The sequence below is a fragment of the Alligator mississippiensis genome, chromosome 2, assembly GCF_030867095.1.
Source record: "Alligator mississippiensis isolate rAllMis1 chromosome 2, rAllMis1, whole genome shotgun sequence".
NCBI classification, from domain to species: Eukaryota; Metazoa; Chordata; order Crocodylia; family Alligatoridae; genus Alligator; species Alligator mississippiensis.
The window spans coordinates 131,565,392-131,709,570 of NC_081825.1; the positions used below are offsets into that span (position 1 = coordinate 131,565,392).

General features: G+C 41.1%; 1 protein-coding gene across 4 annotated transcripts; it reads right to left on the minus strand.

Moving 5' to 3' along the window:
- Positions 1-19,197: 19,197 nt before the first annotated feature.
- TET2 (tet methylcytosine dioxygenase 2) lies at positions 19,198-110,628 on the minus strand. Of its 4 annotated transcripts, none has more exons than XM_059722147.1 (12): positions 110,492-110,548; positions 71,927-72,018; positions 71,024-71,105; positions 46,308-49,743; positions 43,537-43,627; positions 40,136-40,229; positions 38,401-38,609; positions 34,489-34,639; positions 31,723-31,812; positions 28,969-29,106; positions 26,872-27,232; positions 19,198-23,874 (listed from the first exon to the last, which is right to left on the minus strand). In XM_059722147.1, the coding sequence occupies exons 4-12, from the start codon at positions 49,696-49,698 to the stop codon at positions 22,472-22,474; spliced, it is 5,928 nt and encodes a 1,975-aa protein (XP_059578130.1). In that variant the 5' UTR covers positions 49,699-49,743; positions 71,024-71,105; positions 71,927-72,018; positions 110,492-110,548; the 3' UTR covers positions 19,198-22,471. The 4 variants fall into 4 exon arrangements, with proteins under 4 accessions (XP_059578130.1, XP_059578129.1, XP_059578131.1 ...); XM_059722146.1 differs by lacking the exon at positions 110,492-110,548 and adding an exon at positions 72,986-73,166; XM_059722148.1 differs by lacking the exons at positions 28,969-29,106; positions 110,492-110,548 and adding an exon at positions 72,986-73,166.
- Between the last annotated feature and the right edge of the window lie 33,551 nt (positions 110,629-144,179).

Consider the following 144,179-nt stretch of genomic DNA (forward strand, 5'->3'; position numbering starts at 1 on the left):
AGCTTGTGGCCATTATTTCTTGTAACCCCCAGGGGCGCCTTGGTGAATAAAGCCTCACCAATTCCCTTCTGTGCCCTCGTGATGAACTTATAGGCAGCCACAAGGTTGCCTCTTGCAGAGGCTGAAAAGGTCCAGGTTCTCTAGTCTCTCCTTGTAGGGCTTGGCCTGCAAGCCCTTAACCATATGAGTGGCCCCTCTCTGGACCCTCTCCAGGTTATCCACATCCCTCTTGAAGTGCGGTGCCCAGAATTGCACGTCGTACTCCAACTGCGGTCTGACCAGCGCCCGATAGAGGGGAAGTATCACCTCCTTGGATCTATTTGTCATGCATCTGCTGATGCACGATAAAGTGCCATTAGCTTTTCCGATGGCTTCGTCACACTGCCGACTCATGTTCATCTTGGAGTCCACTAGGACTCCAAGATCCCTTTCCGCTTCCGTTCCACCCAGCAGGTCATTTCCTAGGCAGTAGGTATGCTGGACATTTTTCCTCCCTAGGTGCAGCACTGCATTTCTCCTTGTTGAACTGCATTCTGTTGTTTTCTGCCCACTTGTCCAACCTGTCCAGGTCTGCTTGCAGCTGTTCCCTGCCCTCCGGCGTGTCCACTTCTCCCCACAGTTTTGTGTCACCTAGTATAGTAGTAAGGGTTATCTTCCTTCCTAAGGGCTGACAGGATGACATCAACAGGAAGTTGTCATCCATCTTTGTGTGTATGTTAGTTGTTGCAATAAAGTCATTCTGAGACCAGGATGTCTGCCTGCCTTTTCCTGAGCTGATATAGCACACGGTGTAGGAAGTGGCTGAATCCTGCCACCAACAGGAACACAAATGCCAGTCAGCAATTGGGTGATTCCCAAATGACAGACCAAGTTCCAGCAGCAGCTGAGTCCCACTCAGGGCAGAGGCTGGCTACAGAGACAATGCAGGCAGTTAATGTTACACCACCAGAAGAGTTTGATTTCCAATCCCCTGGAATGGAGCCTAGATGGATCAGATTTTTTTAACTACTTCAGGGAAGCATCAGGTCTGGACAAAATGTCTGAACCTTATCAAGTAAATACTTTAATCTACTCAACAGGGGATCAGGCCAATGAAATTCTGATGTCATTGCCTCTTACAAATGCAGAGAAAAAGCAATATTTTGATGTGGTAGAGACACTAACTGAAAATTTTTTGGGCCACCAGAACCCAAAGAAAGGTGATTTATGAAAAGCTATATTCTGTCTCTGTAAACAGAACCAGTAGACAGGCTTATCACATCTTTGCATACATTGGTTGAATCTTGCCAATATGGGGAGCTCAAGAAAGAACTAATTAGGGACCACTGAGTTGTGGGTCTTCTCAATGAAGAGCTCTCACAAAGACTACAGTTGGACCCTGATTTAAATACTCCAGCAGGCTGTCACACAAGCCCACCAGAGTTAGTTTGGCAGCAACAAAGGGAAATCAGAAGTGATTCCAAGCCCTATCAGGTATCAGCTAATATGGATCCAGTGCACACTGTCAAGAAACTACAACCAAATATAAAATTGACATGTGCAATGAACAAAGGGAGTGGGCCCACTGGCATCCACACCAACAACCAAGTGGGAAAGGGGGCCAATGCCGTAGGTGTGGTAAAATTGCTGGACATGGCTATGCTTAATGTCCTGCTAATGAAGAGATATGTCAACCATGTAAAAAGAAAGCTCATTATGCTTTAGTTTGTCATTCAACCACAGGAGTCCATGAAGTCATAAAACCGGACTCAAGGGATTGTACTGTTATTAGAAGAACTTGCAGAGGTCTTCATCAGACCCAGAAATAGAGCTCAATGGACAGTCAATTCTATTTAAAATTGACACAGGAGCAACAGTTTCAGCTGTACCTGATACTTACTACAGCCTACGTAGGGATAGGATCCTCCTTCCTCCTAAGAAAAGGTTACAAGAACCAGGTGACATTACCCTCAAAGTACTGGGATCCTTCAACGCAAAAATTACATTGAAGCTGAGAACTACAGACCAGGAAGTCCATGTGATCTGTAATCTTGCTGTGCCTTTGCATGGTTTACCAGCCATATGGTCACTACAACTTCTCCATTGACTGGATGAAACAGTGGACCAGAAATCCTTGGAGCAGTACTGCAGAACCAAATACACATCCATCTTTTCAGGTCATGAAAAAATGTCAGGTGAATATAAGACATGCCTAAAAGCTGATGCAGTTCCATATGCATTTAACTACGCCAAGACAAGTACCCTTGCTGCTATTAGACAAAGTCAAAGAAGAACTAGCATGAATGGAAGAAATGGGAGTAATTGCAAAGACTAAGAACCTGCTTCTTATTTTCTGAGATGGTGGTTTTGCCAAAACCCAGTGGTAAGATTAGGATATGTATTGACTTCACACAGTTGAACAAATATATGTGTTACGAAAGACATATTCTTCCGTCAGTGGAACACACCTTGGCTCAACTTGCAGGAGCCAAGGTTGTCACAAAATTTGAAGCTAGGGCTTTTGAATCATTCAAGCTAACAGCTTTTATTACTCCGTGTGATTGATACCAATTTAAATAGTTACCTTTTGGGATACCATCAGCTCCTGAATTCTTTCACTTTTGATGTTACAGATACTGGACGGCATAGAAGGTGTTCTTTGTCATGCTGATGACCTTTTGGCTTTTGGGACCACCAAGGAACAACAGGAAACAAGATTCACTGTAACACTCAGAAAACTCCAAGAAGCCAGAGTTAAACTTAATGAAAAGTGCACTTTTGCTACCTCAACTCATGTTTGTGGGACATTCGATCATACCACAAGGGATCCAACCAGATCCAGCAAAAGTTATAGCTATTAAGGAGTCACCAGAACCCAAAGATTTCCCAGAATTATGCAGACTTTTAGGAATGGCCACATATTTGGGCCGTTTTATGCCAAACCTGGCAACAATAACAAAACCTTTAAGAGACCTGTTAAGTGACAAGAGCATATGGCTCTGGGATCTGCTGCAACAATTGGCCTTTAGTGAGATCAAGTCAAAACTCAGCTCATCCCTGATACTAGCCCAATACAATCTGGCACAAGAAACACGTATTGCAACAGACACTTCATCCTTGACTTGAAGGAATGTTATAACAACATCAAGAAGCTGGCTATTGGGCCCCTATTGCCTTTGTGTCAAGAGCATTTGCTCCACCTGAAACTTGATGTGTACAATTAGAAAAAGAAGCACAAGCAGTTACATGGACATGCGAGTGATTTGTAAGGTAAAAGTCAGGTCAACGAGAAAAGTTCTAAGTGGATCATAAGCGACTCATGTCCCTGTTAGGAGACAAACCTCTCTATGGACTCCCACCAAGAATCCAGAGATTTTTGCTTCAGGATGCTAAAATTCACCTACAATATTGTACATATTCATGGAAAAGAGTTACAAACAGCTAATACTCTTTCTAGGGCATTGCTACAGACACCACTATCTCTGGAAGAACTCTGCCAAGAGTGAGTTGTCTCTGTTTTTGTGGACCTTATTGTGGAAGGGATACCCCTATCTGCTTCATTACAGATAAGGATCCAGGAAGCTCAAGAAGCTGATCCTTTCGGTTAAAAGATAAGAGGTACTGTTTAGAAGGATGGCCTGAAGTAAGATTCAAAGACTATGAGCTGGTGACATCCGAACAAGAGAATCTCAATCTCCATGTTGTCAGGGATTTAGCCACATTCCACAATGGAGTACTGATGCCTTCTGCTCTTCACCAGGGGACCTCAGAGAAGATTCATGAAGTTTATCAAGGTACTACAAGATATCAAGCCAGGGCTGGCCAGGCAGTTTGTGTGGCCCTCTGTCAGTGATGAAATACAGAACTGGGTGACTAGCTGTAAGGTTTGTGCTCAACACCAACCAGTCCCTTTAGAGTCATGTTTTTTGATTGAATTACTAGATTATCCATGGCAGATGCTGGGAGCTGACTTACTGGAAGGCTTCTGTTTACTTCATTTTTATAAACTATTACTCCTGTTTCTTAGAGATGGCACAGCTACAAAACACCACAACTGAGAGAGTTGTGTTGAAAAGTATACACGTGCGCCGCTTCAGTTTTAAGAATAAATAATGGTCCACAATTTTCTGGAGCTGCATTTAAATAGTTTTCAGCCTTGTATGACTTTCAGCATATCACCACCAGGCCACATTTCCCATGTAGTAACAGGGAAGCAGTACATGCAGTGCGGACTGTGAAGAATTTGCGTCAGAAGAACAAAGATCTCTGATATATGAAGGCTCTCCTGATATACCATTCAACACCATTAGAGTATGGATGGAGTCCAGCTGAGCTGCTTATGTGTCACTGACTCCGTACAATGCTACCAACTACGATGGATGACTTGGTTCCAAAAACTTGTCAATGCACAAGAATTTCATGAGAAAGATAAACTGATAAAGGACTGTCAGAGACAGAATTATAATACTAGGCATGCCTCCAGAAATGTGCCTGCTCTTTCCCCACAGCAGAAAAGTTTGGATTCCAGAATCCAGGAGTACAAGGCACTGTCCAGGCAAAGGTGGATACCCCTTGTTCATGTTGGGTGGAGACATCTAGAGATCTTCTCCATAGGAATCAAGAGACTCTCCGTCATATTCCATCTGCTTACTACACTAGGTCAGGACAGGTGTCAGTTCCACCAAATAGACTAGATTTGTGACTCTATCTGCTTTAAATGAAAAGGTTTACTGATGTTTCTTTTTTTTTTTTAATTATTATTCTCTTTTTGTAGGGAAGTGAGTGGTAATGACTCACAAGCGAGTGATGTGTTTGCAACCTGTCCTCTAAGGATGATTTTGCAGTTCTTTGGAAATCTTTCAAATTTCTTCTGAGAAAAGGGGATGTAGTAGTAAGGATTAAATCCCTTCCTGAGGGCTGACAGGATGACATCAACAGGAAGTTGTCAACCATCTTTGTGTGTTAGCAGTTGCAATAAAGCCCTTCTGAGAACAACAAATCTCCCTGCCTTTTCCTGAGCTATGAGATAGCATACCTAGAACTGCCCTGTTGGAGCAACTCAGCATCTAGATCAGTGGTCTCCAACCTTTTTAAGTAGGAGATCACCTTTGGCATTTAAAAGCAACCCAAGATCTACCATGCACTGCCACCAGCTTCCCCCCCCCCCCCCCAGCCCCCTGCTTACCAGCAGGTAAGTCTGCGGGGAGGGAAGGTGGGGGGAGGGGGCAGATCGAGGCAGAGGGAGAAAAAAATATTTGGTGGTGCACTTCCCCAGCAGGTAAGTCCCACTCAGCTGGGGCCCCACTCAACTTACCCCTGCTCCTGCCTGTGTGGCACTGTCCCTAAATCTAGCCCCCTTCCCTTCCCTCTCCCACGGACTGACCTGCTGGGCTGGGGTGCGTGCATGCATGTGGGCACACAGCCTCCCACCCCAGCCTTGGCTCGACTCCAAGAGGCTCCGAGATCTACTGCAAGAGGCTCCGAGATCTACTGGTGAATTGAGATCCACTGGTTGGTGACCACTGATCTAGATCATGCTTTTGCCTGGTTGGGATCTAGAAACTAGATGTTCCCCCTCTTAAATGCTAACATCACAACAGGATCAGGCTTCTTACAAAATATAAGTATGGCAAATTGAGGAGGTAACCTAATGGTTGGGGTGGGAGAAAACCTGGGTTTTGGTCCCAACTCAGAGGAATGCATTCAGCTGCATAAGCCCAAGAGAATCAGGATTTTAGAAACACCTTTGCACTCAGTCTTTCCTACTGATGAGTCTAGGCTCCTTGCTCTCTCCTCCCACCTGGTGCAGGGAGCCTAGGTGCCCACCTAGGGTTCTGGATTCAAGAACATAGAACTCAGCCGTGTAGAAGAGAGAAGATCTTTGAGAAGTCACTGTTTCATGTCCAGGGCCTCTACAACTTTTGCTTGAGCAAGTTTTCACTTCTGTCACAAGAAAAAAGAGAGTATGTTAATTTTCTGATATTTATACCTTATAAAAGAAACTGGTCTCATTTAGCTGATCCAGCAAGGCTTTTACTATTTCTGGGGAGCTAAAATCAATACAGTCCTTGCAGCAGATATAACATCTACTGGCTTTGTGGAGTTTTACATTCCAGAAGCACGTGAGCGGATGTGATCATATAGACAGCAATTATACCTTTAGGGATCGTTAGTCTGTATTATTTTCAGTCATTTGTATTGATGAAAAATCTAAATGTGTTCAATCTTCTCTCTAGAGACAAAACCAATAGATTATACAGTGGGATTTATGTAAAGAGGCAATTAGTGCCACCCAGAAAGCACATGTATCAACTGTTCCAGTTGATGGTCAAAGAGTTAGCAGGAGATTTGCTCAGGAAAAAAACCCAGCTAGCTTTCTTATTTCAAATATCAGACAGTGCTCATTTACTCTGATGTTTATCCTTATTCATGTGAGTAGTTCCCAGTAAAGCCAGGAGAACTCTTCATGTGCATAAAGTTAAGCACGCATGTTGTTAGACATTTATGCCCCTCACCAGAGCATATGTAAAAGTGCCCTAAGAGCCCATTGTTTAACAAGCTTCCTTCAGTTTTCTCTGCTTCCTCAGATTTCTTTGTGCAAAGTTTCTTAGCAGGCATTGTCACCAGAATTAATAGACTCTGTAATCTTTACGTGGAAAGTATAAGGCAGGTTCGGGGCATTGGCAAATGATAGATGTGTAATGGGAACTGTGGAATTTTGTCATGGGATAAAATCACTGAGCATTGTGCCAGCTGATCAGGGGCCTGCTTCTCCAGATGTATGAAAAACAGTATGGGAGCTTATGTTGCTGGTGCCTGCCAGCTGGGGAAGCTAATGTCTCAATGTGCCCTGTGATGCCCCTTGCCCCGGGAGTTCCTGAGGACAGACAAGCACAAAGCACAGCACTGATTGGATATTCAGCCAGAAACTCCCCCTTGCCGCTCTCACCATCATGCTGGGACTGCAAACCCGCAACCTGCCTCCAAACCTGGAATGGATCTAGACTGGTCCCACACCCCATGACCCTCATTCCAGCAGAGGCTTTTATCCTCTAGGATGAGAGCTATGGTGTATCACTGCCTCTATGGACTGCTCTTGGGGGAAGGAGAGCGTGCTCTCAGAAGTAGAGCAGGACCTGGCCATGCCCTGTCATTCTCTCTGCTACTGGCCAAACTTTAAAATGATCACAGGATGCTTCATGCCACAAAGAAATTGCTATTTCATCCAGAAACTTCCTTGTGGAAGAATTCTTATTTTTTTTCTGATGGATTTGCTGTTTTCATCTCAGGATAAATTCGTATAGCATCAGGCACGTCACTATTTGTTGCACAAAACTCACATATAGCTCATGACAAATTAACATCTGCCAAGGACCTTTGACGACTCCAAACCCTTCTCACTTTCATTAACAATACAGCTAATTAAAAGTCTGACTTTTTTTAAAAGAGGAAGTGCACTCTAATTCCTAAAAAATGTACGTCAGAAATTTCCACTCATTTACTGAGATGTGAAAAGACTGTTGTAGGACAGGACTGTTTGACTGATGGCCGGTAAGTTGCACGTGGCCCATGATTTCCCAGATTCCCACCCAGCCTCTGCTTCTGCTATCATTTCAACTTCAGGAGAAGTCAGGGTCTCTGGGCTCCCCTTCCCTGCTTGAGCTTCTACTTCCTATGGCTTCCCCAGAGGGCCGTATGGTGCAGTGCAGCACTGCCCACCTTGCCAGTGGAGTCTACATCCCAGGGCACTTGCACAGCGTGGTGCAATGGGGAACACATGGCCAGATAGCTGAGGGTAAGGCTAGGACACCCAGTCCCCCATCATGTGTACTGCAGCAGAGAGATACCTGCGTGGCATGTGGCTGGGGGTGCCCAGGACTCATGCTGGGGCTGCTCATGAGGTTCATAACCCCTAGATAACTAGAAGGTAGACAGCCATGATTGAAGGCCTATAGCATTTTCTGCATTGGTAAGGGAAAGCCAGCTACCAGAGGAAACATAGGTTATCACCAAGTTTATTTCTTGGAGTTGTGCTTAGAAAGAATCAATGTGACTAATACCTGAGTGAAGAGACTAGCTGAATTTTTAAACTGATTCATTTAGGTCAGTGGTTCTCAACCATGCCAGCTCTTAGCTTTCACTTGTTTTTTGACTACAGAAAACAAGCAAAAAAAGAAATCAAGCAATTCTACCATTGTAAAGAAGTCAGAAAGCCCACAACGGGTCACACTTTTATTTTTTTATCACTGTGGATTCCTATTTGAAGTCCCTGGGTTTATTTTGTGAATCATGTTTGACACGCCTAACAGTGCTTCCATTGTATAGCACTAAGCAGCACCCTTGAAAGGATCTTGAGGTACCCCAGGGTGAAAAGGTACCCTGTTTGAGTGATAGTGGTGGTAATATAGTGGCATTTTGTAAAGAACAAAGATAATGTGGCAGCGAATGCAGTGCTTTTGCATGCACTGTAGGAAATTGCAGCTGACAGAGAAGAAGAGTGCTAACCACTTTTGGCCAGTTTTGAAGAACTTCCCTTTCCTAAGCACATTCAAATTTTCAGGCTTTGATTTGAATTTTATTTAGCATGGGATATAGGCAACCATGACTGCTCTACCTGTAGATCATTTAGAAAAGCAGAACCTGGGGTGGATGCAGGGGAGGGGTGCAGTGGTGTGGTTGCATCTCCCTCCCACAGTGTAGGTCTTATGCTAGTGGCTTAATTTTCTGCACTCCAGATGCCTAGGTCCCCTGCAGAGTTCAAGACATCGCTGGAGCCTTGGGCTAGTAGTGGTGGATACCTTGAGGAACTGAACAGGGAATAGCTGAGGAAAGGGGGACCTGGCTCCCCTCTGACCCAGGGGAGCTGGGTCACTCCTGTCCCATTGCAGCTGGGGACTGTAGGAATGGCTGCACAAGGTGACAGGCTCAGCAGGCAGGTCCCTGCTCTTCCCCTCCATTGCATTTCCCCTGCTGGGCCAGGGGCTTCATCTGTGAGGAGTGGTTATATAGGGTGCCAAATTCAAAGTAAATGACTCAAACAGGATTGAGGCAGGCCTAAATCCAAAACTGCGATCCAAAAACACCCTGCTCAGCAGTCAGCTGGAGGCACCTAAACTTGGTAGCCACTTCCTTTTCTAACTTGAAAGCTAAGTGCCTGGAGTTCTGCATTTTGCACATGGCAGACCTTTCTTGGTCTAAATAACCATCAAGCATAACTCCAGTTAAGATCCAGCATCTAGGCAGAGCAGCACCTGAGTCCTGTGGGTGGCCTGATCCTATAGATGTACTCTGAACACATCTAATGCATACCTCAAGCACTGAGTTCAATACAAATCACAGCCACTTTCATTCAAAAGCAGAGCAACTGGAAGAAGTAGTGATGGTAGCAGTGCCCAATATCTGTATGGTAGGTTGTATCCACAGCTTTCCTTTCTTCATTGTCTGCCCTTTTCAATTCATTTGCCCTCAGACTGAAGCCACATAATAGAACTAAAGATATTTATGCTCATCTTAAACAGTTGTACTGTTCTTTCCCCCTTTTACTAGTGAAACTGAAGCCTCAGAGAGAGGTACCCCATTTCACTAAGGGCTTTTGGCCAGCTCAGTTTTAGTTGCCTAAGAACCAGATCTCATTAAAGACTTAGACACCTATTGGCTGATTTAGGAGGTGGAGGTGGTTCTGCTACCATGATGTCTCCTGTCACACAATAGCCTAATGGCTGGAGCACTCTTCCCCTAGAAGTGTGGGGTTTGAGTGATAGGTCCTCCTTAACCTGAGAGGATTCAATCTCACATGTCCCAAGACATCGCCCAATTACCTGACCATAGCAAGGCTGTTGGAGGCCACTCTTCAGCCTTTCTTTTGAAGTTCAGCAATTAAAATACTGTCTGCTCAGTTGAGATTCTTAACCACTTGGCTGTAGCATCAGACTCCATCTTGTTTGCTCTGCTTTGGCCTCATGAATCTTTCACTCGATTCTACACAGCAGCCCAGGTTCAGCATGGTTTTGGAAGAAAAATACTATTTAGCATCCTTTTCAGGACTCAGCAGTTCATGGTTATTGCCATAACAGCTGGGGAAACAGAGGCAGAGAAATTAAGTGACTTCAGCTCTAGTCACCATTGTGTGGCAGCATAGGTAAGGACTAGAACTCAGAAACATCCTGAATCCCCACTCGTGCCTGCATCTGCTGATTGGGGTCTGTCTCTCAATGTAATTTCTTCATTACTGCAAACAGGAAAATTAACGGGAGAATAAAAATACAGCTCTTTCAATTACTACAAAGTATACACGTAAAAGTATCACTAAAATTGACTCTTTCCTGGCATGGAGGGTGGTGATCAATCAGGATGCAGTGTAACAGTGGGGAGATAACATTTGGTGGTGGCTATAAGGACAAATCCTGATTAATTAAAAGGACTACAGAATCATTAACGTCCATGCAGAGCAGCTAGAACTTGAGCTCTGATGCTCATGTGGGTTAGCCTCCCCTTGCCCCCTGTGAAATCAGTTCTCATACCTGAGAAGGGAGTAAGGTTGACCTACCAGAGTAGGATTTGAAGTTATATTTGCAAGGAGTCTGAGTACTTTAAACCTGGGATATATTTAAAAATTCCAAGCTGAAAAAAATGCATATGGAAAAAAAATAATGTCAGCTCACCTAATGGGTATAATCCCTATGTGTGGCTACCAGTCACTTCTGTTGCCAGTAAGGAGCAAAAATAAGTTTCTATGTTGATAGGACTGAAGAGATACTAGAACTGAAAGGGATCAGCTGCTTGGTTTCATCCTTTGCAGCAACAGCACTGATTACTAAGTTGTAACCAGTTACACCTAAGCAAATCCACTGGGGCCCTACGGGCTGCCTAGGTGCCCCGAGGGCCTAATTTAGCCTATGGACTCAATATTAGAAGCCATGGGAGACAAGAGGGAAGGCATCTAGCCTGACTCAGGTAAGGAAGGAAAAATGGTTTCACTTGTAAATTAGAAATCTGTACAGTAGATACAGAAATCATTGGGAGACAAACTGGGAACCCCAAGTTGCCAATTTTATAGCTAGAGTGGAGCTGCACTTTATATAATCCCCTCCAGCTAAATCTCTTTATTGAAGCAAGCTGTACTGAAGCTTACAGAGAAGAAGATAGCAGTGTTGTCATTTTTACAAATAATCACAACAGGAGTACAAAAACAAAGGAGGACAATTATTCACTGTGGGAAACTAGTGAGGTTTGAGTTACTGATAAGATGGCAACTTAAAGACTGCCATAATAAAATGCAAAACAGCTGATGCCTGTCAAACACTGGATAACATTTTCAGAAGCTTTTAAGTGATTTAGGAGCTTAAGACTATGTTGGGGGGTGGTGGGAGCATTTACACTGAGTGTTGCTTTGCTGTAAAGTTCTAGTAAGAACAAGACAGGTAGTTTTTACCTTTTGTCAAGGTCAACCCTGAATAAGTAGTATTGGATTGACCTTGACTACGTAGGCTGGGGTGAAAACTATTTGCACTCTGTCTGCACTAGGATGGTATACCATGGGTGCTATCTTGAAGTATGAATATGCCTGGCGTGTTTTTTGCTGTGAGGGTATGGCCTCAATCTCATTTTCAAAAAAGATTTAGGGTCAGATATTTAGAAGTGTTTGGGGGCTTTGGTCCCATTGAAATTAATGGGTGTGAAGTGCCTAAATATCTTTAAAAATCTAGTGCTCACAGCTTCACCTGCAAGTGTTTTCTAACCTGTACTTTGGGCACCTGTGGGTGAAGGAGCAAGTCAGTGTGAGCAAAGCAAGGGTGGGAATTGGTAGCTTTGTGCAGGCACTCTTAATGAATCTTTAAAGGGCCTTTGTGCAAGGTGGCTTATGCACTTTGAAAATGCTACCTTGTGCTCAGGGCACATAAAGTTTCTGTTTGAACAGTTAGTATGGGTAGGTAATGTATTGACCTCATTTACTTTGCTGGCACTTGTGAATTGGGATTCACCATTCACACTTCACTTCACTCTGCCTGTGCATTGTACAGAGCCTAAGTACCTAACTCAGGGAGATGAGTTCCACCAGGGGCAGGTACCAGGTGCCTCAAAATGTGGTATTTCAGTGCTCAGCTCTATGGCATCCAAGTATTTTTTCTGGATTTAGCCCTTTGCAACTAAGTTCCACTGACTTCCAAGAAGTCTTAGATCCCTAAGTGCCTCAGCTACTTTTGGAACAGCTAAGTTACTTGGGCACTTTTTAAATGTTTACCCCATCTCCCTCGAAAGAATCTTATGCCCCATTGGTTAACGATCCTTGTCTGTTTTCATCACGCACAGAGCTGATATCTACCAGTCTCTGCACAAAACACTGTTAACCTCTTGTACCTGCAGGTTAGTATAGGAATCACAGAAGTTCTATGGGAATTTTTAAATGGAGTTTATTTGTTTTTGCGTTTTGTAAGTGTAGGCACAAGGCATTTTTAATAGCATTTATTGCATTCCTTGGTGGGAGACCAAGTCTATTAGAAACTGGAGCCTTAAGAAAAACACTCTTGGTATTTTAAATTAAAAAGTTATAAAAGTGACAAAAAAATAAACTCAAGCACTCTTCGTTTGACTCCAATTCTGCTTAAATAGAAAAGAGGCCTATCTTTCAAAGAAAGGTTTGGGGTTCAAGAAGTCTGTAAATCTCTCCCTCCCCCCCCCCCCCCCCTTTGGTTCACTATGAGTTGTAAACAAGGCCTGAAGTGGTATTTTTTTTTTCATGTACATATATTCATATATTTCCGGTTTGCTCTTTACACTCAATAGCAGCAGTGTCATGCCTGACACTCCCTGGCTTTGCTGGAGGACTATCATGATGTGATCTGAGGACCAGATCCACAAAAGGGACTTAAACCGAAGTCCAAATCTGGATTCACAAAGCCTGCTCAGCTATCACTTAGCTCAGGATGTGCTGAAGGGCATGGACATGACAGTTCCCCCAGGGCCTATGAGTCAGTTTATGGCCATGTGCAGAAGCACCTCCGTCCTGACAGCACTGAGCAGCACAGCTCATTTCTCACATTTAAGCCTCCTTGGGATTCAATACTTAAGTGTTCTTTCTCCCATCTTGTCTAAGTGGTTTGCTTCAGTAGGCTTTTTCAGAGCCTACCTAACAGATCAGACTCCACCTAAAACATGAACAAGTCTAACATACTTCTACAGGGCATGGGAAGAGTTCGGCATCTAAGAATGGGATCTGCAAAAGCCAGCACCCTGAGTTGGCTCTACCCAACTGAACATGGAGGGCAGAGTGGTCTGTAAATCTTGCCGCTCTAGGAAACGTAGGCATTTAACCTCCTCACACTCAGGGCTGTGAATTTCCTCACAGACCTAGGTTCCAAAGCCTTTTCTTTCAAAAATTGAGGAGCGGCTGGCTCTTTGCTTCAGAGAGTCAAGGACTCCAGTAGGCTGCCAGGAACCTGAACCAAACACCCCAGTTCAGCATTAGCAGGCCTAGGCTCCTTTGCAGAGCTAATTCTAGGGTCTTTATCCTCCATAGAAAGGTAATGTAAAATGGCAATGGTGAATCTTTAACAAAGCCACCTTTACCTCAAATATTTTATAACAGGTGTTTCAAAAAAAGGAAAACCTAATCAAAAAGGGGTGGAGGGTAGGAATGAAAATTATCCTCAGAAGCAAAAACTTCCCAAGCTGCCTTCATAAAAAAACATTTCTATTTGGCTTTGTTATAGCCTACAAAGATAAACATACTATTTAATTAATTCTGTTGACTTGGTCATAAAAAAACTATTGCTTTTACAGTATTTACCTACCAACACACAGTTGGAGAAAAGACCAAAGCTGAAGGGCTTGTTCAATATATAGTACAATATATTGTTCAGTGTATAGGGCTTGTTCAATATACACTGTATAGTCTCAGACCAATATATAATATGTAGTCACAGAGCAAAGCTGAAGGGCCTGTTCAATATATAGTATCAGCTCAGCAGGAAAATAAAATATTTTCTGGCAAGCGATGGAAAAAAGTGTCAGTTGTATTTCTTAGTAAAAAGATTGTCAGTCCTCTGCCTGTGAGACAAACCGTCAACTACAACATGTCTCAAACAACAAAATTAGTAGTTGCATCTGTGGAAGATGAACATCATTGTGGTGTAGGCAAAAGTTGTCAAAGGTATGCTTTCCATACCAAGTTGTTAGCCGTGTCAGTTAAATAACAGAGTATTAATTCCACACCAAACTGTGAAATTTGCCATTTTTATCTTCCTCACCGATTGAATTAAAGTGAACTTCAGCAAGGCATGATGTCAGAGCTGGCCTTGGGGAAAATGGTGCCCTGGGCAAACTTGTATTTTTGGTTGCTTCCCTTTCCAGCTCCCCCTCTAAGTTGGCAGCACTGCTGAAAGCAGAGGCAGGTGGGCAGAGGCTTGGGGTACAGTCTGGCAGGGACGTGGAGCTGCCTGCACTGCCCGGCCCATCTCCTTCTGAGGAGCAGCTAGAGGTGGGGGTGCAGGTTGGGCAGTGCAGGGGCGCCACCTCCCCACCAGACTGTGCCCTGCACCCCTGCCCACCTCCCTCTGCCTTTAACAGTGCCACTGACTTGGAGGGGCACGTCTTTTATGGTAATAGTGCATGACTCTTTCTCTTAGGAAGATAAGGCTCCAGCTTCCACTTCTGAATTTGTTTTCACTAGTCACAACTTTGATTGAAATTTGGGCCTCATCTTGGAGGTATTTTTTCACAAGTTGAGCAAAATCATGTTTGAATTCCATTTGTGCACACTAAAATGTTCCAACCCACAATTTTGTTCACTTTCTTAAGCCATCACCTCAGGCTTCCTGGCCTTCTCCAAGAGAACCAATCCCAGTGTCTTTGTCAGAAACAGTTCATGTTATGCCTGTACAATGGCAAAGCCATAGAAAATAAACCAATGCCCAGGAGATGGAGGAGATTTCACTTGGAATCTGGATTTTTTTGCTGGCTATATCAAGTTCAGTTAAATAGTGTGAGTGTGTACACATGTGTGCACATGCACGATTCTATTGGAACACCGACCAGTTTCCCTCTTTGCACCACTTCCTCCACATGAGGATAGGTCTCTCAGTGGTTATCATTTGACTTTCTGATGTGAGCTACTTTATACAGCTCTAGCAAAGTCCAAGGGAAGGTTATCCTTGGTCACAGTGTCATCAAAGTATTTGAAGCAAAATCTACAGTGAGGAATGAAAGGTTTATGTGAAAAGAGAAGGTTGCTGGAGACATTAATTATTGGCAGTTTCCCTTGGAAGGCTAAGGGGGTGATAAACCTTTGTTAATGCTAGTGCAGCTGTCAGTTCCAGCTGTCTAATTCATTAAAGTGTGCCTAAAAACTTGAATGTTGCACAGCTTCACTACTTCAGCCTGTAAGCCTGTCTCATGTTGTTCTCATACAGGAATGTGCTGAGGGCCAGCAGCAAATACTACAGATATTTTAGTGTTTTAAATCACTGATCCTTGAGCTGCTTAGCCATATAAAACTGAAGAGTAGGAAAGCTTTCCCAAGGTGCACAGAACTGACGGGAGGAGTAACCAGCATTGAGAACAAACTTGTGATCTTAAAAAAAGCAAAAGACATGTGAAGTAATGATTATAGCAGTAGGGCTGGGATTTTATTGTAACCGTGATGGTCCAGGAAGTGTATGAGATATCTTTTATTGGATCAGCTGTGTAATTGAGAAACCTGAAAGTTTGTCCAACAGCTAGCAAATACCCTTCTTCAGGTCTAAGAAAGATGCAGACAGGGTAAGCTAAATAGCAGGGAGAAAACCTGTTATTTAATTCAGCCCGTGTCTGCCTCTATACAATTGGTTGCATTATAACAGCAACATTTTTTAACCATTGAAAGAAAAATATTGTACTGTACTACCCTGCTAAAGGTACTCTTTTGGGTCTCTGTCCTCCTTTGGGAAACTTTGAAAGTAAAAGGAGAGCTTTCCTTGTTTAAAGGACTGGATTGTAAATGTTAGCCTTTGGCAGGTGTCTACAATTGCAAGGGTATGCACTGATGTGGTTAACTAAGATCCAGTAAAGGACTTGGGTGTCTCCAAGAGTGAGGCTGCAGTCTAATGGGACTAAAAGCCCAAATGGGCAATCCTACAGACCCACTTACTGAACAAGCAGCTGGTCAATATGAACTTTTACCATAGGAGCACATCTGCAGTTTGCCCCTCTCCAGAGAAATTATGCACCTGAATCTGGGGTAAGGGCAGGTGTCTTTGTCCAGAGCCTAGAATCCTCTGTTGGTATCTACATGTACTATTCCAAATAATTCAGCAAGCTTTTAAAGGTTATTACTAGCTTTATTCAATAGCTATTTAATATAACATGCATAAACAGTCTGGGTAGCAGGCAGCAGAAACCAGGGCTTCTTTCTGAGTCTGCTGAGTGCCCTAACCACTAGTTTATAGACTTGGGCCTTGTCTTGTTCTCTCTCCTTGATGTAACACATTCTTTTCTGTGCACTGGAAGAAGGGGTGGTTGGTGGGAGGCTCCCCTCCATCTTTGGCTATAATTTGATGGGTATGGCACTCTCCTGAGAAGTGGGAAGATAAGGGTTTGAATCCCCTTAGGCTAAAAAGGTCCTACAGCCCAGGTTTTCCACTTCCTGCATGCTCTAACCACTGCTCATAAAAGATGCATACTACCACTGAATGTGTGTGGCAGGGCAGTGGGGAGCTCAGAGCAGGCAGCTTTCTAAGCCCCTGCTGTGCCCTGCCACACTGGGTTCCAATGCTGCTTTGCAGAAGTGGCAAGAGCAGCACAGCAGGGAGCATTGCCAGTATGTGCTGCCTCCCCAGAGCCTAGGGCCAGGTCTGGGGCTGGGAGGCAGCTGGGGCTGGGGTGGAGAGGCAGCAGATGTTTGCAGCTGGCCCAGGTTCTGGGTAGCTGCTGATAGCCATGGCTATCTTGCTTGCAGCAGGGCTCACACTGTCCCAGCTGCCTTCTGGGAGCAGCCTGGGCTCCTGGCTGGCAGCAGCTGCCTAGAGCCGGGGCTGGCTGCAGCCAGGAGGCTGCAAACAGCTGCTGCCTCCCCAGCCCCAATGCATGCTGAGGAAAATGGCCTCACGTGACATGCTCGGTATGCGTGCCAGGGGTTGCCGACCCCTGGCCTAGAGGTTAGGGTACTCCTAAGAAATGGGAGTTCTGGTTTCTGGTCCCTGTTTCCTAGCATGGTTTATTAATTTTACATTAGAACTCAAGATGCCCCTGCCCTGGGGAATGCCTTAACCATTAGGGCACATGGTCACTCTCCCTCTTGTTTGTTGTCCTTTTGGCTTTATGACTCTTGTATTCCTGTCTGTCTAGTAGCCCAGGGTCAAAAGAAGGGGTTGAGGGTGCCCTTGCCCAGCTTATTCAATATTCAATAGTCTGGTGGTTAAAGCATTGTCCTAAGTGAGTGCTTGGCTCATAACCCCATTGTGAGAGAGAAACCTACACATCAGGTCTGCCACATCCTGGGTGAATGCTCAAATCACTAGGCTATTGGGTAATAAACAGGCATCACCCCATTTTAATTTGCTTTTCAGAAATCCTGTGGGTCACAATCTCAAAATGTGACTAGGTATTATGAATCTGAAAGGAACTGAGATGCATAACGGATACCTGGAACCCTTAGTGTTTCCCATCCGCCACCTTGAAGTGCCTCTGGGTTTCCTGAATCGCCTTTTGGAGGTGCATCCCCCTCCTTGTTCTCTGCATAGAGGACCTAAACTCATACACCTGAATTGCTCCTGTTTCTAAAGTTTCTCCGTTGATTCTATAGGGATGCTAGACACCTAACCAGGACACCATAGATTTCCCTCTTAGGGCAGGTGCTCAAAAGATAAGTCCTGCTCTGCCTAGGATTAGATGCATACCAAGATAATTTGAATCCTACCTTTTGTGAGGGCTTTTTTTAACCTAGACCCTCTTGTTTTGGGAGTATTCTGAGCTCAACTGGCAAATGTATATGATGGCACAAGGGGTGATCTAATGAATGTCCATCCCCTTCCAGTTTTAACAGTTGTGTTTGTTAAGTTATATACTCTTATACACTCCTTTGAAGCCAATGATGGGCTTGCTTCTGCTTCATTAAATTACGTGGAAATTTGGACAGGCATTGCTCAGGGATGATCTAGGAGTAGCTATGCTTATTCTCTCCCACGGCTATTTCCCAGGCTTCTGGACTTTGCTGGTTGCCATGGGGGGCTTGGAAGAAATGTATTCCACTCCTGCTTCTGTGTATACTGAGAGGGGTGGGGAGGCTGCCCTCCTCACAAGCATTGGGGGTTGGCTGCACCTGAGGCTGAGACTTTTGGCTGAGGTATGGCAATTCTCCTGGAGCTTCCTGGCTAGAGGGTCTTGCCCTTCCACTCAGGGTCAGAAGGAATTTTACACCATGGCCATATTGATGTAGACTATGAAGGTTTTTGTCTTCCTCTGTAGAGAGGGGCATGGCCTTCTTCCTTGGATCTTGAGTGTATTTTAACCATCACAGAAGGACATACGGGTGCTGTAATCCTCCTGCTTTGCTGGTGGCAGGTTATGGTGTTGTCTTGTGCTTATGTCAGGGTTCACAGTCTAGTTTTACTATTAGGTTGGACAATGGATTTGTATAGGGTCTTTGAATAGGGATGATTTTGCTTCTAGCAGAGTGTTGGATTAGATCTCCAGAGGTTCCTTCCCAAACTAATTTTCTAAGATGCTACAATTCCTACTTGAAATCTCAGGGTTTACCTTGTAAAATATGTGTAGGTGTTTGCATACCTCATGGTGTTGTTTTTGCATAGCACCCAAAGGGGCCTAGTTGAGGATTACTGGTTCTATTACCAGATGCTGTCACAGTGCAGTGGAAATCCATTAAATTTCACCTGTATTGCCTGAGCTGATGTTTCTTGTACTGACTTGTAGCATGGTTTTTATATCACCCTTTTCAAGCTACACTTTAAGTAATCCTTCTTTTCCTTTGGTGGTTAGAAACTTTAAGTACATACTCACAGTCCTGCTTCCCATGTAGCCCTCTAATGTAGCAATATATATTTAACTCTCAATTCCTTCATGTTAGATACTCCTCCAGCCTTTTAATGTTTTCTGTTTTTTATTACCCCTGATCTCTAGTTTTACTTTTGCCTGTCTCAAGGAGACTACCACTGTATGCTGTATTAGTTGTATGAAGGCTATAAATATGTATCATGAAAGACAAGTTTCTGCAAGACAGACTTAGAGTGCATTAAATAAATATAAATTTTATTAAAAACACCCACATCTCAGCATTATCAGGAATGATATAATAATAAACAGCTTTCAAATAACCTGCATTACATTACAATACTTACAGTATTTATAACCATCCTCAGATTTTATAGACATACCAAACATTTCATGAAAATGAATGAAACTAAAGTAAAAAAAAAAAGGTAGAACATAAGCATAGAAAATGCACACAGAAGTTCATTACCTTAGTGTCAAACTGCTAAAGTTTCCTACACAAGTTAACCACTAGCTTTAGAAGTGAACTTTACACCACTGTGCGTCAATCAAGATGAAAAATTCATTCAAGTAAAGTTGACACCACTCAGAAGCATCTTCAAGTATGGCTATAGTCAACCTGATAATCCTATACAAGCAATTTTAGGTCTGCTTTTTTCATTCACTCAAACTGAGGCAGGGTCTGTACACCAAAATTACAGTTCAGATATTTACAATACATAACTGAATTGCCAACTTATCTTCCTGCTATTGTTTGCCAGCAGTTTGGCAAATGACAGTGTATGGTATATTAACCAAACATCTACTATGGATGGCATGATGCATGTATGACTCAAAAAATTAGAGGATTACATTTTAAAATTATTTAATTAACCTAATATATAAGGTAACTATAAACATTTTTTTAAAGAATGTTTGTCTTTACAGTGGGTAAAGTCACAGACTAAGAATTTCTGAAATTGCCATAATAAATATTTAACCAATAAAACCAAAAGGCCTCCTTTGATTTAATAGAATTATGTTTTAATTCTGCTAAACAAAATTTCTTTAGCTCAAACTTAATGTCTTACAGTATATTGCACAACATATGTCTAAGTGATGGAGGTTTACATGTTTAGGGAAGCCCTCATACAGACTGTACCTTTTTCATTTTATTAATTACATAATCTGAGAAGCCTTGTTTAGAGAGTGACTTGAGAAACTCTAGCAAATGGTCACTTGCCAAACCCCTGCCTTACAATTTTCCCTTTCAGCTCAGTGCATTCTACTTTCTTTTTTTTGTTTGTTTGAAACAGGCAAAACATTCTAAAACTTTTAAACACTTTCATTACAATAAAAAGAGCTAACAAATTTACAAAATTAGTTTTAGTTACACCAATACATATACAAGTAAAATTAGAGGAGGGATTCATAAGAGAAGAGTTAAATCCCTGAAAAAACATAAAAACCCCAAGAATAATATATTTATTAACCTACAACAGCTTTACATACACACAGGTGACATGTTGGCATAAGGAGAACATGAGCTGAAATATCCCTGAATTTTTAGAACAAAAAAAAGTTGAAGTTCAAGTTATACTTGCTAAAATATCAAGTACTGAGAAAAAAAGTTTTTTTTTTCAAAGGCTATTGGGGGGAAAAAAGATGGTATACAATATTATAAACTTTCACTCTCAGTTCAATATCCTATTGCCAAACTAGTGTTGAGGTATATGACAAGTAGGAACATCACTCAAACTTTTTAATGTATTTTTAGCTCACATTATGATATATTTGTAGCAGGCTGAGTAGCACCATGATGTGAATTCAGCTCCAAACCCAAATATATATATGTTTTTATATATATATATATATATATATATATATATATATATATATATATATATTTAATATTTTTACAGTACTAAAATACTAAAGCATTGCATTAAAAAAGTTTTGTTTACAATTTAATTTACTATACAATTTTTACTTTTTCTTATACAAATTAATCATTTAAAACCACCACAGCAAGCCAGCTGCCTATTGTTTTTCTATTTAATCAACGGAATCACACAGAACTAACCCTGTTTCATTCATCTGCGTAGGCATCAGCCTGCTCAGTCTTCCTGGAAAAGAGGACACTTACACCGAGAAATGACATACGCCACAATGTACATAATTACCAATACAAAAGCAATCTGCCATTCAATATTTGAAGAACATACAGATCTTTAAAAACAGCAGAAGCCTAAGCTAACTAGTTGTAGATTCTGTCACATGCTGCTAATTATTACCTGTGGTTAATATAAAATTCTCGTCTTAAAACTGTACACATTTGAGCAATGAACTTGTCATAATAATTGTAGAAAACAGTTTACAGTATAGCTGTGTGAGATGAGCACCAGAAAAACGTGTTTTGTGTACTAAATTATTCCCTTGTCGCCAGTAAGCCCCATTTCTACTGTAACTGACTGTATTAAAAATGGATATGTAGCTCACCAGCAGATGTATGGCTGAAACCAAAAGTATTTAAAAGCTTTATTTTCTTTTTTAAAAATCTCTTTGCATTTTAAAATCAAAGTAAACTCTTTTTTTTAATGTCTCAGTACCTTAGCATTGTTCAAGTTGCCAAGCTTAGGTAGACAAAGTGCTTTTGAAACACTAGTTAAAAAAAAATATCTCTTTATACTTTATTGTCCTTTACCAAGGACTTGACTGGATGAGCAAAATCCAGAGGTCTTTACAATTCCCGTATGTTAAAAAGTAAGCTTGTTTTAACAACAGGTAAATCTGATACGTACATGAATGAAAAGGTCCACCCTATTGTTGAAGAACATTTCAGTACACCATTGACATTTTAACTATTATAAAGGCATTAACTGTTCAACTGTTAAAATAAAGACACCATTCTCATAGATAGCACCATGTTTTAGAATATCCAAACAAATTCAGTGTTTTGCTGTCTATTCATTATGTTCAATATGTATCTACTTTGTTAAATAAAATCAAGAGACTATTAAGATTACAGTAAAAACTGCATGTTAAAAAGCCATAATTCCAGTATTTCAGTACATCATAGATTCAGCACCAGATGGTATTTTAAGATTCCTGCTGTTGTAATACTACAGTATTTTATTTTTTTTTGCTCCTGTTCCATGATTATGCAAACTTTATTATTATTAAAAGTGGTCACAGATGTGCAAAAATGTAAGGAAAAATTAGGTTAGCTGATTATCCCTTCCAATAATGAAGCCAGTGTTTTCGAATGTAAATTGTGAAACACTTTTTTTTTTTTTGCATAGGATGCTTTGGTCTTATTTCCCTCTTGCCATCTGCGACCACTTAAAAGTCAGTGGAAAATAAGTGCGGTGGTAAGATTACCTCTTTTTGCTGGTGTGCTGAGGTTCTTCCACTGACAACTTTAACAAAAATACTGCTTCTTTCCCTCTTCCCCCCCACCCCCCAACCTAAACAAGAACTACCCTACTGACAAGCTGTTTTTTAAAATGAGGTAACCAACATAGGTGTGAAGTTATATATATCTGTTGTAAGGCCCTGTAACCCGTGTAAAGGCATATGGAGATGTAGTTACTGTGGAGTTTGTGGTGACTGACATAGTCCTTTGTGCGAGAGACTGGATAAAACGCACGTATGTTGGTTCGGAGGGTTCATGTGATTCAGTAGGCTCCCGCTTTGCTTTTTTGCCATAAGATTTCTGAGGCACGTAGTCTGGACCATATTTCTCACACTCCTCTTCTTTTTCTCTTGCCTTCTCGGCCATCTTTGCCTCCCACAGAGCCAGACCATGTTTTGGCTCATTCATGCTCTTATGCTGGTAGAAGACAAGTGATATCCTAGTAGGATGGTTCCTGTTGGGATTTTTCAAGGGGGTTGTTGCATGAAGCTCACGTTTTGCGCATTCAATGAGAATTGAACCATGAGATGGAGCAACTGCCACTCCTCCAATATCCGGGTCCAGAAAACTCTGCTCATTATCTGACCAGATGTCATCAGGGTCCTCTGCTTTTTCTGGAATCATCACATCAGTTTTATCTAAACCACCTTGGGGAGTAGTCCTATCATGATTTTGTCCTGGAAGCATGTTAGACATGCCATTAGCTGTGTGTGAAGTCATTTCACTATCCTTATTTTGGAGATGCAGTGAATTAGGAGGACCATTAAACATATGTGAAGCAGAATGGTAGTCATGTGCTAAATGTGAAGGTGGCTGTAATTGATGTTCACCATTTTTATTCATGGAAGCATAATCCATGCTTGGATTACTGAGATTAGATTTTAATTTTGAGGCAACATCCATAAAATGGCTATCAGCCTCATGGGTGGGATAAGGGGAGAAAGACCCTACATGATGCACATTTGGTCTAATGGCACAATTATTGAAAGAGTCTACCTGCATATTTTGGTTTCCATAATTCAAGTATTTGGGACCAAAATTCTGGTTATTCCCAAACCTATGCTGGTATAGTGTATGAATAGGTGGTAGACTTAGTTTAGATAGAGGGTCTTGGCTCTGATACCTATACAAGTCCATGTGCTGAGGTTGTGGTTGATAGGAACCCAAGTAAGAGGGGCAGTTGTCCACAGGCATGTTTCCATTGCATTGGTAAGATGGATATTGGTTATTTTGATTTAGTGATCCTGAATAAGGGTTCATGGGGTTGGAAGAATTCAAATAAGACCCTGCAGGCTGTGATGAGGTTGTATAAACGTTCATGGGGTTGGACCCTCCGTAGGGATCTGATGTATATGTTGAACTTGGATAAGCATTAGCTGGGTTAGGCAGCCTCATATAAAGATTTGCCGGACCTGAACCCGAGTAGGAGTTAATAGGATTTGACTGGGGGTTGTTAGAGAGAGTATGCTGTAGATGCTGCTGCTGCTGTTGCATGGCTGGTCCTGAAAGACGTAAAAGATCTGCAGACATAAAAAGAAAGGGAAAAATAAAAGCATTTTATTTTTAAACAAATCATTTGACATAGGCTCTTGAAGTAAACACTGAGCAGTCATAATGGAATCTGTTCAGGGGAAGAGTTAAATTTGCATAAGCATTTTCCAAAATGAACCCCAAAACTGCATCCAAATAGAAAGCTATGTGGATTGGACAACTGCTTTTTCAGTAATGGTCAAAGGTCCATGCATATCCATGTGGGCAGACCTGTCTGAAAACTTGTCTATAAGTGTAATCCTGCCTATGTAAACGTATAGAGAAAAAAAGCTATTGCTTGAAATAAGAATTCAGGAATGATTAAGACTAGTACAATTACAGTAAAAGGAATAAGGCAGAATGACTAGTAGCTAAAGTCCTGCACTGTCTCAGCTGTGGCCTTCTGGATAGCCCTATACTGGATGATCGTTGGCATGTCACTTTACTGCTTTCTGCCTCAGTGTTCCTAACAGTAAAATGGAGTTAATGATTTCCTTTATATACAGCTTTGAGCTGCTAATGCAAGATCTACATAATTGGACTTTTAGACATTTCTGACTATAGAGAAGTCATATCTATTCTTGGTCCCAAAGCAGCAAATTTAGGTAATAATGCAAAGATGTTCTAAAGCTTTACTGGACTGGGTTCCTCTGAAATTTGGGGCTTCTCCAAAAAATCTTCAGCCTTCCATCTCTTCTAACTTGGGCAGTAATGGGCAATGTGTGATGTGCAGGCTGCTCCAGGGTGATAGCGGTTTACATCAAGCTAGCTGTGCACTCTCAGAACCAATATTTATTTTATTTATTTGATTTATATGCTGCCCTTCCCAACAAAGGCTCAGGGTGCCTTACAACAGGAAAACAGAATAACTTAAAAACAGGAGAGTGACAAATAACTATTTAATTTTTGGCTTCCCTGAGGCTGCCAGCAAGAATCAATTAAGTCTGTTTTTGCTGATGGTTCTTTGTGGTGTTGTTTTAGCAATGGTGATGGGACCAAAAAACTTAATTAAAGTAGGTCCAAAAATCTACTGAATGGTGGCAGTTTGTGGTCATAACCAATGTAGACCAGGCTGGAAATAATGACTGCATAAACTAAGGAAATAAGGCTAGATGAAAGTATGGTAACATGGATATATAACTGGTTGGATCACTGTGCTCAAAAGTAGTCATTAAATACCTCAACATCTATTTGGGAGGAGGTATCAAGTGGGGTTCCCCAGGAGTATGTCCCGGGTCTGGTACTTCATTAATGACACAGATGATGGGATTAAGTGCATGTTTAGCAAATTAGCAGATGACGCCAAGTTGGGTTGTGTGGCAGACACTAGGGCTAGGATCCAGAATGACCTGGATAGACCAGGAAAATGGTCTGTAATCAATCAGATGAAATTTAACGGGGACAAGTACAAAGCCCTACAAGTGGGACAGAAAAGTCACATGCACAAACACAGACTGGGGAATGACTGGCTAGGCTGCAGTACCACAGGGTGAGAGACCTGCGAGTTACAGTGGACTATAAGCTAAAAATTAGTCAACATTATGCTATTATTGCAAAAAAAAAACAAAACCCAAAAGGCCAACACTGGGTTGTATTAACAGGAGTGTCACTTGCAAATCACGGGAAGTGATTCTTCTACTCTAGTCAGCACTGGTGAGGCCTTGCCTGGAGTACTGTGTCTAGTTTTGGACCCCACACTTCAAGAAGGATGTGGACAGACTGGAAAGAGTCCACCAGAGAGCAACAATGATTAAGGGGTTGGGAGGCAAGATATGAGGAAAGGCTGAAGGAGGCAGGGTTATTTAGTCTGAAGAAGAGAAAGCTACGGTGGGATTTGATAAAAATCTTCAAACAACTGAAGGGTGATTATAGAGAGGATGGAGATGGGCTTTTTCTTTGTGGCTGTAGTGGGCAGTAGTAGGAGCAATGGTGTTAAACTGCATCAAAGGAAAATAAAGGTTGGAGATTAGAAGGAACTTTCTGACTACAAGGGTGCTTAAGCATTGGAACAGGCTACCTAGAGAAATTGTGCAATCTCCATCCCTGGAAGATTTCAACAGGGACAGACACTTGGCTGAGACCGTCTAGTCAGGGATAATCCTGCCTTGAATAGGGAGCTGGACTGAGGTTCCTTCTGGCCCTGCTCTCCTATGATCCTATAATACTATGGTTCTTATTCAAAACAAAACAAACAAAACCCCATCAACAACTACCAAAACCTTCTCAGTATTTATCTTCATGCAATGCTGTCTGATATGTCACACTTCTGTAGTCTTAGAATGCAAAATATAATATCTCAGATGCTTCTTGGGTAACAATGGATGTCTAATATTAATTACCAATTACACTGAATCAAAAATGCTTTAACTACTATTAATTTAACTGACAATCACTGGAGATGTGAAAGGTGGCTACTATAGCTGGTTAGGCATTTTCACACAGAACATGCTTATTTTTTGGGAGGGGGTAAGATAATTTTTTAATTTTTTTTGTGGAAAAAAATCTGTTTTTCATGACATAATGGCTGCTTGCCTGGGAGGCTGAAATTGATAAAAGCCAAACCTTTCCCCAACCCCCCCGCTCCCAAACAACCCTTAGTTAGTTCATTTGAAGGTAATCTTTTTAGACTTATGAAAAATTTCAAGCCTTTGTTTAAATACTCTTTGTCCCAATTTGGGCAAACCATTTTCTAAAACCTTAAAATTTTCTGCAGGATGAAAGCTAGATTTTTTGAATCAGCTCCAATTCTCTCTGAATTTACAAATAGTTTCTTTGTGATTCAGGCACCATAACTTGGCTCTCTAATACACTAAAATAGACAGTAATTATTTTAAATTCAATAACCATGTTTGTTTTTCCCATGAAAATGCTCCATGTATTGAGACTTCCAGATTTTTTCAAGGTTTATTTTATAAATACTTTTCATTTCTATGGACGATGACAAATATTAATAATTGGTATACTAATATAAGATATATTTCATTTACCTGCTAGCTGTTTTGCTTGACTGGCAGCCTCCAAATTGGCTTGTTTGTGGCGTGCAGCAGAAGACTTGTCTCTTTCAGTTTTGTTAGAGCCATTTTCCAAGGAGGAAAGCTTTTCTGCTGCTGCTTTCTTGGCTTCTAGCTTCTTTTGCCGGCATGTCTTAACAGGCTCTGCCAGCATCCTCACTTTCCTCCGAAAGGAGTTGAGGACTTGGATGCTGCCATTCCTCTTTTTTTCCTCCTGGCCCTCAGTGCTTCCAAACTCATCTATATCAGAGACTTTGTATAATGGGAGTACATGTAGCTGCTCATCTTCTGGAGTTTGGCCAATTACACGATTGTCTTCTCTAGTTAGTGTACATACCTGTCAGGAAGGTAGGACAGAAAAACTATCAGAAGCAGCATCAAAGTAAGGAAAGAGAACATGAACTCTGTACTTCATGTTTCACTTTATACTATCTGCTCAGATAGCTGTATAATGACATGTGCTGGCTGGTAAGATCTAATACTTGCAATGTAACAGATATAATGCCAAAGGGAGCATCCAATGTATGTTTAAATGGATTTTTAGTTCTCTTTTGCCAAGTTGGTTGTAAGCTTTAAACTTCTTCTTAACTTCAAGCCTGCAACTTCTGTTTTTCCTATTTCCGTATTTGGTAATGTTAATATACAATATAAGTATAAAACGTGTATTTTCCTCACATTCCATTCTCTTCCAAGAAAGCTGGATAGCCAAGTGTTTCCAGAAGTAAATTAAATCATATGACCAACAGATCCACTGATAGGGACCTGCAATGCTAGAATCCCTGGAACCCTTCAGCTGGCAGAAAGTTCTTAGGGCAACTTCACAGTGGAAATGCAGAATAAAAATCATTTCCATGATATTCCATATCCTTTCCCAAAGAATCATAACATTCTAAGAGGAGTATAACAGCATAGCAAATTGTAGGATCTTGTTCAGGAACGAATCCTCCTTCTGTGAGATGCTAAAACAGTGTCAAGATTCAAGGAAATTACCATTGGCCATAGCAATACATCCACCTTGTTATCTTTAGCTAGAATATAAAAGGTGTTGGCATTATCTTTTATTGGGGGAAGATATGAAGGGCTAATAAAAACCAAGTGCTATAGGAATATGACTTAATTAGCAAATCTTTGGTGCGGGGGTGCAATGGAAAGGAGATGAGTCAGACTACTGCTGTTCGTTTTATTATCGATAAAGTAAACATTCATACAAATGTTACATTTGGACAATATAAATTAGCTGGATATTCTATTTGGATAATAGTGAGTACTGTGTTTACTGGCAGTTGCCAGTGTAGTCACTTTAAATTAGAGAAAAGCAGAGCTTTTTTTTTCTTTTCAATTATATTTAGACTGACAGTCTGCAGCAGAGAGAACCCACGAAACCCTCCCTTCATTAGCCAAAATGAAGTTTTCTGACCAGTTCTTATAAAACCTTTCATGAAGGTCTCATGAATAACTGAGCAGGGCAGGGCTGTCCAACTTCTGAGCAGCTAGGAACTGTGAGCTGGGTGGGCTGCACCAGAGAGGGTTGCAGGCCATGGAGGCTACAGGCCCCAGCTGCTGCATTAGTATTAGCCATAGGCTCCTGGGGCTGCACTCCCCACATGCACTGTTGGATTGCATGGGCAGCCACTGCACTGCGTATGCAGGCAGTACCCCTCTCTACACCATGCACGTGGGCAGCCCCCATCAGCTTCCCTGCAGCACTACACAGCACCACACTACAGGCTCCCCGGCCCCATGGGCTGTGCCAGCCTGCCCCCTTAGGTAGAAGCAGGAAGAAAAAACTGAGGGAGGAAGGAGCAGCCAAGAGACACCAGCTGTAATAGCAGCTGGAGTGATATGGAAGGCAGCAGGAAGATAGGAGCCTAGGGACTCCCCATTAATACTTCACGGGCTGCCAGTTGGACAGTCCTAGCATAGGGGCTTGCAAGTTCCAAATCCAGCTACTGCTAAATGCTTTTTCCTCTTAGCAGTCCTTATTATATGCAATCTTAAGATAAATATATTTAATTCCACTTCTGTAAAAAATTACCGCTGAAATGAAGGTGGCCATATGTATTGCTGACTTACCAGTGTACTTCCATTCTGCATATTGTGCAAGTCTCTGTGAGCATGAGCACAAAAATCCAGGCAGGCAGTGACCCCTGAGAATGGACGACCTTCTTTTAAACCCAGACGGCACTCTGGTGCTCTGTGTTCATACTCAATCTGGAAACAGATGTCGAAACTTATCTGAATATCCCATTACATGGAATTAAGGCTGAATAGTTTATCGATAAGGAGCGTGTTAGTCTTCTAACACGTCTAGTTTTGGTAGAGTACAGATTTTAAAGTGAACAAAACTAAGCAACTACTGGTCCTTTATGGCAATAGAAGTGTTGGCAAAATATCTGCTCCCACTTTGTTCCTTTTCACTCAGTTCCATGCTGTCTTTCACTGTTACTGTTCCATAATTCTGCACTGTGTATTTAGCTGATAATATTTCTCCTTAAAGATTCATTTTGATTTTTTTTTTTTACATTGGCCAGTGTCTTTTTTATAGTAAAATACAGTATCTGACATGCTAAAAATTCTAAAACTGAAACATCAGTTATTTAGGAAGATTGCAGTTCTTTGGAGAACTGATGTTAAAGGGGCTACATGGAAAATGTTGGTGCTATCTGACTCTTTGAAAGCAATTTCTGGGCTTACTCCTGGCTTGAGACCTATTTGTACTAAAAAAAAATAGGTAACTGATAATCAGCACAGTATTTTTCTATGTCTACTCACTGTGGAGCTTTATGATAGGTTTACACTGCAACTACATGCCATTTTTGGTTTTGTGTCTTATTAGAAAGTCAGAAATGGAACTGTATTTACACATATTTTACCAAGACCCCTAAATCTTTCAACTATAATGCGAGGAAACTAAGTTTACTCACAATTGGGTCCATTAAAGTATTGTGAAATTAGAGGGTTTACAGGTTTTGCTTCAATGCCCTGAAAATCTTGACTTTTTTTAAAATTTGAAGTATTTGTTTCAATCAGACCTTAAAATCAAAGCAACATTTGAGAGATTTGAACTTGTACAAAATGAAATAGAGAGTGTTTGGATTCAAATCCTCATTACAGTTAGGTTAGGAGCAAGGGGCCAGAGTCATATACAATGATGCTGAAGTTCCACAATATGCTCTTGCAGAATTTCTGCTGAATCCAAGCTGGCAAACAGGACTTCCTGGTATTGATTTAGTACCAAAAATGTAAAGGAAGCTCTGTATTAGAGCAGAACTAGAAAACTGAATGTATTTTCAAGATTCAAAGGGATTTGGAATAGAGTTCCCTGTTTAGAAAACCTGTTTGGAGAAAACAAGGAGGAATGAGACTTAGATTTACATGAAATGCTTGAAAGTGAATGAGCTTGAACTATTTATTAGTCATATTAAGAACTGAAATTTGTAAAATGCCAATATCTTATATAAACAATGAATAATGGTCCTTATGAAATCATTCGTTAGAAAAGAAAAACAGCACAAAAATAATTATTTGTATTGTTCTGTCAAAACCATTCTTTCTTTATCTTCTTTTGAAGAATGCCTTCAGCTACTTGGAGAGAAGACCACAGTTAGTGAGTTTAGAGTCACAAGTTCCTTCACAATAGGCCTTCAACTATTAGCTGATTAAAGCCATGAACAGATATTATATTTGTAGTGCTATGTAAACCACTGTGACACTACAAAAAGTGGGTGAGATCTTACTCCTCCCTGCTCAAGTCCCTGAAAACACTTAATACATAAAGTAGGTGGTTTCTCCTCCTCATTGCTCTTCTGTACCAGTCTTAAGGATGAGATGACTGTATTACAAAAGTAGATGAACTAATGGATTTTCAGGGACTTAAACACGTTGGAATAAAATTTCACTTAGATGCCTCATTCCACTTACATGCCTAATAGGTGCAATAAGATCTGGTCTTTAGTCTGAAGTGATGTTAATAGATTTCGGAGACCAGATACATCTAGAAGTGGTATTGCATCAAAATTTGATACATATATCTGAAGAGATGCTGTAATGGAATAATAAAGTATTGTAGGTCAGAAGATGCCTACTCACAGTCACATGGCAAAATTAGCTTTACATGTACTAGCAGTTCTGCAAACTAAATTATAGACGATATAAAAATGTCAATGCACAAATATGCTTAAACAATAGGCTTTCTCTTGAAAACTTCTCTGGAATGGTTACTTTCATGAATATTAAATTCACTTGTCACTTCAAGTATTAAGCAGAATCCTGGTGCTATTTCGGGATTCTACCTCAAGAATATAGTTGTTGCTTTCTATTTCTCATTCTCCAGAGATGTGCCACTAATTTGGCCTCCCCTAGCAGTCACTGCAGCAATCATTAACATAAAGACTTACTGGTTTAACCAGTGAATAATACTAAATTCAAGAGCTTTAAAGAAACTTTCAATCACAGAGGCAAAGAAAATGTCCAGGCACTGGAGCATGCTTCTCCTCTGTACTCTCCAACCTGCGGAGGCAGAGGTAACTGGAGAGTGTGATGTATAAACACAATGCAGACCAGTCAGCACAGACTCTTAGTGTTAACTGCTCTGCCTTGTATTTAGACAGGTGCAACATTTAGCTTTCTTGGAAGGTTGAATTCCACTGGTGTTATTCATGGAAGCTTTTTCAATTAAATCCATAGTTCCAGTTTTTTTGAATGAGCAAAATTTAATGTAACACCAGAGGATAAACTACATACAATTTCTGACAATAAAGATAACACATTGGTAAAGTGAAGCAAAGACTGGATTATTCTAGTGACTATCAACTCTTTTCAACCTACCTGGTTGTTATATGCATCAGGTGCAAGTTTCTTATAGGTAGGTGCCATCAGTGTTGATAGGTTTTGCAAATTGGACTCCAGTTTTTCTTCCTATTATCAGATGAAATAATTTAAGTATTAACAACTAACTGTCTATATTAATATGCATGACATCTACAGTTTTTAAAGGCTACTAAGCTCTAAGGTACCATGGAAATTATTGTAAGTGTAAATGCTTAGATAGATGTAACTTTTGCTTGAGAACAACCATTGTGAATTTGCTCTCAAGCATATTGATTCCTCCATTTCCTTAAAAAGTACAACGCACCTCCAGAAAAAATGCACTTCTGTAAAGCCCTGAACAAGCGCATTCATTTGAAATGCTACAAATACATCAACTGCAGAGCCACTGTAGTAAAGAGCTGTGCCACCTGTGGAAGAACCAACTGCTCAAGGATGGGCAGGAGAAAGAATGGAGCAATACGACATGTTGCGGGTTCAAGAGGCCTCCTGTAGTGCCACATGTAAACTATCCACAGGTTACATGCACTGCTACAAAATGTCACTACTTTTTTTTTTTTTTGTGGTGGATCCATTATTACTGCACTACAAACAACCTGAACATACGGGCGCTAGTTTTTTGGTAGCGCTACAAGGGTGTATATAGTGCTATAAAAGTAATGCATGTCAAAGGCCCATGATCCTTAGGAGAAAGCATAGTATGCTATAACCATGATTCAATTAATATTTAGACAAATCATGTGCCCTAGTATGGGACGAGTTGAATCTAATCTTGATAAATCTAGTTATTACAACGGGGGGGGGGGGGGGGTGGAAATGGAGGATACCCTTGAAAGTCTTCTTTGGGTGCATCTACACGTACATTAATGTGCTTTTGCTACTGCACATTAAATGTAGTACTTCTAATGTGAGGTACTAACTAAATGCACAGTAGGCAGCCCTAATGCGCAGTAGCAAAAACACAAAGGAGCAAAATTAGGCTTACGGCACAGTAGTCGAATTTTACTGCACACCACCATATTAGCCTGGTTCTTGCCATGACGCTCAAGTGCACAGTAAAATAGGCTACTGCGCATTAAAGCATATGTGTAGACGCGCCCTTTGAAAACCTGAAGAAAAATGAGGAAAATAATCTATCTAACTCGAGAGTTTTACATGCTGAGATTATCACACTTCAACATATTTCAATTATCTCTCTATGCAGTAATTTAAAATGATTAGAATACTTAAGACTTTGAAAAGTCACCAGTTTTTAAGCAATCAAGATATGTGGGTGTGTCTAATGCAAAGCAATTGGGGATTATGGATGACCACTTATGGTTCTTTTGGTTTTTTTAGGGAGAGGTACAATCTTTCAAAATTAAAGGCTCTTAAAAACATGAAGTGTTTTAGGAATTTTAAAATTGCTCCACTATTTCTTCATGCTCAGAATCCTAATTTCAGAACCTTGTTTCTTAAATTAAAAATAAGGGCTTCATTTCAAATGTACCAAAAACTGCAGCATTGGTGATGTAACAAAAATATAATAATCTTTAGGAGTTCATATCCTCATGTCAAAATATGAAATATAATTAAAAACTCAATCTTGGTAGGCACAGGTTTTGTTAACATTTTTCATCTTCTAGTTTCATCACAAGTTCTAGGTTCACAGGAACCCAGGGTTAAAGTATGAAACTGCCAAAAACCTTTTACTGTGTCCCTTCTCTGGCTGCTGTCAAAACCCAGAACCATCATATTGCTTTTATTTTCAGTCTATGAATTGCAACTCATAAAATGCTGCTTCTTTAAATCCTTGTTCATGAATATCCTGGTAGAGATGTGCATTGTGCTATGCCTACGTTGCAGTGTTATCAAGCACAGATATTTTATAATTGATAGGAAAAAAGGGAAAATATTATAATGTCTCATTTTTTAATATTAAATATATTAGTATAACACCAGTCCATATGACGCAAAGTAGATATACTGTATGGTAACATGTTTTATGCCTTTGAAGAGCTGGTATAAAAAAAAAATAGGTTCCCCATCAAGAATTTTACCAAGATCTTTGCCTTTTTCATCAAATTATAAAACCTGAAAAATATTTAACCAGGTCTCTGATTGCATAATTCACTGACTACATGACATGCTAAATACACTCTCAATTTCTGTCGTATTCTGACCCAATGTCAGTAGACATGCAGGAATCTAGGGTCCTAATCTGCTCTCCTGCACGCCAAAAATTACATCAGGCAAGCAGAACCTTCCATAAAAAGGCAGCGCGTGAGTACTGGAGCACCAAAGTCAGAACCTCAAGAACAGCTTGTGCCTCACCTACAGGTGTGGCTGCTATCCTTTCTAATATGATCTTTGCAGTTAGTGTGCAGTTCTGGGGTCAAAAACATATTGCAGCTTGGAGGTCATGCTGGAAGCTGTCAGTGAGGCATCATCATGAAGAAAATGACCCTACCAGTCCTACTCTCTTACTGTACCTCAAAGCTTTGTCATAGTATTTTTGTGCAGATTACTGAAGCTCTGAGCTGCAAGATATCATATGTCTTTACTTGGTAAACCCCCTGAACTGCCCCCTGGAGTACCTGCATGTGGAATGCTTGTCTGTGCGCCTAATATAACCACAGTTGTTCACACTACTCATTCCTATAATTTTGGAAGCCTGCAAAAATGGTTTCATGCCTTATGGTTACCAGTGTTTTGGCAGTCAATAAATCTTAAGCCAAAGAATATTTCATAAAATGAGGGAAACTTCATTTTAAAACAAACACCAACCTCTTTTGGATCATCCCCTATAAGTTTAAACTTTCTTGGGATCTTGCTTCTGGCAAATTTACATCCATTGTAGTACATACTCCAGGAGCAACCAAAGGAAAAAGAAGCACCACAAGATTCAGGGTCCAGCCCTTGACATGCACAAGTCCGTCTAGGAAATAAGAGAACCGCTTATATAGCTATCAATACCACATGGGTTGTCTCTTGGTAAAAGTCAGTGCAGATGAAATATTTACAACACATATCAAGCTTCTGCCCAAATTTTGTCAAGAGCCATCAAACCAAGACCTACTGTGTCAATAAAGAATTGAAACTCAAAGGAAAGCTATAAATTTAAAAGCAGATATATTTATCAAAATGTATAATCCTGTATTTCATGAATACAAAATAAGAACTGTAGATTTTCTTACAAAAGTGTAAAATCTTAGCTTTGCTCACAACTTCATATAAAAACACTACCAAAAAAAGGTGTTATCTCAAGTATTTTATCAGGTGACAAGTTAGATACTGAAAAGCTACTTGCCAGGAAAAATGGAGCAGCCATATAAGCACTTGACAAGTGTTTATATGCAGACTTGATGTTGAAGCCTATTACTGAGAGAGAAATTGTTGGCCAGGGCACTGGGATTAGTGTATAAGATACTGGATATTGTGACAACTTTGATCTGGTTGTGGAAACTACCTTAGTATTTTTTCTGAGCATCAGTATTGGGTATGAATCCAAATCCATTACTAGTGCAAAATGCATCAACATTTGGTGTGGAGATGAAAATGCTACCAGAAGTTCTATCTAGTACTTGTAAAGTTTATGTTTATGCAGAACAGGAACTGTCCCGAATTCTGTAGTTTCCAGAAAAAGAATTAAATTAACTTTCTCTAGCTCCACAAAATTGTTATTTCAAGTAAAATTAATGCTAGAAAAAATTAAATTGAACAAACCATGCCTAAATACAGTTTTTATCTCTAGAATGTGCAGATGATAGTTTTTGGAAAATTAGTGGACTTTTTCCCACTAGGAAAGATTCCAGCTCCAAAGTAAACAGGAACTTGGAGGATGTTTAAATGGGAAATGTAGCTTTTCTGAAAATATGGGATTCTGTCCCTTCCTCCCTCCCCAAATAATTGGAGCAGTGACTTTCTGTCCACATATCAGGCCATGTCCTGAATAAGTTAGAAGGGCCAAAGTAGAAGGGCAGTTGTTGAGGAAAAACATTGGTACGAATAGCAGGTTTTGGGGAAAAAATATCACACATATTATCAGTCCGTTGTGCATAAGGAGCAGCCTCATGGCTGGGTGCTGTATGGTAAGCCAGTGATACTCAACCTTTTTGCTTGGTGGGTAGTGCTGTCCATGAGCCAGGTCCGGCTAGTGGCAGGGCCCAATCCAGTGGTTTAAGGAGTGTGGGGGTCAACCTGGCCCCAATCTAGCTGCATTGAGGGAGGGGGCATGAGGGAGGGGGCATGACTTGGCCCTTATCCAGCTCTATGGGAGAGAAGGGAGATGGCCCAGCCCTACAGGACTTGGCAGTGGGGAAAGGTGGCAGTACTAATTGCCACTGCTCCTCTGCCTCCAAATTTTCCAACCTGTGGGGAGCCTAGAGGTTGAGGGCCAGAGATTGAGTACCTCTGTGGTAAATTAATGGATGCAAGTCACAGCTTGACTCTTATGTTGGCTGGGTTGTTGTGGAGTTGTGTAAGCTGTAAATGTATGTGCCATTCTGTTTCTATTTGACAAGTTAATTCATCAGTCTTCTGTGGTCCCTATGGTTGTGTGTGGTGTATATGCAGTCTGTGAAAGGGGACAGAGAGTTCCCCTTAATAGACACTTCTTGTTTGCCCATCATTAGTGCAGAATTTCTGCTACCTTTTGCCTTTATGTGTCTGAATACCTTGGCCTAGGATTTAACTCTGTAAGGATGAAGCTTTGTAGAGCAAATAACCTCTATATTTTCCTGGGAAAATAATATTAAAAAAACCAAAACAAGACACTGCTCTTTGCTGCCTGGGCTAGGGCCTCAGTGGTTAGTTTATGAAACAAAGCCACCCCTGGATTACTAGGAATAGATAACACACAATAAAGTCCATTGTGTTTTGAATAGAGTTCTTATTTTGTCATCACAAAGAGAAGGATTGTGAGTGATGCAATTCCTTAGATGCAAACTAGTTTTATTAAACAAAAAGTTCTAAAAATCATTACATATTTTAATAGTGACTATCAAAAGTTCTGTTGGTTGCAAAGTGCTTTTCTGTTTAGAGATGTTGAGAGATTTTGTGCTCAAGTTGCTAATGTTTTTCTTTATGTGGAGGGGGAAGAAGAATTTTTTTTTTTTAAATGAATGTCGATTAAGATGGAGCTGGCAGGGCAGTGCTAATATGTAAATGACTATTGGATATATAAAGCTGTAGTCACACAGTTTAATGTTACATAGGAATCACACTGCTAATTCTGTTTTCAGGGCAGTAGCATCCGCTCCCATCAGCCTAGATCTGACAGCTTATATTTTAAATAACTTTTATTGTGGAATACTTCATAATTTTGAGCATAGGGAGATGATGTGATTGACTTTAATGAAGCTTAATTTGCCTCCTTCCAAGCTCAGTGTGTTTTCAAGCTTTCAGAAATAGCGTGTTCTTGACAGAAGTTTTTCCCAGCCTTGAACGCATAACCTCAATTGGTTATTTTTATGAATGATGCACATTCACGACATTTTGCAGCTCCTGGACAAGAATTCTGCTTTTATGCATATCTCCCCTAACAAACATCTGATCCAATTCTTTTGTATACATAGTGTGCGACTCAAACAGAATTTGAGCCACTATACATAGCTAGATGCTCACAAGTCAAATTCTGATCTCTTTTAGACAAGAGCAGCTACAATCCCCTCTGAACTGTACACAATTGCAGACAATGCCAGGTTCTGAACTAGCTGTTATGATTCGGGATAGAGACCTTGGAGTCATTGTAGACAGTTCTCTAAAAATGTCAGCTCAATGTGCAGCAGTGACCAAAAAGCCAATAAAATCTTGGGCATCATTAAGAAGGGAAATGAAAATAAAACAGAGAACATCACCATGCCATTATACACATCCATGGTATACCACACCCAGTTCTGCTCCCCACATATCAAAAAGATGTAACAGAATTAGAAAAGGTACAGAGAAAGGCAACCAAATTGATCAGTGGCCTGGAGCAGTTGCCATACCAAAAGAGACTAAAAAGGCTAGGACTCTTCCATTTGGAAAGGAAAAGGTGGCGGGGGGGGGGGGGGGGGGGGGGGGGATGATAAAGGTCTATAAAACCATGAAGGGTGTGGACCAAGGGAACTTGTTCACCAAGTTCCAGAATACTAGAATTAGGGGGCACTGCTGAAATTAGTAGGTGACAGGTTTAAAACTAACACTTTTTTATGCAACGTAGTTAATTTGTGGGATTTGTTGCAACAGGAGGTGGCGGAGGCAGATAGCATAGCTGGGTTCAAAAAGGGATAGGATAAATTAACAGATGATAGCTCTATTAATGGCTATTGAACAGAAAGTTGGGAGATATTTTCTCTGACATCTCTTAAACAATAAACGGTGGATGCCACAGAGGGTATTGAATAGTGGACAGATCTGGTTCAATGGTCTCCCAGTACAGCATCTACATCTGCCACTGTTGGAGGCAGAATACTGGGCTAGATTGACCACAGGTCTGATCCAGTGTGGCACTTATTATTTTCTTATGATTTTATGAGCACTGTTCTAATTTCATCAGTCTAAATCAAAAGCAAAACCACAGAGAGTTAAGATTTACACCAGTGTAAAACCAGTGAGTTCACAATCAGAGCCAAGCTATAAATGGGACTGGTATTTGTTTGGCTACAGCTCAATAATACCCCCAAGGGAAAAGATAATATGATTTGCTTTACTTACTCTTCGTTGAGGGCACACCGTCGATTTGTAAGCGTGCCATACTTCCGCAGAGTGTCGGTGAGTTCGGAATACAACTTATCTGCTAGGCTCACAGGAATCCCCTCCCATACCAGGATGAGGATCACTATCACTGCTGTTTCACAGGTATGGCCAGCTCGTTCCCGCACCAAACAAAGCAGCTTTTCTTCATCACTACTTCTACGAACTACCTGCATGCATAGCAATCCCCAGAAAGCAAAGTATTTCTTAGTGAAGAGCAAGAGACTGAAATTTCAGCATTATGGTAACACGTTATGAATGCACATTTGTCCTCTCCTCAACCATGCTTGATACTTCTGACACACAGATTCTTGCTTCCATTGAGTAATACATTGATAGACAAAGATAATTCTGTCTGCTTCCTAAAAGCAGAGGGAACTCTGATTAGGCACACTACCTATACATGTGCTCAGGGATGGGTGGGGTGGGGGTTCAATTTAACTAGAGCAGTTCCCAGACAGCCACTTTAATTAAAATGGCTCACTGTCACATGTATTAAGCTCCCCACATTTCAATATGGCCATGGGGATGCTTTATTTATGAAGCTCATTCAACAAGCTTTAATGAAAGCGCCCCTGCAGCCATTTTTAAAAGTGGATGGCTTAATACACGCGATGTTGAGGTAATGCTGGCATATTCTAATTAGAACATTAACAAACATGTCTATAGGCATCTGTTTTGACTACAGGGCATGGAAAAACCAGGCCAGGTGCAATGCTACATTTGCAGAATAATGTGATCATTTTGTGACCCAGCACAACTGTCTCCCTAAGGTTTTATGGCAGAACTAAGCATTGCTGGGGGAGGGGACTGGAGGAGAATGATAATGGACACACTATTTCTTTCCAGGCGGTAGATTTCTGTGCTTAAATAAAAGCCCCTTTTAGGATTTCTATTTATAACTTAAACTTTTTTCTTGTAGGAGAAGCTAGAAAAGTTTCACAGAGGAGCAATCCCTCTATTTCACTACTAATCCTGACTCTCACTGTGTCAGTGAGATGATAAAACCAGAAGCCTGAGATCAGACTCTCAGTTTGCTGACAGTATTTGTCCCTATTATTTATTATGTGTAAATTTTATGGCACCACCCACAATGTCATAAGTGCTGCCCAAAGCAGTAAGAACCTGCTTCCTGGTGCCCATAATACTAAGGACATTTCTGCAAAACATAAGACCCTGGCACAAGAAAAGGTTCTCATTAACAACATATCCACTTATCCTCATCTTATCTTCTACCATCCAACTCACAGTTCTCAGTAATGGGTTGTACCAAAGGCAAATAACATTCACTAAGAGGATGCACTTTAGTGGCTGTTAATCAGACTGCATTTTCAAAACATTGCAGTGGTTCCATTGCACCTATTAATATACTTGTATGCTATATTTAAGCAGTATGGATATTGTCTGATATTACCAATCTTAAATATAAGAGAAAGTAGTTTTCTTCTCATGTTTTCAATACTGCTAGGCCAAATTTTACACCTTCTAATAGCCATCTAACTGAGCTGAAGCACGTGGAATTTCACAGAGATCAGCTGAAGCTGGGCAACTAGGCAACTTGAAGTACTGTCGGTACTTTGCCATTTTAATTCTCCTAATTCAATTAAAATGAATACACGTGCCATGCATAATCAAACTGAACTAGATCGTTATTAAGGTTAAATGGTTATAATGGTTAAAAGGACATTATTCTTACCCATTTAGCAATAGGACATCCCTGAGAACTTTTGCCTTCTTTCCCAGTATAGATGACCCTCTCAATCCTTATAGCTTTACCTTTCTGTCCAAATCTTAAACGAACAAAAACACATGCAATAATCAAATTAATCTGAGTGGCCTTCTCCATGAATACTTAAACTTGGAACGTACTTGTGATTTCTTAAGTAGTAAATGAATTAGTTCTAATCAAGAAGGATGCATAGTACAATGCTTTTATCTGAAACTGGTGCAATAAGGTGTCTGAGACGAAAGGGGCAAATGTATTTAATTGGCCAAAAAAGATCCATGTTGTGCTAAATTTTTCAGACCTTATAGATATCTCCTGTTATGAATTTGCTGCATTTTACATTTTGAAAAAATGCATTTGAACTATCTCTGAATCATCTTAAAACTTTTGTATTGTAGGGTAATAATTTTATAAATGTGAAGTTGTTATGGAATAGTTGGCCTGTAAAAGTTGCTTTCTATTCATTTTCTATACTTCTCTCTGGCTTAGCCATAGTCCAACCCAGCAAAAACATGCTGATAACTGCCTTTATGCAATTTTGCTCTAGAATATCATCTATTCCTGAGCTGCTACCTATTGCATTTTGTAATTAAACTTGAACCATGCCCAATTTCTCTACTAGAACAGAATAACAGAAACCACTGAAATAATGTCTTTGATGGTATGTTTTTGGAGACTGAACACAGGCTGGTTTGATTATCATTTATCTTGATGTAAATGAGCAGCAGTCACACAGTCTACTATATGTGTAACAGTCCAACCAGTAAACAAAAATGTTCACATTCTGTGTACCTAAGTGAACACTGCTGCCAGTACCTTGTTTTATCTCTTATTTATACATTCAAATCTTAGTCAATAGAAATAGGTGCAAATGTCTGTATTCAATTTTCTTGATCTACAAAGGAATGGGATGGGAGAGGGGAACAGAACAATTTCTAGATGTGGTGCTTTGGAGCTGTGCAACCCTATAGCACTATAGGAAATTATGCAACTAAAATCAAAATTGCATTGTACTACATGTGTGCTAAAGGAAATGAAGTCACTTTTGCCTAGATTAAACCTGTTCTTTAATAGCAAAGTACAAACCAGTTTTTATTCTTAAAAACAATAACAATTTTCCTATCAATTATTCAACTGAATTGCAATTAAACTTTTGTATACTTTTTACAGAAACACACTGTATACTATATGCATGGTAAAGATGAAATAAGTTTTCAGTTCTTTCCTACAGTTGCAAATAAGAGCTGGTATTTTTCATGCTTTCAGCCTAAAGACAATTTTCTTTGCAAAGTGTCAACAAAATTCCTGGAGCATGGTATAATGAGTAAGCAAATATGAAAGTAAAATATATACTTTCCCTATGGTTCCACATAAGAAATTTGTTGTGGCTTACATATAATTGATGCTAGAAATTCAAATCTTGGCTTGTTTTGTAGATCTTAAAGCCTCAACTTAAATAAATAAAAATAAAAAAGCAAGCCAAGTTTGTTGAAAGCCAGATTAGCTATTTTAAAGTGGTGGATCTAAAGTCAGTAATCTCCTGCATGTCAGTGATTGTAATTTTAAGAGCTTGAAATCAAGTTCCCAAAAGCGCACACAAACACACTTTATGTATAACTCTGCGTGGCGGGGGGGGGGGGGGGGGCGGCGCGGGGGGCAAGATGAGACGGGATGGGACAGGTGTATAAATAAACAATTAAAAGTTTTTCCTCAAATGCTGTGAGTCGCATATGTATGACTTATTAACTCACTGGGTGCATCCAGATGAGCATGCACGTGTGGTTTGTGGCACCTCAGAGTTGTTTGAGACATCACAAACCACATGTGGTGCACGTGCACCTAATCTGTCAAAAAACCCTGCTGTTAAAAGTGGCGTGGTGCACACAGAAGCAGCGTGCCACCAGAAATAGAGCCTGGCTGTCCAGAGCCACACTCTGGCCCTTACCCCACCTGGGTCAATGTGCTGCATGCCAGAGTACATGTGCAGGGACATGCCCTGGGACAAAAAGCAGTGGCATAAGTATGTGCTGCTGTTATTTGTGCCATGGGAAATGCACGCCCTTGCACATGCATGCTTGTCTGGACATGGCTATTAAGTGTAAGTATCTAGGACTGAATTGTAGGATTAAAGCTCTGGGAATGATGCAGTGAAGAGTGTGTGAAGGGGTTGTGTGTACTTCCTTTGGCAGTGAAGAGTGAGCCTTGTGACCTATGCCTGTTAGGACTGCCCAGGGGTGCAAGGGACCAGCCCTGTATAGGAGTCTCAGAGGAAGAAGCGTCTTCTACTATGCCACTCTCTCATGTACCTGCCAGCCACAACCTGGCCCAACAGTTCAAGTTCAAATCAAGGAGTCTTTTACTCAAGCAAACTTCAAATTGCCCAAATAGGAGCTAACTAAAAGCTGAGAGAGAGCAGAATAAGGACCTCAGATGCGACATGGAGGCCCACATTTTTAAAGATATTTAAGCAATCAATTTTTATTGCCTACTAACTTTTTGGGTGGTTCTTGATCTTAGTGGGAATTTGGTATAGAAATACCTTTAAAAATTTGTGTTTTAGTATGTATGCATGCTATGTAATGTGTGCTGTGGCAGTAGTCGCATTAAAGGGGACACTTCTATGTGTTCAATGGAGTTCTTTAGCTTTAATATTATACTGATGCAAGCAGGTTTTTCCCATTATATGTTCATTATATACATGGCACAGATCTGTATAAAATTATTATATGTATCTTGTCAGCACTTGGCTGGAAATCTGGAAAATGCAAGTAACATGTAGTATTTTGTGATCGGTAATTTATTCTACCAAGCAGAATTACTCTGTTTTTGTTCAATGCTTTGTGGAAGGGGGATGTTTTGTTAAAGAACTGTCTGTTGATTTTTTATTTTATCCTTTTCTTAGGCCCAAAGCTGCCTATTAACGTCACTACGCTCCTCTCAGTATTCATTTTTTCATACATATGTGAGAAAAACCCCAATTTTGGTTGAATTGGGGTTTTGGTGCTCTTACCAATCCATTTTTTCCTGTTGGCATGCTTACACCTGTTGGGAACACCAGGTCTGTGCCTGGTTTGCAGCCACTGCCAATACTCTTGCTTGGCAGGCCAGTGAATACTTGTTTCTGCTTGGGTTTGCTGGCATCTGCCTCAAAGTGGGCAGCCTGTGCCAGCCAGCAGACTATTAGCCTTGTCAAATATTGTGACTCTCTGGTGAATAGCACAGCACGTAATGTTGGCAACATTGGAGTAGCTAAGCCTACAAGTAATTACTTGATTTGCAATTGTTTACTTCTTTATGTGCAAAGGCTGGAAAAATTCTGACATACACAAAAGGATAAATGTTAATCTGCCCTGTGCCTTTGTGCTAATTACCTTTCTTCCATGATCTCTCTAATAGCTGCCACATTAGGACCGGCTCCTAGATGAGTATAGAAAGGACCTTCATCTTTTTCAATAATTTGTTCTGTTTAAAATAAAATGCAGGTTACAACCTCTAAATTTTAATTATTTCATTTAAGAAATGACATTGCAAATCTTACTCATAATTAGACATTAGACATTTAGACTTTGTGAGGTCAAATTTCCCCACACAAGTGTGTAAGGTATCCTGGCAAAATATGCACATGTATGCTCACAAATGATGTATGTATTTGCATAAGTATATATGCCAAACATAGGTTACATTCTTGCAAACAACTGTTGCAAACAGTAGTACTTCAGCAAACAAAAATGTTATGTTTGCAGCTGTACTGCAATTAATATCAGCATATCTTAAAAGTTACTGAACAGTATTTACCACTCCTTGTTAATGTTTAGAGAAGAGGAGGACCTCCTTGATAACACTGGTCAATATTGGTACCAGTGGGCTATACAGTAGTTTGTTTGTTTTTTTTTTTGCACAGACATGTAATTTAGGCACCTCAGGCTTGAAAACATGGCTCCTAGTTATACACAGCCTCCCAGTCTCCTCCCCCAACACGCATGTTTTTTCCCCAAGGCTTTTCACGATAGATTAAGAACAGCTAGCTGGGCCATATTTTGCAAAATGGCTGTTCAAAATACTTTTGTATACTGAGAGCAGTTGCTTATACATTTGGGTGTAAGCAATTTAGCCTTTTTAATTAGTAAAGCCAAATCTTAATTCACAACACACAATACATTTTACAAGAAGGTGACTCCATTAGTGACTAAAGAGTTGGGTTCATGAAAAATGGGATTATGAACTAGTTGGGCAGGGGCTGTAAGCTGATTCTGTGCATTCTGTTACTGTAGCATCATGAACTGAGTAAGCTGATGGTAGTGTCTGTGTATAGCTTTGGGAAATAAGACAAAGACATGCTTTGGACCTGCACACATAAAGGGGCAGGAAATTAATATAAAAACTCCTTCAAACAATTATGGGTGTGGGAGAAAACAATAAATACTACCATGTTATGCTATAGCACTGGGCTTGCTCTGAAAAAAAGAAGATGGATACCATGCTCCATTACTTTTGCATGGGTGAATACTGAGGAATTGAAACAATAAGTGGAGAGCAGTCTCCACAGTTGCTGTATTGGCCACAAATCAGAGTGGGAAACATGATAGGAATGCCAGATGTTGAAGGAAAGCTTATCTGTGCCAAATGCATTGAAGAAATGGTTTTAAAAATTCATGTGTGAATATGCAAGGTAAGCATATCTACTCTGCAAGTGCTAGTGATCCAAGTTATAAATGAAGATACGAAGTTTTGCTTTTTCAATTCCATTTCTCTGGGTTTCTCAGCAAATAGGAAGGAGGATTAAGAAAGAAGCTTCCAGTTTTCTAATCTTCAAGAATTATTTGTAAAGCACTACCTCCTCTGTTTAGTCCTGGGGTGACTTAAAACATTTCAGAAGGACAAAAAGATTTATGGAGAACCACTTTCTTTAAGTAAGAAAGCCAAGATTCTCATGGGGCTTCAATCAAGGAAAGTCATAAGTTTTCTGCAGACTGAAGAACTGAACATTGTGCCTCAACCCAGTGTAGTAGGGAGTTGCTTCCCCAGAACTACGAGCTCAAAATGTGCCTGGTAACTAAGCCCAGTCCACAGTAAAAGCAACATGGAAGGTCACAGTTTCAATGCAAACAATGTACAGCAGACCACACAAAATAACACATAGGCCCTACTCTTAGGGCCTTGTTATATGTTAATTTTGTGTGGCTCCTGAAGCTCTTAACTTCTGGACTGTCAGCACATTACCACCTTTAAGTGACTTAATGCACTAGTTATGTGTCTCAACGTTATGCTACTCCAGGACATGATTATCTTTTAATCCACATAACCAAGCTCCTGTTTTATTAAGGTGTGGCCACTCCCCACAGATATGCTGCTCAAATTGAATGTGTAACTGCAAGCTAGCACTAAGCCGATTAACATTTGTGCAGCTCACGGTGTAATGTGTAACAAGGCCCTTACATTCCTCCACTCCACCCCTGCCTAATCCTGCTCTGAGTGAACCACTGGTCTGCCTCCAGTATATCCCTTTTGCTGTTTGTGTAGTAAAGAGCCAGCATCTGCACTTCCTGTAGCACAGGGACTGCCATTCTGCTGCCCTTGACCATAGCCATTACAGGTGAATAGAAGGTAGGAAAGGAAGAAAGTTCCAGTGCAAGTCAGGCAAAATTGGAATATCCATTTTTCCCCAGCTTTTACTTAACCTCCTAGTAAATGTACTGGGTATCTGAGGAAAAAATGAAGTAAGGACATCCAGTTTTGGCCCACAGGCACATTTCATAACAACAGTATATCCAACCTTGACTTAACTGCTATTTTATCAAATTAGGTTATGAGGACATTGCCTACTCTTTATCAGATGTTTTCACTTTATGTCTACAGCTCAAGGAGACTGGATAAAAAGGGATACATTGGATTCTTCAATATTATATTTATATGCTATCCACAGTGGCTGTAACATGCAAAACCAGACATATAACCACTTTATAAAAAATTCAGAGAAGAGGGGGTCTATTTGTAATGCCAGGACTAGTTTAGCTGGAAAGAAAAAAACAGTTTTACACTCTTACTAACTGCTGGCATTTTCAAAAAAAATAAGAAACTTTAAAGGAAAACATAGTAATCTTGATTTAACAATGTGCTTCTAGCACATTTTTTTACCACTTACCAACACAACTGCATGATGGGAAATCATATTGGGTTTTGGCAGGTGTGTCCAATAAATTTTTTACAGGAGTATCCAATAACTTGGAAGGTGAGTCTAAAAAATTGTTGAGAACAGTACCAGCTGTTCTTTTGGTTGGGGTTCTTTCAGCAGAAGGATTTGCTTGATGATCAAAGGTTAGAGTCTGACTGTCAAATTCTGCAGCACTAGTAGTTCTTGATAGGATAGTGATAGGGCCTGCTGCTTCAATCTTCACGTGCTTAGGTGATTTGATAGTAAGAGCTTTGTGATCGAACAGTGATTTGACCTGAAACTGTTTTACCTGCTGCTCCATTGTCTCAATGATACTCTTTTGTTGCACATTCACACAACCAAAGTGCTGATTCTCTTGTTTAATTGTTTTCTTCCATGTTTTGTTTTCCAGCTGTCCAGTTAATGGACGCATGCCCATGTTAGACTTTGAGCCAGCCTCAACTTTTATAGGCTTGCGTACCACACTGGGACCTAATTCAGTTTTGGGTGGCTGTTGTCCTTGCTGTTCTTGCTTTTGTAAGAGAAGCCACCGAAGAGCAGCGTGCTTTTGAAAATCTTTATGGGGTTGAGGCTGAAGGTGACAACCTCTCTGCTCTTGTGAGTGTGAGGGAGTTTGCTGACTGTGTGGTAAGTACCTTTGCTGAATCTGTGTAGCTTGCTGGCTAGACATACCTTGATTCAGGCCAGCACCATATCCTGGTATGTGTTGGAGTGGTAGTTGTCTAACTGAAGCCTGCTGAGTCTGTTGCTCTTGTTCTTGAAAGCAATGATTCACATCTTGTTTTGGGGTGAGACTATTTGGAAAATACTGCATATGTTGCAAGTCCTGCATTTTGCTTATACCAAAGTGTTCAACATTTATGGCGTCTTCCTTCTTTGAGGTCAAGTGCACACTGTTTGGGCAAGGATGCTGGGGATTAACATTTGTTTTTAAAATCTGATCACAAAGGGAAGATTTACTGTTCACCTTTTGTACCTGCTCTAATCCCAGCTGGGAGTTAGTATGTGGGAACTCAGTTGATTTTATATATTTATTCTCAGCATGAAAACATTCTTCCAGTTTAATCTGGCTAAAGGATGTTCCAACAATTTGCTGTTCACTGTTGCTTTGGGAATGGGAAATAGTTTGAGACAGTTCTTTATTCTTCATTTGCAAGGCTTGTTGCTGCTGCTGGTTTGGAGTGAGCTGTGGACTCCGTGACAGTTGTGTGTGCTGCGTCTGTTTTTGCAGCATCTGCTTTAAAATATGTGAATGTAAGAACTGCTCGTTCTCCAATGTTTGGGGATTCAAGTGCTGCTGTTTTAAGTGAGACCCCAAAGGCAGCTCAGTTTCTTCTGGTCTTGGCTGAAAATGAAACTGTTGTGACTGATGGTGCTGCATGTGGGATTTTGGCAGAGGATCCATCTTTGTGAGCTGTGGTTGGGGTGAGCACTTTTGGAACTGAAGCCACTGGTCAGCCATAGGGAGAAGTTGCAGTTGTGCTGTCTTGCTTTTGTATGGAAGAGGCATTTGTTCAGGCTGGATTATTTTCTGGCTGTGGGACTGTCCTGAAGGCACTTTTAATGCATCAGGACTCCCAGTATACTGCTTTGAGCGTGCTGATTCAGGTGGATTTGACCGTAACTGAAGAACTGACCTCAATAGTGCCTCACTGGGCTTCTGTAGAGACTCTCCATGGCGAAAATGGGTGGAAATCAATTCTATCCAACCTGGTTTGGGATAATGTTTTGTCTGCTGCACAGGATCTTTCACCTCGCCCTTTTCTTTCTGAGAAGAGGTCTCAGGTTCTCTTTGTCCCAGGAAATGCTGATAGTGTTGCTGCAACTCTCCATCACTTCCACGCACTTGCAAATCTTGGACACAAGATTCAGTTGTTGGCTTCATGTCTTCTGGGCACTGCTGGAATGATGCCATCATAGCAGTTGCCAGATCGCTTTCACTACCATCCTGCTGTGTCACCTGAGGCTTTTGGGGAAGCCTCTGTTGAGGGTTGGGTTGTTGCTGGGCAAGGCCAGGACTTTCTGACATCAGTCCTTCCTGCTGCCCTTCGCACTTCTCTTCCCTAGGAAGAGCTTCAGCCTTTCTATTATCATAGGGATTATACCCTTCTGTAACCCCAGTGGGTAGTGCTCTCTTCATTTCTGGATCAGGAGGAGGAGGAACAGGAAGAGGAAGGGGAGGAATAGGAGCAGGAGGAGGAGTGAAAGAATCGTTATTAAACATTGAGTTTTGTTTAAACAAAGCACCATTTTTTTCTGCTTGCTCTGGGAACCCCTCCAGGGTGTTGTCCTGAGCTTGCAGATTACTGCTGGAACTTGGAGAGAGATCCTGGCTGGGTACCTGCCCCATATTTCCATGAACAGTCCTGTTCCATACAGGAACCTGGGGTGTATCACAGACTGGATTTTGTTGCTGTAGCTGTAGTTCTGGTTTCTGAAGTGAATAGCTACCTGGCAATACACGTGGTTTACTGGAGTCTTCTGTATTGTAGACCTCAGCAACCACTACAGCTGGCACTTGAGGCAGCTCAGAATTTGAGGTCTGTGGGGAGGTGATCTGCCCTGAGGTATGGGATGAATGTGTTGTCTCATAGGACAACTCATTAGTAGCCTGACTGGTAATGGCATTTATTTGAGATGTATTTTTCTGCATTGCAATGGAAACATGATCTGGATAATATTGTAACAGTGTTTTCTCCAGGAGTTCATCATGCATGCTTTCCATGGAAGAGGCAGAAACTGTAGCACCATTAGGCATTGGCACTGCCTTGTTCTTAAGTAGTAAGACAATGTCCCTGTTGTGGCAATTAACGTTTTCCCTCTCCTTTTCATTCTGCTGAAGATCATGAGGATTTTCTGAACCACCATAGTTGTATCTTGAAGACTGTATAAAATCTGAAGCTGCATTTTCTTTTTCTGTAAAACTCAAAGATTCCTTCTCACTGCAGGATTCAGAGATGCTTGGTTTTTCATTGTTTTCTCCTGGCTCATCTTTTTCCCCGTTTACCTCTTTATCTTGTTTAATTTTCTTGTTCTGATGAAGTCCATAAAGAGAAGGCTCACTAAAAGTGCGTTTTATCCCACCATTTTGCATATACTTGGGATATATTCTCTTTTCCTGTAGAAGGTCAGGGCTGACTCGATTATTTGGATTTCCCTTCGCGTGTGGTATTCCACAGCTGCTCTTAAAATGTAGCCACTTATGGTCCCCATTTACTTCAATATGTGGCTTTTCTGCTAATGGACTTCCATTCTGCAACTTCACTGACAAAGGCTCCACTTGGCAAACTTGAGAAGGATGTGGTATTAGATATGGACTCAATCTATTGCCATCAACATTGTTGGTTCTATCCTGTTCCATCTGGCCTGCTCCGGGGCCATCCACAAGGCTGCCCTCTGTGCGTATCTGAAAGAGGAAAAAGGATGGAAAAGAATCTAAGTTTACTTTTGTTTACTACTGTTAAACCACTGACAGTACACACAGTATTCCACCATCTGCTATCCTAACCTGTTTACATACAGCATGCGAGGTTCACAGGGGTCTCTGGCTGTTTAAAGAAAGCCAGGGATTTCTGAGTGTTCATTAGTGTTGGGCTGTACAGAACCAAAACATCTCTTTTCATGGATTGCTATGGCATATTTCAGAGAAACATGGGGTGAAAAGAGCATGCGAAAATAAACAGTATTTTCTCATTCCCAGTTTAGCAATCAAACAGTATGATACTTATCTTAACAATAAATCTTTCATAACATTAACAACTCTTTTTATTTATTAAAAGAATATTTGCTGCTTGTGAGTGGTATGTCTACATGCTTCTGTCATGATTGTTCTTTCAGGTAAGGTAGAAAATCATGCAGAAACTTTAGTTCCCAGACTCAGAGCTAATCCTGTTGTTTCATTATACTGTGCCAAGCCTCTCTTGTCTGACTTGAAGGATTATTGCCACCAAGCTTGCCAAATAGAGAAGAAAACCCCCTTCTTTTCTAAATCTTCAGCTGTCCAACAAAAGTCATTCAAAGTTAGCGTTCCAAAGATTTTACTTTCAGCACAATACATATATGTAAAACAAAACAGTAACTCACTATAAACCACTGAAATTGCCACTCTTTCATGTATTGAATTTGCCATAATATATTTATTTAAGGTAAAAAAATTAAGACCATGCTATATATTTGTATGATGCCAATTGTTTTGAAACACTATTTTTAAAATATGCAGCCAATATATTTGCCTTAGAATGATATTTTTAATTGGGCAGAAAAGCCCCAAATTTCTGTACCCTTTATTTTCAATTCTAGCTGGATGCTTTGGAAATTCTTGTCACTTTTATAATCTTTATTTATAAAAAGGTTTCTTATTGCATAAACACATTGCACAGGTACGGTAAGCTAACTCCATTCAATAATTATCTAATCCTTTTCACAAGAGATCTGTAGAAGATCTAGCCCCAATATCTTTTCCATAACTTTCTCTTTCTTGGTTTTATGGTTCTTAACAAACAGTGAAAGTGACAGAAGAGAGACTGACTGAGAGAGCATCTCACAGGGAAATGGAGGTAAATAACTCAAATGATAATGAACCAAATAAGTATGATGTAAAAAGATGTGGTTTCAATTCATGCAGACTTTTGCTATTTTTCTTTTAATTTGCACAGAAAGAGAGCATGAAGGGCTCTCCTCATCAGTTCAGACCTGCTTGGACTACTAAGTTTCAGTATCACAAGTGGTTAAATTACCACTCTACAGAGGGGACTATTATACATGAACATTTCTCATATCGCAGTAGATTTGCCTCCAGTAGCACAGAACAGGGTTATTTATCCTTCCCTATTTTTTATATGATACCAAGGAATACCTAATTTATTTTATGTGCACTCCATTCCAGGATATTACTGTCTTACTAAGCTCAAGTAAGTAATGGAATTCAGAAACACTCTTTAAATAAGAATAACTCCCAAGGTCATGTAAAATTACTGTAGGCAGAAGTGCTAGTGCTATGTAAGATTACTTGGAATCCCTTTCTGTTCAGAACTCTGATTTAGAAGTCAAGATGCTAAAGAATTACTCTCCTTTCTAAAAGGAGTCAAGGAACAGAATTTGACCCTAACCAGAAATCCCTCCCTGTCCATTCTGTTACCTCATACTTTTGATACCTTGGCTTCCCACTGCTCACAGAGAGAAAAGGTGAAAGTGTGACCTTCTAAATCAGTTTCCCAACCTCATGTAAAAAGAAATGAAACACAGCAATTAACATTGTGTTCTCAAACTACTTTTAAAATTTTTTATGTAAACAACGCATCTGTCTGATGGAGCCCACTCCAGGGCCATGAAAGCGTATCAGCAATAGTCGGCTGAACTGCGGTTCATCACACAAGTAAAGCGTTTTCCAACAATCTAAGAATTTTCTAACAACTCTTGCTGATCTCGTTGATGTTTCAAGAGCCTTACTATTTGTAGAGCATGTCCTTTCTCCAAACTGTGCATGCAAACCTCTTCACAAAGCGTGGCTGTGCATTGGGAGTGAATCTCATAATCGTGTGGCTCGAAAACCATTCAGTTTCTTCGTTAGTAAAGACAAAGAATACATGCTTTCTTCACAGGGTTCCCAAAAGCCTTACAGTACAAGTCAACCAATCCTTTGGATTCTGTTTAGCTTCAGCAGATAGTGGCAGACATTCCAAAGCCGGATTTAATCATCCAGTACTTTATAGTCTAGTGTTAGCTTACTGATTTAAAAAGTCCCACACTTCCTTTCTTTAGGATACATGTAGGATTGGGAGTTACTTTGCATAAGTCTTGATTCTCTGTGTCTAAACTCAGTTGTTCACAACCTCCCTAAGTCTCATCTTATTACAAATCAAAAAAGATGCTTAACCACGCTAGAAATCATTATAATTATTTGTAATATGAAGTCAGTAATAACCTTTATGATACTAGCTTAAATGTATATCATGCGCACAGTTCAGGTGCTTCTGCAAAATAGAATTGGCTGGCACTACGAAGTCTGTGCACTCTGTCTTTTTGCTACTGTTGTGGGGTGAAGCATACTTCTTTCAAAGAAATCTGCCCCTTTTCTCAAACATAACCATTTGTTTTTTCTCTCTTCTGGTAATAATCATATTTTAGCCAAAGCACTTAGTAGCTCTACATACTTTTCCCCAGCTATAATTTATTAGAAATTCAAGTCACATCAGCAGCATCTGTGAAACAATTACTGCATCTAGGACTGACTCTGCAGTCTAATCCATCATAATTATGACTGGCCTCTTTGAAGATGCCATGATGCGTGACTTAAAAATAGCATATTACTGTGCAAATGGATCAGCTTCTCATTCTACCAATATGCATTTAAGTTGTAATTCAGCCCACTGTCATTTGAGTTTTTGAAACACCAAGGAATGTAGATGTATTTCTTGCCACATGAGGCACAATTTGGAGAAAAGGAGTTAAAGTATGGTTTTGGATTTTTAAAGAATCATGAGTGCCTTTTTAGAATGTTCCTGCAATCTTTATAAGTATAGAAAACATATAGATTTCATAGATTTCATAGACATTAGGGCTGGAAGGGACCTCGGAAGATCATCGAGTCCAGCCCCCTGCCCAAAGGGCAGGAAGTCAGCTGTGGTCATAGGATCCCAGCAAGATAAGCATCCAGTTTCAGCTTGAAGGTGTTCAATGAAGGCGCTTGAACCACCTCCGGTGGCAGGCTGTTCCAGACCTTGGGGGCTTGGACAGTAAAGAAATTCTTCCTTATGTCCAGCCTGAAACAATCTTGCAGTAGTTTGTGACCATTCGACCTCGTCATCCCTTGGGGCGCTCTGGTGAACAAACGTTCCCCCAGAAACTGGTGGTCACCCCTGATAAACTTATAGGTGGCCATCAGATCACCCCTGAGCCTGCGCTTTTCCAGGCTGAAGAGCCCCAGGGCTCTCAGCCTGTCATCATAGGGTCTGCTTCCCTGACCTCTGATCATGCGCGTGGCTCTTCTCTGGACTCTCTCAAGCTTCTCCACATCCTTTTTGAATTGTGGAGCCCAAAAACTGGACACAGTACTCCAGCTGCAGCCTCACTAAGGCTGAGTACAGGGGGAGAATGACGTCCCGGGATTTGCTTGAGAAGCACCTATGGATGCAAGCCAGCGTTTTGGTCGCTTTACTAACCGCAGCATCGCATTGCAGGCTCACGTTCATATAAATGATTTTTTGGAACAAGTAATCTGAATTTTGTTCTTTTCCTCTCCTCCTCCTGTATAAGCCATTCCTGAGGCTTATACTTTGATTAGCTGTATAGTGTCAGTAGTTAAGTAAAAGCCCCGTCATATTTTATCTGGCCCCATACATGCATCTAGTGCAGGGCAGTGAGAAGAAAAAATAATGTAGGTTCACCCTGCCCTGTGTATTTCTGCAACAGTTAGCCAGGATCCCATTTAAAAAGTGAGGTGTGTTCTCTGTTAGGGTGCTCATAGGCACTCTGAGTGAACTGAAGAATAATTGTAATAGTCTCTACCACTCTCTACTCTGTCAACCAGTATAGCTGAGCAGAAACAGAATGGGACAAACTGTACCCTCTCTAAAGTTACTTGCTAACAGTACGACTGTTGATGGTTTATTTCTTCAGCTGTACCTCCTTGGGCTGTGATCTCAATGCAGTTGTTCTGGTTAGAAGCAAAATGGGTGATGTTAGAAGAAAATTCAAGGTACTACAGAAGATGACTTCAGTGTTTTAGCAGATATTGTGGTCAATTCTTTATTACTGAACTGCTGACCCAACCTGAGATTTAGGGGATACTGGGATGCTACAAATAATCACTTTTGTATGATGAAACAGGTTGTCACTTGCAGACATTAAATTCCCATGACACTTTCTCCAAGGAGAGTGTTCATCTAGATCAGTGGTCCTCCAACCTTTTTGAGTAGGAGATCATCTTTGGCATTTAAAAACAACACAAGATCTACCATGCACCATTGCCATCTCCCCCCATCCAGCAGGTAAGTCTGTGGTGAGGGAAGGGCAGGGGCAGATCAAGGCAAAGGGAGAAAAAATTATTTGGGGATGTGCCTCTCCATCAGGGAAGTCCCACCTAGCTGGGGGCCCCACACAACTTACCCGTTCCTGCCTTTGTGGCACTTTCCCTCAGCACGGGGGCTTCGATCTAGCCCCCGCCTCTTCCCTCCTGCATGGACTGACCTGCTGGGCTGGGGTGCATGCATGGATGCACGTGGACACTTAGCCCCCCACCCCCACCTCAGATCGACTCTAAGAGGCTCCGAGATTTACCGGTGAATCGAGATCCACTGTTCGGTGACCACTGATCTAGATACCCTTGCTAAATTCTAGCATGGGTAATTGCATTATGCCCATTTAAATCCTTCTGCTAATATCAGTTAAAAACAACTGTGGGTTTCATTTCCTGACTTGACTTCTTTAGTGTTTAGATAGATGTAATTTTTGCTTAGAGAACAACTGTTGTGAATTTGCTCTCAAGTATACTGATCCCTCCATTTCCTTAGGAAGTACAACACAGGCCCATAAAAAATGCACTTTGTGCAACAGGCTGAGAGAGGGAGCAACAGAGGGATTCTTAGTGAACTGTTTGGGGCCTCATTTTGTGATGTTTGCCAGACGTTTAAGGTTGGTAAAGAAATAAGAATCTTTGGAATTGGGAAAGAAAGGCACAGCTTAGCTCTGGGAGTGAAGAAGTTGTCGAAATATATGCAACATAGTGGCTTGCCATCACTCTAACAGAGTTGGCACTGAGGGGGACTGTGCTCAATGGGCACTACTACGTATCTTTTTCAGATGGACTACACTCTTTTATTCTTGTGGTATAATCCCATCCTTATCTCAGCCTTTTTTCTTGGCACCAAGGGGGAGGGATCAGGGCTGGCTCTGGCTCTGCTGATGCTGGCCCAGTACTACAGTCCCATACCAGGCCTAGTGTAAGTTCCCTGTGGAAAGAACACCCACCCATTTTTTTTTTAAGGGCCAAAAAAAGTTCCTATCAGTATGGATGACCCACATGGGCCTTGTGTCTTTTAGTCATGCTCAGTGTTAGCTGCATTTAAACAACTTTGTATTTGGTTTCCTTTCCTGAGCTCATGCTGCATTTGGCTCCAGTGTAGTAATAAACAATGTAGCTAATAAGAGTTCCTTGTATGTAAGTGTAAGATGGGGGATTCCCCCCAATCTCATCTTGTATTTGACTAAAAATGGTAGTGTTTTTATTGCATGCGCAAAATACTACAAGTATGAAAGTTATGACTGTTGCAGGCTTGATTATAGGTCAGCTCCCACGTAGAAACTAGCTGTAGTTTTTACAGACCTTTTGTAAAGAGAAAGGAAAAGGTTGACAATATGAACAATAAAGCAGTTTGCAAAGTGTCCCCCTATTGGCCTTGCTGGTTTAAAACACCTGCAATGAGAAAACCTTTTAAGGGTCTTCTGAATGAAAGAAGAGTATGTTTCATAGAAAAAAAATGAACACTCTTAAACAGGCCCTAATTGTAGTAGGTATATGTCTGTCTCACATGACAGTAGAATTATTCTGAGTGAGACATCAGTTCTCTGCACATAAACCTTGCTTGAAAAGAAAGTGAAGCTGGAGTGACCTCTCTATGGCACAAAATCCTGGGCAATGCATATGGAGACACTGAGCTGTCCACACACCAGCATCCCTCTCTGTCTTGCTGGGTTAAAAGGTTTTCTCCGCGCAGGTACAAAGACGTTGGGGTCATAATATTGGCAACCATATGGTATGTTTCCACAAACTTGCTAAGACTGATGGCTGGTGTTACTATGATGGAATTTTAGAATGAAAAAAGGTAAGATGTGGAGATACACCAGCAACTGAAGAAGAGTTCTCCAAAGCTCGTAGGAAGGTGAGGATACCAAGCCATGTAGTTGCTTTTGAATGTCTCAGAAACAATAAGGCCGTACTTTACTTATCATAAAGGGTTACAATCCATGGGGTAAATCCTGAATTCCTTCCTCAGGCAAAAAAACTCCTAAAGTCAAAGGGAGGCCTTTACTCCCTTACAGTGGAGTGAGTGAAAATTTGACTAAAGGTTTGTCTACATATGGACTTTTTCCTGATTACTTCACATGTGGGCATTTATTTTTGGAATAAGAGTGTTTACACAGAGTTAGCCAGTAATAACTCCATGTGCATGCAAGCCTTAAAGACTTTGGTTTTAAGCACTGAGGCTGTTGTAGTGGACTGTCTGCAGTTGGAAAATTCCACTTGACCTGCTGGAAAGGAATTCGATATGATTCAGTAGTCTTTGTCCTGCAGGACAGAGAGAATTTTCAGATTGTTTTTATGCAACTACAACCACATTATGTAGCTGCATGTTTGCCATGGTATATAATTTTTCTCCTGCCTATTTTGAAGCAAATGCTGATTATAGTGCCTCTGGGATAACACCTATGAGCAAGCTGCAACTATCACCTCTTCAGTACCTCTAGATGTATATTTAACTTCAGCTCAATAATGGGCAATTCAGCATATCCAACCCTGTCATTAGTGAGCCATTTGTATTTCCAGTCTAGCCAAGTGCACCAATCCTCACCTGCCAAACTTGATTCAAAGAATTTTTCTCTGCACAGAATTCTTGCAATGTTGCCTTCCGGTTAAATGTGAAGCACACAAAAACTGAGTTAAGTGCACCAATGCATTTATGCATCCTGTGATGAATCAAATTTTTATAAGGAACATAGTGAGGGGCACAGAGGGTAGGAATCCATTTGCAGGCAGCCAGGCATAGAGACTGCAAAGCAGTTTCTCAACAGACCGTAAGTTTGGTGGATCCAAAGAAATGCAATACAATTGCCCTCCTGTGATCTGCCTACAAAAGCACTTTCCTTCTAGGCCTATTCAGAACTGGCAAGAATTTACACTCTGAAGCACATAGTCTTACCTGCTTCCACTGAAAGTCACTATAATAAGTAAGGCAAACAACCCTGTCTGAGGGATCAGGAAATCCACATCCTAGACGTATCTTTGGTAACTTCTGCACTGCTTACATAAATATGGATTTGACATGTTGTCTTAAATCAGTGCACCTATGAGGTAGAATTTTAGGCCTACAATTCAAAATTGGTCTATCGTACAAAACAAGTATTAGACTTAAGCCCTGAACTGATGAGGTTCCAAAACCTGTGACACAGCTGCAGCCTTCTCCTTATTGCCTCCTGTGATGTCCTCCACCTTCCACACACAGCTGCTGTGGCTGATGAAAATATTATGAGGTATCCATACAGATTTGAAGCAGGCTCCAGAAGAACAAGACCAGGCAGATGCTTTTTTGTGCACACGTAATTTAATTCAGGTGCCCCCAACTTATAGGCAGTATATTTATTGAGAGTGCCACAACTGGCATGGAAAACTTGGATTCTCTATCACTTGAAGTCTTTAAATTAAGATGAAATACATTTCTAAAAGATATACTTTACCGTAAACAGAAGTTACATGGTTACTTAGAAATCACAGGGTGGAAGTTCTATGGCCTTTGTTATACATTATAATAGTTTCATTTGGTCTCTGGGTCTATGAATCTGCAAGGAGAGGCTAAAAATGTGTGATGGCTACAACTTGTTACTTCATTTCTAGAAGAGATAATAGTGAACATATATAAATAAAGATGAAGCAATGAAGAGAGAAAGAGGAGCAAGTAAACCGTGATTTCTGAGGATAAATAAGTTATTACATTTTATCCAAACTCGATAAATTATAAATCTCTGTAATTTAACCAACACTAAATGAAACTTGATTTATTGACAAAACCGTTACATTGCAAGTGATATTATTTTTATAAAATTATTTTAATTGTGAGCACTTTAATTAGTTCCACTTTAGCTACCAAGACAGAGGTATGAGAAAGCAAAACAGGACTGTGGTCCATACAGTATGTAAGAGGTTTCAGTATTTCTTCCCTACTTTATCAAGAACATATAGCCCTGTGATAGAGTGCATGCTTTACATGCATGATGTCCTGGGTTCAATCCCCAGTGTTTCCACTTAGGAAAAACTCTCTCACTAGGAAGGTGATAAAGCACTAGAACAGGTTACCCAATAAGGTTGTGGAATCTCCATCCTTGGAGATTTTCAAGAACTAACTACAACTCCACAAAGTCTTGGCTGGGATGATCTAGTTGGGGATAGTCCTGCTTTGAGCAGATGATCAGACTAGATGACCTCCTGAGGATTATGTAAATGTAACTATGGGCTTGCAGGAACACAGTAACAGCACTGACTGGCTTCCCTGTATCAAGTAAGATTTATGCAGGCATAAGAGATGGAACTACGTAAAAAGTTGTGTAATAAGGAACACCAGAATTAAAAATGTGAAACAAAAGCAAGTGAGGTAATGACACTATGAAAGCAATGAGTTTAGAAATAGGAGGTGAGGGCAAACAAGCATTCAGCAAGAAAAGTAGCACATAAAGCAAGTCTAATATGTACCCAGTCTTCAAACAAAAGAACACAAAGCAGAGTAATTTCTAATGGCATGGACTAACAGACTGGAAATTGTGTGAAAAACTGATATTCAGGATCAGACTAGACTTAGGACTTGCCCTTATGCACACAATCAGATCATCTAAGATAAGGTTATGATCAGGAATTTGTGGTCTTTATGTCTATAACACAGCCATGTAGAGGTTCCCAAGTTCACAGAGAACCTGTAGGCAATATAGTTATTTTTTTTAGCACAGGCAGGGTTATGGGCTAATGCAGGAGTAGGCGACCCTTGGCATGGGTGCCAAAGTGGAGGCATTCTGACTGGCACACGCACCTGGGGCCAGATGGCAGGGAGGTAACAGGGTTGTGCTGCCTCTACAAGGATTGGGCACCTCACAGCTCCCCTGCCATTCACCCCTAGCATCCTAACACCTTACAATTCAAGGTTGTGCGTGTTTTTGGCGCACTGACCAAAAATGTTGCTAACTCCTTTGCTGATCTAATTCCTTTCCAGCAGGTTAAGTGGAATTTTCCAACTGCAGACAGTCCACTACAACAGCTTCAGTGCTTAAACCTGAAGTCTTTAAGGCCTGCATGCACATGGAATTATTTCTGGCTAACTCTGTGTAAACACTCTTATTCCAAAAATAAATACCCACATGTGAAGTAAATCAGGAAAAAGTCCATATGTAGACAAACCTTTAGTCAAATTTTCACTCACTCTTCTGTAAGGGAGCAAAGGCCTCCCTTTGACTTCAGTAGTTTTTTTGCCTGAGGAAGGAGTTCAGGATTTAACGCATGGATTGTAACCCTTTATAGAAAGTAAAGGCCTTAGTGCTTCTGAGGCATTTGAAAGCAACTCCATGGCTTGGTATGCTCACCTTCCTAAGTCCTTTGGAGAACTCTTCTTCAGATGCTGGTGTATCTCCACCTTACCTTTTTTCATTCTGAAACTCCATCATAGTAAACTCTGCTTCTCAGCAGGGTTCCTTAGCTGAGAGGGAGTACTGGGCTAATATGCTGCTTCTAGTATCCATATATCTCTAGCTGTTACTGCACTGGGCCATGTGGACCTAAGTGACAATATCCCTGCATTGAGGAGCTGGTAATTTCTAAAACCACAGAACAACTGACTTCAGATACTTTTAACCAGTATATTGTTGCCATTCTTGAACATCATCATGGTCTATAGATAACTATGACAGAAGAAACTGCAGGGATGGAGGTCAAGAGAAGGGCTGTCAAGCGTTTAAGTAGCCCAGAGCCACACACCTCGGAGACAGCACCAGTGAGGGTTGCATGCCATTCAGGCCATACAAGGGTGAGTCATGGGCCCATAGGTCATGGATATACCCTCACTGCTGCACTGTGCATGTGACTGGACACTCCTCTCCCACTCACCCCTGCTTTACCATGCAGCTGCACAGGCATATCCCACCCCCTCCCCACCCTGCTGCTACACCCCACATCCCATGCCACTGCCCTGAAGCAGAGGCAGCAGCTAGAGGAGGGCTGCTCTGGGCTTTTCCTTAGAAGGCCAATTTATACAGCTCTGATCCCTTTTTTAACTTTGAACTTACCAAGTGCCTAAGCAAAATTGGATTTTAGATGAAAGAAGTGTATACAAAGGTGAAGGTGGAAGGAGTGGGGATATTGTGGGGCATATAGAGAAAGTTACAGGAATTCTGACTACTCTGATAGTCAGAGATGTACAGCAGCTCCGAGACGCATGGGTGATGAAACTCTTCTCTGGATCATTTCTTTTATTCTCTTTATCTGGTTTGGAGGCTGAATCAGTCAGTCCCCTATACATATTTCCTCTGCACTGTGTCATTTTAAGGCTGCAGGATTCTAATGAACTATATTTCTGCCTAATCTTGTGGATCAGTGATAAGAGACAGCTAGTACACAGTGATGTTGTTGTATATAAGCAATGAGCTGTTCTGCTTGAGGTGTTCCAAAGGGTACGTAGTAAGGCAATCTTAATGGAAGAACTTTATCTTCTAAAAGGTGTTCAACACTGCAGCTTCAGCTTAGCATCTTGGTTCAACACAGGATTCACTGCCACTTACACCTTGTACAGACATTCAGTTTCTCATAAGAGAGTTGCTACTAAGGCTTCTTCTCCTAGAGTAAAAATGGTCACTGCTACTCCAGGAGGGAGCAGAACATGCCCCTTTCATAATCCCTACAGTGTGCTTTAGGGATACACAGGCTAACCATGGGCAGTCTGAGTCAGCCAATCAGGGCTATCCAATGCACTGCTGCCATCTGTTGCCAGGAAAACTAAGGAAGCTTGCAGAGCATGCTGATGTGTACACAGTCGCTGCCTCACCTGCTGGCTGTACAGTGTTGACACTGCAAGCTCTTCACTCTTCAGGGCCTCAGTATTTGAATGTTTGTACACATGGCTCTGAGTGTGTTCTAGCAGGAGAACAAACTGGGAGACTTCTTCGAGATTATTTGAATGTGCATACACAGCCTTTGCAAGAATGGTGAGATTAAGGCAGGTGTTGGTGCAAGTCAAAGGGCAGATGTTGGTGGTAGGAGCTATACTATTTAAATCAATGCAGAAATTAGATTTTTTCATTTTTACCTGATCACAGATGGGCAGGTTCCTTATTACTTGCATGATGAATGTTAAGACCAATTCACTCTTGCTACAATTATTTTGTCCCAGAGAAACTGAGGACATGATACATTTTATGCCAACATATACCCAGCCTTTTTTATAAATAAAAGGTACAAGTACAAATACTGCTCAGCAAAAAAAAAAAAAAATTGGAGAAAATATATGATTTTATCTTATACTGGAAGGAGTCCTATAGACTCGCTCACCTATAAGTAACCTATCCAAATACTTTGGAACAAGTAAAGCAAATGCAAGCCAACACAACCATAGAGAATTATAGAACTGGCAAACATAAAATGTACACTGTTGTAAACTTTACTGAGCTGAGATTATAAACAGGGAAACATCAGCATGGTGTGCTTGTGTAGATGTGAATCAATTTGATTAACAGATAAATAGATGTGAATCATTTTGATTGATGTAAAGTGTTCAATTCATTCATCTCTATAACAAACTGACTTGATAACACTAGCCTTAACTTCTTCCATGAGAACACACTGTAAAGTTAACAGATGAGTTCCGAGACTACAAGGAAGAACATTCCCTAGTAGAGGGCATTCAGACTTTTGTGTGTTCAAAACTGCTGGCATGAACAACTGATCTGGCCTTTTAGACTTTAATGGGGTTTGGATCCAGAGCAATTAAAGGTATCAGTATTTCTCTCACCTAGATGTGACCAGCAGGTAGCAACAGATGTAACAATTGTACAGATCTCAAAAGGACACTGATAAAAGGTATTACAATGCAAGTTTTATGTCTTCTTGATATGGTAGCAATAAAAGTCAGGGCATTTTGCTCACTTTTATCACTGTTGCCTCATGCAGACATTACAGCTGGACTGTAACAGCTGCAGCCTGCTTTTCTTCCCCTTTTAAAGAAGCTAAAATGAACATTTGTCCATACCCAGAGTGTATATATGTAAACAAACACATTTATTGCTCATTGTAATTTATGGGTTTGGGAACACCAAACAACTCATGAAATACCAGATTTTACCCAATTTCCTCATGTTAGACTTTTCTTCCCCTACATCTTCATTACCTTTGGCTGAAAGGTAATACAGACACAAAGCTCCCAATTGACTACATATCCCAGGAAGCACTAAGGACTAATTTATTTCTTCCGGAGTGGACTGTAATTGATGCTTGTTAAAAACTACCTCCACGTCCTTAAAAAGGAAAAAAAAAATGTTTCCTCTTGGATATCTGCCATCTGACGCAAAGAGGAAGTGTGCAGCTAAGAAACTAGAGGATGTGGATCTGAGAAGAGAATCGGGGAGGGGGGAGGAAGAGAGAGAGAGACACACACACAGAGACAGACAGAGACAGAATAGCTAGTGTCCTAGCCAGAGATTTCAGACATCAACTAATCTCAAAGCAAATGGACTAAGTCCCAAATTGTACTCTAATTATAAGTCAAAAGTAGTAATTTTCAAATCATGTCAATATTTAACAAGGAGCCACAGCAGGACTCCTGCAGGACTATAGGAATAGGAAAAGCTTGCTTTCTGTGGTTAACATTCTGGCAGCAGCATTATTATGCAGAAGGTTGTGCCTATTCTCCTCCACCCCACCTCCCTCTGGAAGGCTGCTAACTAAGACATTGTATGAAGCCAAATCTCAGGATAAAGCCATTGACTCCTGTTTCTGGCTAATGCTTCCAAGTTCTCCGAATTGCAGTGCATTCAACTTATTTTAGCTTCATTGCTTTTTAAAATTGTGACTATTAAAAAAGACACTATGAAAGCAAATGAAAGTATAAAACTGCACAAAACATTTGCTTAGAAAGCTGTTGGGGGAAGAGGTAGAGGGAGACAGATGTTTGGCTGGCCTTCTTATGAAGGCTCCATCTCAGTGATAAACCACAGAAATAAGCTTAATGATTCTCAACCAGGGTGAGATCCATTGAAAGGCGTCCCATGGTGTGAAGAGATAAGCAAGGTGTGAGGAGATACGCATAGGCTTGGCCAATCCAACATCCTCACTGCCAAGCCTTTCTGCAAATAGGTAACATATTAATATATATATATTTGAAATGGGATTCTACTCAAATCACAAAAGTTAAGGAGGAATGCCATGAGTCTAATGAGGGGTGCCACAAGTTCAAAAAGGCTGAGAGCCACTGAATTAGCTTTTTGAGATAGGAAATCTATTTAAAAAAAAAAGTATTCTCTTAAAATTAAGCTTCACTAAAGCCACCAATTTACAGAACTACATAAGAAGTCAGTACTACCTCACTGAAAAAGGTCATGGGTTAGAGTCCCAGAAGTAGCTGGCATTCCAGCCTTTCTTCAATTTTCTGAGATTCTAAAGCACATTCTTTCCCACGTAAAATGCTCTCTTTATGGCAAAGATGCAGCATGGAGAGATATGGAACTCACTGCAGCCAAACTAAAAGAGGAGAAAATTGGCAGATTGTATTTTAACTCTACTTAAGGCTTTTAGATGCCAATGGCTGATGCCTGGAACAGTCATATTTTAAACAGTCCTAAAGGGAACTTCAGTACTCTCTTTTCTGTTATTCCTTTTAAATATTTTCAAAGCTTTGAAACTGGCTCTCCATTCTTCTCTCTGGCAGCCTGCCATCCACTGCCAACTCAACTCAATTTTTCTCAAAAATCTTCCAGGGCATGAGTAGCCCAAGTGCTTTTTGGAGAGTTTGAAACTGCCAAAGCACTTCAGATATTTTCATGATGTTAAAAAAGGCCTAAAACCAAGTGGTAAAATTAAATGAACCGTTGTTTTTTCCCCCACAAAGTCTGCTTCATATTCTCCTAGTCACAAGACGCCACTGCACTAATTCATTATTTTCTGCACCTGATGTGAAGATACTTCTGGTGTACAAAGAAAAAGTGTGGAATAAAAAACTTCCCTATTTTAAAGACCAATTCTACTTGGATTAGGAATCTGAAATCTATTTTCCTGCATTTGGGCTACAGAGTACCTTAAGGTACCTTCCAGCCCTATGATTCTAATATATATCAGCGATTCTCAACCAGGGTGCAGTGGCATCAGTGGGTGCTGCACAGTATTATCACAGTTAGACATACAAACACTATGATTCATAAGATAAACCAAGAGATTTCATATAGGAATCCATAGAGTCAAAAACTTTCTGACCTATTATGGTCTTTCTGGGTTCCTTGTAACAGAAAAATTGTCTATTTTTCCAGTCAAACAAGGACTGAAAGTTAAGAGCTGGCATTTTCTGAGGGATGCCATGAGCTTAACAAGGTTGAGAACCACTGATAAAAGTCTTTAGCATAAGTTTGGGTTGTGTGTATTTTAAACAAAATTTATGATTTGTGTAAATGAAAGTTCTTATCTTGAGAAAAATGTCTTGAGCTTATAGCAAGGTCGGGCAATTATTTTGGGTGGAGGGATGCTTACCGAGTTTTGGCAAGCTTTCAAGGGCCACATGGGGAGCTCTGCCCCTTGACAGGTGCCCCACCCCCTGGTCACCATCTTGGGATTGGAAGTCCCACCCCCTAACCTTTGCCACCAGAAGTCCATACCCTTGCCCCCAGAAGTACTTCTTCCAGCAAGGGGTTTCGGAACCAGAAAAATACCAAATTATATTCTAAAAAGCAAACAACTACAACATTAACTTGATTAAAAAATAGTTTTGTCCTGGTTTACATGTTTGTGTAGTGTACACACAGGTGATTGCACAGTAGTTTAAAATGACGTCTTATGCTTGTATATTGTGGGGGGGGTAAAGGTTTGTGGGGGGGGCTGTGTGTGTGTGGGTATGTGGGGTGAGGAAGCATGTGAATATGTGGGGTGCGGGTGGGTATGCAGGGGGCTGTATGTGGAGAAGGGTGATTGTGGTGTGTGAGGGGGTGCAGGGGTCTACATGTATGGCAGTGCGAGGGGGGATGTGGGTGCAAGTGTATGGCAGGGTGTACATGTGGAACATGCCCTACGAACACCCCCCACCATTGACCTGCCTGCGTGTGTGTGCACGCACACCCCCTCCACACACACTGCCCCCGCCTACACCCCCAAACACACTGCCCCTGCCCACACGTGCGCACAGACGCACACACTTTGCTCCTGCCTGTGCGTGTGCACATACCCCCGTACCAGCAGGGCCCCGTGCTCCTCGGTTGGGCCACGCAGCCGGGAGCAGGAAGCAGGGAAATGGCTGGGGTAGGGTGGGGCTGGGCTCTTGCCTCCTGCTGCCAGCTCCCCCTGGGTCCTGTCATCTTTGACAGGCAGCCAGGAGCAAATAAATATTTTCTAAATTTTTCAGGGGACCTGCGGGCCAGATAGAATGGCCTGGTGGGCCGGATGTGGCCTGCGGGCCATATTTTGCCTACATCTGGCCTACAGAGTCACAAGAAAAATAGAAGTAGCTAAAAACTTAATGTACCCCTCTTCATTCTTCCATGAAAGGGCAAGGAGATTATTTAAGAAAGAAAAACATACAAATCAAACCTAAGAACCTGATCCTTCAAAGCTTAGAGCTACTCATAATTTTAAGTGCTATCAGAAGTGTTTGTAGTACTGGGCCTTAATCTTGAAGCCTGAAAAATATGGTCGTCTTGAGCTACAATATGAAGTTAAAGGAATGTCTTGCATATATTGGTCAAATTCCACAGAAGGGGAGAGAGTGCACGTGCGCAACACATGACTTTAAAGTTGTTGTGATCCAGTCCCATAGCACAGCTGCTCCTCAGAAATCTTGAGGGCTTTTACATTTTCTTCAAAGTGTGGGGGGAAGGGGGGGCAGAATGAGGTAGAGAGCAGTCAAGCTTTAAGCTCTGACATATACAACTGGCTTTGCTCAAAAAACCCCCAAACAAACAAAAAATCCCCCCAAACAATCTGCACTTAGTAATATAACTTCTATATGGCCTTTGGGGAAAATGAACAGCTGCTTTCTTGGAAAAAAAGATAAAAATAGAAAGAACGGGGAGAGATGATAGAGTTACCAGGATACTAAATGTTTAATGTGGTCATTTATACCGAAATGCATACTGCTGTCAAATGCATATAGGGGCATTTGATTTTGGGTTTGCTAACAATCTGAAGACCTGCCAGGTTGATTATCTTATTTTGTTATAATCTCACTGGGTGTATGTGTATGGGGGGAGGGTGTGATTAACAACAAGAGCTAATCTACACCCCAATAAATAACCCTCCATAAAAACCCCAGCTAGGTCTCAAATGTTTGTACCTAATTGATGGGTAATAAATCAGAAACATATTTCAGTTCCTCAAACCAGCATGATCTTAAAGTTTCATGATAGGTACTGATGACTAAGCACATGTTCTGGAAAGTTAGCTACACCCAAAATTGGCACATGTGCGCGCATGTGCGCATACACACACGAGAAGGAGAGGGAGACTGAAAGATCTACCCTAGGTCACATACAATTAACATAAAATGAAGCTGTTTACAGGGAAACAAAAATAAAGTCAGGCCAATCTTGCTGTTAAAATCTACACCAAGTCTAAAAGCTACAACAAAATCTACAAATGATAACAAATCCCCCAAACCTGTACAACTATGTGCTTTAAAGGGTTGTTGTCAGACACATATAGGTAAGCAACAAGGCGATTCCCAGACAGTGTGGAATACTGTCCACTCTCATTAAAGTTAAGAGGGTAGGGCTAGGATTCAGAGAGACCTAGACAAATTGTAGGACTGGACCAAAAGAAATCTCATAAAGTTCCAGAGGGACAAGTGCAAAGTTATGCACTTAGGATGGATTTGATGGAACTATCTCATGTACCAGTACAGGCTGGGGGCTGATGGGTTAAGTGGCAGCTCTGCAGAGAAGGACCTAGGTGTTACAGTAATATGAGCCAACAGTGTGCCCTTGTTGCGAAGAAGGTTAACAGCATATTGGGCTGCATTAGTAGGAGTGTTGCCAGCAGAAGGAAGTGATTATTCTCCTCTATTTGGTACTGGTGAGGCCACATCTGGAATACTGTGTTCAGTTTTGGGCTCCTCACTACAAAAAGGATGTGGACAAACTGGAGAAAGTTCAGCACAGGGCAGTTAAAGTGGTTAGGGGGCTGGGGCACGTGACTTGAGGAGAGAGAGGCTGAGGGAACTCGACTTCTTTAGTCTGGAGAAGACCAAGGGGGAATTTAATAGCAGCCTTCAACTACCTAAAGGAGGTTCCAAAGAGGATGGAGCTAGACGGTTTTCAGTGGTGGCAGATAAAATAAAAAGATTAAGGGTTTCAAGTTGCAACCAGGGAAGTTAAGATTAGATATTAGAAAAACCTCTCTCATTAGGAGGATAGTAAACTACTGGAACAGGTTACTCAGAGAGGTTGTGGAACCTCCATCTTTAGAGGTTTTTAAGACCTGGGTAGAGAAAGCCTTGGCTGGCATGATATAGTTGGGAATATACCTGCTTTGAGCAGGCAGCTGAACTAGGTGACCTTCTGAAGTCTCTTCCAATTTTTTTTTTTTTTTTTTTTTTTTTTTTATGATTTCTATGATTCTATAAGGTTATTATACATTGAGAATTGTCAGCCCCTCCTATAAACTATTTTGAAACTTTCAACATCAAATACCCAAATTTGAAAAGTCATAATAAGATTATGTTGCAGATCTCTGTTCTTTACCTTAAAATGGAGAATACTCCATAATGAAGGGACACGTTGCAAAAGAAAAATGATAAAACACAGGGGGACAGAATGGGAAGGTGATATGATCAGCTAATTCTCTCTAGCACTACGGTATATCAGCCAGAGCTGCTCTTCAACATAAGACCCAAAATCAACAAATTACTTAAGTACACACTTTAGTTAGGGTCTTAATGAATATTTATATAGTTGCAGCCCAACATACGTCTCCAAGGTTCAAAATATGATATCTACTTCCACAAAAACACTGCATGTGTACAGGAAAGCTCTGAATTCTGGCATGAAGATCAACTACCTGACAGAATCCTGCTTTTATATCGAAGTAGAACCCCTAAATATTTTGTGCTGCTGTACTCAATATAAAAATACAGTTATGGTAAAAAAAAATACTGAAGCAGCATAGTTGCAAGTTACCGTTACTGGCAAGTCCACTGGTATTTTTTTTTTTTATAAGGAAATGTACCTTAAAATGTATAAATTATTGGCTTGCATAACCCTTTACAAATGGACCAAAGAGAAAAAAATCGCTGCCCAGATGGGCTAAACCTTAGCTGAAGTGAGATCACATTACTGCTTTGCTTTAACATTAATGCTTTGCTGTGCTTTGCCATGAACGAATCATAAATGACTGACTTGACATGGATACAACAACTATTACCAAGATGAGCCAATTATGTCCTATGGCCTTTTGGGATGGAGAAGTACAATATTTTCTCACATACAACATACACACCACCAATCAGATGCTGGAAATCAGGGTGTGAGTTATAAGCAAGGAAATACGGTACTAGCAGTTTCTGCAGCTAAGCCTCTTTTGGGGGGGAAAAGTAAAGTGACAGTGCATGCACTTTACAGGGAACAGCACAATAAGTGTGTTGTGCTCCCTAGCTGCTACTACTCAGTTACTTAACTGCTGCTTACCAGTATTTTAAAGGAAAGATCTTTTCTTCATTCTGCCTTTCAAAAACAAGATGTGTGTACCTTATACAGGAATGAGTTGTATGTGAAAACTATGGTGGAAAACCTTACTAAGGGAGTAAATGTCCAATTGGAAGTTTTTAAAAATTATTTCCTTGCCACTGAATAAAGGATAAGATTAACACGGGAAAAAAGTCCCACCCTAAAAGGAACAAATTCAATTCCACGTGTGTTCTAATTTTTGGTAAACTTTATAAGGAAAAATTACTTTGTGCTGGTCTTCATGAAACACAAGAGAAAATTCATTTTGTCAACCAACATTTGCACACAAGTAACCGAGTTTTGCTTAGATTAGGAAGGAGTAAAAAAAAAAAAGAGGACTGCTACTTATTTTTCAGAAGAAACCAGAGGGGGTGCAACATCCTTTTATGGGTGCCAGAGTATGAAGATATTAGTACTTGCTCCTCTTTCCATGCCTGGCCCCTGTGCGAGGTAGCAAGCACTGTAATAAAATCATTAATTTTTGAAGTAAGGTGCAGCTGAATTCCAAAAAGTTATAGAGTGGTGCCTGCAGTCTAAAAGGTTGAGGACCACTGGAATAGAGAATGTAAAAGAGAGGCAAAATCTGAAATAAACATGTACTTTCCTTCCTCCACTTAAATGTTTTCAAAGTTGCTGCAGGTACAAAGTCTGGGCCCTGGTTCGGCATCTTGATCTTTACCATGTTCATATGAAGTCTGCCAATGGAAATTTGCACTGGCCACTCTGATTCAGATTTTGGGATTTGGTTTCTGCCAGATCCAGTGTGATAAATTGTGTTTCTCACTTTTTAATTGTTAACATCTTGATGGCCAGTGCAAACAAAGCCATATTTTCCATTTAGTTATGCCCCTATTCTCTCTTACAACCTAAAAAGGTAACTAGGCAATATGAAATCCTGTACTGGACTTCTGGCTTGCCTTTATTTAAAAAAATGTATTAGAACAAAACTTTAAATATTCTTTAGATTAACTGCTAGCACTTAACGATCATTTAGGAACTAAGGATTCCTCTCAGCAGACAGAGATCAAATCCTGCCCTACACTTCAATGTTTCAGTTTCATGTAGTAAAACATGATCAAGAAGTAAAACAGCAGATACCTGAGATACCATGGTGGCTGGCACAGCAACAGTTAACTATCTATCTCATGGGCAGGTAAAAAAAAATCAACAGGAAAGGATTAAAATAAAGCAGACCTATCTTCCTGACCACTGTCATCAGTTGGGTTCAAGTAAAGAACGTTTTCCCTTCCCCTATGCAAGGAATCTGCAAGTTCCTTCCATGTGATGAACAGCTTTAGTAATGACTTTGCCTACTGCGAGTAAAGACTGTATGCAGTTTTGTAAGGGAAGGGAGTTCTCATGATAAAAAGAGATGTTCCCTGTGTTCCTTTACTGGTTTTTAAGTCAGTGATGCATAAGGCTAGCAACCAGTAAGCTAGCTGCCCTATTCTGGATACTGCATAAACAGAAGAAAAAAAAATAAAAATCAGGATTGGGGCCCCATTTTAGTAGGTATTTTACATATAATATACAGTCCCCGTGTAGAAGAGCTTACAATCTAATGAATTCCAAAATGCTTTGTTAGGATTAAAAAGGAAAGTTACAAAAGATGAAAAGACCTGTTCAACAGTAACCCCACCAATTCAAAAGCAATATAGGACTACAAAGAAAATGAGAAGGAATATCATTGCATGCAGTGCCTCAGGAAGCACTAGGGAAGAAGAAAGCAGACCAGTTTTGAGATTTAAAATGACAAGGGAAATTAATGGAAAAAAGTGACATGGGTCAAGTATGCCAATTGTGTTCCATGTAGCTGGAGTTAAACAAGGCAGAGTACAATAGCTAGAAACAACTAAGGATAATGAATTGTGATAAGAAGATTATAAATCCTGGCAATAAGCCTTCAGAGCTGAAACTGCTGAGGATCATCGAATGGCCTAGACTTCAGGTTTCCCCTGAAGGGGATACTCCTATAGTATCCTCACAATTAGATGAGCCATCCTCAAGGAAAGACAAGCAGCTACACTCACCTTTTATAAACAGAAGATATCCCTTCATTCTCTGCCATAGCTAAGGCTATCGTATTGCTGCTTATTTTGACATATCTATGACCTATACAGAAAATTCAATGGGTAAGTTATCTGGCTTGCAATTAATAAAATTAAACACAAAGACAATTTAAAAATATACTATTTTTACTTATACAGCAAAAAAACATAATTACAATGGTGTATATCACTGAGTCAAATATAGAATGATTATGTTAAATTACAGAATATTATTATTATTATTATCATCTAATCAGACTCTTGGTAAGAATGTTAATAAATTTAAAAATTAATTTAACAACAACATTTTCTGGCTCCTAAAAGGCTAGAGGATGGTATCCACAAATAATCATCTTCAGGAAGGAGAGCAAAATCAAATTGATGCCTCTTCCTCCCTCAAGAAAACCCCCACTATTTTTGTAAAGAAACTTCTTATATGCCCCAGTTCTTGAGCATGGCTGAGATTTGCTTGGTACAGGACCCAAGGATGTGGCAAAGGTGCTTTTCCCATTACTTTTGTACTTCCCCTATTCGAAGGGCAGCTGAGATTGGTTCAGTCTTAGTGTGGCTTGGCACAGCTCAGTGTGAGCAGTACTTAGAAGTCTAGTGCCCCGACACCATTGCAACACCCATTAATAGCCAGAGCGCAACACTGCTTAAGTTATTAGAAGACTATGAAAGGGATGGCATATAACTTCTCTGGCAGTTCTAGGAAATGCCAGAGAATTCTTCAGCATCCAGACTGAAGGGGGCTGTTAAAGGCAGCAATGAACTGGATTTCTAGTATGTCACTTTTTCAGCGCTATAAAACACAGACTTACATCTGAGCTCCTTATGGGACGATGGCAGTGGAACTGCAGAGCTGAGAACTGAACCTAGTCATACCTCAGTTTTGGACTCCAGATGTTAAAACAAGGCTCCTGCTGCATTATGGCAAACACTGTAGCTCTTTCTTTCATCCAAATTACCTCAGGTTACTGGGAAAGACAGAAGGTCAAACTGAGGGAGAAAAAAGTACCAAGTCTGCAGGAACAATTGCACTTAGAGAAAGTACTGTAAATTTATGCTACATCATTTACAAGCAACGCCAAAAGTACACAGATCAGGAATAAATCACTCTACATTAGCTATACCTGTTTAAATATTCCTTTCCCTTGCCAACCCCTTTCATATATCACTGTGATATAAAGTGACACTCTCTTGAGCAAATAGTGTCCTGCATCCACAAGTCTTTTAGAAGAACAAAAACTCAAATTAAATATTCTGGAAAATTACACCTCCTTGTGCCAAAGCTTCCTGCATTCTAGGGGAAAAATCACTCCTACAAGTGTTTCCACTTCTGCTTCCTTAGGTCTTCTCCCCTGCCAACATGTATGCAAGAATATGACCAACTTCAACCAACCACCATAGGATCTGTGCCAGCAGGAGTTCTCCATTGGAAAAACTCAACTCCCCCACTTCCCTGGCTTTACCCTTTTTCTAGCTAAAGCACCAAGCCAGCCTCTCATGACCCCAGGAATGAAGAGCTGGAACTGTTTTGTGCCACTGCAGCCTGGTTTCCCAGTGAAGGTATCCCTGGAAGAAACCCTCTATGAAACTGGGCCAGGATTTAAAAGGAGCATAGTGTTAACACTTAACATAAAGATTTCACAAGTACTTGAGAGAAAACAATCACCTTAATGTGTTATAAAATCATTGAGCCCCTTTATTTCAAAACTGAGGCTTATGTGAAGAACACTGCATTTTTTCAAATTAAGTTTTCTTAAACTGATCCTTAAATTAAAAAGCATTTTGACTTTTATATAAACTTGATTCTGTTTTTACGCATGAAGAGTAACCCTCTGTAATTTTGATTGCAGAGTACAGTCACACGTTTCATTTTCAATAGCTTTTACTCTTTGTACACCAAATATCAAGGTGTATCAGTTTTAACTACTCCTTTACCTTTGGAGACAGTCTAACTTGACCTGTTCCTTCCTGAAACACCAACTGCAGGATGTACAAAGACATTACAGTGACCCTAATTGCATCTGGAGAGCCATCTTCCTACAGCCAGAAGGAATTGCTGAATGGCTTTGTGTATTTACTCCATGTATTGTCATCTGGCCAGGATGTCACCTTTTACCTGAAGCAGGATATCAAATATATCACAGTTATTAATACAAATGTATGTTGATATCAAAGGCTAATGGAAGACGATGTATACAAAGGTCAGATAACTCTCATTTTGCAGGAGTCTTCACTAATCATCTGCCCCCTTAGGGTTAGATTTTTTTAAAAACAGACTTGGTTATGTTATTTGATAGTCTGCAACGAGACATGCCAAGTTTACTCAATTCCTTCCATAACATTTTGCAGTTTACATGAGGAAACTAGGTGCACAAGTATGGCACAATTCATGCTAGTAAAAGTTTGTTTCAAGGATTCCTGCTGGTCAGACAGATCCTAGATCACAGAACTATTATGCAGGGAACCATATCACCTCCTCTGTTCCTTGGTTACAAATTATTGTTCCCTACTTAAATTTTCAGTCAGAAAACTCAAAGTGTGCACAGACTGTGCATGTGCCAACATTTATATGCATAAGATCTGAATTCAAACATGCAAGTAGCAGCTTGTGCTAGTATTGCAAATAGACAGATGTACAACTCACTATACAACTAACAGCATACATATGCACACATGTGCATTCTTAGGGCCCCATGTAGACCTGCATATTTTTCCAGGGGCAAAATGAAAGAAAATGCCTTAACTGTGGCTATTAATGTCTAGGATTGCAAAGATGAAACAAAATTACAATAGGCCTGGTAAAAGGAATGGAAACTCATATTCAGGTAAATCTTAAATGAAGCCTGTCAATTTATGATCTATTAGATTTCTCAAAGCGCATTTAAAACAGCTTCAGCTTTTGTCCATGTGGCTCTCTACTGATCTGCAGTTTTATGATTGGATTTTTTTCCTTTCTTGTGTTAGTGTCTATGAGCAGTATGAAAATCATGTACAAAACAGGGAAACTGAAAATATACAGAGTACTGCCAAATGAATGAACCAAAAATGAAAAGAAAAATAATGAAGTCCTGGCCCCCGCTGAACCTGACAGCAAAAACTCCCGCTAATTGGAACAGAGCCAGGATTTCACCCAGGGACTTAGTCTTACATGTCACTTGTTACAATAGCAGGAAAACCACTCAGGCAGGGGTATGGAGGTTTTGTTTTGGTTGGTGGCATCCCTTTAGTTGTCAGTGTTACAAATTTGAAACATTCAAGTCTTTTCCTTTCATTGACCATTTTCATTTGACTACTTTGGAAGGAAATTATTGTGTAAAAAATATTAGGTGTTGTTTTGCTTCAATGTTACATTTTAGACACTATTTAGATCTGATGTACTCTTGTTTTTCCTTTCTAATTCAGAAAAATAAACAAAACCTGACTGGTAAATGCTGGCCTTTGGACCCTTTCAGATGGTTCTGTCTTTCATTATTCATTTCATTACGTTATAATTAAATTTCAATAGGAAATAATAATACCAAGATTTGACATATTAGAAACTTCGTATTTTCTTTTACTTAAAAGAACCTTAGAAATTTAAAATATATGTGGTAGTCAAGCTAGTCACTCTACCCCAACACAGAACTTCTGACTACATGTTCAAAATCCCATTGGGAATTATTGCCATCTTATTGCATCATATGCTCTTACCCAATTTAAGATCTAAGGGCCTGAATCAAACACCAGTTAAGTCAGTGGAAAGGTCCAAAGTCTCTCCAAAGAAAAGATGAGGAGGAAGATAAATGTAATGCCCTTTCAGAAAACATTCATAGGGTATGTACTTGTAGCACACATGTGGCTTTATTTTTTTATATGGCATCTTTGTTGCAAACTGAATTTCAAGACACTTAGCTGAAGAATTTAAACACCATAAGGGCAAAAATATATATATTTTCACTTAAATTTGTACATACAAATAAGGAGCTGTTTTGCTGGAAAGTCCCAACTTGGCTAGGGAGATGCACAGAAATAAAAAGAAGGAAAAAAAAACCCGTTTGCACTCAGGAACAGTTACATTATGAACAATGCAGAGCAGAAAGAAGGAAAGCTGAAAGAAGGTGAGCCATTATGTCTCTGGATGACTTAAAAATAGGGTAGACAGTTTAACTTGTCAGTTAAGCATATGGGGAATAATGAGAGAGAAATGATGCTGAGAAAGGGAGTTTTAGAAAAAATGCAGAGGAAGACTAACAAAAATATATTCTTATAGTTTAAAAGTTGCTATGAAGGGGCGTTTGTAAAAGGGAGATATGCCTACTTAATATGAAATGCTTGCCTCTGTGGATGAGAGAGACCAGGCTCCCAGTTCAACTTAACTCCCAGGATGGAATTTGGCTATTGGAAAGTGCTTGAAGGCTTTAAACGTACTATAATAGAAAAGAAAAAAAAAACATTTTGCAGGCTTGTAGTTTAAACATTAAAGGATATTTCAGAAATCCCAGAAATAAGGGCATCTGAAAAAAAAAAAAAAAAAAAAAGGTTCACCTTGCTTTGAAAGCAATAAAAGCAACTAAAGTTCCAAAGATGACTTCTATTGCTTTAGATCAGGTGAAAAAAAATCCTGTGTGAATGAGGAATCTTGAGCATAACTGACATTGTTTCTCTTTGAGATTTTTTGTGGGGTGGTGGGGAAAGGGAATGTTTTTCAAAGAGTAGAGAATCTGCTTCTTCATGCTATGTGGGGTCATGATAAATATTTTGTATTGCATGGGAAGAGGGGACAGGGCAGGTTGCTCTTTAAGGGGTAGGCAAAGAACAAACTGGCTTGGAAGATAATTTGCCCAAGGAAGGAAGAAAGGGCACAGTATTCAAGTTAAGGACACTGATGCTAATAGAAGTCTAAGAAAAGTAGAGGGCAAGAAGGGAGGAACCAAAGATTTGAGGTTTAATCCATGAAATGATGATTGGAAAAATACACATCATCATTCACTGAGAGTATCTTTTTGAGTTTTCAGAGAAAGAAGGAAAAAAGATGACACTTTATCATCATGGAATTAAAGGTATGTTTAAACAAACCAAAATAAAGAGAGGTATTGGGGTAAAAACAGGAAAGTTTCCTGTTGTTTACTTAAGTAATCTGTAAGAGGCACTACTCCACTGAATAAATTCTGCTTCTAGGCAGGCAGTGACTTGAAATTCCCCGATGAAAACAGAGGTGGATTCACAATGAAGCGTGACAGATGCAATCGCAATGTGACTCTGAGATGGTAGAGTTTCTCCAATACCAGGAATGATGGGAGTTTATCTGAGGATAGAAGGGGAGGGATTCCCCATGCAAGGTCAATGTGGGAGAGACATCAGAGTGAGAGCAGCTGTCTAATCTAAGAGGACTGCTTTGCTGCACTGGTTCCCTAAAGAACAGGTTAGACTGAACTGCTGATGGGTATCAGCCATTTAGGAAGACATTTACTGTTTCACTGGTTTTGTTTTCTCTCTTATTCATATGTAAAATAAAATCCAGGGAATCAAGGGCATTTTGCTGTTTTTGTAATAGCAATGCCACATGCAACTTTCCTGTTAGCCTACAGATTCTTTTAGCATTTCCCCAAAGCTTTGATGATTAGTAAATTAATACAGATCTTTAGGTAATTTGATGGTATAGATAACAACAGTATCTGTAAGCATGTGATATTCATTTTTAAGAAGACTTCTCAGGTTTTGTATGCTCCTGTTATATGTTCATTAACAAAGAAACATTCAGTTGCTTTGAATCCAGATTTTAGCTACAAATATTAGCAAGAAAGGAAGCAAAAGGGGCAGGTAATGCTTTGATAGGCAAGTCACTGGTGTAAGAACCACCTCAAAATCTAGAAATTTTATTCAAGTTAAAAGATAAATTCTATTTGAAAGCATGCTTTGCAGTTTTATTAATTTATAAGATGATATAATCCAATTTTCTGCTCAACCTGTTTTTTAAACTTCCTTACTTCCATAATCATATCTCTTTCTCTCCTCCTCTTCTTCTATAGGAAGAATTTTATTTTTAGTAATTATTATATTCCAGAATATACCTAACTTCTCAGATAAAGTTACCTTCTTACAGTATTTGATCAGATTTTTTCCATTTACCTGAACTGTTCAAGTCCTTTGTTGTTCCATTTTTCTTAGAAATAAGGGCTTAAATTCATATCTTGACCAATTCTGCTGATATTATAGTTCCACCAAAGTTATTTTGGCTTCCCTACATAATTTTTTTTATTTATTTATATCCAAATATTACATGCATTTGAAAGTGGCCAGGATAGTCAGAGTTTCTTTTTTTTTCCTGTGGGCAGCACAACAATTAGTTTGTTTCTACTTTATTTTCCTACACCAGGAAAAGTACTTGCTGAAAACAGGTGTCTGCAACAGGGGCAACTGGAGCCAGTGCTGAACAAAGTTAGCTTGTTCAAACTTGCTAAATTAGCAATTAAACCGTATGCAACTCCTGTTGTCAATACCCAGGAATACATGTAGTACAGACAACAAATTAATCTATTTATCTCTACAACAGGGACACCAGTGTACGACACCAGTGTACAACACCCCCCTCCCCCATGGATGTTGGAAAGCAATAATTACTTACTTTGTAAATGGTTTTGGATCATCAGAGAAGAGGGGTTAGAGAAATGCAAATGAATACTGTCACAGTATTACCTGGACTATTTTTTAAAGAATTTCCAGGAACAAGGGATAGTGCTGGTGCCAGCCTTTGCCATAATGTGTGATCAAGAAAGAGAGATCCATTCCAGCAGAAACTAATTTCTGCCTTATTTTATAGTTACCATACTTAAACATACCTTGCGGTCCTCTGGGAGTTTCAGTGATGAAAAAGATCATTGCATGGTGGGGCACAAAGCTAAAACCTGTTAACATTAAAATAACCCGGGTTTTGAAACTTACAAGCTAGATTGTTTTTAGTAGAAGAAACAAACAAAAAAATAGTCTGAGAGGGCAGGGGGAGAAAGAAATCCTTGGAGGCCTTAGTAGATGCACCAGGTTCTGCAAAGAAGCATCAGTCACTGACAAAAAACGGCCAAGTGTGCTGGGTTGTATTTACATTATCTGCTGGCTTGACTCCTTCCTTCTTCTTCCTATTCTTATTTGTCCACCTCTCATCCTGCTTCAGTAATGCAGCACTAAAAGAAGCTTCTTGCTCAGCGCAGTGTTCTCAAGCTGCTGGTCCACAGGTTACAACACAATCCCATTCCAGTCCTAAAGAGTCTATGCCAGAGTTTATTGAATGGCACACTGCTGCCCTCCGTTGGATACACCCAGTGTACATATCCCCTCCTCTACCAAGAAGGGTGGGGAACAACCCTGGCAACCAGAGATCCAGACTGACCTAGGTCTGCCCACAGGGAAACGTTAATTGAGAATGCTGCTTTGGCAGCAGAGACTGTCCTTGCACAAATGTTCACAAAATGACCCAAACAGTATGTAATATTGAAAAAAACCCCCAACAAAACCTCTTTCAGCCCCTCTTCCCTCCCTCAGGAAAATCACGACTGCTGAATACAGAGTTTTTTCCTCCCCTTGGTTTATTTTGTGAATAAAAAGGAACAAGGATTAAGAAGGAAACATGAGCGTTTCATCTGAAAGAAGTAGTTAGGTTCATCTCAGCTGCAGTCTTTTAAAGGGTGTAATGGCCCTTTTAAAACTCAAACAGGAAGCCAGCCAAGAGGGTGGTGGTGCAGATTGGCAGATACTAGACAGAGGCTTTAACAGAAGGAGAAGGGTGTAGTTTAAAGGCTGGTCACTGTTCTGCTGCACTATGAGTCTGCTTTCTCATTCAGTGGTAAAAGAAAGCGACTTTGAGAGTCACATTAGAGCTGCCAAGCAAGCCTGAGTACCGTTTGGGTAGATTCTCTGAGTTCCTTGGCTCAACTCGAGAGTTTGTGCCCTCAAATCACGGCTTAGGAATCAGAATGCACTGTACAAGCCGACTGGGAAGCATGCTGCGATGCTTCTCAAGGGATATTGCTCTGCCAAATGGGTAGACTTCTTAATTACATCAAAGATAATCATGTTGCAATCACAGAAACATGAAAGGAATGTGGAAACACTTTGAATTCAAGAAAAAGAACCAGACTGTGTAATGGGGAAAACCAAACACAGAAGCAAGCAACACTGAGATGGTTGCAGATATATGGCACCAAAATAATATCCTCATTAATCTGAGATCATAGGAACAATAAAAAGGTTCTTCAATCTTTTTATTTATATATCTTTCTTTTATCTATATCTCTACACAGGAGTGTGTACATATTTGTCATATGCAGTAAGAGCTCCAGAACTGATTTTTTGCTCTGGTATAAAATATGGAACCACTGATATAAAACTGTTGTGTGATCAGACCTTGTGCCTGCTCTGTACCCTCTGAACAGAAAGTGTTTAATAAGGATAGCTCACAGTGTACAAGATGATAAATATGCTCAATCTGCAAAGTGAGAGAGGACAAGACTTACTTCACTAGGGGAGGCTTCTGCAGACTCTCACGCCAAGTAGCTTCTCATCCAAGCAACTCACCAAATAACAAGCCAAAGAAGGGACCACTGGTTGCACACATGCAAGAACCCCTATATACAGGCCACTGAGGGGGGTAACAGCCTTTACTTCAGTTTCAGGGCTGGACTTGTAGTTGCAATAGGAAAGTAGCATTGTGTCATAGCTCACCCCTGGGCTCAACACAAATTTTTCTTTTCTAACACTCAAGAATGATACCCATGATAAGTCTACTGCAACGGTGAATATTTGAGCTAGAAACTTAGGGCCAGCTTTGCAAAGGTGTTTAAATGCAAGCAAGCATTTAGTGGGATTTATATAAATTCCTAAAGAGATTAGATGTCTAACTCCCATTAAAGTCAATGGGTTTTAAGCAGAAACTAAAAAAAAGGTACACAATGATAGCCGCTGCACATGCAAATCATGCGTATACCAACACAAATGCCTAGCCAATGTCTGAATATTGTTGTACATTTTATATGTACCTCTGTATCCCCTCTTTTTTTTTTTTGGCATTTCCCCATCTTTAGATTTTGATATGACCCACTTTTGCTGGTGAAGCCCCTATTTATCTTCATGAGATCCTGCAACTACTTGGTAACACCATCAGGAACACTGACTTTCTGGTCAAAACACTAAGTCAAATGGAAAGGACAGCAGCACTACCATCTTGAGTGGCAATATGATATCTTACAGGCTAACCAAAAATAGACTAATTTAGAACACCTGTAAGACAGGCCAAGTGTTGCAGTTAGTAGGCCTGTTTTGTCTGTGTGTGATGATCCTTCCTTCCATGTCCGAATAAGGGAAAGTAACTTTAAGCACTGGTCTTTTCCCATGGGTCAAAGAACTCATTTCCAAACAAGAGTTGACTCCATTTCTGTTCCAGGGTGGGGAAGAATGGCATTTAAGTTGTGTGTTTTATTTATTTAAAACTGTGTAAAATGCAGAATTTTTTTGGTATACATGGTGGTGCTACAGGAGTGTGAACAGTTTTATTAATGTACAATATTGTATGTTTAAGGCCAAAATATTTTCCTGGATTGTCATGAATGACTGATGTTTTTAGTTTAGCAGTTTTAAAATCACTATGATTTATCCAAGAGGAAATTCTATTGCCTTTTACGGTGGTGTACGTTCTACAGATATGTATTTTGAGACTTCCTCAATTTCCCAGTTATTCTTGTAGTTCCCTCTGAGCAAATACTTTGTCAGGCTCTTTCTAGGTGGCAACTCTATTCCCTTGTCCAGGTAATTCTGCAATTAGTAGGTTATTATAAAAAATAGCTTCTTAACAGAATGGAACCAACATGATGCGTTTATATCGAGGTCCATTTAGAGACCTGAAGGATCAATAAACCAGTACACTGTGTTCGTTGCTTCAGAGCTGCTACAATTTTATTGCATTAAGGATGGCTTGGAGAATATCTTAGCTTCTGAATCACTGAACCAAGAGACACAATCTCTCTCTCAAAAGCCAATGCAATCTAACAAATTGCACAAGCAATCTGAGTGCCAGAAATCCTTATGAACACTGGATGCACAGGAGCTAACTACATTGTATGTGATTTTTCACCTGCTGTTTTCAGAAATGCCAGATGAGTTAAAACATAAAACTGATAATGTTCAATAAATCAGCCACCATGTCATTATCTTAAAACCAGTTTTCCAGTTAAAATAAGCATGTGTCAGTGGTAATGCTATGAATGATGAAGCATTAGAATACAGTACTGGAATTAAAATGGTAAAGAAGATATTGCACATGCCAAGAATAGAAAACAAATTTAGAGACATCATCTCACGTGAGAGAGGAGGAGACCAGAGAACACTATGTATGGGGGAAGGGTTAAGGGAGTGGAAGAAAAGAGTAGTACAGAGAAGATTATAACTAAATGCAAATCTAATAGGTACTTTCTTCCCAAGACCCCTTGACTTTGAGACAGAGGGGGATTAAAGCTGTCAGGACCTCCTTTGGGGAAAATTTTCTGCAGTGTAACTTCACCACCATTTCTGCAAATGCTATAATGATAGCATTGCAAAGTAAGGCCCTAGTTTTTGGGTCCAGTGGTGGTGGTGAGTCTGTGAGGTGAGAGTGGGGAAAGGGGAGGCGGGAGGAGGGAGTGGGGAAAGACGCATCAAAATAAGTCAGCCTTTTTAAACCAGGAAGGTCTTATCCTTTGTTACTTATGACAAGTCAAAAAAATTGGAGACAAGGAAGCTGTTTTGTGTGGAGTCTGAAATAATGCATTGAGTTGTTCAGATGTAAGGAGAGAAACTTACCATCTTTAATGTTTTATGAAAATTATTTGGTTCTGTAACAGCAGCAGTACTGAAAGGAATAATGCAGACATGGAGTGGTTGGTACATTTTAGAAATACATTCTGGGTGGATGTGGTTTCATTTGCACAGAACTGTTTTAGTAAGAATTTTCTGACTGATAAGGTGGCATCCCAGGGAAACATTTAAAAAAGCTATAAAATGAGACTTGAGGTGGCCAGAGCCACAGGGGAAATGAAGCTCAGAGTATGTGAGAGCAAGTCCCATCATAATTTTTAAATTTAGCTTCTGGGGGAGGGTGAACATTGTGGGTGGTTGCAGAGTTTGGCAATAGGAACTGAAAAGTTGGAAGGATGCAATGGGAAACAACTGAACAGATACTTGTAGCACAAAATGTGTGCTGTGCTAAGGAGCAAGCAGACTGTAAAGAATTAAGCAGGGAGGGACTTGGACAATTCCAGATATAAATGCACAGTTTAATTAGATTAGAGAAATCAGATGCAAGGCCTTCTTTGGCCATGGAAAAAGAAGAAAGATCAAAAGAAGGGATCTGAAAGGGAGCAAGAATGGATGAATGAGAATGCGAAACTAGGAAGGTTAGATTTGAAAGAAAGAGGTTATGGATACAGCAGAGGCAAAAGCCTCTGTAGGCAAGTTTTGAAATAAAGCAGTGGTGCTTTGCAGCCTGTGGGAAACGAGCAGAGCAAGCAGAAGGTGAAACCAAGTTTGCTGTCAAGAAAGGAAACTATATAAAAAAAAGTAACGGACTTCTCATCTCCACCCTTTAAGGCTGTTACACTTAAGAAAATTGTGAGGTATTGACTTCCTACACATGATTATTCATTATAAACTTAGTATAGTATGACCAGATGCTATGACGACAGCTGTGATACAAATGCCTGTAATAAAGGACAAAAAATTTCCTAGCCAAATAGGCTGAGGTATGGAGCATTTACACACCTAGCCTGTTTATGATAGTGATGCGACTTCCCCATTCAAAATAAGCAAATGCAAACCCCTCCTACCCCAATGGATTCGAATCTGTGCCACTGCATAAGGTCAGTGCACTGTCAGCTGAGTGACAAACCTTGTCAAGAGTTGACTCAGGATTACAGATTTGGGCCTACCGCCAACAGATGCTGAGCATGGCAGAGATGATGCATAAATTCTTGACAGAAAAATCCAACCAATCAATTTTATATGGTGCCTACATAATGCTAACTAACTCAGAGAGAAGCAATTGTACTGCATCTAAAGAGAGCTATTTGTCTGACCATCCAGATGGATGAAGAGCTGTCCTGGCAGTGATTAAAATAATTGAGGGGAGGAGGGAAAAACACCCAACCCAGTGCTAATTGATAGTCATGTGCTGCTTATAGCTAGCTTTCTAAGAAGACAGAGATTGCTTGCAGTAGATATTCTGTTTGCGTTAGCCCAAAATTTCTTGTAATTTTGGTGGGAAATAGGTAACACTGGTATAGATCTTCAGCTGGTATGAATAAAGACCTCAACTGATTTTCACAGAGCTATACTGCTTTACCTCAGTTGAAATCTAGCCCACTGTTGCTGAATAATCGCACCAGAATCTGATCTCTTCTTACGTCACCAAGCAGCGTGGAGCAACTCCATGGCTGTCTATGATTTTACTCCAAGTTAAGCAATTATATGTTAAGATCTGTCCCCTCCTGCCTTTGTTAGTGACAAAGCACTGGGTGCTCAGTTGTTTAGTTGTTTGTTTTTTTAATAGGTTACGATACATGAAAACATCCTTGCTGCTGTTTAATTCTTCAGACAACACCATGAGAACAGTAAAAGATTGTGCCTGGCAGGTTCAAGCAAGGACAGTGGGGAGCGCACGTCAGCATTGGAACTGCAAATGAGGTAACTTGTTATCAGCAGGCAGGTCAGAAGTTGCATTTATCAACTCTTAGAGCATACTGTGACTAAAAATAACTTTCTAGTATAAGCACCCATTTCCTGAGGAAGGAAATGCCCTTATTTTAACACCTTCCATACCATATACAAATCAGGAAGGGCTTATCACAATTCCTATATCCTTCCATAGTTGGTCTACTTGGATTACTAGATAAAGTGCTTTAAAATCTTAAAAGAAACACAATTGGGGATACCAGCTTTGTTCCCAACACCACACACACACACTACAACCGCATACAGTTTTGTGGTCTGACACCCTTGTCCATTTCTACTGAGATGATGGTCATGAATGAGTGAATGTGAGACTGAATTAATCACTCCTATGGAGAAAGGTATCATTTGGTCAGTACCTATGCCGCAGCGGAAACAAACATGCATATTGGCTGTCTATTTGTACATAAATCATGGGTCGAAGGGATTCCCATTTCTAATATACACTCCTATTTTATACATGTAAATGAGGGATATCCTGAAAAAACACATTTCTATAAAGCATGCTCTAAAAATGCCCAGCTACATGAGGGTAACCTAGATTCATTTTAGTCTGTACTCTACCACAATGGGTAGACTGTAGTTGACATTTAGGGTTTCACCACATTTATAAAGGTGCATTGTACAATGTGTAAAGATGGTGAGCATGATTCTGATTTCACGGATTCCAGAGTTAGTCAGAATTAATAGGACATCACATGAGCACAAAATGGTCGTAGGCTGTCAGCAACAGGTTTTTATTTTCCATACACCTCTGAATAGTTGTGCATCTGCACATTAAAGCCTATAATTAAGTTTTTACCTTTCCCTTCCATTTTTTCCTTTCAAAATGTTGTACAATAATTTACTGAGCGTTCTAAAATCCAATTTAAAAAAGAGCAGAGGGGTTATGATGGCAGGGCATCACTTCAAGAGGTAGTTAACTACTGCAACTTCTGTTGGAGGCTAAGTCAGGACTGGAGGTGTTCCATTACTACAATCAATGAGTGAAGAGGAAAATTAAACACAGCAATGGAACAAGTCCCTCCCCCACATGCTGCACATGACAGCAGCAAATTTATCTTCAGCAAAAAGAAAGCTTCCTCTCCCTTTCCTATAACCCTATTCAGGCAAGTTTCTCTAATTTTCCTTAAAAAGGTTCATTCTGCTAGTTCCCTCTTTACTTAAAGGTGCATAGCAAGTGATTATTATATATATTTTAATTCCTTCTGAAGGTTAAACATAGGTGAACATTTTATTCTTTATAACAAGTAATTGACATGCATGAGCCAACTTTCCATTCAGGACAAGATTTGTATTCTTAGGAGAACTGCAAATATTCTTGTTCATATTGCTTGTTCCCTGAAGGGATCTGGGAAGGGGAGGAGATGGAGACGTTTTTAAAGTTTGGCTCACAAAAGTTAAACGGAAACAGCTAGGCTTTCAGCTCTGTCAGATAAATGTTAATATTATTGCAAAATGTATTGTACAGTAGCTCACACTGCTAAAACAAAACAGGAGCAAAATAAGGGGAGCATTAAAAAAAGGATCAAAATCAGTCCATCTGCCAAAATACATAGCCTCGGAAGCTCATCCATACAGTAACATGGCTGGCAGGCTGACTTTCGTTATAAAGCCTCAGTTCAGTCTGGCACTTAAACATGTGCCTAACTTTAAAAATGTGAGTAGTGTAACTAAAATCATCAGGACTGTTCATATGCTTATAGTGAGGCTTAGGTCTGCTGAACTGATTCTTCATCCAAGGAGTTTTTCCATTTACTTCAGTGGGTTTAGGTTCAAGCTCTAAATGCTCCAGCTTTTTTTCTCTCTGAGTCTTCAGGATTACTTTTTAAGTCTTTCATGTGGTTATGTCTGATGTTATAAAATTTTTAAAAATATATCACATATGAGAAAGAAAGAGAGTGTGCGAGTGTGTCAAGCTATAATTTCGAGCATTGCTCACAGAAGATACATTCCTCAAATGTGTCTACGATGAATCAAGGTACAGCTACATGGTCTTCCTATGATGCCATGAATTCTCAGCTCTCCCTTCAAGTCTTTGTTTCTATCCTGGAATAAGGAACTCTGTAACTTCTGTGACCCCATTCCCCTCACAAAAAATATTTTTCTGTATTTGCAAGATCATGCAAATAGCACACCAAGTAGCTAACAATTTTAGCAAACATATCAAGTATTGCATACAATATGACAGTTCATATTTGCAGACATGGCAGTCAGTTTCTCCAACCCTACAGACAAGGCTAGAACCTGCCTGCCATGCTCCTGTAAGTAGTCCAATTAGCTTTTAATGTGTTTCTATGTAATTTCAGTGAGACTACTCCCTATTCCAAAATCTATTTTAAGAATATGGTTTACTTCCTTCCACACAGAAACTGTGCAAAAAGGCTGAATCATAGTCCATAAAGAACTGAAACAATATTACACACCAGTTAACTGGACTTCACCAGTGGATAAGGTTTGTGCTAGGCTTCCAAGCAAAGATGAATATTTTATCCTGCATTAATCTGTATCAAAAACTATACTGGATTTATACCAGGGGTTTGTAACTTTTTGCTGTCATGGGCTGCTGTTGCTGCACAACCCCTGCTGCAGGCCACATATCTCTGCATGCCCTGCCTATCAGCACTTGCTGCAGAGGACATGCAGAAAAAAGACAAGGAGTAGGACCCTGGAGACGCATGCCCTACTGCTCTGGTCTGAGCATGCTGCCGATTCCCTGAACTGCCACAGGCTGAATCCAGTCTCTTCATGGGCCAGATCCAGCCCATGGGCTGTAGACTGCTGCCAACTCTGGTGTTATATCACTTACTGTTACAGAATACCAGTAACAGTATCATGGCAGTTTTGTGGTTAATCCACTAGCCATACTCACATTGACTGGTATGCTGAGAACTATTTTTTGTATTATGTTAATTCTACTTGTACTGAATCCATGTTGGATATATCTGGTACTTTCTAACAGCAGTTGCTTCTTCTATTTTACTGTATCCATCAATCATTCTAGATGCTACCTTCTAGTCTAGTAAAATGTTATCCTAAAAATTCTGTACGCATGCATGCGTGCACACACACACTCCCACCATGGCACCTTATGCAGTATTCACTGGCATCCTTAAAGAAGAGGAGAGAGAGGGGTTATTCTTCCTGCTTTATTTCAACGAGGTGTGCTAAGGGGATCTCTCAAATAGAAGCATTTCCATCTACAACTTGGCCTCATTAAAGCCATTCATAAATTCCTTAGCTTTCAGGGGATCTGTTTGGAGAAGTCTTCATATAAGGTTTGTCAGAATTGCCAGGAAATACTGAAGGCAAAGAACACTTGTTCCACCGGGTTCTTGAGTTAGGGTGGTTGCCATTTAAACAGCAACATTTCCCAACAGCTACCATCAGTCTGTTGTGCAGCTATTTTCCATTTCACCCACAAAGGTACTGGAAATACCACAGTTATTTCCCATAGTATCTATAAACCTGGTTTTAAGCCCCTTACTCACACTGGTGATCACATAATCCCACAAATAGTTCCACTGGGTATGATGGGAACACATGTCATAACTGCCTCACTGTGAGGCATTAATACTGTAGCCTTTTGGGAGGAATTTTGGCATCTCAGACAGCAACGCAATATCATCTAAAAGTCAGCCTTTGCCAGTTATAATCACTGTATGGTCACTCTACCATTCACAGTAACATAAACAGCAATCTGTAATATAAAAAGAAGGTGGCAATGTGTGAGGACTTCTTACCATGACAACCTTGCTCCCTCATTCTCTTGACATCTTGTTGTTTTGTCTACCTGCTGTCTCTTCCCACAAAATCAGTGTTTTACATTTACTGGAGCAGGGACTGTCTTTTTTACTAAATTGCATAATGCCTGATCCTGTTTAAGGTCCTAGATACTATCTGTAATACAAATATTAACAGAACTACTATCTCTTATGTGTATTACACTAGTACCTATAGGCACCAGCTGAAATAGGGCCTCAATGCATCAGAAATTGTAAAAATGTATAATGATGTTTTGATTCTCTGGCACTGCTATCTGAGAAGCCAGTGTTTCTCCCAAAGAGAGTCTGTGATTGCACTGGACAGTTATAAGCACACATGACCTGACTGCAGTCAATGGAACTATTTGTGAGACTAGTTGATCAGTAGCATGCATACAGGCTCACAAGTGGGCTGCTAATTAATGCAGGAAATGAGAGAACTCCTTCAAGGGATGAACTACAATTCTAAGCAGACAAGACAGGCAAAGGACAGGAAAAAAAGCACAGTGAGATCGAGCAACCTGCCCAAGGTCACAAAGAGGTTCAGGGACAGAGCTTCTAATACAATGCAGTGCCTTATACCAGAGACCTCACCATTTCTTGCTACACATGTTGGGATACTAGGAACAGATTTCTTCTGTTAAGCTTTGCCCTTTTTGAAACTTTCTTTCTTGAGAGTTGACATGTAATTACCTAAAATAGCCTCCCCATCTATGGGGAGCACAGCTGGGAAAAGTTCCTTCATCCTATCAGTCATGGATAAAAATATTCCTGTTATGAAAATAGAGACCCAGTGTTACGTTTTTTTGCAGTGATCCCAGTCTCATGGCAAGCTGACTAGTTCAGAGAATGTGCATGTTATACTGGACAACTGCCTGCTGCAAATCAGCAGGATAAGGATTTGAAGTTTGTTTCAGCGATGATTCCATAATATCAGCTGTATGGGTATAGGATAAATTAAAGAAAAGCAAACCAGATAATTGGTAGTTTTACAGAGGTATAGAATATAAAATGAGAATAGGAATAACATTATTTTATACAGCATTTTTTAGACTTCATCTGGAAAAGTTATACAATACATTGCCTACTGTATCGTACAAGGATTCTTACTGCACTGAGGAATATAAAAAAAATTAGAAGTTAAGGTCTGAAATTCAGTGCAACTAGGCAGTAGAATCAAGCACTTTCAGAACTGCATATATAAAAATTACCATATATTCTTGCTTTTAATTGCTTTCTAAGTGTAGCCAAAAAGACATTTTGTGGAATACAATGATTACAAAGGAAAAAAGGCGGCATTTGGAGCCATCTGAGAGAGAAAATTGGGGTTGTGTTTTTCCTCTTAAAGTTTAGGTTATAAATTAATCAAATATTGTGATACAGGAATAGTAACTCATGAAACAAGACTTAATTTAAAGTCAGTCAGATATCACTCAGTTTCCTGTTAAATTAATAATTTATTAAATTAATAAATAAGCCTGCCCAACTTTCTAAAAAGACACTGAACTCTTATATGGTGGGAAGTGGAACATACAAAGGAAAGATGGAAGGGGGCAACTGGTTCAACCCTCACAAGAGGTGGAACAAAAAGTTTGCTAATCTGGTCACTAGTCTGGTTGAGTCCAGGTCAGGATTTATTACTTACAGTTACAGTTGCAAGTTTCAGAAACATGTCCAGATTTTAAGAAAGGATGTCTATTTCTTATAATTGTTGCTGCTTGAACTTTATAAGTCAGATGGATGTAGTTTTAGAGGAATCTTGAAACTAGAATAATCTATAATAGTTCCAATGGACTCCCAACTTCTGTTTCTCCTTTCTTCACCATTTCAGCAACCCTACAAACCTTAATTCCCATGCTACAACTTTAGTGAGGCGGCAGACACTTACTTTTCAATTCACTAAAGAGCCAGAGCAGTTGGATACTAACATCCAGATGCAGTCATACCTTTTCTGTGTAGCTGTGCACAAGAGAAGCATCCTCCCCACCAAAGTACTTTGTTTCTATCATTAATAAACTGATAAGAAGCTACTCTGTATCCCTCTTCAGTTTTATAATTTAAAGGAACACTTACACAACCCAGCTACAGTTTTTTTTGTTTTCCACACAGAAGTCAAACCAGTCTTCATAAAATATTACCAAAAATGGGAGAAAGCACCATTATTGGTGTGCTAGTATATTTCTTCACAAACATAGCCAATTTCTAACATTACTTTTTTCTAGATTAAAGTGAAGTAGGAATACCAACACCAAAATCTTGGAGAGAGTACAGTCTGTGCTTCCCTGTACACAACGGGCTGCAAAAACTCTGAATACACTAACTGCAGTCTCTGGTGATACGCAAGGTTCTTAGATATGCAGGCATAGCAAAAACAAAAATATTTGGCATTACAGTTTGAAAGATATATACAAATGCAAACATCATGTATACATTCTGTACTGATACAAACATGCATGCTAAAAGTTAATGGGTGCTGTAATATCTTTGCTTAAGTTCTGTTACGGGCTCTGTTTGAAAAAAATCCAGACTAAGCATGGACAGCTTAAGACGATCTTAATAAGGAAGTGACTGGAACAATGACAGCAAAGCACCCCAAAAAACAAACCCTCCCCCCCACTCCACATCATCCCTTCAGATTTGCTGTCATTTCAAGCCGCTCCTCAATGAACCACAAAAATGCTAACCGGCCAGTTCAGTTTAAGTGGGTCCCAGTTTAAATAAACATTCGATTTGGTCATACTACCTTTCTGTTCCCTTCTGGTTTTGTCCTCTGTGTGTGCTCAGTAAGTGTAGATCAAGAGCATTTAAATTGTTTGGTGAGGAAACCATGCATTGCAGAAACTATTGCTTTCATAGTGCTGTGTTTCTATAGTAACCATCTTATTAAAGCACTGCAGCCATCTGCTTTAAATATTAACTTCACAAGACCATCAGGACTAGCTTTAAAACAATATCACATGTTCATTAAATATTAAAACTAGAAACAAAGGGCTACAGGAGAGAGCTTTTTTCCCTTTCCCTTGAATGAATAGCTATCTGTTAGCTTTAAATGTTAGGCAATGTTAGTTTGTTCTACTCATTTAGAAATAGGTGTTTAGATGACCATATCCCTGTCTCCAATGCTCAAATATAATTTTTAGGCACTCCCAAACCAAATTAAAAGAGTTTTGAGGGTGAGGTGGTTACCCATTTATTCAGCTGAAAAAACTGAATTCAGTTATTCAATAATTGGTTTTCTCTACAATGCATTGAAAGCAGTGGCCTCCTGCACACTGAAGTGAAGAGCTTTTCAGTGGTGAGACAAAACTAGTTATAAAAGTTAATTCATTCTGAAAAATAACAACTGTCCATTTACATTCTGGTCAACCACCAGGCAGTTGAGGGATGCTTCAGAGTAAGGGATAAAGCTTGAGTAATGTGTGCGACGAACAGAGTACTACAGTAATCAGAAAGAAAGCATCCAGTGACCAGATTATAACCCAGAGCATAAGAACTGAAGGCTACTGTAAATTTTATCCAAATGAGACTAACTACAGATGCTGTTCTTATTTACATAATCTGTCTACTAGATTAAAAGAAAAATTGTATTTGGTGACTTGCAATATTCTGTGGCAGCTAGATTTTTGGATTAATTACACTAGTTTGTATATATTTCTTTTTAACATTTGAAATGTGTTGCCTTTTAATTTCATCAGATGCCTTTTTCCCCTCCATTTTGCATTATGGGAATGAGTAAGTGCAGGTTCCTGACCTACCATATGTAGCTCTAGCATAGTAAATGTACTCTTAGAGATGGCATACATTATAATTTACTTCTGTTTTGTTGTGTTTGGGTGGTTTGTTTTTGAGAGCAAGAGAAAGAGACTGTGCAACCCAAAATCCAAGTACAGTATCTAAGGTGCTGATGTACACCGCCTTTTCAGACTTCCTGATTATCACTTGGAATGCAGGGCAATATGAGGGACAGAATTCAGATCCTCCTATTTCAGAAGGATAGGCACCTGCCATTTGAGTTGAAGGTAAATCTCCTCTAGGTATACATATTTTGTGACACTTAGGATGTTCTAATTCCATTAGCAGACGTCAACAATACAAAGACAGTTCAATGGATTGATATCCAATTCTGCATTGTATTCTAAATTCCAGTTATTTCAGTCTCATGTCTGCTTTTTGAGGAGGAGTTATGTTTTCTTCACTGTGCTCAGACATTTAACAGATGCCTTCATTAATCTGTCTTTAATATTGTCTATGCTTTTTCCTTGTGAAGTGTTTTTGTATTATGGATGAAGTACCAAGTATGCTCAGCTACATACAGACCTAAGTACATGATCCTTGCTCCAAGAAAGTCAATCTACTTTACAGTCAGACAGAGCAGTTTATAATTAATTCAGAACTCAGCATGGTCACTTTAAGCTTTAAAACAAAAAACTTCAGAAGAGCTTAATTCAAATGTTGTGTCTCATAAACAGATATTGCCACCTCACTCAATACTCACAGCTTCTTCTGCATTATCACTTGTCAAAGTTTGGAGCACCAAACATCAGCATTTTCCCGCATGAACTAATCAAATCTGTGGCTGCTTGGGTCACAGGTCTTGAAGTTTGTTTAAATGAAAAAAAATGTAATTTTGAACGCCATTTTCCCATGGCCAATTGTAATGTAAATATATGTAGGGAAGATTCAAACTAAGTGGCTCTGTATACTTTTATACGGGTTATTGTAGGATTTGGCAGGATCAGGGTATCCTTCTCTATGAAACTAGCATGAAAAATTAATGAAGAAAATAAATGTTGTCTAGTACAATTTTAAAGCCTTCTAAATTCCCTAAGACCTTTTCCACATATTTTAGCAGGCTTTCAATTAGGCTTATTCTATATTTTTCTCCTTGGGTCTGTACACTGAGAGAAGATGTACAAAGCCAAATTCTGCTAAGGAAACAGGCAGAGATGACAGAGGACAGATGACAATATGAGCAGGAAGGGCTTCTCCAGGAGACCAACAGAGGATCTTCCTTTTGTGGAGCATCAAACTCAAAGGGAGAATTTAGTGGAAGCTCCATAAAGTAAATAGCATACTTTCTTGCATGGTCTTCATCTTCCTGCAAGATTTTTTTTTTTGGCAAGTGGTTGATTTCCCTTTTGTCAGTGGCATCTTACGCTCTGACACTCCAAAGAGAATATGCCCATATCTTTCTGGATATGACTCACTGACATGGTAGCTGTTTCTCCATATCACATTCTTTTGCAACTTTGATTGTGCATGTTTTCTGAGTGTAACAGAAATTAGAGCTGGGCCCCAAATCTTCTCTCAGATGCTGGAGTGAAACTCATCAATGGGAATTGTGCCAAAGTATCAGAGAACATAATTGGATTTTAGGTGTGGCTTTGCTGAACTTGTTAAACAGGATTTCCTTTACCTTTCTATCTAGATGAGAAACTCTTGGACAGAGTCTGTATTTATTTTGAGATATTCATCTAAACTGACACAATAGCAGTATTTGCTTTTGAACATTCAATACTAATCTCTTATTACTGTTCCCCTTACTTCCCACCTCACCTCCTATGCATTCAATAAAGTAGCTAATTGTTACCCATAGTAACAGCTCTTTGATTATACTTTCTTCATGGGGCAACTGCAATAAGTTTTTTCACAATAAATTTCTAGGAGAAAAAATGTCAATGGAAAATTTTCCTAAAATCTGTTTTTAAAAAAAAAAGGTTAAGGTTGTGTTCTGCAATTTACACTCTACATAGCTTTTACTTCACCTGTGCCTATGCAGACCTTACAAATAAGTCTGCCAGTCCACATATGCCGATGTGCACATGCACACACACGCAGATTTCCTACAAGTCAAGCAAGTCTTTAAACTTCAGAACATTTTAGAAATTTTCACCTTTTCTGTAGAAAGCGTCCATTAGTCCTTTTCACAAGAACATGCCCAGTGAGAAAAGCTATGTGCATTTTAGAGACGTTTCAGAGCTCTCACCATGTTTGCCTATCACTGCAGTGATTCCCAATGAAATGCATTGTGATTTAATCCACTTGCAACAATGTTATGAAGTGCCCATAAAAAGATCTTTGAATAAAAAGAAAGGAGGTATCCATTTTCAATTATACTGCCTTTAAGAAGGCTACTTGTATTTCTTGGTCTGCCATTTCCAGTTTAGTGAACACTTTCAATTTGAGGAATGTTTACAAACATCATCAGTGAAAAGGTATGAGTAACCAGTCAATGTATTAACCCTTGTATGTTGAATACAATATTAAAAATTAGCTACTTTGGAAGACTAGAGAGTGTTAGGCGAGGCCCTTGGTGACAAAGCATTTCATGTTCTGCTGTGGTTACAGCTATTAGGTGGCTCTAAGAAATGAATTAATGAATAGATCTAAGTGAGCAAATATCAACATAAAAAGTCATAATGGCTGGCACAGAGATTAGGAAAGATGGCAAGAAACAAATATGGATGGGAAAGATGCAGAAAATTAACTCCCCTCATGCTTACTGACAGTTCTTCCAGTAGCAGAGAGGTATACAGCAAGGGTGGCAATGGAAATCTTGCACTGTATCTTATGAGAATTGTGACATCTAAGTCCTTTTTTAAGCTCCAAGGTTAAAAGACAATGCAAGGTTCAGGTGACTATAGAGAAGTCACTGACATATGGGAATATTTAGCCCATAATATAAATAGAGTCTTTGTTTAGTGAAGTATTATAATTCTTTGGTAGATGTGTACTAATTCATTTTCACATTAATGTCCACTTACTAAATTATTTATTGCTAATCAACCCTTAAATAAATCACCCAGTTCATGCCATTCTAGATGACAGTTGCATCTTATTCCTGGTGGACTAAAAAAATTAAAAACAAACAAGGAAAACCCTACCCTAAAAGTCACATACTGAAACAGCAATGTAAAAAGGGGGCTGGGTAGCTGAGACTGATTTTGTACTAGATCTATTATTACAACTAACTAGAAAAGATAAAGAAGATTGATTTTCCAATCAAAAACAGGAAGGGATTTATTTAAAGGTAATGGCCATTAATTTAGCAGTTTTTTCAAGGAAGTAACCAGTAACCATTAAGTTTATTTTTTCAATGTGCAGAATTTTCTCAGTCCCTATGCGATATGCTTTCACTAAGCCCTCAAACCCAACAATTGAATGTGTGTAAAAAAATTCAATGTTATGATAAATTATTAATTGCTAGCAAGATTACCAAATTAGTATGATTTAAAAAAAATTAAGCCAATATTGAATAAATGTCAGCATCTGGGCATATTAAACATTCTAGACATTATATTAAACACAACCAAATATTTATGATATTTATCTGAAACAGAATATGGGCATTTGGGAGATTGCATCTAATTTCTGATTTGCTTGTGATGCCAGTCAACAATGCAATACTTTTCTAAGGCTTCCGGCAAAGACAATTGACACTCCCTGACTAGTATTCATATTTTGCAGGTCTCACTGTATATTTTCAGAACACTAAGGCATTTCATGTTTTTAAAATAATTTTGGTAGACAAACTGATGTTAAAACATTCATTACTGTCTAAAGAAGTATTCTAATAAAGGAATGAAAAAGGAACCATGACACTGGATTTACCAGATCACATAGTATTAATTTATCTTACCCAATGAAACTGTAGTCATAGCTTTGTATTCCTTTGAGCCTTTAAAAACATATTTTCTGAGTCAGCTCACTGAAGAACCACAGTTACACTGCTGAAGAACATCATCACTTTTATCTCAGTGAGTTGTTAAAACACTTACTCACTCTTGCTAGTTAATAGCTGCTATTTTAAGTCAACAATGGAAAATTCTCTTCTGATGGCAATAATATTTCAAAACAAGTCAGTAACAAACTTATCTGCTCTACTGTCTGACGTATTCTCCAAGTTTGCGTTTCATACAAGTGGCTCATTATTCTCTACAAACATTCACAATCCAGGTCAGAGCTCGTACGGTATGGTACTCGCTGGCTATTTCATAACTGCCCACTGGCATTCTGGGATTATGTTTGTAAACACTGCAACCATGTGCACGCGACCACGTGGCAAGACATCAGAATGACCTGGAACTCTGATTTGAGAGGTAAACCCTGGTGCCAACATTAAATGAAACTAAGCCAGCTTACTCTCTCTTTTGCATACTCCGGGTGCAGCCGTGCAAAGCAGAGCGACAGGGTATTTGAAAGACAAAGCAAATCTTTTGCTTGTTCACATGTATTGTATACATTTATTATATGTATGTGTGTCAAGACACTTCTCATAAACAAATGAAAATAATAAAATATCTAGCAATGTTTCTTTAAATAAATTATTTGTGCTCCAAAAAAAAGTTGCTGAAATTTGTACTGTTGGGGACCTACTAGGACTTTAAAAAAAAACAAAACATATCCAACCTGGTTTTGAAAGGGCTCACTGCCAGTTTCCGAGCCGACCTTAAAAGCAGATAATATGGACATCATATCTGTAGTATTTTGCTGGCTTTGCGCTACTGAAATTAAGACCACAGTTTCAGGCATTTGAGGAAGTGGCTCCTACAATTATTTCTGTTTATCAGTAGAAGTTGCAAGAAGCTAGATATGGCCAGCACAAACAGAAGTCACAAGTCTTTCATTTCCTCTTAATGCAAAGTTAGCAATTACAGCTACTAAAAGCTTCATGGAAAGTTTCTTCTGGACCTGACCACGTGGTTTATCTGTTTTTGTAAGTAATGCAGGAATGGAGAGGAAAGAATATAGTAAGTGGTGTCCCTATCAGTCTATATTTATTCTGTTTCAAGTGCAGCTGTGAATCTCATTGCTTTTGACCTTTGCTGTGAGAGATGAGAATAAGACAGAGTTAAACTGTTACCAATCCCTGCTGAGTTTGCACTTATTAAGCCATTTAAGCCAGAGCGGGAGGGGAACTAAAGGAAGAAAGATAAATATATCACACCCCAAATCAAAACAAGGGGAAAAAAGTACAAAAATGTTAAGTCTTTTGAAGAACACAATCTTTTTTGTTTGTTTTCTTCTTCAGTAATTATATCTTGTTATCTTAGCGCAAAGTACAGTAGATGAATGCGTCCTTGAACTGTGAACTTCTAAGGAGAGCTGCAAAAGTCAATACAATTTTAGCTGAGAATAAATTTACTTTGTCTTTTCTGCCTAGACTATCAGGGGCAATTTAATACGGCAACACACAGCTGTTCATACCTTGTGTGCTGTATTCCAAGGGCCAACTAAAACAAACAAAAAAAATGATGGCAATCCTCTTGTGGCAATAATGGCACCGTGACTTTAAATATTAGTGACTCCAACCTGTTCTGAACACTGGTCACTTGAATTCAAATGGAAAGTTTCCCCCAGGTTCCTAGTGGAAATAAATGGGGAAAAAAAGTCCACTGGTTTTAGCATGTTTTTTGAGATATTGCCCAATGTTAAATATTATCAGAGTTCCTGGTCAGCTTTGTGGCAAGCAGAAAAGAACCTTCCTTACTATCACACACAAGTCTAGCTGGCGCTATCCAGCACTAGTTTGTCAAGCAATAAAGTTTCTATTTTTGGCTCTCCACAGATGACCTCGCTCTAAATCTCAGTGCTGAATATCACTTAAATGTAAAACAAAGGAGATTTAATCTGAATTTATTCACAGAATATGCTGACTGGTCAATCCTAAGACTTGCAATGGTGCCTATCAGTAATCGTAAACCTGTCCAAAAATATGGACTTTCGGAATCTTGGCTAACACAGCTGACTCCTGAAATACAGCACTCTCCCAACCCTTACGTAACAGCCCTGGAGAACTCTGGGACAATGTTTGTAAACAGTGCAGCCATGTGCGCAACACCCACGTGGTGGTTCAACTCTGGCTGGATCTGAGAACTCTTGAATAAGAAAGAAACGCCGTGCCAATAAGGAAGAGAAAAAGCTTCATGCATCTCTCTCAGTTTTTTCCGAAGAGGTAGACAGCAGAAATAGATCCCTAAATAATGGAAGAAAAACTCCTTACACTGTACGGACCAGTGACTTGCTCAGTATTTATAACATTAGTGTCTGAATTTAATTATTTTGTTAGAGTTTAGAACACCATTTAAAAATGGACCATGCAATGAATGACTGCATATATCATAATTACCAGATACATCATCTCTGCAAGCACACTGCAAACTAAAGTTTAGAGATTACCTAAGATAGCCCCAAAAAAGACTAAAGAAAAAGCCAAGTGTCAGTGTAAAGGACTGGTGGAAGGAAGAGAGAGATAAATTTACTCTCTATGATTCAGGTTTCAGGAGATAACAGATGACATTTAAAGGCTATTAGCTCTATTTGGATTCTGTTACAGACCCCTCCTGCCAGCACCAATCCTAGTTTGTATGTTCTCTGATGTAGGTAGTGGAACAGTTTAGGCAACAAAGGAAACTTGTTCTTTTGATGAGCTCCACTACTAGCTATGATACTGGCATGAGGGTTCATGAACTCTGACTGGCCTTAAAATGATAATCCAAGTCATAATATAATTCACATGCCAAATGAAAGGTAACATATGGGAACAGTCCACAGACTGTGGGAGAACTCATCAGGATGCATGAAAAGATTTAGGGTATTAAAGGTTAATGGGAGCTATCCAAGTACCTTGCTTGTTGAGATGATACTCAAGAAGCAGCACCCCTAACCCACACACTGTAATTAGCTGATGCAACATACTATTTTTAACCCAAATTAGCTGTGTGCGCGTTAGAGGGGCACAGAGGCATATGTTTCTCCAGTAAAATGGAGATATTTACTTTTCCATATCTATTTCACTTGGGGTGGGGGGAGGGGAGGGGGAATGATTCATGGTGAATAATTTGCTGTATCATTTTGTTTCAGAGTGGTGCCAGATTAAAAAAAAAAGGAAAAAAAAAACACAACAACCCACAGGATATGTTGAGCAAGGGGGGGCAGGGGATGCATACTCATTCATGGACAGAAATGCTAATGAAAATTTGCCTCTGAAATAAGGGAAAAAGCTATTTGTTCCTTCTTCTGGTTTCCATTTCTTAAAACTGATACTTCTGTTATCTCAGTAAGCAGAGAACATTATCTAAAAGAGTATGCCTGGGCAGGAAGAAGGGTAACAGAGTTAGCATGCTGGGACTCACGAGATCTGGGTTCAGTTCCCACCTCTACCACAAGCTTCCTGTGCGTTCTTGGCAAAGCCATGTAGGGTTTGACAAGCACTGAAGTGAATCCAAAGATTCCTCAAGGTTTCAAAGGGCTCTGCATCAGTTCCTTAATCTTTCTGTGCCTTAGCTCCTAACTATTGTTTCTTCGTCGTTTTCTTTTTCTTTGTTCGTCTTTTCTAAATATTATATTATGGTCTTTTAGGCAGAAACTCATATAGATCAGGACTTCAAGGCACTTTTGTAAAGCATGCATCACACATAACAGCAATAATTTTTATTTCCTAAAAACATTTAGTTCTACTAAGGGCTTCGGTCTTTGTCCCCCCCCCCCCCTTCCCCCTCTATAGACCGTCTCCACTTAAATGTGAGCTATTAACATTCTTACCCATTGTCACCACAACTCTCTCACTTTCCAATTTCATACTGCAAAAGAAAGTGTCAGAGTGAAACAAACCGACTTATTTTATGTTTGTAAAGTCCCAACACAGTGGAACTCTGGTCTCTCATTTGGCATGAAGTGCCCCACAAATTCACTGCTTATATTTAAGAACTTCAGGAATGCTTAATCAGAACTGTGGTCCATTTAATCCAATAAACTGGTCTCCAACCAGCACTATCTGGCACTTACTGTCTCAAAAGGAAAGAAAAAAGAAAAAAAACCCCAAAAAACACACACTACAGTGAGCAGTGATAGATCCAGTTGTCCATAGACAAAATGTTTGTGCAATCCATTTGTTGCAGGGCTTGTATTTTAAATAGAAATCATTAACCAAATACTACTTGGAACACTTTTTAAAAATAAAAACTAGATTTAAGGCTCTACCCTGAGTCCTTCTGCTCTCCTGTATGGTCTCTAAGTGCATTCCCCCCCCGCTTTTTTTTTTTAAAAGCAACAACTATGTTCTTTCCCCCCACACCACCACCCTCACTGCTAGAGAATGGAACACCAGCCGGTTCATACCTCATTCCTACAAGCTGCTCCGTGTAAGTAGACCCTTACTCCCTTACAGAGCACCACTGAAATCAATGTTGCTCTGGGCAAATACCAGGGCTTGGCAGCATGGAGCAGTTTGCGGGATCACAGTCTATCTAACTGACAATAAGGAAGAAACCGGAGAACTGCCTTTACATTTAAGGTGCTGACAGAGGCACAAAGTAAACACATTAGAAAAAACACACTTTTTATTTCTCTGATCTTTCATTTATCTCAAGTGTTACTCAAAAATAATGGGGAAAAATTCAGACAAAAGTGTAATTAAACTACTTCACAATTTATGGATGTTTTCATTTCTAATGCTTATTTGCCCTTCTTTCCTGCTCTCCCAGAATTGCTACCACTACATTAAAGATGACATGTACAGAAAAAGGCACAAGTGAGTATAGTTTTTCACCTTTTTCAAGATGTATAGAAGCCTGAAAGGACTTCTCCCCCCCCATTAAAAAAAGTCTGATATTCCCTATTGGGAAACTGTCCTGTGTACTTTCACACATGAGCTATGTGCTGAATCTTTAGCAGAGACTTATTTAACTTGCATAATGTTTTGAAGAAAGTAAGTGTGAAAAACCAGGTAAGTTTATAAGCTCTTCCCCATATCTTTCACTTGCTTGATTTTTTTCATATGCTACCATTTCAGTAACTCTGCCATGTTTCTAACAAGACATGTTTGGAATTTCAGATGTAAAAAAACCAGGGCAAGAAATACCTTGTTTAAAGAAAACAAAACCAAACAACTACTTGAGTCTTTTTAACATACCACAAAGGATTAAACAAAGGGCAAACTCTTATGTATTTTAAACTCTTGCAGGTTCCTTTACAAGAGTACAGTGCCTTCTCTCTAAATTCTGTGTGTATTTTAAACCTCAGAGTAGTTTCATGGTTATGTAAGCCTCAACAACATTTGTGGGGGAGCAACTTTTGTTTTACTGAGACAATTCCTTTTCTTCAGAACAGTAGGTCATAGGGGTGCCCCCCGAAGAAATATGCAGTCACTGCTTACAAAACATCTAGATTTTTGTTCAAAACCTAAGACTTCAAACAGAAGTGAAATGGGCAGGGGAAGAGCAAGCACCAATTAAACAATGAAGTGAAAAATAGGAGCAGGAACAAAAGAAGTGTGGTAATTTAGGGCCTTTAAAGTCCAGGATGAAATTCCTTCTCATATCATATCTCTATCCCGGGAAAGGTCTTAGAAAAGATTGTCAAAGAGGCCATTCTTAAGAGACTGGCCAATGGCAACATCCTGAGAGAGCGCCAGCATAGGTTTGTTGCAGGTAGGTCTTGCTTGACCAATCTTATTTCCTTTTACAACCAGGTGACCTGTCATCTGGACAAGGGAGAGGAGAATGATGTTGTATATCTCGACTTTAAAAAAGCCTTCGACCTGGTATCCCATGATCACCTCTTGGCAAAACTGGCCAACTGCAGCCTCGGCTTCACAACGAGCTACTGGCTGGGGAATTGGCTCCGTGGTTGGACCCAGAGGGTGGGGGTTGACGGAAGTCAATTGTTGTGGTGCCCTGTGACCAGTGGGGTCCCTCAAGGCTCTGTCCTTGGACCTATATTATTCAACATCTTCATTAATGATGTGGACACTGAATTGGACTGGCCAGTTCGCCGATGACACCAAACTTTGGAGTACAGCATCCATACCTGATGACAGGAGGACAATCCAGGCTGACCTGGACAGGCTCAGGAAATGGGTGGACGAGAACCTGATAGTGTTTAATACTGAAAAATGCAAGGTTCTCCACCTTGGGAAGAAAAACCCGCAGCATGCTTATAGGCTTGGCAGTGCTACACTGGATAGCACTATGGATGAAAAGGACCTGGGGGTCATGACTGACCACAAGATGAACATGAGCCTGCAATGGGATGCTGCTGCTAGTAAAGCGAGCAAAATGCTGGCTTGCATCCATAGATGCTTCTCAAGCAAATCCCAGGAGGTCACTCTCCCATTGTACTTGGCCTTGGTGAGGCCACAGTTGGAGTACTGCATTCAGTTTTGGGCCCCTCAATTCTAAAAGGATGTGGAGAAGCTTGAAAGAGTCCAGAGAAGAGCCACACGCATGATCAGAGGTCAGGAAACAGACCTTATGATGAGAGGCTGAGAGCTATGGGACTCTTCAGCCTGGAAAAGCACAGGCTGCCTATAAGTTTATCACAGGTGCTCACCAGGATCTGAGGGACCATTTGTTCACCACAGCACCCCAAGGGATGACAAGGTGAAACGGTCATAAACTTCTCCAAGACCTTTTCAAGCTGGGCATAAGGAAGAACTTCTTTACTGTCCAAGGCCCCAAAGTCTCGAATAGCCTGCCAATGGAGGTGGTTCAAGCACCTACTTTGAACGCTTTCAAGAGAAATCTTGCTGGGACCCTGCTGACTTCCTGTCCCTGGGGCTGGAGGCTGGACTCAATGATCTTCTGAGGTCCCTTCCAGCCCTAATGTCTATGAAATCAGGATGAGGCCTAATATTATAATTAATCAGTACTTTTGCCTCTCTTTCTGAAGTGAAGGCCCAAAAGCAAGAATGAAAAGGCAACATACACAGACATCCCTTTTTATCTTACCCAACCTCTCCCATGGTCTTTATTTTGCCTGCCTTCTTTTTCTATTCAACTCCTATGGGCCTAATAAGAACCTGAGCTCAAGAAATACTCAAAGAGAAAACAAGACAACCCATTTAAGGGCCAGGTGAAGAGTTTAATGGAATAGGATCTGAATACTAAACAACTGCTTCAAGGAAATGAAATGTCAAAAAGAACCCATCCAGAATGCAAAATATAAAATAGTAAAGTATTAAGTTAATGAACAATGGAAGCAACGTGAAACAAATGAGGACATACAACTAAATAGCAGCAAAATACATACAACAGACTAGGTAAGATAGTTCTTATGCTGATTTACGACAGTGATACCAACACCCATCTTGATAAAAATCAAAATATGCTTAGGATCCCATTGCTTGTAGGTTCAAACACCAATTGTTCTCCTGTCCATTGGAAAAAAACAGGAAACAAAAACCAAGTTCTCTGGATTCAGTTTTTTGAAGCATGCAATATGCAATACATACCTTCCGGAGGACTTGTCTGCAAAAAAACAGCTGTAGAGCCTTTAGAACTGTCTGAGAAAGTAACGACTGAAAACCTACTTGGAGCTGGAACTAATGTTTGCAGGATGAATAATGCTTTAGGAACTTCTGCCAGTAAGGTCTAACAATATGCTTGGTAAAGACTTAAAGCCTCTCTCTGTTTTTCCTTACACCAAAACCTGTTTAGCAACTTTTTGCCAAATCCATAGTGAGGTATGAACTATACTGGTCTGTTGGGATACTTCCAACCAACAGATTTATTTTATCTGTGCTTCCTGAAACCATCCTGGCAAACTAAAAAAATAATTACCACCTCTTTCTAAAACAGATTGACAGCATTGTTCTTTTTGTTGAGCAAATCCAGAAGTTGCTATAGAGCTGCTTGCTGCTTCTTAAAGGAGAGAATCTCACCTCACAATCTTTCGCAACAAAAACGCCTGTGTGTATGTGAACATGTCTCATTAAGTAAGTATTTTCAAATATTTGAATCATATGGACTTTTTATATTAAAAATAAAAAATAAAAAAAAAAATCAACATTTCTTTTTTTGGGGGGAGGAGGGTTGTTTTTAAAGTTACGACCACTCTACTATTCAGAGGCAATGAGTCATTCCCAATTAAGGGGGGGGAAATTACAGTGGAATCCTTGTATTGTAGGCTCTTTGTGTTGAAAGCTTCCAATGATGGAATTTTTATTAATTTTCAGAGACAAAAAAAAAGCCTCAACTGAGCACCTTTTATGACATTGTCTGAAACCTGACTAATGTTTTGGGTCAGACAATTCCAAACCATGCTTTCACTGTTCTCCTTGTATTCAAGGAATGGAAAACAACATATTTGACAAACGAATCCATAGTCTACAATGCAATACAGATGCAGAAAGTTCAGCCAAAACTAAATTATAGTAGGTTTTTCTCTGCAGATCCTAACATTTACAATCCTTATTCTCCTGCAAGGAGCGAGGACATTCCTTAGACTCTGCGTTCACTGACCGTATCAGGGCAGTCACTAGGAATTCTGGGATACTGTTTGTAAACATTATAACCATGTGCATGCAGCCACGTGGTGAACCATCATCTGAACCTAAAACATTTACCCACTTGGTAAGCCTGGGTGTTATTGCAATCATGCCAAATCCATTTCTGGCATTATTTTACTTGTGGTATCACATGCCAGAATATTTGGAGAACAAATAGAACTCCAATTTTTTATGCATTATCAGAAAATAGATCATTCTAATCTTAATGAATGAGATGTAAAATAATGGTTTCACATGAAAAACTTGTGCTTAAATATAAACTATATACTCTAGATTCTCCCTCTAGTAAAACAAGTGGTCAGACACCTACATTGGTTTGTATAATCTGTGCAAGGTAGTAGTGGGCACATAAGGAGGTAGATGCATTTCAGGTTACACTTATAGACATCAATCATGCTAATTAGAAAAAACTAAGATAGTTCACCCACATGTGTTGTAAGCTTTTTTGTGGTGCTTTTTAAGGTCCACTTTGTAAGCTTATCTAACTACTCAATTCTTCATCTCGTCATGTAGAAAGAGTGCAAAATGATTTTTCTTTGTGCTGCAGGCTTTCTGTGAATTCAGCCTCCCTCTTCACCATTCACATGCAACTTGGTTTACTCTTTTAAGCTAGGCAACTCTTACTTCAGTATTGGATGATTTCCTCAGAGCCAGGGTGCTAAGAATGCTTTTAATAGTAAAATCCAGACATGTTCCAGAACTTAAGGAGTATGGGAAGTATTCTCGTGCATTTCATCATGGATATGTACTTCTCTCTTCAAGAGTTCCTATGAAGCAATGCACCTTTCATCGAACACTTCTTTTGGTAAAGATATATGGAGGCATTCTCTTAAAGGAAGCACTAAAATATAGATGTGAAAACTCAGAAGTGCTGATTTTTCATTTCCTGATAAACTTGAGTGTATGACAGGTCTATTACATGGCTCATACCACTTGAAATAAAAACTTTTAAGAAAAAGGATTAAGACCCAACATAAGCCCCACTCACTCTTCCAATTCCTTATTCACTCTACTGAGACTATTTTAATAGGATCATAGGAAAGTAGGGCTAGATGGGACCTCACAAGGTAATCTAGTTCAGCCCCCTTGTTCTAGGCAGAATCATCCATGACTAAAGCATCTCAGCCAAGTGTCTGTCTAACCCACTTCTGAAAGTTTCCCAGGGTAGAGATTCTACAATTTCTCTAGGCAGCCTGTTCTACCCTCACAGTGAGAAAGTTCGTCCTAATCTCCAGCCTAAGTTTCCCCTGCTGCAGGTTGAGTCTGTCACACCTAGTCCTGTTTCCTGTAGCCACAGAGAAATGCCCATTTCCATCCTCTCTTTAGTAACCCTTCAGGTATTTGAAGACTTACCTAATTTCCCCTTAGTCTTCTCTTCTCCAGGCTATATAACCCTAGTTATTTCATCTTAGGCCAGAGGAAAGGTACTATGATACTCAAAAGCTTGCCTATATCTATACCAACCATCTAATCGGTCCAATAAAATACATCACCCACAAGGATTCTTGCCTTTAGCATCTCTCTTAAATCATCATGGCAACAATATCACTTCAACACTACCACAATTTGCTTTGATGCTTCTACTCCTGAAGGTTTGGAAACCACTTGAAATGTTAATTAACATTAATTTCTTCCACTCTCTTTCACCTTGCTCGCCCCCATACATCAGAATACACACTTTCACAATTTTATAACAAGCAGCCCTTTTCTATAGTCCGTACATCATCAACTAGGAGTAGTCCAATTTATATCACAGGTTCAGTTTCATTACTTAACCTCAGATGTCTGTATGTATTAAGCTGTCCTAGGGACTACAGTAATTAACAAGAGGCAATCAGGGTGTCTGGGAGCCCAAATGTAGCAGAAATTACTCTCTCTCACTCTCATTTTTCAGTGGGCCACTGAGGAAACCATTACTTACAGTGATACTTTCCATTTCTTCTACTGTTTTGTCTGGAACATACTACACACGTTACAAATGCACTCAATGATAATCTGAGAGACACACCAAACTATGATATTTTGTCCCAATGCCCCCAAACCCACTGTGTGTGTAAAAACAGATTTCTTTCAAAATGGAATTAAGTGGGCAGGTGGATGTTTACTGCAACATACAGCACAGGATCAGAGAAACACTAGAAATATGATTGATTCACATAATTCCTTTTTTGGCTTCCAGCCATGATGCAGTCATATGCTTTCACTCTGGTTCAGACTACAGTCTTTTTTTTTTCTCTCTGAATCACAGTACATCCCACTCCATTTCAGAACCAGCACATAGCTTTCCTAAGTGATGTCACAACACTCACTGGTGGCAGAGTGCCTTAACAGCAATCAGAGAGTTGGACTAAAGTAAATACTGTATATTATTTGATGAAATCATTTGTGGTTGTGTTCTCTAGCAGTTTCCAAGATAACCACCGACTCTATCTGAAACTTGGCAATTTTATTCTAACACTTTAAGACTTCAGTTGTAAAGCTGGCTTGCAAGAAGTTTCACTACTGCTACCTCACTTAGCAGTCAAATGGCAGGGGGTGAGGGAAGGAAAGGGTTACTTTGGAAGAGCTGTCAATTTCCACTCATCAAAGTTTTAGCTTGAAAAATAGATGCCTTAAGAAGGCCCTCGTTTCTCTTGTAAAAACAAAAAGTATACTACTTAACAGTTTAACAGAGCAAATGATTTAAAGTGCGTATTTACACACCCTATATGGAAACCACTCTACTGCCATTTAAACAGAAGTGATTTAGATCAAATATGAAACACTCCCAACTACTCCCAAAATGTGCTGGTGTACCATCTACAATCCATGCACTGAAAATCTGAGCATATTTTATTCTGAAAGAGTTTTTAAGGCCATTTGCATTTCATTAATATTGTAGGGGGCAAGTCTTAAAAGTTCAAAAAGAGGATGCAGTGCCTTCTGACTATGACAGCTCAGAGTAACTGAGAAATGCAATCTCTCTAGTTCTGTCTGCTAAAATGCCAGTTCTGGGGATAACTCCAAAGTTCCCTTGTTCTGCACGCTGAAATCAAAACATTTACAACCAACTGTTTCTATTACCCAGCACAGCACTGGTGCCAATGGGAGACCTTGGAAATCTGTCCGTCAAAACAACTCTTCAGTGGGTACATGCTCCTTGTTCTTTAAACAATGTTGACATGCCAAAAGTCTAGGACCATGCACATGATATCAAAACAATACCAGTTCTCCTGGCTCTTTGCCAAGAACCAACATAATGCCAAAGTTCTAGTTAAATGGCCTTATAATTAACAACAGTCATTTGGCAAATTTATGAATATATCTCCTTTCTCCCCACCTTCTTCTGAATATTTATTAAAAATATGATCTGAAATGGTAACACATGCACACATGGTCTGCAGTCCTTGGAGCTATTCTGATTGCTCACTGGTGTCACTCCTCAAGACCAGTCATTTCCATTGAACGGCGGTTCATGTCCAATGAATAAAGGAGAGAGAAATCAGTTTGCACCACCTAACCACCACTGACTTTTACTTTTCGTATTTTCCCCCAAGCCTACTTTTTTGGACGTAACCCTCTATAACTGCTCTACAAAGGTTTCTTCTATATGGCACTGCATTTCCTAAGCAGCAGAAGGAAAGAGGCTATGTGCTACTCATCAATGAACTAATTATGTTGTTGTTTCTATACAGGAAATAAAAAGGTATGTGTACTTTCATTAAAAAAAACAAACATGTTCAAAGTGTTATATTAATGACGACAAACAATCTGATGCACAGAAAATAGTATGTATAGATAAAGTCATCTTCAAAATATAACGGACTGCATATAAAATAATGGTAAAATTTAAATTTGGGCAAGGGATAAAATAAGTCCATCTGCCTTAAAGGAAATGCGTGAAGGCTCTAAGAATATTAAGTGTTTAGATTTGTTCTTAGGAAGGTAATCCACATTGATGGAAAGTTTTCAAAGACAGGAGCAACTACATTAAAGGGCTACAGGTCTAAGACGAACAGCTGAAAGAAGGAGCATTTCTTTTTACCATTAGATGATGTGTTAAACTATTAAGCGATTGTTATTAGCCACAACAATTTACAGGCACATTAAGTTAACAATAAGAATAACTGGGGGGGGGGGCACAGAGGGGCACATGATATCTTTAAGTGTTGAGAAGCAAGAAAGTGGTATCTTTTATTAGGCCAACTAAATAATTGGAAGAAATGTTCTCTGCAAGCTTGCTAAGGTTGTTAGGGCAAGCTAATAAGAGATACTACTACATTTACCCAAAGAACCTCATCTGGCTATGTCCTTAGACCAACACAGCTATAACCAACAGCCCCAAGAAAACAGACATTTATCCTAAAAATGATATTCTTGACTTTTATTTAAAAAAGCAAGAAAAAAAAAAGCATAAACAGCCATAAGGATTAGTGAAGGAACTGTGCTCTTCTGGAGATACAAAAGAGGTAGACATTTACTCTTCAAAAGAAACTCATGTGTCATTGTTTAAACAAATTTGCTTAACTTCTCAGAGATAAGTAGAAGAATGATTTACAAGTGAAATACTCAACAAATAGTTTTGGGAATGTAATTTAAAGGGGTTAGGTATGCATTACAGTGTGGTTTTCTTCACCTTTGATCGTCTTCAACACCTTCTAACTGAAGTTTATTCATGGCTCTTCACCATTAACACCTCTTTGTTGAATTTCTTTTACAAACATGTCCTATTTTGCAATTCACATCCTCCAAGGAAAGTGTCATCATGGAATACACATGCAAATACACAAATCAATATACAAGCTACCACCACCCCCTGCAGTAAGTCAACCTGCCATTAAAATGCAAATGTAATAGCCTCATTAGCCAGTTAACAACACCCACTGACCTGCTTGTTCTAAGGACATCATCTCCTCAGCTTTCAATTCCTAAATTTTTAGTTTTAAAAAGTGTGTGTGTGTGAGTGTACACACACACACACACACACATACACTGCTCCTTTTCTCTCCTCCACATCACACTGTGTTATCAGAGTGTGCATTTGCATACTCTTCATCACGGAAAAGAAAAATCTCATAACGAGACTTTTGGTTGAAACATGTCAATGGAAGCCTACTAGACCACACCAGCTTTCTTCCCTCGACCTCACACTCTGAAGAGGAAAAATACTTAGCATAAAAAAAGTCTTGCAACATTTCCAAGAACCAAGCAGCAAGCAGAAAATCCTCCTTTTACCCATGGGTATGAAAACAAATGACTGCTAGTGACTAGAATAACTTGGTGCTAACAGAACCCAAGAGCAGGACACACTGCTTTAACTCCCATTCCCAAATCCAGCAAAGGCTGAGTGTTATTTTGTGGCAGGTTATAGGGATTTGCCTTACCTGGTCAAAAGCACCCCCCCCCCCCAAATATGCGTAAGAAAGTGTTTTTTTTTTCCCCTCCTGAGCCCTTTGTGCAAGTGGCCCAGATCACCGGATTTAGCAACGATGACAAAAAGCGTGCTGCAGATGGCAATGAGAAAAGAATTTTTAAAAAGGAAGGGCTTGCTACAAATCGCCTTGCCACTTCTCTCTTGTTCCCTTAGGATTGGGTTTCATTTCCTTCAGTGCCCCTGAACTTGTAGTCCTCCAACTCCACAATTCCCTTCCATATCCCCCCCAACCCCTCTCTCTCTCCGTCTTTCTCCCCCTTTGACTGCGCCTGCCTTTGTGTCTGCCTGTCACTCACCGGTAAACCAAATGAAAGCTGATTCATGAGAAGCACAAAGCCAGCACACAGACTTTCACACACGCATTCTCTCCCAGATACTCTCCAAAACTAGCCCCAAAGCCCAGCCTGTATGTTTGGGAGCTGGCTTTATTGGGGGGGGGGAGTTCTCTCTCTCTTTTTTGGAGGGGGGGGTCCAAAGAAACTCTCTTTTCCTTTATTTCTCTGCCCACCCCCCAACCCTCCTGGGGGCAATAAGCACCACCAATGCTGCAGCAGCAGCAGCCTGCCACCAGCCTGCACAGAGAATAGCTATCTTGAGGGTGTAAAGAGGGGAAAGGTGGGGGGAGAAAAAAGGAAAAGCCGCTTGGAGGGTGTTAAGAGGGGAAGGGGGAGAAAGAAAAAAAAAAAGCCACTGTGACAGTGGGGGGGGGGGGAAGAAAAGCCAAGCAGAAATTCAAATTAGGGCCCCCCCCTTCCTAAACCTGGAAGCAACCTGAGGAAGGAGAAAACAAACCCCAGCCCAAAGCTCAGACCCGTATTGTATATAAAAATCAAGACCAGAAGGGAGCTGGGGGGGGGGGGGGGGGGGCAGAGGCAGCCCAAAGCCCAGGCACAGATTATATATATATCTATCTATAAAACAAGCAGGACCAGGAGGGAGCTGGGCTGGGGGGGGGGGGAAGGAGCAGCCCAAAGCCGAGACACATTTCCAGCAGGTCGCTGCGGGGGCAGCTGAGGGGAGCAGTGCGAGAGCACAACAACAAAAGGAGCAGGACAAGTGGAGGGAGACGTCCCTTTGCTGGGGGTCAAGGCAAAGTTGCGAGGGGAAGGGATCGCAAAGCTCACGAACCCCCCAAATGGGGAGTATTGGGGGGTGCAAATAAAAAGCGTGCCGAAGTGTCAGCCATGTTGGGGAGAAGCTCGCGGGCCGCCCCAGCCCCCCGCGCCCCTGGCCGGCCGGCCGGCTCTGACCTGCGCGCCTGCCCCGGCCCCTGGCAGCGCTGGCTGCCGCGCGCCCCGCCGGGCCCCGGTGGCGGTGTGGGTGGCGGTGGTGGCGGCGCCGCGGCTCGGCTGGAGGGTGGCGGCGTGCCTGCGGGCGCCTCGCTCGCTCCCCCGGTCCTACAGGGCAGCCATCTTGCTTCCTTCTGCTCCTTGACGAAAGCGGCGGCGGCCGTATCAATATTCATGAGGCCCCTTTGACGTCCGCCCGCGGAGCCTCCCCGGCTCCCCCGCGCCCGACGTGACTCGCATGGGGACAGGCGGCGGGAAGGAGGGAGCCGGTCGCTCCGGGAGCGTGGCGAAGCCCGGCCTCGCCGAGGCTGCTGCACACGCACACACGTACACACACACGCATGCACACAAAGGCTGGTCGGGAGCGGCCGCCCTCAAGCTGCGGCGTGGAGTGAGGTGCGGGATGGCCCCTTGCGGGGGTTGCTGCCCCTCACGCCCGGGCAGCGCTGCTCGCCTCCCCCGCGCCTCGGGGCTATCTAGACCAGTCCCACCCCCCGCAGGACGACCCCAGGCTGCTGCCTGTGCGGGGAGCCCGCCTCGCATTATTTGCCTTCCCCCCCCCCCCCCCCCCCCGAGAGCAGCGTTTCCCAACCCGTGGGGGGCAAGAGTATGTGCAAGGGTGGCGGGCAGGCTTTAAATATGATGCAACGGGCTTTAAAAATGGATTCTCCTCTCAAGGAGAAAAGTGTGGGCAACCACGGGCTCCCCCCCCCCCGCGGGGTGGCAGAGTTACGCCCTGCAAGGGCGTCCCTGCCCCGCACACCCAGCCCCTGTGCCCCACATGCTGGGGGCTGTGGGTCGGGGGGGATGGGTGCTGGGGGGGCCTGGCCACCCATGTTTACAAATGGGTCCTGGTACAAAAAAGGGTGAGACCTGCTGCCCCTGAGCTGCGCTTCCCAAGCTTTTCCTCCCCATCTGTGGCCCCTTGCTCCCAACCCACACCCCATCTGCCAATGTCATGACCCCGTGTGGGGTGGTGACCCACCGTTGGGGAATGCTGCCCTAGAGGCAGGGCTGTCGGCCCTGAGCCTGCCTGCAGCTTTCAAGAGCCAGGCTTTGCCCCCCTTTCTCCCTCCCCGCCACCTGCCTGCCGTGGGGCCTGTATGACACGGGCATGGTCCACACAGCCCTTATTCATGGGTGGATAACTCCACGCACACCACGAGGTCCTTCCTCCGTGGTTCTCCTAGCCAGGGAGCCCAAGGCACTAAGGTCTTAGAAAGCCCAGCCTTTTTCTCTGTGCAGCAGGCATGGACTTTTCCACCCTCCACGTTAGCCCAAGTAAACAGGACTTTTAGCACATCGGGGAAAAACACAGGCCTAGGCCGGCTAAGGAAACTATAAGCCCCCTTAAGTACTGGGGGCCACTACTGACATGCTACAGATTACATCAGACAAATAATAAAAAAACAGGGACGGGAGAGTTGGTCAATGGCTCATAACAAGAGTGCCAGGGGTGGGGATAATGAGCAGAGCACACTGGACAGCAGCCACTGGCCCTTGAGCGAGTCCAAGGAGCCAGCGGACACTGCCCAGTGATACTCTTCCTGGAGACGGGAATGATGTAGGGCAAGGAAAGCACCCCTTCCGTCCCTGGGGACTCTCTCGGCCAGAGTCTCCTTGGTCAGGTATATAGCCAGCTTAGCCAGACCTAGGTGGAGGTTGATCTGGAGGTCCCAGGACTTGGTGGGGCCACAGACAGGGAGTGCAGAAAAGAAGAGGTGAGGGGAATAGTGCAGCCAGAACCTCAGCAAGGGGTTCTGGAGGAGACGGTGTGGGTGGGGGCTGCAGCCTGGCGCCCAAGTGGTCAGGTAGCATCATGTGCTGCCCAAGCAGTTGCCTCACTGTGTGTCTCCAGCTGGGTTCCTCAAAGACACGTCTTCTGTTGCTTCCCCAGTGCTGTAGTGCAGACTTTGCCACTGCCAGATTGGCTCGTGCCCAATGGTGTTGCGGCCCAACGGTGCTTTGGTGACACTTGTGCCACCTTGCATCCCTGGGCGGAACCAGCAGGAGAACACAGCCTTTATTGAGTGTGGATATGTGGGTAACTGGACTTTCTTTGGGGCCTGTGTTTGCTACTATCTACATGCATCAGCAGTGTTACTCACATGAGGTCATTCATCAATAGAACTTGGGGGTCCATCCCATGGGACTGTTCTGGGGAAAAATAGCAAAGGGGTTCAATGTTGTGTCTGTGGTGTCCTTGCTTTTTAAAGCATTTTTCCAATGGAGGCCACATCCCTCTGTCCAACCAGCCTCCAGTGCAAGATCAAAGAGGGTCAAAGATGGCTGTCATAGGCACTCTTTGTCCTCTCCATTCTGGGGTATCTAGAGGCTGATTTGATCCTAGTGCAAAAGAAACCTGAGGTTTACTCTAACTTAGGCATGCTCAGTAATGGTCCCTTGCAGCTCTTGGAGACTGAGGCTTAACAGCATTCTCCCTATGCCCCCTCACTTCCAGAGGTGTTGATTATGTTTGTGAGGAGAGAAGGGTGGTATAGAGCTGGCTATGTTTGGCCTTGCAATCCCAGTTATTCTGTTAGAGTAAGGACATGGAACCGGATGTCTCAGGGCAGAGAATCTGGCCCGGTAATTTCACAAAAGACCTTTTTAGGGAGTTACTTTGACGATGAAATGTTACCTCACCAACTACTTTATCGTTCACCTTACTTGCTTACACTTTGGGCATTTTTTTTTACATTTCTGCAAATGAAGCATGTCCCTTAGAGAGAGAGAGAGAGAGAGAGAGAAAATTTCCTTTTAAAATAACAAGCTTGTTCTAATGTATCACCAGTCACTGAAAAAGAGTTTTTTAAGCAATGTCAGAATGGTGTGTCAGTTCTATTTTAATAGTTTGGTGCAATGAATCAGCAAAGATAAGCGGTGTGGTGTGAAAAGAGCTATTTTCTAGACAGACATCTTTCTGTTTTTTTTCCTCTGTCAGAATGGTTTTATACAAGTGTAATGGAATTGCCTTCTCTGGAGTTCATACCATTTAAACCAGTAGTGTTAGTAAAATCAGAAAGGTTTTTGCTTTCTTTGAAGGCAAGTTAATACAAAGATCATTCAGCATCTTTTTTCTACTTTGTTTGTCATCAGTTTTAACTGCAGTTGTCCAGCCTTAACCAGGCCTTCCCTAGGATTTCAAGCTGTTGAAACTGACTCCTTAATAAAACATTTGAGTTTGTCACTCTTGTTACTTTTATGATGCAAATTCATTGGGTAAAAGCTATAGAAGAACTATCCACAAAGGCCTATGGGCTAGATCTTCTGCTAGTGTAAATCTGCGTCACTTCATTGGATTAAGTGGAGACAAATTGACCTCACCCTGGCTGAGGATGTAGGCCTGCAGCTCTTGTAGCTCCTTCGTTCACCTAATGAGGATGCAGTTATTTACTTATTTAATTGGGGCAGTTCTTCCTGCATTTTTCTTTGGCATTTCCATTATGCTGGGTAAAGTGATCCTTAAGGTCACCTCTTTTTCATTTTATCTTTTCCATCTGTCCCCACCTCCTTCTATGTCCTTTTCTGTTGTAACAGGTGGTTCTTGTCGGCCTGGAATCTTCTTTGGCTTGTGCCCAGCTTGGAAACAGGCCTGGCCCCTTCCTTGCCAACAATCCCCCCCTGCACCATGACATTAGTTGATTTAAAAAAAGAGAACACAGCCCCCCTTGCCCTCCCCATTAGTAAGCAACTGCAAACTTGGATAACTTGGTGTTTAAAGTGAAAACAGTAGAGTTTTTATAATGAATGTGGATTTACTTTTCTGTCTATGCATTGATGGCCTAAGAGAAGCAAAAGACACATCTGACTCCCAAAGCTGAAAGCTGTAAATATGTGCATTCTTGAAATGCTTCCTCTTAGAGGTGTGGTAAGCCTTTTTTAGGGGGGGAGAAAAAACAGATAATTTACCACCCTAACAACTGTCTGTTGTAATCAAGTTCCTCATGGACTTGATAAAACCAGAAACAGCACTTCTGATGAAACAGCAGCACATTCTTTCGCCACCAAATATAACCCACATTTACAACAGTCTCCCCTTCTCATTTTTGCTTCTCTCTGCTTCCTTGACTTTTACAGGCTTTCTGACTGACCCATTGCCTATCTATAGTACTGTCACATGTTGATAACCAGCAGGTATCTTTTGGTTTGCAAATCTACTGTTGTCTATTACACATGTATCTTTTATGTATATCTTAGCAATGAAAATGTCAAGAGTTCTGCCAGCAGCCAAACAGGAGACACAGGGTAATGTGCTGTGGAGGGGCTGCCTGGGACACAAGGATGCTATAGTGTGGGACTAGCCAGCACACTGAAGCACCCTTCATACTCCAGCCAGCCCTGTCAGCATCTATACATGCATTGTTGGTTACTAAAGAATACTGCCATAGGGTAGTACTTCTGTTTATAAGTACTAACCTGTGGCAGAGTTCATTAGTTTCCTGCTGCCTAATAGGCCATGTGTGTAGACGTTGAGACTTTACTGTGTAGTTAATTAGGCAGCTCCACAGTAAGCATCTTGTGTAGACATGCCCACAGAGAGCCAAATTGTTTCATGGCTCCATGCACCATGACATCAGTTGATTTTAAAAAATGAACACAGCCCCTCTTGCCCTCCCCATTAGTGAGCAACTGCAAACTTGGATAACTTGGTGTTTAAAATGAAAACAGTAGAGTTTGTTTCTACTGACTTCAGTGGATTTATCCATTCATCTCATTATGTCCCCACCTTTCACACTGGAAAATGCTTGAATTAAAACGCTCAGATATCACAGTGATGAGTGACTCTAAAAAACTTAAATCAATAGGAGGGGGGAAATAAGCTAATTCCTAGCCAGCAGCTAGACTTGAAAATGAAAATCTAAACCATGGTGCTATATAGATAGCTCTCAGAATGCTGATTTCTGAATAAAACATCCCCCACATGCTTGTGTTTATAGGCTGAGTGACCTTCATACAGTGCATCAGCAGTTGCTGTGAAGGATGCCAGACCTGCTTGTTTCTTTTGTCTGACGACAGCAGTGCTTACTGAGTTAGAGAGCATGTTAAACTCAGCAGGAATGCTGGAAGTCTCTGGAAAGTTATTTAAAATAAAAACACCCCTCATTAAAGTTTTACATCTTGGACATAACATTCCTACCCTGAAGTTACAGAAAAAAAAAAATCTTGAATACTTTTCAAACCATGCATATTTTGTCTTAAAGTATTTGCAACTTTATTAGGCCTTGACATTCATGTAGCTCAAAATTACTTGCTGTAGCTCTTCCTTATGCCTGTCTTGCCCCAACCTATTCTTCTAATAAATTCAGTTTTGAAGATACGAGAGAAAAACAACCCCTGTAACGGATGAAACCTCTGGCTTCTTGTGAATCCTGTAGCAAAAAGTAGTATACATGCACACCGTGTTATAAGCAGGGATCCTGGTTTTCTCTGATTTAAAAAAAAGCCCACTTATTTAAATGAAACACCACTTTATCTATCTATCTATCTATCTATCTATCTATCTATCTATCTATCTATAGATATAGCTATATAGTTATAGATAGCTATATATCTATATAGATATATAGATCTCTCTCTATATATATCTATATAGATACATAAGTGGTGTTTCTTTAAATCATGGAAAAATGTGTATTTGGGGTGACTTTTTTAAACCACAAATTGGGCATTTTTTTAAACCAGAGAAAACCAGGATCCCTGTTTATAACACGGTGTGCATGTATACTACTTTTTGAACAATTATCTACTGGCATGAGCAAAGAGCCTGGTGCTAGAAAGGCCAGAACTTTAACACAGTACTGGCTTATTCTGTGACCTTTGGCAAGAAATTTGAGATCAATATTTTACAACTATGTTCAGAAATGTGAATGTTTCTACTCTGCTCAAACTACTGCAATTGTTATACATGTAAATTATAAAACTACATGCACAAAAGTTAATTAAAAGGATTACTGGATATTTGCATGCATGATTATAACATTTGCGCACACACCCAATTTATCTGCGTGTACAAATTAAAAAATAATTTTAAAATTCTGGGCCTTATAATTTCTCCCTTATATTTCTGTCCAAGCTCTTGCTTCCCTTCTCTCTCTTTTTTTTTTTTAATTACCTGAATGATGATGCTTGTGATGAGAGTCAGGACCATTTGACAGAGATCTGAAGAAAGTCATAACCCAAAATTCCCAAGTACTCAGTGAGAAAGTCTGGCTCCAACTCAGTGAAAGAATGTGATGCACTTGGCCCTTTTGGATCTGTTTGTTAATTTTTCAGAAAAGAGATAAGATATATAAAACAAACACTATGTCACAGCTTGTCCCATACTAACGTGTAGCTAAATCAGCCAACTCTAAGGAAGCAACATAACATCCCAGGCATAATCCTGTATACTCCACCTACAGCCATCAGCAGCTGTGAAATTAATTTTGGGGGCTAATTAGTTTGGGGATTTGTGAAAATGCATTGTTTGTTCATGCAGGCCCTGATCACTGACTAAGTTTTTAAATGTGAAATGAAAGTCCCATTTCAGAGAGTTCTTGGTGACCTCAAGACAGCCCTGAAACTCAAGAATGTTGCAGAAAATCTAGAACAATTGGTCACTTCATGTACAGCACAGTTTATGTTAGCTGTATACTGCATACAGCATGTTTGATCAAATTCTGTCCTATGCAAATCCATCAACTTGAATGAAGTTGCATATGGTTTATGTCAAAGCTGAATTGAGTTCTTTGGATTTATACCCTTACTGAGCCTGCAGCCATTCATATTGCTATATGCATGTTTCTAGTCCTTTGTGTGACTGAGAATAATAAAACATTTGGGTTTGGGAAAATAACAAACAAATTCACCAGACATAGCTATCTCAGCGTATGAATTTAACCCCAGGAATCAACATAATTAGCAAATACAAAACTATATGCTTTAAAATCTCAAACTTCCCTTGCTACACATTTGCCAAAGTCTCTCTTCTACCCTTAAGGCTTCCTCCAGATTACAGCAATGTCATGAAGGATAAGGGCACTGGTAGAACACAGAGTGAAGAGGTGCATCTACACGTGATGTTTACTGTGGAGTTGCTTAAATAGCTCCACAGCAAGATGTCAGTGTCTACACATGAGGTCCTATTATGCTGCAATAAACTAATAAACGCAGCAGTATGTTAATACTGCTAGATACAAGTACTAACCTACGGTAGCATTAACTAGTGCACTGCAATGTATGAACCACGCGTGCTCCCTGAGGCTGGGGGGGCACAGCTGCACTGTTGGTGGTGGTAAGCGAAGGAGCTCCCACAGATGTTGCCGGCACTGTTGGCAGCGGGGGTAGGGAGGATGGGAGCGGAGGTGGCAAGCGCTGACCAGGGGTCAGTGACCACCCACAGACGCCACCAGCAGTGTCGGTGGCAGGGTGGCGAGTGTCGGTGGTGCCTTTTTGTAGGGGGTTCACGGCCATGCTCAGGGGGTTCATGTGTATCCATGTGCACCCCCTACATGTTGCCCCTGCTGCAACACACACGTAGATACTAACAGGGCTGGCTGTAGCACGAGGGTGTTTTACTGTGGGGACTGCCTGCCAGCCCCAATGTGCCCCAACCAACCCCTCTGCAGTATGTTGAACTGGGTCAGAGCAGCCTTGGCTAGCAGGCTGACCCCCCAGGGGCTCCTGCCAGCCAGGGCTGCACCACCCTGGCTCAACATGCTGCAGTCCTGGGTGCACTTGTAAACACTGCTCCTGGGAGCCATAAACTTTGGCGCAAACTATTCTGGAGTTTATTCAGTCAAATTAATTTCTTGTGTAGATGCACCCAAGGTGTTCTAATTCCAAAGGAAGCACCTAAGCTGGCTGCAGGGATCTAGTGCTTTAGTTATGTATACAAAGCTAAGTGTTATCGAGTGCTCCTTTTCATTCCTTGCTTTTGCTGTTTCAGGGCTGCTAAATTATGTATAAATTGAACTTACATGACACATATATGAGTGTTTTATATAAATTCTGTAAAATTATGTAGATTTTATGTGAGGCTGATTCTGAAGATAAATGTAATAATTTGACTAGTTTAGAGTTTATGATTGCAAAACCTGAGCATGTGAAAATCAGTCTGGATGGGTTCTTTTCCATTGTGAGGCAGCTGGGAATGGAGCCTGTTTAAGCCTTGATTGAAAAAGCCTGTGTGGGTTGAGAGGATGCCTACAGATGGGATGCAAAGGGACCTCTGGGAGAGGTGAAAGCTGAAGAAAAGAAAGGGCCCCATATTGGGTTAGAGTGCTGGCTTTTTTGTTTCCAAGGGTCCAGCCCATTCTTCCAAAAGATGTGAGAGTCACTGCTCTAGCTCCTTTATTCATCAAAGATGTTTTGAAGGACTATTTGCAGAGTAGTGGAAGAACACCAATGAAGAAGCTATTGCTATGCCTTGAAGTTACAATATATAGCAGAATTGCCCAAAGTATAGGGGAAGCTTTGTCTTTCTTAACTTTCTTGCATCAAGGAAAAGAAGCAGGACAAGGGCATTGTTTAACTGAGGCTCTGAAGTAAGAGGCCCAAGGATTGTGACTCATTGGGTGCATCTACAGGTGTGCTTTAATGCACATTAGCCTATTTTAATGCTCATTAAAGTGTCACCAAAAAACCCTGCACTTTTGCTAATGTACATTAAAATAGGCTAATGCGCCTTTTTCTAGTACCTCACAATGGAGATTCTAAATGTAATGTGCATTAGCAAAAGCACATTAATGAATGTGTAGACATGCCCATTGAGTAAACCCTGAACCGACTAGAACATCCATTTGACTGGAGTGCAGCCTGGCATCTGGCAAGGAAACCGATTTGCATTCTGCCAAGAGGAGCTCACCACATACGACCCCTCATTGACAGTGCTATTCAGTAACATCCCAAAGCTTTCGATGTAGTGTGGACAAGTCTGCTAATATATTATTACTTCAACGTACAACAATAGCTTTTCCATTGGTGTTCTTCCACTATTCAGCCAACAGACCTTCAAAAAATGTTCCTGAATAAACGAGCTAGAGCAGTGATTCTCAACCAGGGTGCCAGAAGTATGAGGAGATAGGGCAGGCTCAGGTTCTCCCTGCCTGGCCATTCTGCCACCCCATCCCACGGTATGGACCCTCTATAAGGATAGGAGCTGTAATAAAGGAATTGATTTTTGAAATGGCTTGCCCCTCCATTCACAAAAGTTATGGAGGGGTGTCTCCAGTGTAGCAAGGGGTGCTCTGTCAGTTACTGTTCTGCAGCCTGGCAAAAAGAGAGCACTCAACAGTCTGCAATAGTCATGTGTGGTCAAACATAGCATACTTTTAATAAGTTTATTTATCCATTAACGCTCACTCAACAAGTGCATGATCAATCCCAGGGCTCCTAAAGGACTTGTTTCAAAACCCATGCTATCAGCACCCCATAAAATTACTAATACAAGTTTCACATGGATAGATTAATGTCAAATAAGATCTATCTTCTCCCTAATGTATATTGTATGTAAATAGCCTTTGTATATCTTTGGGGGTCATTGATAGAAAGAAACTTAGAAAGTGAATATTATTGAAAGGTAGTGCTAGTCTTTCATTCCATGGTTTTTAAATTATTTAAAAGTCTACCAATGTCTTTAGATATCTGGCAATTTTTACTGGTGAGTGAATAGGTAACAAGATCGGTGGAGGAAGAACTGAACAGAAAAGTCATAGTATAATTTTGTTCAGCATTTAAATATAAACTGAAAAGAACCTGAACACAACTGCCAAGATCATCTTCTTTTAGTGAATCCTTCCTGAATGTATACACTGGTTCCCTCTTCATCTGCATCAATATTCAGGCTCCTTTTCATCATCTTCTAAGCACTCCACAATAGGGCTGTGCAAAATTTTGCCAGCTGTTTCCTTTTGACACTGTTTCATTTCAAGCTCGAAACTGTGACATCGAAATGAAATGAAGGGCTTTGAAACAGCCTCAAAACGAAACCAGGCAGTCAAAACATGTTGAAAGTTTTGAAATGTTTCAAGTTTCAAAGCTGAAGCTGGGATTACCTGCATGCAAACAGAGAGTAAGGAGAGGAGGGGGAACAGTGGGGAAGAACTGCTCTCATATTGACTGTGTAGCTGGCCAGTGACTGTGATTCTTCCCTGAGGTTCCTTCCAATCCCAGTGCTCTGGGGGAGGGATGGAAAAACAGTATAAATAGCAGCATTGTTTGAACTGAGTTGCTTTCTGCCTTAGGGTCAGTTACTGAGCTGTCTTCTAGCAGCTCAGCAGCATCCGACAACAAAGGCTACCATTCATTTCCTACTTGCTAGCCTAGCAAGTGGGATTCATCAATATCTTTTGCTTTCTATACCCTTTTATTATTATATTCATTGATTCCTTTCAATTTATTCCTCCGCCAAAATCCTCGTTTTGTTTTTTTTAGCCTATTTTGATTCTTTTCAAATCTATGCTTTCTCTCAGGATGTGCATTCCATTCACTGTGCAGGGAAGCACAGCATAATTATATTGCATATTATAATATAGAATGTATATAGGAACATATACAGACATTTATATATTTTATTTTATTTATTACATAAATACATACACACATACATACATTACATAAATACACATACATACAATGATCTTGTCTACATATATTACGTAAATCAGATAACATTACAAAAGAAGACAGATTTTCCAGCGCACCAAGGCAAAGACAATACACTATTAAACACATTACAAAGCATGCTGGAAAGGCAGCTGGCAAGCCTTCAGGGCAGGGCAGAAGAGGGGATAGAGGGAGAGCTGTAAGTCCCCCCCTGCCCAAATTGAGATGCAGCTTCTTTGCTACAACAAGCAGACACAAGGCTTCCACTAGTTCTGCAGGCAGCAAGAAGAGGGGAGCAGTGCCAGTGCCACTGCCTGTGCCTGTGCCTGAGTCTGCATCTGCTCCAAGAGCAACAGCCATAACCCTCGCCCACCACCACCATGACAAGCAGCAGCACCAGCATGACAGTCTCCTCCACCCCCATTTCACTTCCTATGCTGAGCCTTCCAGTGCCAGAGGAAGAGCTGGATCTGGATCTGAGTTCCATAGCAAGGTAAATTCCAGGGAAGGAGGAGGAATCATCTGAGTTTGTGCTCCACACTTCTCAAGTTTCCCCTAGAGCCAGGTCTCCTTCCCCAGAGGGCACTTTGGAGGAGGTTGAGATAGAGGGTGCAGAGGCAAGTGGCTCAGCTGAGTCCACGCCTCCTGTTGCTATGCCTCTGCCTGCTGAGGAGGGGCTGAGGAGGGGGAAAAGGCAGCATCTGCACATGCACCCACACCCCAGAAGCAAGTGGATGGTGTGGTCTGGGAACATTTTGAGCTGGCATATGATCCCACATATGCTATTTGCCCACACTGCCAAGCCAAAACCAGCCAGGGCAAGGGAACAAAACACATGAGCACCACGGGGATGCTGATGCATTTCCACAGGCACCACCCCTTTGCCCTCTCTCCTCAGCCTGGCACCAGTGGGAGTGTGCCCAAAAAGAAGGCCCCCAAGCACTCCAAAGCCCCTGTCCCCCTGAAGCAGAGGCAGACCACCCTGGAACAGTGAGGGAATGGTAGACAGAAAGCAGGGCACATTGCAAAGGCAAGCAAGATCACCCAGACCATTGGGGAGATACTTGCTGTGGATGGCCAGCCCTTCTCCTTAGCTGAGCAGCCAGGGTTCAGGTGGCTCATGGCGCTTGTGGCTCCATCCTACTGAGTGCCCGCATGCAACACCTTCAGCAGGACTGTGGTGCCCTCCCTGTATGAGGCATGCAGGTGGTACTTGAGGGAGGAGCTGTGCAAGGCAGGTCCACAGGTAGCCTTACACTTCACCTCGAACATCTGGAGCAGCCAGGGTGGAGATCATGCCTACCTCTTCCTCACAGGGCACTTCAAGCTGAGGTGATGAATGAGTCTCACATGAGAATGGAGATAATGGGGGCCATGAATCACTTGGAGCAAGGGGTGGCTCATTGGGCAGGGCGAGCTAGCCCATGGGTTCATGGTCACCAACAATGGGGCCAATATGGTTAAGGCAGTCCACGATGCCAACTTTGTTGGCATCCACTGTGAGGCAAGTTGTGAGGCAAGTTCCACTTCATTGTCAGGGACACCTTGGAGGAGGACAGGGCTGCCAGTGACAGTGCCAGCACCACCGGCAAGCTCATTTTCAAATGCAGGAAGGTGGCAGGCTATTTCCACTGGAGCATCAAGGGGGACAAGATGCTGCAGGACAAACAGGCAGAGCTGAACATCCTGCAGCACAAAATCATGCAGGATGTGGAGACTCAGTAGAACTCCACATACCTGATGCTCAAGAGGCTGGTGGAGCAACAAAAGGCCATCCATTAGATGGCCTTGCTCAGGGAGATTGGGATCTGTGGCCTCCTGAACAGAGCTGAGTGGGATACCATCTCCCAGATCTTGGTGGTCATCAAGCCCTTCCTCGAGGCCACTGAGACCCTCAGTGCTGGCGATGCCCTCCTTAGCCATGTGATCCCCATAGTGATGGAACTTCAGAGCCAAATGGAGAGCTTCCAGGGGTCAATGTTCCTGGCTGGGGCAAGCCACTGTCACCAGACATCCAAGCACTGGTGAGACAGCTGAAGGAGGGCATCAGGAAATGGCTTGATCCCTTGCGGTCCAGTATGGTCCATGTGCTGGCCACCATGTGTAACCTGAGGGTGAAGGGAAGTGTACACAGCAGCCAAAGCCTGAATCAGTGGACAAAGGTGCTGGTGAAGAGAGTCAGGGAGGCAGAACAGCAGAGGTGGGGGGACATGGAAAAGGGAGTGCATGCGGGCATGCACCAGCCAGTCTCTCCTCCACCACAGGCACTGCCAAGATGGGCCAGAGGCACCAGACCCCACCATCAGGCAGGTAGCGCTCAGGCCTTGGTGGCTGCCTATCTCGCCGAGGACGTGGAACTATTGCTGTGTGACCCCTTGACCTACTGGGCAAGCCACAGCCAGATGTGGCCGGATGGTTGCCTGGGAACACCTGTCCTGTCCACCAACCAGTGTTCCAAGTGAGAGGGTGTTCAGCATTGCTGGTGATGTAGTGACACCCCACCACACCTCCTTGGATCCTGGTTTGGTGGAGCAGCTGGTGTTCCTGAAGGTGAACCTCCCACTGCAGGCGTTCCCCAAGCTCCAAGTGCAGATGGAGTGAATGCCACCCTCCTCACTCTGTCTGCACATTTTTCTTTTTTCATTTTTAGAAGCCATTTGATGCCCCACTCTCAAAGCTGGAGGGGGCACTCACTGCATCACCAGCCAGCAGGGGAAGAGCATGTCCCTGCTGAGCTCCCATGCCAGGATGAACTTGGAGGTATGAGCTGGGGCTATGGGGAAGGAGTCCCCCATACTTGTAGTATGGTCAGAGATGAAAGGACTTGCCATTACTTGGAAATGCCAAGGAAGTATGCCACTGATGACAACAAAATATGTGGCTTCTTGGCAGATTTGAAGATGATGAGTTCCACTTGCAGTCTCAGGGAAAAGTCTAGCAAAGGAAAAAACACATAGGAAAAACAGGAAAGGATAGATAAGACTGAGAGCAGATGGATGATATGTACAGCCCTATACCTAGGTGTATCTGTAAACCTGTAACAGTGTACAGTAAATACAGGCATTTGAACAAGTCTCAGCCATAAATCTGTAAGGGCTTTGTAAATCTACCCGTAGGAGATTTTCTTGTTTGTTGTTTTCTAAGGTTACTTGGGAGTAGAGCTCAGGAGAGATAGGAGCTCTGAAAAATGGAGAAATGGAATGGCTCTAGGGATTGGTAAAAGTATTTTACTTCTCTTTCCTAGATTATTGATTCCAACTGAGCTATAGTTTCTTTAACAGACTTCTGGGGTTTTGTTATTCTTTTTTTCACAATGGAATCCAGATTCAAAACCTGAAAGGAGTTGGCAGCCACCTCCCTGTGTCTCTGTTTATCTTTTGGATCTGCCTTTATTAGTGAAGTTGCATGTTGTAATCAAAATGACTCTTGCTACACTGGTCCATAATTCAGGCAGTGTTCAGCTTATTTCTGCTTAAACTGGATTTACTTCATGCAGTGAACGACTACAAAAAGTGAAATGTTTTTCATCTTCATTTGAAATTGTTGCTTTAAAGTAGTTTAGATGTATTCATGTTAGTGGGTCCCTAAACATTTCCTAATACAGACAAGGCCTCCATGTGTTTGTGGAAGATAGATGTAGCTGCCTCCCTTTGCCTCTTTGATTTTACTTCACTGGCCAACCAACTCATTTTTGTCTTTTTTGGGTTGTGTTGCCATCATTCTGTGATTTTACTTTGTAACCTAGAGTATAGAAGACTGCCCTACCACGAGGACAGGCTCTAGTCGTGTTGTCTCCCAGGTTCAGTGTCTAACCCAGGTGGTACGCGGAAAGGTACCCCCTCTTCAAATGGAAGGGATGTTAGTGGGAATGTGTATGCTGTGAGAAGCATGGCTGCCTAACCATAGGCCAGCTCACCTCCTTCCCTACAGAGCAGAGCAGGGCAGAGCAGACTGGGAGTCACAATGATTCTTAACTATATATGTTTAATCTTATACATTAATAATTAACTTACAGTCATAAACTTACATATATAAATATATACCTACACAGGTAAATGCTATTTATAGATATAAATTTACCCAAACAAAAGCTCTAAATAACCCTGAACTCAAGCACAGGCCTTCCGATTAGCTTGCAGCCTCTGCCCCTCTAGGTAGAAGGTGAATGAGTGCTTAATGATAAAACATCAAGTAAATCAACAGACCAATGGTAAAAATAACAAGCAGTGATGGGTCAATAGTTAGGCATATACAATAAGGTTACATACAATGGAAACCTGTATACCTAAAGATAGTCAATAAAACCCAATGACAATAATAGCACAATATATAAATATACACAATAAAGTTACATCAAACAGAACATGTATACATAAAATACCCAATATACTAACTACAAATATAGAACAGCTAATAATCCTTTTCTAATACAACAGACACAAGATAGCAACAAGAATCCTAGCAACACGGGACAAGAAACAGAACCCAACAGTGGCACAGCTGCTGTGCCCAAAAAAGAAATAACAACCCAAGCAGAGTCCCTGTCACCTAATAGGGCATCTTCCCCTCTCAGGGTTACTGAGCTGGGCAGGGCCCCCTTAACCTGGGAACCCCCCTTGACAAGACCCTGGGTACTTTTCTATACCTCAGGGAAAATTGTCCCCTCCCATCAGGGGCTTCCCCTCAGCCTCAGGTAGCATGGAGGGACCCTCCTTCCCTGTGGGAATCCCCTTCCCAGGTGATTCATGACTCCCGTGGGCTTGAAGGGGTTGGACTTGTCTCCAGCGATGTGTGTTGGAGGGGTGAAGCATCCCCTCTCCCTGTGGGAAGGCCTGAGCTGCCTCATGCAGCTCTCCTGGCCTGTCAGCCTGCTCTCTGCCCCATGCACTGCCCTATGCTCCGAAAGCCCTGTGCAGGTGAGGGCAGAAGCCCAAGCTGCCTAGAGTGGCCCTTGGCATCCCATCTGCTCTATGGCCCTGTGCACCGCTTCATGCACCGGTGGCCCTGCTCCTGCCTTGTACAGAGTTGGGGACCTGTGCTCCCTTGTGCAGTGGCCATGGTCCTATCTGCTCCTGGACCCTCTGCGCACTATTGCCCCTGTCTCGTACAGGGGGTTGGGACCTGTGCCACCTCATGCAGTGGTTGTGGTCCCATCTGCTTCCGGACCCTCTGTGTACTGTTGCCCCTGCCTCATACAGGAGTTTGGGGACCTGCACCACCTTGTGCAGCTGCTGTGATCCCATCTGCTCCTGGGCCCTCCATGCACCGGCCTGTGCACCATCACCCCTGCCTCATACAGGGATTTGGGAACCCACACTGCCCTGTGCAGCGGTCATAGTCCTATCTGCTCCCAGATCCTCCATGCACCAGCCTGTGCACCATTGCCCCGCCTCACACAGGAGACTCGCGCTGCCTTGTGCAGCGGCCAAGGTCCCTTCCACTCCTAGGCCCTCTGTAGACTGGCCTATGCACTGTTGCCGTGGCTCCCTTCATGGTGGGGCAGGGGAGGTAGCTGTTTTCCACTCCCTGTTCAGTGATGGAGTCTTCAGGGCACTTCTGGGGCAACTGCCCCATTGGTCAGCTCAACCATCTCTTCACAGCCTTCTTCATTATCCCCCATTGAAGCTGCCCATGTGCTGGGCACGCTGCCCTTTTATTCCTTCAGAAGGCTCCGCCCCCAGATTGGGAGCAGATCTATCCCTTTCAGGTCCTCTTCTTCACCCTGCCTCTGGGTTAGGGTGGGGCAAGCTTGCCTCCTGCCTCCTCCTGATTGGTGGAAATACTCCACTAATTGGCCTGAGACATTTCAAGCTCAAGTTAACAATCCAGGCTGCTGGTGAGCCCACCAGCCAGCCTGGCACAAGTGTTTTGAACTGGCTACAGTCCAGGGATTTTATGGCTTGGGGGAGGAGCTATATTTGCATGTCTTTTTTGAATGCAGGGATTTTATACATGGCTTTTCCCTTTAAAAAGGATCAGAAAATCTCTATTAAAAGCTTCTATTAAGAGGGTTACAGAAAGCTGTATGCTACACAGGAATACACCAGTCAAGCAGCCAAGTTATAAAAAAGCTATGCTTTCATCTGAGGATTTTGGAGAAAAAATTGCATGACAGACTTTCTCAGGGTGAGCCAGTTTCTAATATTCTTAATCACATATGGAGCGCTGCCTCATTCATTATGATGTCCCATTGAAATCAAATGCACATGGATATCAGAACATGATATAGCATAAATATTCCATTTTACAGTATTCAATTCTAGACCAGAGCACTTCTATTTTACATTCTTTTTTGTGTTTGCTTCAGATCCAGGTCTGGAACTAAATGTTATATATGACTGACGTTTAGTCATTGGTTGAACCAGCCCCAGACACACCAGATCTTGGGAAGGTTCTGTTTGTATCCAAACTTTGGAGCATTTGTGGTACTGTATTCATAAAACCCCCTAATTAGCCACAGAGACTGTTTATTTCCTCTTGCATTAATGGGTATTCTAAATTGGTAAATCTCTCACAGATTCATATTCCAGTGTAGAAAATCACATTTAGCAGAAGTTGTCAATACAGCAGAGTAACAAAGTGACTGGACACCTGGGGATGATGCCACACACAGGGGTAGCAGTGACTTCTGGTTGCTATTGCTGCCATGATGGCAATCGTGGCTGCAGCAAAAGATGGATTTTTTTGCCCCCACACCCCCATTGGTGCCTGGAGCAGTTGCCCTTGGTGCCTACCCTAGTTATGCCACTGTGTTGATACATGTGAAAATACTTAGCAAAAATTAGATGCTTGTGAGAGCATGCAGACACCAATGCACTTGTTATTATTTTATGATTTTTGTAGAAAAGTATAGACTTTGAGCCCAAGCTTAATCCCAGTAAATCAAGTAGAAGCTTTTCCATTAGTTTCAATGGTGGCAGAACCTGTCCTTTTATTTTGTAATTTAACATAACTGATTATTTAGAAACAATGAAACTGTTCAAAAGTAGTTCCCATTTCTAGCACTTATATCAAAGGCTTCCTTAGAAAAAGCACTCAAACACCTTCTAGAGAAACATGGGCATGTAAGAGGATTGAATTCTTGACTTTCAAGACTGTGTGAAAACATTGGGTGTCTTTACATGTGCTCTGGGGTGGGGGCCTGCAGTGTCTCATGTATTCAGTATCCAACACATTAAAATGGCAGCAGGGGTGCTTTTATTAAAGCTCATTCAATTAATCGAGTCTGCTCTGATGTGTGCTAATTAGAACACGTCAGAGCAGGTGTTAGGCACATATGTAGGTGCCCATTAAGACTAATAGAAGACCAGTTTAAGTGACAAGATAACTAAGAGGTCCTGGTAGGTGTTAAATTTTAGTTTAGTGTAATGATGGAAGTAAAATTAACCAAAAAATGACTGTAATACCAAGAGAGAATGTTGAAAGTGCAGAGAGTTAAGATGCGAGATTTCAGCTGACACAAGAGAAACCACTTGAACAGAAGCACAAAGAAATGAAGGTAGTCAGGTAATCCTTGGGTGTGCCATATTCCTCCAGGGCAGCTACAGCATAGATAAGAAACATAAGGAAAACAAAACATTGTTATTTTCCCTCCCTCAAAAGCAGCTTAGAGAGCAAAAGTCATTTTAAGTTAATGTAATAGAAAACAACAGTCTTACCAAAGTCTAAAACATCCTGTCTATTTTGGTGACTCCTCCCCTCTACTCCCGCAAACCCCTTTGAGACCTTCAGTTTGTTGTAACTGAAAATGGGACACAGCCAAAACATTCTGATCTGAACATGAATCTGAACTTTCTTAAAGCTGGAGATGCAGGAATCTGGAATAGGGGGTTGGTACAGTTAGCACAAAGGAGTCCAAACTTCTTCAAAGGTAAAAGGGAATTGGATCTAGGACTTTAGTGTTAATAGATCTGACTCCAGTCAAAATACAGAAAGAACATTTTATAATTTAAGTCTTCTTTCTAATGAAAAACAGAAAATTACAATAAAGAAAATATACTACAGCCTCTAAAATAGATGTTATACTCACAGATAGTGTGATAACAACCATGTCAGAATCGGTTAGGCAGCTTACCAGAATTGTACCAGAGTTGCACAGAAATGTCATATTTTTTCCTGGCATGGTAACAATTGAACAGCACTACAGGAATAAGAAGACAAGATTAACTGAGATTTATTGATAGTTATAAACACTTACTCATGGGGAGTATCTACATGAGACATTTACTGCGCAGTTGACAAATCAGCTGTGCAGTAAATGTCTTGGCATCTACACTCTGGCTCCTATTAGGCTGGAGCGAACTAATTTTCTCTGCAGCAGGATAGTACTTGTATTAAAAGTACTAGCCTATGGAGTATAAAACTGCAGACAGAGCATGTGTAGGTGTTGTCTGGCTGGCTGGGGCACGTGGGGGCTTCAGTGAGAGGGCTGCCTGAGGGCTAGCCCCATGCTGAAGCTCCCTCGTGCCCTAGCCAGCCCCTCCACTGAGCTAGGGGGAGGAGCCCTGGGCTAGCAGGCTGGTACCAGGGCTCCCCACCAGGGCTCCCTGCTGGCGTTGCTCTACCCCGGCTCCACGTGGTCTGCCTGAATGAACTGTGGAGCTTATTGCTCTGGAGTTAACTGCTCCTGGGCACACATTCAAATGGTGAGCCTGGGACAAATTAACTCCAGAGCAATAAGCTCCACAGTTTATTGAGGCGTTGTAATTGCATGTGTAGATGCACACATGTAAAAGTAAAGTTGAGTACCTGTTAATATGTACTTCTCTAGGAAGTCAGGGATGAATTTGTGACTAAAACCTTCCCATTTTTTCTTCTTTCAAATAAGAACTACATTCAATCTAGAGTACATTCTGTGGCATTTTAGGGCGTGTAGATAAAACAAAATTTCCCATTCACACCGACGCAACTGCTTTTGTGTTTGCACGACCTGGGATTTCCCACTGCTCTAAAGTCCATTTAGTGCCATAGGCTAACACTACTTTAGGAACTTCCATACTAGATTAGACCAGTGGCCTGTGTAGGTTAGTATCCTGTTTCCAACAGTGGCCAGAACAATGTATTTCAGAGGCAGGTGCAAGAATCTTGCAGTAAGATGTGGGACAAATTTCCCCGCACATATGACCCATTCTTATTTCCAAAAATTAGGAGGTTCATTTGAGTCTTGAAACATAATCTGTCATTACTTCTGATAACTAGGTATTCTTTCTATCTATATAAACTTCCTAGCCTGTTATGAATTCTATGAAATTCTTGGCCTGAATAATTTTGTGTGGTCATGAGTTCCACAGCTTGATTATATGTTACGTGATGTACTCCCTCATAGAAGCTTTGAATTTCTTATCATATAATTTCACTGAATATTCCTGAATTGGGATATTAGAAGTTCCAGATCTACATTTCCTGTTTTGTTCAGACCATTTATGTTTTTTTTTATTATGTCTTCTCTTGTCCATTTCCATTCTAAGGAAAAAACCCATTTTTTCAGTCTCTCTTAATGCAGTGTCACATCAGCCCTGGGCCTGACAACCAGTAAATTCTGTAGCATAATAAAGTAAATAAAAGAATAGAAGAAGAAGTTTGGATGACTGGGGAGGCTGGCAATGGACTTTGTTCTTTTTACATCTAGGTCTCTGGGTCAGGAAAGCTTGGAAATTTTTAAGATGAGAATGATGTTTGATGGTCTCTATGAAAGGCCCAGTTCCACCTATAGAAGGGTTCATATCACAACTGGAACAAAAACTTCATGTTACAGTAACTGACATGAACTGACCTATGTTTTCATCTCCTGAAGCACAAGATCCTGCAAATAGTGTTGTTATTCTCATACCTAAATTTCTGAATTACAGTAGCATTCATATATGTTCTTTATAGGTAGCCAGGAGAACACAGTTCCTGACCTGATGAGCATACAGTCTAAACAGAAAAATAAAGGAATGGGAATGCAAGATGCAATGTGCAAGTAAAAGCAGTCAGGCTGTTATCTATTTTGTTAATTCAATATTTCATATTCATAATATCACTCTTTACTGTTATCCAATTCCTTTCATCAGTCTTTGTATTAGAGTTGCTTAGCTCAATGCTATTTGCATTTTGAATGCTGTTTAGTTTGTGGTCTTCATCCACAATTCAATTTCAATATCCTTTTTCCCCCCTCCTCATCACTGTCTGATTCTGTCCTATTTTTAGTTGTTTTGGATGTATTGTGTATATGTAACCAGATAAGGTTCTTTGGGTAAATGTGATATCTTTTATTAAACCAACTAAATAGTTGGAAAAAATTGTTCTTTGCAAGCTTTTGGGCACAAGCACACTTCTACAGGCATATAGAAAGCCTGCTGTGTGGTCTCCTGAGTAGAATAGAAGCCAAAATGCAAAATGCAGGTCTGTGAAAATGCAAGTGCTTGGCAGTGAGGATCAGAGGGGTAGAAGACAATAGGTATGAAACAGGAAGGGTGGGGAAGGGGGAATGTTGAACTAGTGATAGAAGAATGTAGCTGGTAAAATGCAGACAGGTTACCTGGGGTTATCAGATGTTAGGTGGGTTATAATGTGCCATAAATCCAATGTCTACATTTAGTCCATGATTTTTGTATCCAGTAGATTTATGAAGTGAAGTTTGTAGGCTCATCTATTTGTAAATTCCCTTTGAGGGTTAGAACTTGGAGATCAGAGAGATAGTGGTTATCTTGTGAGAAGTGTGCACCCACAGGTAATTGGGTATTCTTGTCTTTGATAGATTTTTGGTATGCGTTCATTCTGGTACGCAGTTGTTTTTTGGTTTCTCCTATATATTTTCCATCTGGGCATTTAGTGCACTGGATGCGATATATTACATTTCTGGAGGTGCAGGTGTAAGATCCAGGAATACTGATGATTCTGTTTTGGGGTGTAGTCATAAGCAACATATAGGGGAGACACAGGGGAGGGAATATGCCCCCCCCTGAGATTGGCCCTTGCTGGCCGGGGAGTGGAGGGCAGTGGCTGGAGCCCCACCCTGTGATTGTGGGGGTGCCGAGAGAAGAGCCAGTGGCACTTGCGGATTTGGTGCCAGGATTTCTGGTTTTACTGCTGGCACTTCCACCAGCAGCAGTGATTGGCAGCTGGGAGACCCGCCCTCCTCCTCCCCCAGTCAGCAATCGGCTGCTAGAGGAGCACCCCCCATCAGCGACCGGCTGCTGGTGCCCCCCCAGTATCAGGAGGCACCAGTCACCCATGGGTGTAGTAATTGTGGGGGTGGTGGAGATGTATTGACAGGTTTTACATTTCTTGTCCTGGCATGGTCTGGATCTATTCAGTGTGCTTTGAGCTATGGGAAGTTTGCTCCTAGTGATGAGGTTGGTGAAGTTCAATGCTTGTTTAAAGGCTAGGATGGGTGGTTTGGAAAGATCTCTTTAAGAATTAGGTCTTCTTCTAGTATGGACTGCAATTGTTTGAGGTTTTTCTGTATAGGTTCCAGGGAAGGATGGTATATCATAACTAATGGTGTGCAATTTGAGGAGTAATTTTAGTATTTACAAAATACTAACAGGGTGAACAGAAAATAAATAGGAATTTATTATTTACTCTTTCTCTCACAATACAATGAAACTAACAGGTAGTAAGTTTATTATGTCCCCCATCCCCCTGTCCCCCCTGCCTGCCCCTTATCATGCCCCCCCCTCAAAAACATCTCTCTTCTAAACTGAATGGCCCTAGCCTCTTTAGTTTCTCCTCTTCTAAAAGCCCTTCCCTACCACAAATTATCCTTGTTTTTCTTCTCCAGTCTTCTCTAGTTCTTCTGTGCACTTTTTGAGGTGTGGGGCCAGAAGCTGGGCACAATATTGTACATGCACCATGGGATTTATAAAGGGGTATAATTATATTTTCAGTTTTGTTCACAATTCCCTTCTTAATAAGACCTAACATTTTGTTTTACTTTTTAATGGCTGCTGAGCATCGAGCTGACGTTTTTAGTGACTGTACACAATGATTCCCAGAAATCTTTCCTGTGTGGTAACAGCTAATATAGTGTGCCTCATAGTGTAGGTATAGTTTGGGTTATATTTGCCCATGTACATCACACTATTCTTAGCTACACTGAATTTCATCTACCATTTAGTTGTCCATTTGCCCAATAGTGCAAGATCCTTCTGTAGTTTCTCACAGTCTGCCTTGGTCTTTGCAGATAACACAAAATTGGTTATCAAAGTGGTAAATTTGGCTACCTACTTACCCCTTTTCCCAGATAATTTATGAATGTGGTAAACAACACTTATCCCAACATGGGTCTCTGAGGGACCCCTCTGTTTACTTTCTTTCCATGTCAACAACTGACCATTTATAGTCACTCTTAGTTTTCTATCCTTAAACCAATTTTTAATCCATGAGTGACCTTCCCTATAATCCCATGACTACATAACTTCATTAAGAGCCTTTGATAGGGGACCTTGTCAAAGGCTTTTTGGAAGTCCAGATACATAAGGTCAACTTGATCACCCTGATCCATCTACTTATTGACACCCTCAAAGAACACTAATAGGTTGGTGAGACATAATTGCCCTTTGACGAAATCATGCTGATTCCTCCCCAAGAAGTCATATTTGTCCATGTGCTGAACACTGTTGTTGTCATTATTTCTACCAGTTTTCTGGAACAGAAATTAGCTTGTAGTTTCCCGAGTCCCTACTAGAGCTGTTTTTAAATATTGGAGTCACAGTGGCAACTGTTCAGTCTTCTTGCACTGGGGCTATTTTAAGTGATAAGTTCCATATTACAGTTAGGAGTTTGGCAATTTCCAATTTGAGCTCCTTCAAGACCTTAAGATGAATGTTCTCAGGTCCTGGTAATTTGCTATTGTTTAGTTTATCAGTTTCTTTGATGACCTCATCAACTGAAATCTCAGTTTGGGTCTGCTTCACAGATTGTCCCTAGAGAGAAGTGGATCTGGTGAGGGAACCTTCATAACATATTCCACAATGAGGACAGATGCAAAGAATGCATTTAGTGTCTCAGCAGTGGCCTTGTCATCCTTTAGTGCTCCTTTTACATCCTGATCATACACAAACTCAACTGGCTTCCTGGCAAGTCTTCAGCTTCTAATGTACTTTGAAAATTTTTTATTGCTACCCCTTATGTTTCTAGGAAATTTCTCCTCAAATTCTGCCTTAGCTTGTCCTATGACTGTTTTACATTTGATTTATCAGAGTTTGTGCTCTTTTTTACTTTCCACTTTAGTATTTGTCTTCCACCTTTTGAAAGAAGCATTTTTCTATTTATTGCCTCTGTAGTTCTGCCATTGAACCATGCTGGTTTTCTTTTAGTCCCCTTCTTTTATTTCTTTTTTTTTTTATTTGCAGTATGCATTTACTCTGTGCCTCCAAAACAATATTTTTAAGCAGTTCCCATCTTTCTTAGAAGTTCTTTACCTCCTTAGGGACCACTTATAACTTGTATCTAACTAGCTTCCTCATTTTGGTATCTCTCTTTTTAAATTCAAAGGCTACTGTGGTAGATTTTCTTCCTATCTCCCCTCCTCCTGCATGGATGTCAAATGCAATTACATTGTGGTCACTATTGCAAAGCAGGTCATTAAAATTTACCCTTAGCACCAAACCCTGTGCACTATTTAGAACTAAGTCAAAAATGGCCTTTCCTCTTGGAGGCTCCAGAAAGCAGTCTTTTATAACTGTCAAGAAATTTGTTTTCTGCTTTTCAGCCTGAGGTTAAATCAACTTAGTCTATTTTTGCTTAATTTAAGTTGTCCATTATTACTGTTTTCTGCTTTGGAAGCCTCTCTCAACTCCCTTTGTATTTCTAGCTCACTGCTGCTGTCCTGATCTAGGTGATAGTATATCCCAAGATGTACTTTTTTTCTACTGAAACACAGAATTTCTATCCACAGAGATTCTTTGGTACCTAACTTATCAGTTAAAAAATCTACCCTATTTGCTTTAATGCAATCTTTCATGTAGAGTGCCATCCCCCCACCAGTATGACCTATTCTATCATTCCTGTAGAATCTGTATCCTAGAATTATTTCATCCCATTGATTTTCCTCATTCCACCATGTTTCTGAGATACCCATTATATCAATATTATTATTTACTGCTAAGCATCCCACTTAATTCATCTTGAATCTTAGAATTCTGGCATTAGCATGAAAGCACTTCTACTTTTTTGCCATGTGGGCTACTTGCATGTGACCTTTTGATCAGTAAATCTGTTCATGCTCATCTTCTGTATTTCACCTGAACACGCCTACCCTGTTGTTATGCCTACTATTTATGGCTTCATGCCTAAAGGGTGTGTTAATTTGAACTGTGTATTGTTCAGATTGTTCTGTTGGCTTTCCTCCAGTTATTAATTTAAAAGCTGCTCTGTCACCTTTTTAATTTTATTTGCCAGCCATTTGGTACCATTTTGGTTCAGGTGGAGACCATCCCTTCTGTACAGGTTTCTTCTGTTCCAAAAGGTCCTTCAGTTCCTAATAAACCAAAACCTTCTCCCTACACCATTGTCTCACGCATGCATTGAGACTCGGGAGCTCTGCCTACCTGACCCTCTGACTAGCACTGGAAGCATTTCAGAGAATGCTACTATGGAGGTAGGCACATGTGCATTACTGTATATAACTGTGGTCTCACTGAACTGGTAAAATCTACACAAAACATATGGTTATATTGTCCCTCATTTGACTTCTGTATGCAGGGAGCACAGTAGGAAGTATATTTCCTTCCCACCGTATTCCAGGGGTGTAGGTTGTAGCCATGTTTGTATAAGTACATAGGCAGATAAATATCTCATCCAATGTATAAAATGCCCTGATGGAAAATACATAGGAGAGACCAAACAACAGCTGTGCACTAGAATGAACACACACTGGAAATCTATCAAAGACAAGAATACCCAAATACCTGTGGGGGCACATTTCTCACAAGAAACCCACTCTCTCTCCAACCTCTCAGTTCTAATCCTCAAAGGGAATTTACAAACCACCTTTCACAGATGAGCCTATGAATTTTACTTCATCAACCTATTGAATACAAAAAATCATGGACTAAACATAGACATTGGATTTATGACACGTTATAACCTGCCTAACATCTGACTCCTCAGGTAACTCTCCACTATTTACCTGTTATATTCATTTCCCTTACCCCCCACACCTTTCTCTCGCCCACTGATTCCTCAATTTACATCTTTGCTGACTGGCTTTCTTGCATGCTGTCACGGGATGGAGTCCCCAAGGATGGCTGTGATACCCCTAGGGTCCCTCAACCATGCCAATTCAGCCCGACAGGTGCCCTCTTTCCCACCCTCCACGTCTTGGTGTAACTATAATAAATAGGGAGGCTGCCTTCAAGTGTGTTTGGACACGGTCCTGATGGACCCCACTGAACCCTGTGGGTTCTCGGACCCCCTTTTGGGTCCCGCTCCAAAATGGTTGTCTTGGGACACCCTCAGCCTTATAGGCTAGATGTGTAGCTCCAAACTGTCCCTTTACCATGCCCCAAGCCTCGCAGACGGTATTCCCACAGCATCCCTCTGAGGCCTTGGTTCCACTCGGCCTTGGGTTGTCACTGGGCTCTCTGCAGCCCTGTCTCTCTCTGCTCCCACATTGGCGCCAGGGCCTGTGCACCCTGAATACTGTGCTTGTACTTGTGTCAGGGCCTGTGCACCCTGAATACCGTGCCCACACTGGTGCTGGGGCCTGTGCACCCCGGATACTGTACACACACTGGTGTCAGGGTCCCCACACTGTCGTGGACCCCCAATGAGGCCTCCTCCTTCCCCAATAGCCTCAGCCCAATCTACTGGTGTTATAAACAGAAATCAACTTGCAAGCCCCTAGGCTATAACATAGCTCAAGCCGCACAGGGGTGCTCTGTCCCTTAACATTACTAGAAGCTGGACTTGCAGTCAGGCCTCTTCCTTAGCTTCCTCTAGGAGAGCTCCTTCCCCCTTGGCTGCTGGCAGAGAACTGCCTCCCTGGTCCCAGCCCTGGGGTTTATATATGTGTCAGGCTTTGCATCTTCTAGTCAGCTGATCGCTGGTAGGTGTGGGTTTACTCTCTCTTTCTTGCTGCCCTGGTAACCAGCAGCTAGGGGGGTTCCTGACTGACTGCTAGGGCTCTCTCCCTAGCAGTTTCACCCCTTACAGGAGCAGGGCACCTTAGTGCCCTGTGACACATGCATACCAGCCTCTGGCTTCTTTACTATTCATTCCATCCAGGAAGAGCACACACCAACTGCAGATGCTTCCTCAGTCTGATGAAGGGTATTTATACCTGAAAGCTTGCAAAGAAGAATTTTTCCAATTATTTGAGTTCGTCTAATAAATATATCAGATTTACCCAAAGAACCTTGTCTGCTTTCCCACCTTGTGGTATTCTGCAGAAAAGACTCCTAGATTTATACCCTCTCAGCTGAAGGGAGCACAGGGGTTGCACCTCTGCTGTTTTCCTTTCAGAGCCACTGGGGTAGGAATGCCTGGGCAGAACAGTGAAGTTACAGTTGCAGGCAGAGCCATGTCAATATGTTTCAGTTTATTTTTCTTGGGCTTTCTCCCACAGCAATACCTGGTTAAAGAAGGTGAGCAGATGAGTAATGATGAGCAATGAGATGTACCTTTTCATAACAGGTAAATGCTGTACCCCCTAAAAATAATCACTGCTGGACAAGCAATTATGATGATTGTATGTCATTTGCACGAGGATTATAGGACATGATTGCCTATGATAGTAGGGGACTGGATTCAGTGTCTCAAGAGATCCCTTCCAATTCTATGTTCATGTAGGCTTTTTAACAAAGAGCCTGCTTCTGCAAAATGCTGGTCCACTCAACCCTGTCAATTCACAAGTACTGATGCCACATGCAAAAATGATACCAGATCATTTTGTGTAGTGGGATTTGGCACAGGAAAAGTGATGGGAACCAGGGAACAGATATCTTTAAATAAAGAGTCACTGTCCTATACAGACCTATAGCATAAATAGATCATCTGTGTGTCTGCCTTCTTGCACAATTGGCATGAAGCTAGTTAGGGAAATATCTTTATTCTACTCACCAACTCCCCCCACAATGGACTGTAAGGAGGGAAAGAAGAACTAACAGTTTTGTTTTGTTTCCTCTTGCAACTGCCTATGGTAGAAGAGGTAAAAGAATGACAGTAAGGTTGTCACTTTTCTCTTGGGGTGGGGAGAGAGTTTCAGTCTTCACTTTCTGTTCCCTTGGGGAAGGGAGGCATTCAATAGTGAACAAAAATCTTTCTGTAGGAGACACTCTGCTTGGACATTTCTTCTTCCACAAGATTTTGTTTCATCTACTAATAGGAAAGGTCAGGCAGCTCTGTAACTCCCCAGCCAGACAATAGGTCCTCCTGCTGCTCTCAGTTTAAGTTCTACTCAGAAACAAGGCAAAAATATGGGGAATTTCTCAGTAAGGAGAGAGGGGGAGTTTTGCCACTAGTTTTAGCAGCACATGGCATGAAAGGTTATCGTGTACTTTGTAGGATGAAACTATAAATCTTAGTTTCAGTGTCCCTGGGCCCCTATAAGGTTCCTATTGATTTCAGTGGGTATTGGATTTCACCCCTATACATTCCTATTGCAAGAACTTTACTAGCAATAAAAGAAAGGAAGTTTCTAGGGTTAATTCAATACTGTACTATACTGTATTCATTCAATACTGTACTGCACTACTGAAGGTTTACAGTCTCAGACTCAATATCTCTTTTGGCCTGTCTGCTGTACTCAATAGAAAGATACTGGTAAAGTTAGGGCAATTTTTAAAAATGAAATTATTTTGAAGGCATTTTGAAAGTGTGAAAAAACAGCATTTATCTTTGTGCCTAGCAGTAATAATAGCAAAGTTTTTAGAATCACTGACTTCTCTTCTTGTGCAAAACGTTCTGCAAATTTTGTATGAAACCACTGCCTTGGCAACTCCTGACTCATTTTTTTGCCACCACTGAGGAAAATAGCTGCTTGGCAAAACACTAGGACAGCTTAACAGTGGCTGGTTGTGCAAACATCATGCCTTTTACTTCTCCATTGGTAGGACAAAAGCATTCAAATTCAACATCAGATTAGGCATCGCTTTCTCATTATTTAGTCAGCAGGTATGTCAAAGGATGGTTGATGCCTTGACATTGAAGAAGTGAGCTGTATTAAGCCTTGAGCATATGCCTTGGCATATCTCCACATAGGTATTACTTCAAAAGTAATATGCTACTGGCTCTTGCTGTCAGACTAAAAATAGCACAGATGTTACTGAATTTTAACTGTGGCAGTGCATCTCTCTAGGGATGGCCATGAAGCCCCTGGAGTCCCTTCAGCCCTCATTTTCTGGGAGCAATCACCCCTTTAGTCACTTGCCATGCCTTGATGTCATTTATTTTATAGGGCTGGAGGCTGCCCAAGGGTTTCCTGAATTGCTCTCTCAAATGACCATCAGGTGCACTGTCATCCTTGCCTTATGGGCTAATTACATGGCTCTGTTCTGCCCCAACACTATGCCCCATGCCTCACAGATAGCATCCTCGATGTTCTTTTTCACTTAGCCCTTCCTCTGGAGTTCCTGGACCTTCTCTGATCCCACATTCTCAGCCTCCCAGTCTGGGCTCCAGACCCCTCCCATGGTCCCTAGAAACCTCCACCTCCCCTTAGTTCCTCCTCAAACCTCCAGACTACTTTTGGTATTACTCTCCATTTTGACCTTCTGGAGCTGCAGCCATTCTGCTGAGGTGGTGTTCTCTCAGCAAGCTCCAAGCTGTTATGCTGGCTTAACTCAAGGCCTGGGTTTATATCCTTCTCCTGGGTCAGATGACTGCAATCAGCCCAGGACCTACCTGCAGACAGCTTCAGCCCCAACCTACCTGCTTCTTAGAGTGGAAGGAATACCAAGCCTCCTGCTGCCACAGTGACAGTGCGCCTTGTCTTCTCATCCCCTTAAGGGAGTGCTGAAACACCTAGGCAAACATGATTTTCTGAAGTTAAGACATCCCAAAAACTTGTAGCCACTGGGGCAGCTGATGTCTAGCCAATTTTATATTGAACAATCCATGGGATAAGCTAGAAAGTATATACTAAGAACTTGGTACCTAGGAGAACTTGGGCAGCTATCTGTGACTGAAACTTCTTGAGTCCAGAGGATTACATTTTCTTTCTTTCTAGGTAAAAGCTGTGGATGATGCCTCTCTCCCATGCGATAGCGTACTACATTTTCTAACATGACTCAGGCTTTCAGGTACCTTGGTCTTCATGCACCCTAACTTGAGAAACCTTAATGGGCCTGTATTTCAGAGAGTGAGTACTCACCATTTTCTGAAAATCAGGACAGTTTTAGGTACTTCAAATTTGGAAACCCAAATCACTAGTCACTTTGGAAAATTTAGTTCTATGTTTGCAAACCAAATGCTTCTGGGAACACAGCTGCAACATACACTACATACCAGTGGCTTTGCCCCAGAGCAGGTGGTGACAGTTGCTCAAAGACTGTACAATGAAGCCTGCTGACCCATGTACTGATCTCAGTTATAATGAAGCAGAATGAAAACTGCAGACCACTTCAGCAGATTGAAATATTCAAATAGAAATCCTAATTCTAGAGAGTGTTGATGTCTAGGGCCAAATCTTAAGTAAGATTACCTCCCTCTGATTAAGTATTGCAGGATTTGACCCATACTGAATTAGTCTCTGAAGATACATATGATTTTACTTGACAAGGATTCTGTGATAGAAGAACTACACAGGAGGATTGGCACAGTAGGGGGACAGCACAAATACTGTCTGCCAGGTAGATCATACATTTAAAGGTAATATATACAAAAATTAGTAATAGTGAAACAGCAATTGTGATGGTACTTTTAAATTTTCAATCTGGTGCATTACTTAAACTCAGTCTGAAATAATATGAAATATTATGAGCTTCATTGACAAGTGTTATTTTATGCTAAGTTCCCTTTTGAATAGGATAGAAAGATATATATGTATATACAGTAAAAGCTGTGTTAACTGGCATTTTAGTAACTGGTGCACTCTACTAACCAGAATTTCCAGCCAGCCAGCCAAACATGGGGGGTAGAGGGGAAGCTCGCATGTGGCAGCTGCTGCTGCCACCTACCACCCTGCGCTACTGCCACTCTGCATGCGGCCACTTACAGCTCCCCTCTGCCCCTGCTCCACATGAGGCTGCTGCCACTTCTCCCTCCAACACCCACTCCATGTCTGGCCAAAAACTCCTGCCTCAGGTAACTGGCATTTTTAAATTACTGGCACCCCCCCCCCCCCCCATCCCCAACCATACTGGATAACAGAGCTTTTACTTTATATACAAAGACTTAGCATGTGTGTGTATCCACGTTATATACTTGTGTGTACACGTGCACACACATGCACCACATGTACTCTTTCTGTCTCATACACACACACAGAAGCAAGATTATTTCTTCAATTAAGAGAAGCTTCACAGCAAGCTATGACTGCTCCGGTGGCCTTTTTTCAGCCATTAGATGTGAGCTGGAGGTGAAAATGTCAGTTTTAGCCAGTATCAGAGATATGTACCTTGTTTATTTTCTATAATGTATTTAGAATGGTTTAAAATGGGTGGCTAGATCTGAAAAAAAGCTAATGTGGGTAACTAGCTTTGACCCAGCCAAAATGCATGATTTCATCACTCCTGCTTATTTTCCTAATTTATTCATGTCACATTGGCCTAATATAGTCACCCATTTTCATTTTTTCCAATCAATTTAAAATTAGGATTAACTTCCAAACCAAAGTAACCTCCATATAAAATAGCCAGAAGTGCAAGAACAATCACATTTGTTGACAAAGATTTTAGTATATTTAAAGAGACATAAAAGTATTCACAGAGGCTGTTTTTTTCAAAGAAGTGTGAGAAAATAAGAAGACCAGCTCCTTACTCCTTTGGAAATCCTAGCCTGGTGAATGCTTTAAAGGCCAGGTATAATCAGTGTAGTTATTATCGTTTCTGTGCTCTGCCTTACTCATAACTGTGCCTTCTGTGTTATCCATATTCTGTTTATTTGATAGACACTCCACAAACTAGTTATAAAAATTCTGGTTACACTTCTTTTCTGGTTACTTTAATCAAAATAATGGTGCCTCTGACAAACCACTGTGATTCATAAAGCCAGACAGAAGAAACTACACTAATCATCTTGTCTGACCCCTGGTACACACAGGCCTCATATCATCCAGTAAATCCTATACCAAGTCCATAACCTGCATTATAGAAAGAAACACCCAACCTTTATTTAAAGATTCTACTACATCCCAAGATCAGTTGTTCTATTAGTAAATTATTTAATTACCCTTACTGTTGAAAGTGACAGCCCTTTATTTGGAATATTTCTAGCCACAGCTTTTAGTCACCGCAGTTTGTTTTTCCATTGTTTGCTAGATAGAGAGACGCTCTAGCATCAGAAAACTTTTCCCTTTATAGATGCTTAAAGTCTGTCATTATAAACTTCCCTTTCTTAAAATTAATAACTTGGGCCCCTTTAATCTCTCACTGTAAAGTAGTTTTTCCTGATCTCAGAATATTTTTGTAGCTCTTTCCTGAACCCTTTCCAATTGTTTATCATAATTTCTTAAGTATGGATACAGAATAAGACACGATACTGCAGAAATTATTTTGAAACCATTTGTTTCTCAAGGATTCCCATAAGAATCTTATTCTTTTCATATGATTTAATGTCTTCAGACTGTGAAGATGCTTATTTGTCTATTTTTTATTGCAAATGTAGGCAAAATTTCCCTCTAACTTACTTAACCAAAATGACATAGAATCATAGAATCATAAGGCTGGAAGGGACCTCAAGGGCTGGTAGGGACCTCAAGAGGTCATCTAGCCCAACCCCCTGCACAAAGTAAGACCATCCCCAGCTAGATCATCCTAGCCAACGTTTTGTTTAGCTGGGTCTTAAAAACCTCCAAGGATGGAGTTTCCACCACCTCTCTGGGTACCCTGTTCCAGTGTTTTACTACCCTCCTACTGGGAAAATTCATCCTAATATCTAACCTAAACTTCCCTTGCTGCAACTTGAGCCCATGGCTCCTTGTTCTGTCATCTGCCACCACCAGATCCATCCTTTATGGAACCCTGGAACCCCACTACAGGTAGTTGAAGATTGTTTTTTCAAGAAGGATTGTTAGGAAGAGATGGGATCCACCTGACAAAGAGAGGGAAGAGCATCTTCTCAGACAGGCTCAATAACCTGGTGAGGAGCGCTTTAAAGTAGGTTTGCCAGGGGATGGAGACCAAAGCTCAGAAGTAAATGAGGAAACAGGTGACCTAGAGTAAGTGCAAGCAGGAGGGGGCAACAGGGGAGGCCTTCTCATTCTTCCTGAGAAAGTAGGACAATTGACTAGTTACCTCAGGTGTCTGTATCTCAGGTGAATGAACGAAGCCTGGGCAACAAGAAGGAAGAATTGGCAGACCTCACATAATACGGAACTATGACATGATTAGAGTAACAGGGTGCTTATGGACATGCAGGGAGGCTGCTCCAATGTGCTGTAATTACAGTGCATTGGAGCAGACTCAATTAATCGAGTTTGCTGGAGTGTGCTAATTAGCATGCTTCAGCAGCTTCTGCATCTCATGTATTCAGTGTTTCTGTGCTTCAAAATGGTGGCGGGGGTGTTTAGCTAAAGCTTGTCAAATAAGCTTTAGTTAAAGCAACCCTGCCACCATTTTGAAGGATGGGCAGTTGAATACACAAAATGCCGAGGGCACTTTACTTAGGGCAGTTTACCCACAGAGACTTGGTGAGATAGCTCTCATGACTGGAGCACTGTCATGGAGGGATATAAACAGTTCACGAAGGACAAGCAAGGGAGAAAAGGGGGAGTTGTGCTTTATGTAAAAGAGCTGTATGATTGCTCAGAGCTCCAATATGAAACATCCTTTTTGAATTGTGGAGCCCAAAACTGGATGCAGTACGCAGAAAGGAGTCATAGGACGCAGTACGCAGAAAGGAGTCATAAACTACTACAAGACCGTTTCAGGCTGGACATAAGGAAGAATTTCTTTACTGTCCGAGCCCCCAAGGTCTG

Bases quoted from the DNA above. Each gene is read 5' to 3' on its own strand.
- TET2 (XM_059722149.1), bottom strand. From the start codon at position 49,698: ATGGAACAGGATAGAACCAACAATGTTGATGGCAATAGATTGAGTCCA. The intron at 40,230-43,536 runs GTAATTAGCACA...TGTTCGTTTAAG, and splicing joins AGAGAGATCATGGAAGAAAG to ATTTGGACAGAAAGGTAAAG. The intron at 23,875-26,871 runs GTAAATGAAATA...TTATGTCTGCAG, and splicing joins TCAAGCAAAACAGCTAGCAG to ATCTTTTACGTCTTTCAGGA.